General features: G+C 40.7%; 2 long non-coding RNA genes across 2 annotated transcripts; one reads left to right on the top strand and one right to left on the bottom strand.

Annotated features, from left to right (window-relative positions):
- Positions 1 to 28,004: 28,004 nt before the first annotated feature.
- Positions 28,005 to 142,656, bottom strand: LOC132598053 (uncharacterized). The gene is made up of 3 exons (XR_009565658.1): positions 142,620 to 142,656; positions 92,456 to 92,535; positions 28,005 to 28,064 (listed from the first exon to the last, which is right to left on the bottom strand). It is a non-coding gene; the product is annotated as an uncharacterized lncRNA (long non-coding RNA).
- Positions 82,912 to 106,598, top strand: LOC132598052 (uncharacterized). The gene is made up of 3 exons (XR_009565657.1): positions 82,912 to 83,053; positions 93,369 to 93,527; positions 106,195 to 106,598. It is a non-coding gene; the product is annotated as an uncharacterized lncRNA (long non-coding RNA).
- Positions 142,657 to 144,179: the final 1,523 nt, after the last annotated feature.

The following is a 144,179-nucleotide window of genomic DNA, read 5'->3' as shown; positions in this document are numbered from 1 at the left end:
ACAGCTATGGGAACATATGTTATTAAGCCTACAAACGCTGCTTCTCAAGAAAATATAAAGTTCCTTCCAGGTTCTCCTTAGTGTTGGAGTTTAGATGGTACTTGGACAAAGGAATCATAATTCAATTATCCAATGATTTATTACAAAACACTTTGCCCACACTGACTATTTTGATGTGTAAACATCAGAGTATTACATTCCCTCTATCCCAGGCTTCGCATTTCAGATTTCATTAGCCAATAAAGCCAGGTTTATTTATAATAAAATTAAGCCCTTCAAACCACTGACCATGTAAACCAGATTTTGAAATAATTCAGATTTGTGTTTCTGTTCTTTCTAATTAAGGGTAATATCGGGAAGCACAGACAGTGGGTAGCATTGTTCGAGCACCATGGATTTAAGCAAGAAAATCTGATTATCAGCTCATGTCAGAAGCCAAGCGATACTGCAGCTTTGCATTCGGTTGGGTTTCTTCTTTGGCCAAAGATAATTACCGTTCGTGAGGCCTTACGTAAGTGTATCTAATATCTAAGGCCCTAAAATTTATGAATAGCAAAAGCACACAATAGGCAAAGAAGAATTACTGTATTTATTATCTCTATGGCTTGTTCCACCATGATAATTTCATCCTCTAGCAGTTGAACCTCTAAAATCAAAGTATAATTTCTTAAAGGACAAGAAGTTAAATATGCTGGCAAGGTTTTCTGCCCAATTTCCTCGGGTGAAAGTTGTTTCTACCAAATTAGACGTAGAAGAGCCAGAATTTTAATAGGAAATTTACCAAAGGGGATTCAGAGTTACCTACTGAGGTCATTGAACAAACAGATGTTAAGCTTCTGCAGAGAGATTTCTGTTTCATGAAGTGTAATTTCTTAAATCTGTGCTGTTGATAATAAATGCAATGCTTCCTACCAAGCAACACCAAAAAATGTGAAAGTTGAAAAACACTTTTTGGCAAAGATGATGGTGTCAGAGTGACTATTGCTGTGATACAAGCAACCTGAGTTATGTATCATACAGAATAAATTCTGGGAACCCAGAGGCAAAAAAATTATTGGAACTAGGGATTAGAAGGTTGATAAAACCAGATCTAATTATGAGGATGAAAAAAAATCAAGTTGTAAAATTGCCAAAATAAGAATGCTGAGATCTTTCAAAATATAAAGAAGCAACTGCTTTTGGAAGAGACAGATAGCATGAGTGTCCTGAACTGTAGGTTTTTTTTTTTAGGAATAACTTTTATTATTTATCTACTACTCATTATATGCCAGCAGTAACTAACACTTTACTGAGTATCTACTACAGTGTTCTAAACAATTTAGATATATTTAACTCCTCAAATCTTCCTAGTAACCCTGTGAAATCATTACTTTATTCCTTTATTTTACAGAGAAGGAAATTAGTCACAGATTAAATAACTTGCTCAGCTGGCTCCCACTACTCTAAACTTTATATAAAACTTTCTGTTGTTGGGCTTCCCTGGTGGCGCAGTGGTTAAGAATCTGCCTGCTAACTCAGGGGACACGGGTTCAAGCCCTGGTCTGGGAAGATCCCACATGCCACGGAGCAACTAAGCCTGTGCGCCACAACTACTGAGCCCGTGAGCCACAACTACTGAAGCCCGCGTGCCTAGAGCCCATGCTCCACAACAAGAGAAGCCACCGCAATGAGAAGCCCTCACACCGCAACGAAGAGTAGCCCCAGCTCGCCACAACTAGAGAAAGCCCACGCACAGCAACAAAGACCCAATGCAGCCAAAAACAACACAAAATTTCTGTTGGTTTTATCCATCCTCATAATCAGATTTGCTTTTACCATATATCAAACTTCTAAACTCTAGTTCAAATAACTTTTCCCCTTCGAGTTCCCAGAATCTATTCTGTGTGATATACTCAGGCTGCTTGTTTTACAGCAATGCTCACTCTGACACCAGCCTGAAGGCAAAGGAAATGGCATATCAGGACCCATCAGAGTAGTTCCACTGCTGGCTCAGGCACCAATACCAGCTCTCCAAGCTTGGGCAAATCACCCAACTCTGTGTTGAAAGGAAGTCAAATGGGACCAATGTTCCCTTCCTTGGCCATTTCCCATGGCCCTTGAGAAAGGATAGGGAGTCAACGAACTTTGAGAAGTGTGAAGGGCACACTGACAGGACAATGCCACTGGCAAAGGCTGGAAACAGAGGGTGAAAGGTCAAAAGCAAAGCTCTTAGAGTCTGAATCCAGCACATTCTCCTCACTCCCCCACTCTGCTCCTAAGCTCTTTCTTGCAAGTTAGGTTTATTTGAGGGAGGGGAAAGAAAGGGGAAAGGTGACAATGACAACAAGTACAACAATCATAAAAAGAAGTGCTCATTGGGATAAAGAAGCAGTACATGCAGTGGTTCACAGCACAGACCCTGGAGCCAGACTGCCCAAGCTGGATCCTGGGTCTATCACTTGCACTCCCTTTCTTTGCCTTGGTTTTCTCACCTGTAAAATGAGAATAATAGTAGTTCCCATCTGATAGGGTATTTATGACAATTCAATGACAACATTCATAGAGAATTAAGAACAGCCAGGTGGAGAGTCACCACTATGTATCTATACACATTGGAGAGTTGTGAGTAGTAACATAACTAATTGTTCAGTGACAGGTACCATCAACTCATTGATTATTGTACCAGGAAGTTAAAAGATAGAATCATGGCTTTTCTTTGTTTCTACTTTTTATCCTGATGAAAAATTAATGATTTTTTCCATCTTGGCCAGAGAACTAGAACAGGAACTTGGGCTTCACAATTTATGTGGCTGATTTCATCTACTTCTGTTTTTACATTTTAGTAACAAAATGTTCTCTTGAGCACTGTAGAATCATCCTAGACTATTGAGACTTCGGGATTGCATGAGGACCGTTTATGGTGTTTATGGAGACGCTAAGGCAGAAGTAGCACAGGCAAAATAATCAAGTCGGTAGCAGGCACAAATCAGCAGGAAAAAAGGCACAGATGAGCAGTGGGTCTCCTGCCCCCAAATCCCTGGCCATAGCACCTCTGCCCTTCCTCTGACCCTAATGAGATATACTAAGGAAAAAGAACTAATATAGCAGAAGTGGACCTAAACCCCCATGGCCCTGAGATAGGTGTTTACACCAAATCACTGAATCCTCACTACAGTGCTATGAAATAAAGTGCACTGTGCCCATTTTACAGGTGCGGGAATCATGGCTGAGAGTAGGTGACTAAATTTGCCAAAGGTCAGTCAGCTATGAAGGAGTAGGGAGGAGGCACAGGGAGAAACCACCTACATGTGAAAAGGGAGCCCAGAGTTCAATGTTGCTGGTGGTTCAGCATTGCACATAATGGTTGAATAGCAAGTGGATAAGAAACCTTAACACTTTTTGTAGTGTTTTCCCATATTTTTAAGACTGAATATTGAGCAACTGAAGACCCAGATTAGATATTTTCTGCTAACAGAATGTCAACTTCAATTAATACAAAGTGACCTATCAACATTACCCTGATAACGATGCCAGACAGAGATACTACAAGATATTATGGACCAATATCACTAATAAATACTGATGCAAAAAGCCTCAAAAAATACTAGCAAACAGAATTCAACAGCACATTAAAAGGATTATGTAACACAACCAAGTGGGATTTATTCCTGCAATGAAAGGATGATTCAACATATGAAAATCAATGTAATACACCACATTAACAAAATAAAGAAAAAATTCACATGATCATCTCAGTTGATGAAGGAAAAGTATCTGACAAGATTCAATCAACTTTCATGATAAAAGACACTCAACAGACTAGAAATAGAAAGAAATTGTCTCAACAAAATAAAGGTCATATATGAAAACCACAGCTAACATTATACTCAAGGATGAAAGACTGGAAGCTTTTTCTCTAAGAGCAGGAACAAAACAAGGATGTATGCTCTCACCATATCCATTCAACAAAGTATTAAAAGTCCCAGCCTGAGCAATTTGGCAAGAAAAAGAAATAAAAGGCATCCAAATTGGAAAGGAAGAAGGAAAATTATCTCTGTCCTCAGATGACATTATCTTACGTGTACAAAACCCTAAAGATTCCACACACAAAAATCCTGTTAGAACCAATAAATGAACTCAGCAATGTTGCAGAATACAAAATTGACACACAAAAATCAATTCTATTTTTATATACTAACAACAATCTGAGAAGGATATTAAGAAAGCAATTCCATTTACAATAGCATCTAAAAGAATAAAAGTACTTGGGAATAAACCTAACCAAAGAGGTAAAAGACTTACACTGGAAACCACAAAACACTGCTGAAAGAAATTAAAGAAGACATAAATAAATGGAATGGCATCCCATGTTCATGGAATGGAAGACTTAATATTGTTAAGATGTTAATACTACCCAAAGTGATCTAAAGATTTAATATAATCCCAAATCAATATCCTAACGGCTTTTTTTGTTTCTTTGCAGAAATAGAAAAATCCATTCTAAAATTTGTATGGAGTCTCAAGGGACCTTGACTAGCCAAAATAACCTTGAAAAAAGAAAAATAAAGTTCAAAGTCTCAGACTTAGTGGTTTTAAGACATAGTACAAAGCTATAAATAATCGTAACAGTGTGTTACTGGCATAAGGACAGACATGTAGACCAGTGGAATAGAATACAGAGCCTAGAAATAAACTTTTACATATACAGTCAAATGATCTTCAACAAGGGTTCAGAGATCACTCAACAGGGAAAGGACAGTCTTTTCAAAAAATGGTGTTGGAAAACTGGATATTCACAAAAGAATGAAGAATGCAATAGAATGAAGTTGGATCCTTATCTTGTACCATAGACCAAAATTCACTTTAAATGAATTAAGGAACTAAATATATGACCCAAAACTATAAAACTTCTAGAAGAAAACAGAGAGGGAAAGCTTCATGACATTAGATTTGGCAATGATTTCTTGGATATGACATCAAAGCACAGGCAAAAATAGGCAAATAAGACTACATCAAACTTAAAACTTCTGTGCATCAAAGGAGATAATCAACAGAGTAAAAGGTAAACTACGGAATGGGAGAAAATATTTGCAAATCTTATATTTGGTAAGAGGTTAATATCCAGAATATATAAAGAACTCTTACAATTCAACAACAATAAAACATTTTTTTAATTGATCATGGGACTTAAATAGATAGTTCTCCAAAGATGATATACAAATGTCCAACAAGCATAGGAAAAGATGCTCAACATCATTAATAATTAGAGAAATGCAAACTGAAGCCACAATGAGATATCACATCATGCCCACTAGAATGGCTACAAATCAAAAAACCAGAAAATAACAAGTGTTGGTAAGGACGTGGAGACATTAGAACCCTATGAACTATTGGTGAGATTGCAAAATACAACTGCTATTAGTATGGAAGCTCCTCAAAAAATTAAAAATAGAACTACCATATGATCTAGCAATCCTACTACTGAATATAAATCCAAAAGAATTGAAATCAAGGTCTCAAAGAGATATTTGCACACCCATGTTCATAGTAGCACTACTCATAATAGCCAAGATGTGGGAGTAACCTGAATGTCCATCAACAAATGAATGGTTAAACAAAATGTGGTATATACATACAATGGAATATTATTCGGGCTTAAAAAAGAAGGCAATCCTGTCAAATGCTACAATGTGGATGAGCCCTGAAGACATTATGCTAAGTGAAATAAACCAGTCACTGAAAGACAAATACTGTATGATTCCACTTACAAGAGGTATATAAAATAGTCAAATTCATAGAAACAAAAAGTAGAATGGTGGTTACTAGGAACCAGGGAGAGGGGGAAATTGGGAGTCGTAGGTTAACGGGTACAGAGTTTCACTTTTGCAAGATGAGTAAGCCTGGAGATCTGGTACACAACAATGCAAATATAGGTAACACTACTGAACTGTATCACTCGAAGTGGTTAGGATGGTAAATTTTATGTTACATATTTTTACCACAACTAATAAATTAAAAATAAATAAATAGAAGCTACTATGGGGCGGGGTGGGGGCGGGGAGGGGATTGAGCTGTCCAAAATGGATCCTGTGGCTATGCATGGGTGCATGGGATAGAAAAGTAGATGAGAGGGTGACTGACTCAATGATGGAAGAAGCAGAGGACCAAGATCAATGCCCAGGCATGGCAGTCCCTTCAGGCTCCTGCTAGAGGCTTCACTGATGTACCAATAAGGAGGCACTGGTGCTTCAGGGCAAATTAACCTGTAGTTCTTATCTTTTATGTTTGCTTGGATTACTGTTTGATCGATTCTTGCATTTTTCTTGTTTTTATCGTTTTGCTTTGAACTCTAGGAGATTTTCCACAACTTTTTCTTGCAATCTTCTATTAAATTATTTACTTTCAGCAGGCGTATATTTGATTCCACAAACTCTTTGCTGATTTTTCAAGGACACAGACGTTCTTATTTTATGGATTTTCTCAGAATTTTCCAGAGGACACTAATTAGATATCTTTTTAGAGTGAAATTTTCTTTCTGGTTTCTGAATTATGCCTGTTTCCTCTAATGCCAGTTTTTCTGTTGGATCCTCTTGGTCCCTTTGTGCAATTGGTTTTCCTTAAAATCTGGCAGTCCTTGATATGATGACTAAAAGTCCAGCAGATGGGTCTCCTCTCTCTTTGTGCAGATGTTATTTTCTTATTAGAAGTTTCAGGCTTCCCCTCAATAACCGTGAGCTTGGTAGACATGGTCAAGACATGTGAACTGACTGGCTTCTCTTTCAGTGTGGCTGGCTGGCTGGAGCTCTTCCAAATGTCAGAACGAGAGGGCTTTATTTTAAGACACCAATTCCCATACTAAGAGTCCCGGCCCTCCCCCTAGAAAACCTCACCTTCTTTCCAAAACCTACTCTCCAATTCTGTTTTGTCCTGAAGAGAAAACCCTGCCTGCAAATCACTCCTGGCTTCACATCATCCTCTGGAGGTGGAACACCTCGCCTGGCTGGAGAGTGTAGAGGGAAGAACTGAGCATCTTCCGCTCAACCAACTCTCCTCCTTTGTCTTTGGGGTCTACGGAAAGCAAGTGGCTCCCCTGCGCCTTTAGACATGAGGTTAGCTTATCAGGAAACATCTGCTGTCCCCCATCCCACAGGGGAATTCTGCCATTTCCAAGTGCTGTCACGGTGGCTCAGGCAAGCCGGTCATTCTGGAGGTCAGAAGCGAAAGCCCATTTTTGCCACACGCTTAAGTCATATTCCTACCCGACCTGGTGCTTTGACCTCTTTCAGCAAATATCCCTCTCTCTCTCACTGGTTCAAAATTCATGCGAAGAAAAAAAAGAGTGATATGTATTGATTCCTTAGACCCCCCAATAGGAACATTTTTCTGGGTTTTGTTTGGTTTGGGATTTTTTGCTCATTTGTTTCATTTCACCTGGTTTTATTTTCATTTTTGTTTTCTGGTCTATTCAGCATCAAACCAATTCTTTGCTTTGTGGGGAGGAAATTCCCCATTTGGAGGCAGCACCCAGTAGAAATCGAAGGGGCAGACAGACCCCCCCCCCGCAATGTCTCCCCAACCCTTGGCATCAGGCAAATGTCTCTGTCTCTTAACCTATGGGGATACCTTAGTCGCTGTTTTCCAAACCCAGCTTGCTACACTCACTCAGATGCAGTTTGAAAAGGAAAGGCCCTCCCTGATACACTCCCTAGATTTATTGTGAAGAATTAAACCACGCAGTGACTTAACTCTGATCTGCCCTCTGGTCTGTGCACTGTTGCCTTTCTAAGGGGCTTAGTGCAATTATTTAAACTTGTTAGGCATTAGAAGCAGTTTTCTCCATAATCTTACATTTTTAAAGCCTTTGGAGGCAAGAAACATAACTGCTGTTTGGGACAGTTCTTCCACTTAAGAAAAATATCGCTATTCAATTTATGAGAAAGACAAACTGTATCACTAAAATATACCTATTTTTTTAAAAAACTATAAAAATAATAAATGCTCACTCTAAAAATCTTAAAACAGTACAGAAGAGCATGCTGATTTCACCACTCTCAAGAGGCAAGTAACGTTACAAAAACGTTCTGGGGTTGCTTCCAGAAAGTTGTGATGCATACACAGTGCCATGAGACACACACCCTTTTTTTTTTACACAAGTGAGATCACAATGCAACCCAGATAAAGCTGTCTCCTCACGGTCCACTTCAGCGTGGGCGCCACAAGAAAGCAAGCCCTACATCCAAAAACTGGTTGGAAAGCAAGTAAAATCTTTACATCCAAACAAACAAACAAACAAGTATTGCCTTGCATGGCAAATGGCAACATGTTCTGAAATTCCTCCTCACCTCTTCCCCCTTCTCCGCAAAGTCTCCCGAGTCACAGCACAGCACGGGAACCTCTCTCTCACTCTCTTTCTCTCTTCCCTTCTCCTTCTCACCCGCTTACTTCTCCTTATCAAAAAAATCTCAAAACTCAATCCAAGTTAGGCCTAGTCTTTGGGCCCTTCTTCCTGCCCCTCCTGTATATTCTTTTATCCCTTAGTAGCTTCTGTCCATCCTAACATCACTCGTCTTCCTAGGATTCTTTCCATTCTTTTCTATACTCATTGCTGGTTTAGCCCAACAAAAGGTCAGATGTGGCAGGCAGACCCAAGCAACAAATGAACTTTTCTCTTCCAAGGCCAGTGGATGGTCAAGATTATGCATACATACATGTACTTTGTCCTTGTCACGATATGATACTCACTGTCTTCAATTTGCTTCCTTTACTTGTAAATTCATCATGGTATATAGTATCATAGCTCATCAGTATATAGTATAGCTCATCAGTATATAGTATCCTGACTCATTCTTTTTAAAAGGACATAGGATTCTATAGTATTAAGAATGCATGTAACCAGTCCCTGCTGATAAATATATAGGTTGTTTCTGGCTTTTTGCTATCACAAGAATGCTGCAATGAATAAGCCATGTAAACGCATCTCTTTCACATGAGGAAGTGTGGATGTGCTCTTGACAACCATGGGTTTGTGTCTCTCTGGCTTAGCTTTCTATAATATACAATAATAATGACAAATGCACGTTTTTAAAATCTGAATGAATGAATGAAAGAAAAAGTTAGCAAGTAACTGAGAGTGTGATAGTAAACCACAGTCAAGGCAAATGATGTAGTAGTTGGGCTTGTGTTACACGATTTAACCTCTACTTAGCCACTCCTGAAATCAACTTCCCTCAAGTGTAAAATGGGGAAATATTTCAAAAACCTGTTGAAGGATTAGACGAGATAGTATCGAAAAGGTGCCTAACCCAGGGGAAAGTAAGCTATTATTGGACTAAAATCACACATGCATGTAAATCTTTTAAATGAGGAGAGTGTGGGTGCTGTGAACTTTTTGCAGACAGGGAAAGTCACCAGCAGTATTTGAGAGCCACAGTGCAGAAGAGGGTCTTCAACCCTGGAGGGTGTCTTCACAACTCCAGTATTTTGCATAGTATTCATAGCACCATTGTGGGCATCCTTATCTGCCTTGACCTTCCAATGACAATTAATTCATTTTGCAAGTACATATTTTCTTATTCCTAAAAAACCCTACAATGACAGCGACAGTAAGCCCTCTAAGCCTTAGGGACTTTATACGCCATCCTAAGCAAAAGGTACTTATTAAACAATTGCTTACACACTAGGTGAGATCCAAAGAAAGCCAGTGTGTTCCTGACCCTGGGATGTACCAAAAGGGGTAACTAAATATAGTAGAAAGATCTTTGGAAACACATAGCCCTGAGTTTAAAGCCCAGCATTCATTCAACACAATTTAAGTGGTTTGAACGCCAAGCACTGTGTTAAACTGTGGGTGAATAAATCTCCCACTTTGTCACTTAAGAGAGATTGAAACCTTATCAAATGATTTAGCTTCTCATTGTCTAGGGTACAATGCCACCTTGTAAGCTTTTCATAAAGGTAACAAATGTAAGGTGCACAGCGGTATTTAGTAAACGTTGTTTTCTTCCCACTTGTTCCTGACTAAGGGCTGAAGATTCACGACAAGCCACAAACATACTGACACACTCACAGAACGTTACGAAGAAAGCATCAACCCAAAGGAGAACAAAGAGCAGAACAGCTACATCAGAATCAAGTCAGGGAATTTCAGAGATCCTGGGGCCTAGAATAGGCACGGAATAGATATTCCAAAAGTGTCTATTGAGTGGATATATTAATCAAGAATTGAAATAATGAGAGTCCCACATTTGACCAGAGGCAACACAGCACACTGGGAGGAGTCCAGTCACAAAAAATGAGGAGACTCGGGTTCGAGTCTACAAATTCTGGTCCATCAGCCATGTTTTCTTGGGCAAATCATGATTTTCTCCAGCCTGAGTCTTCTCATCTGGGAAGCTAGAAGGTTGTGCTACATCCTTTCTAAGCTACCAATAATTCCAGGAAAAAATACTTGTTAAAGCTTCAGGTCACCACTTTGTAGTTTATTGGCCCAGTCTTGAACTGCATGTAGTTTCCTCCAGTCTTCCATCATCTTCCAGAGATGGTTTGAAAGGTCTAGTTACATGGACTTATCAATATAGCTCTGTTGTATTTTCTACTCGAAAGTATTATAACGTATAGACTAGCAAGTTAAGAAATACATATCACTGCCCCCCCCAAAAATCCATTTTAAAATCTAAAGACTAAAAATTAACCAGTCACTTCATGTTTTTAGCAAACACACTTACCATTGTGTGGGGCTTCATTGTCCCCCCGGTGAATAGAAGCCTTTAAAAATGTATAAGCCCAGAACTGAATACCGTGTCAAATCTATTGGCACTGCGTGTTTAAACACCTGCGTCTCATCATCAGCCCTTCATAATATTGTTAAACAATAATTACACTTATGATGAGTAATGAATCCAAATATATTCTTCCTTGAGATGTACTCGTTCTTGTGTTATAAGTAACTCATTAGTAGAATATGAAAGCTACTCAGGTAAAACTGGATTCGTAAATAAATCCACGTAATGCTCAATAAAGTTTTTAAGTGATTAAAATAAGCTGTAATGATGTCACCTTCTTTACTAGAGAATTATGGCCTTATTTTTCTGAGGATGATGGATTCATCATTTTTGTTTACCAGAGCTCTAAATTTCACTTGCCTAATCAGATTTAAACCAAAAAAAAAAAAGTTTTACTTTGAAAATTGACCAAGTTTAGCTTGATGTTTTTCATATCTGAAGTGAAAATGACAACTTGAGATAAATGCTAAGCTTGACTTTGTTTAAAACCAACAACATTTGCTGGTGGATTTAGAGAGAACCTCAGAGGAAATAATTCACCTACTTCTGAAACCAGAAAGATGACAGCATGTCAGTCACTGTGATCAAAAAGGACCAGCCTCGTGAAAAAGAGAGATTCAAATATAAAGTGCATTTGTCAGAAGAAATGTTAGTAAAAGCTAATGGGGCTTCCCTGGTGGCGCAGTGGTTGAGAGTCCACCTGCCCATGCAGGGGACGCGGGTTCGTGCCCCGGTCCGGGAAGATCCCACATGCTGCAGAGCGGCTGGGCCCGTGAGCCATGGCCGCTGAGCCTGCGCGTCCGGAGCCCGTGCTCTGCAACGGGAGAGGCCACAGCAGTGAGAGGCCCGTGTACCGCAAAAAAAAAAAAAAAAAAAAAAAAAAAGCTAACGTATGTAGCAGGCTTTCATGCATGCCAGGCACAGTGCTAGCATTTGACATTGAACTCACTTAATTCCCACAATAACCTTATGAGGTTGGTGCTATTATTTCCCCATCTTGCAGATGAGGAAGTTGAGGCATAGAAAGATGAGACGTTATCTCCCAAAGTCACAGGCCAACAAAGCCAAGATTTGAACTCAGGATGTCTGCCCCCAGGGTGTGTCTGTATAATCACTGTCCTTAAGCGTTTATTCCGTTTGCCACCCACTCAAGCCACAGCCATCTGAAAGCAGGTACCAGGACCCTCAGCATCACATTTCTAAGTAATCTGGAATACAGTCAAGAATTTGGTGGTAATTCCAAACTCTTCTCTAGACCTGAAGTGATCTCTTGGAACTCCATCTTGTCCTGGGCCCAGGTTATCTCTGGCTTATTGACATGGACTCACCCATCCTTTCTCAATACTCTAAGCCCTGAAACTCATCTGATCAATGTCACATCCACCATAGAAAAGGAGTCTACTCAAACCCTGGCTAAGCGCTCAACGTCCCTGCCACGTACAACCTTCCTGAACTCGTCATGAATGTGAGCCTTTGATCCTTAGGCATAAAGTTTATCACAGAAGAGGGTTAGCATGATCCAAGATATAGCAACCACTCCTGCAGGTGGAGTTGCTTAAAAGACACAGAATAGGCTGCAGTCACACCCACTCTTTTCAGCTGTTTTGGCTTCAGCTGTCATGAAGTGAACCACCTTTGAAGTGGGTTGAACATCCACACACATGCTGGAGTTTTGAGCGAGCCTCCAGGTGTTAGATCCGGAAGGGCGTCCCGAGAACCAGGCTGGGCTGCCCAGGTACCCCTCCTACCGAACCCTGATCTCCTGGGGGAAATCCTTACCTGCTAGCTCTTCTTTCACCTCCAAGAAGTCAGCTGGAATGGTCCTGGAAAACTTAAGTCACATCCAGCCACTCACAGCCCTCCAGTGGCTCCGCATCTCATTCAGAGTACCCTCTTCTCTTCTTAGAGAAGAGCTAACACCCATCCTTCTCAAATTCTTCCAAAACATTGCAGAGGCAGGAACGCTCCCAAACTCATTCTACGAGGCCACCATCACCCTGATACCAAAACCAGACAAAGATACTACAGAAAAAGAAAATTACAGACCAATATCACTCATGAATATAGATGCAAAATCCTCAACAAAATACTAGCAAACAGAATCCAACAATACATTAAAAGGATCATACACCATGATCAAGTGGGATTTATCCCAGGAATGCAAGGATTCTTCAATATACGCAAATCAATCAATGTGATACATCATATTAACAAATTGAAGAAGAAAAACCATATGATCATCTCAATAGATGCAGAAAAAGCTTTTGACAAAATTCAACACCCATTTATTTATTTATTTTGCAGTATGCGGGCCTCTCACTGTTGTGGCCTCTCCCGTTGCGGAGCACAGGCTCCGGACGCACAAGCCCAGCAGCCATGGCTCACGGGCCCAGCCGCTCCGCGGCATGTGGGATCTTCCCAGACCAGGGCACGAACCCGTGTCCCCTGCATTGGCAGGCGGACTCTCAACCACTGCGCCACCAGGGAAGCCCTCAACACACATTTATAATAAAAACTCTCCAGAAAGTGGGCATAGAGGGAACCTACCTCAACATAACAAAGGCCATATATGACAAACCCACAGCAAACATCATTCTCAATGGTGAAAAAGTGAAAGCATTTCCCCTAAGATCAGGAACATGACGAGGATGTCCACTCTCACCACTATTATTCAACATAGTTTTGGAAGTCCTAGCCACGGCAATCAGAAAAAAAAGAAATAAAAGGAATACAAATTGGAAAAGAAGAAGTAAAACTGTCACTGTTTACAGATGACATGATACTATACATAGAGAATCCTAAAGATGCTACCAGAAAACTACTGGAGCTAATCAATGAATTTGGCAAAGTTGCAGGATACAAAGTTAATGCACAGAAATCTCTTGCATTCCTATACACTAATGATGAAAAATTTGAAAGACAAATTAAGGAAACACTCCCATTTACCATTGTGACAAAAAGAATAAAATACCTAGGAATAAACCTACCTAAGGAGACAAAAGACCTGTATGCAGAAAACTATAAGACACTGATGAAAGAAATTAAAGATGATACAAACAGATGGAGAGATATACCATGTTCTTGGACTGGAAGAATCAACATTGTGAAAATGACCATACTACCTAAAGCAATCTACAATTTCAATGCAATCCCTATCAAATTACCAATGGCATTTTTTACAGAACTAGAACAAAAAATCTTAAAATTTGTATGGAGACACAAAAGACCCCAAATAGCCAAAGCAGTCTTGAGGGGACAAAACGGAGATGGAGGAATCAGACTCCCTGACTTCAGACTATACTACAAAGCTACAGTATTCAAGACAATATGGTACTGGCAGAAAACCAGAAATACAAATCAATGGAACAGGATAGAAAGCTCAGAGATAAACCCATGCACCTATGGTCAATTAATCTATGACAAAGGAGGCAATGATATACAATGGAGAAAAGACAGTCTCTTCAATAAGTGGTGCTGGGAAAACTGGACAGCTACATGTAAAAGAATGAAATTAGAACACTTCCTAACATCACACACAAAAATAAACTCAAAATGGATTAGAGACCTAAATGTAAGACTGGACACTATAAAACTCTTAGAGGAAAACATAGGACGAACATTCTTTGACATAAATCACAGCAAGATCTTTTTTGATCCACCTCCTAGAGTAATGGAAATAAAAAAAATAAATGGGACCTAATGAAACTTAAAAGTTTTTGCACAGCAAAGGAAACTACAAACAAGATGAAAAGACAATCCTCTGAGAAAATATTTGCAAACGAATCAATGGACAAAGGATTAATTTCCAAAATATATAAACAGCTCATGCAGCTCAATATTAAAAAAACAAATAACCCAGTGTAAAAATGGGTAGAAGACCTAAATAGACTTTTCTCCAAAGAAGACATACAGATGGCCAAGAAGCACATGAAAAGCTGCTCAACATCACTAATTATTAGAGAAATGCAAATCAAAACTACAATGAGGTATCACCTCACACCAGTTAGAATGGGCATCATCAGAAAATCTACAAACAACAAATGCTGGCGAGGGTGTAGAGAAAGGGGAACCTTCTTGCATTGTTGGTGGGCATGTAAATTGATACAGCCACTATGGAGAACAGTATGGAGGTTCCTTAAAAAACTAAAAATAGAATTACCATATAATCCAGCAATCCCACTATTGGGCATATACCCAGAGAAAACCATAATTCAAAAAGGCACATGCATCCCAATGTTCATTGCAGCACTATTTACAATAGCCAGGACATGGAAGCAACCTAAATACCCATCGACAGACGAATGGATAAAGAAGATGTGGTACATATATACAATGGAACATTACTCAGCCATAAAAAGGAATGAAATTGGGCCATTTGTAGAGATGTGGATGGATCTAGAGATTGTCATACAGAGTGAAGTAAGTCAAAAAGTGAAAAACAAATATTGTATATTAACACATATATGTGGAACCTAGAAAAATGGTACAGATGAACTGGTTTGCAGGGCAGAAGTTGAGACACAGATGTAGATAACAAACGTATGGACACCAAGGGGGGAAAGTGGCGGCTGGCGGGGTGGTGTGATGAATTGGGAGATTGGGATTGACATGTATACACTAATATGTATAAAATGGATAATTAATAAAAGAAAAAAGAAATGAAATACACAGACCTTCCCTTGAGTACCCTCATCTTTCTACCCAATATTCATGTATTCATTCGACAAGCCATTCTATCAGTTTCTAACCTTGGGGCCACAGAAGAGGTTGACCTCAGGATAGGAAGGCACAGAGGCAGTTAGTTTGCTGAGGAATCCACTGTCCATGAAGGTATGAGGCCCAGAGAGGTCATGAGGCTCAGTCTAATCTTGGGCAGCACATGTGGACCTCAGCTGCACTCCCAGCTGCTCTGTTTTCACACCTTCTCACATCTCAGGTCTCTCTGGGGTCATACTGCTCCTTCTTGAAACACAGTTTTAGAAATTCCTTTCATCATGGTCTGTTGGTGAAATCTCTCAGTTTTCACTTAAAATATCTTTATTTCATCCCCGTCCTTGAAAGATCATTTTGCTAGTGACACAAGGCTAATTTACTCTCAGCACATTAAAGATGTTATTTCAATGTCTCTGGCCTCCAGCATTGCTGCTGGAAACTCCGCTGCCAGTCTGATTTTCATTCTTCTGTATGTCTTTTCTCTTCACTCTCTTACAATTGCATCCCCAGTATCTGGCACAAAATATTAATAGCTACCATTTACAGAGCACTTACTATGTTCCAGGGACAATTCTATGTGCTTTACACCATTTCATCTTTATTTTTTATAATTTTAAATTATACAAAACAGGAAATTTTACTATTTTAAGCATCTTTGAGTATACAATTCAGTGTCATTAAGTACATTCACAATGTTGTGCAGTAATGATCACCACTAATCCCAGAAGTTTTTCATCATCTCAAACAGAAACTCTGTATCCATTAAGTGATAACTCCCCTTTAGCTCCTTGCCTCAGGTTCCCTGGCAACTTCTACTTTCTGTCTCTCTGAATTTGCCTTTTCTAGAGACCACATATAAATGGAATCATACACTATTTTTTACCTAGAATAATGTTTCCAAGGTCCATCCATGTTGTAGCAAATATCAAAACTTCATTCCTTTTTATAGCTGAATAATATTCTAGTGCATGGATATACCACATTATGATTATCCAGTCATGTATTAATGACACTGTGCTGTTTCTACACTTTGGCTGTTGTGAATAGTGCTGCTACGAATACTGGCATACTCATATCTGTTTGAGTCTCTGTTTTGAGTTCTTTGGGGCCCATATCCCACAGTGGCTACAACATTTTATACTCCCACTAGCAATGCACCAGGGTTCCAATTTCCCCACATCCTTGCCCACACTTGCTATTTTTTTTTTTTAATAATAGCCATCCTAATGAGTGTGAAGAAATATCTTATTGTGGTTTTAATTTGCATTTCCCTAGTGGCTAATGGTGTTGAACAACTTTCTATATGCTTATTGGCCATTTGTATGTATTCTTTGGAGAAATGTCCATTCAAGTCATTTGATCATTTTTTAATCCAATTATTTGTTTTTTTGTGTTGAGTTATAAGAGTACTTCCTATACTACTTCATATAACCAGCCGTAAAAAAGAATGAAATAATGCCATTAGCAGCAACATGAATGCAACTAGAGATTATCATACTAAGTGAAGTTAGAAAGAGAAAGACAAATACCATGATATCACTTACATGTGGAATCTAAAATATGACACAAATGAACCTATCTATGAAACAGAAACAGAATCACAGGAATAGAGAATAGACTGGTGATTGCCAAGGGGGGTTGGGTTGGGAAGGGATGGAGTGGGAGGATGGGGTTAGCAGATGTAAGCTATTATATGTAGAATGGATAAATAACAAGGTCCTACTGTATAGCACAGAGAACTATATTCAATATCCTATGATAAACCATAATGTAAAAGAATATTCAAAGAAGGATGTATATATATGTATGACTGAGTCACTTTGCTGTGCAGCAGAAATGAACACAACATTGTAAATCAACTATACTTCAATTAAAAAAAGAGTTCTTCATATATTCTGGATAATTAACCTCTTATCAGATATGATTGGCAAATATGTTCTCCCATTCTGTGGGTTGTCTTTTCACTCTCTTGATAGTGTCCTCTGATGTACAAAAGTGTTTAATTTTGGTGAAGTCCAATTTATTCTCTCTTTTGCTGCCTGTGTTTTGGTGTCAAATTTAAGAAATCACTGCCAAATCTATGGCAATGGTTGAAGATTTTTCCATGTGAAGAATTTTCCCTATGTTTTCTGCTAAGACTTTTATAGTTTTAGCTCTTACATTTAGGTCTTTGATCCACTCTGAGTTAATTTTATATATTGTGTAAGGTCCAATTTCATTCTTTTGCATCTGAATATCCAGTTCTCTCAGCAAAATTTATTGAAAAGACTGTCCTTTCTCCATTGAATGATCTTAGCACCCTTGTCAAAATCAATTGACCATATGTGTGAGGGTTTATTTTTGGGCTTTCAGTTCTATTCCTCTGGTCTATTTGTTAATCCTTATGACAGTACCACACTGTTTAGATTACTGTAGCTTTGTAGCAAGTTTTGACATCAGGAAGTGTGAGCCTTCCAAATTTGTACTTCTTTTCCAAGATTGTTTTGGCTATTTGGGGTCCCTTGACATTCCATATGAATTTAGGATGAATGTTTGTTGGGTTTTTTTTGGCCACGCCACATGGCCTGTGGGATCTTAGTTCCTTGACCAGAGATCAAACTTGGGCCCCTGAAGTGAAAGTGCTGGGTCCTAACTACTGGACTGCCAGGGAACTCCCAGGATGAATTTTTCTATTTTTAAAAAGTTGGGATTTTGATAGGGATTGCATTGAATTTGCAGGTCACTTTAGGTAGTGATATTATCTTACCAGTAATGCCAAGTCTTTCAATCTGTGAACACAAGATGTCTTTGCATTTATTTAGGTCATTAATTTCCTTCAGCATTGTTTAATAGTTTTCAACATACAAATCCTTCACTTCCTTGGTTAAATTCATTCATAAGTATTTTATTCTTTTTTTATGCTATTATAAATAGAATTATTTTCTTAATTTCCCTTCCAGAGTGTTCATTGCTAGTGTATAGAAATACAACTGAGTTTTGCATGTTGATTTTGTACCCTACAACTTTGCTGAATTTGTTTATTAGCGCTAACTCGTTTAACCTTGATCTCAAATCTGTGGATACTGTCAATGCCCAGGCACTGGCATCCACAGCCCGATTCCTGAACTAGTAACACGTGAGAAAAAGGCAGGAAGCGCTTTCTCTTTCTGCCAGTAGAAGAAACTGCAAGTCCGAGTCCCTGGCACAGAAGTAGCAGCGGCATAAGCTCCAGCATCTCATTCTCAGTGGTGGAGGTGGAGGCAGGTGGTAGCAGGGATCAGATCAGTTCTGCAAGGTTCTCTGAGACACTGTTCTAAGAAGCCTACCTTTGGATCTGGTTCCCTAACACTCCCGATGATCCTGTGAACCACCCAATTTTAACCCCTTTACTGATCAATCAACCAGAGTCAGCTTCTGTTGTTTGCAAATAAGAATCCTACTGATATACTATCCACAGTGGCACATGCCCCCATTCTCTTATCCAACATTTTCTCTATAGTGTTTACCGCTTTCTGACCCATCTGTTCCTTAACTGGTTCTGACGCTGGAATGGAAACTCCATGAGGACAGAGTCTTTCATTTTGCTCACTAATTATGATTAAAACAATGCCTGCTGTGTATTTATTTCACTTAATACAATCTGTTGAATGAATGAAACATGTAACACTTGTTAACTCATTTAACCCTAACAACAACACAGGTCTGTTAAAAGCGAAAACCTGTGATGTTTATTCACAGCTCTATATGTGTGATTCCACTTCTGAAACATAACCCTTTCCAGCTCTGTGCTCTATGCTTCTAGGCAGAGCAACATGCTAGAGATCAGCAGGGTCCCCAGTGGGCCCTCCTCCAGGGACGCAGGTATGTGCTTGTTATCATTTCTGTAGGACCCTGATTTGCCAGCTATCGTCTGGGACAATTAATATTCGCTTTTCCAAAGTAAGTGGACATTCCTCTCTTTTTCTTTCAGACTTTCATATTGGATATTAGAAAAGCCAAACTTAAATGTCTGCAGAAACACTTAGTTGAATACAAAAGGTGTTCCCAGACCATCTCAGCCACAGCAGGATTAATCCACTTCTGAAATCATACAGGCAATAGAGAATGAGCTCTCTACCTGGCATGCTGAGATGAAGACACTCCACTTTCCAAATTACTCACTCATAAAAGGTCTGAAAATTCCCTCCTGTCCAAATCTAGCTCACTTACACCTGCTGAGAAAATGACGCTCTTTTCTAGAACACAAGTTTCAGGACCTGCCCTACATTTACCTACCTCTTACAGCCCTCAGCTCACCCAGCTGCCTCCAGTTCATTCTTTCAAATATCCATTTTAACACTTGTGTGGAACGGATGCGTGCAAGGGTTACTGACCTGTTTATGACCAACTCCTGTATCTTTCTCCATGTGAAACCACCACAGCTTGTATACGAGCCTTGAATGGCACGTAACTTTAGAATATGTGTTTAATACACGATCGCTGATTTGATTGTGATCTGAAATGTGCAGCCAATTGAAAGCATACTTTCCAGAAAACAACGTATTTTTTTCCCACAAATACTAAGAAGTGTTTCCTAGCAATGCAACCTGGAAAGACTCTAGCAGAAAAGGAAAGCAAGCACTGGAGGGGCGGAGTGAGTACACAGCTCATTGTGAGGTCCAGATGAAAGCCCAGCAATGGAGGCTGACTCCAAATCGGGGCAGAGAAAATTCCATCTAGTGTGGGGCTGGGTGCAGGGAAACAAGGCTGGCGGGGGCAGTGGTACAGATGTGGGAGCTTCAGGAGCAAAGCAAGGTCATTCCGGGAACAACAGCTAAACACAGCAATAGGAAAGTGGGGTTAGAGGCTCACCTGGGTCTCCCCAGCACCTGCAGGGCACTCGGCTCATTCACTCATTTATTCAACAAATACTAAGCTGATATTCAACAGATAACAAGCGTCTACCATGCACCACACATCCTGCCCGGAGCTGAGGATCTAACCAAAGTAAAACAGACAGCCTGGCCCCTACGCTTAGGGAGCTTACATTTAGCACACAGCAGTAACTGAATCAGTATTTGATGAATTAATCAACTGAGAAAATGGCTGAGTCAACACTTCTCTTTTTTCTAGTATGATATCTTCATGTGCCACACTACAAGGTAAAAAATGATGATCTCGAAGCTGTCAAGAAGTTGGTCAAGATACTTGAAATTTAGTAAGAAGACTTCTAAAGACTTTATATATGTGAAGACTACATAGATAAAGACTTTATATCCACTCTTACTAACAATAACCCTTGTGCATAATGTTTCTTGACATTATTTAAAGATAGTATGAAATCATCATGATTAGACATGAAAAAATAATGTTCACTTGTCTCATTTATTTTTAAATTTGATGGGATATGTATTTATAATATATTTATAATGTATAAATGCATTAGAACATAGTTTATAACACTAACAAATGGAGTAGTACATATACATAAATAAATGTAAGTAGATTGGAGATAGGCACTCAATCTTTTTTTCATTGCTAGGAGTTTGCAGTTAAAATTTGGACACCATTGTTTTAGATCCTTGGGCACAGACTAACTGGTGAGTAACTGTAAATCGATTTACTTAGGAGAGCTCCAATCCTGCATGTCCCATCCAACCAGGTTTCTCTAGTTCTGAGGCAAGTGGGGCCGAGATCTGGAAGAAGGGAGGGAGCAAGGTGCATTCTAGGACCTTGCACTAGAATACTAGAACAGTAAGTGAAAAGGGGGCTTGGAGAACTGGACTAGAGACAGGCTGGAGAGAAAGGGATGAGTGATGAGGCCAAGAAGGTAGTGGGACCCTGATGGTGCAGGGTCTTAGAGCCATAATAAAGACTCTGGATTTTATTGGGAGTTAAATCAAAACACACTGTAGGTTTGTGAGCAGGAGAATGATATAATCTGTTCATATTTTTGGAAACATTATGAAGTCCTTCAATCCAGCTTTGACATGGAGTATATTTTTACCACCAACTGTCTGATTTGTCTGTCTCAAATGACCCTAAACTGGGAAAGGAAAGCAAAGCCATGTAGATTTATCTGGCCTAAACGACAATATCTATCACATTAAACACATAATTATTTCTGTGACGTGATTTATCCATACATCAGGTTATTGAGATTTATCCTTGATGGTATGTGTAGCTTTAACTCATTCCTTTAAACTATTTGCAATTCCTTTAAACTACAATGGTACAATACTATGCCATTATATAAATATGTCACAATGTATTTATCCATTCTCCTGTTAATGGTCAGGTATGTCTTTTCGGTTTGTCATTATCAAAAATCAGTGCAACAAAAAACATTCTTTTATACGTATCCTGGAGTACACATAGTCTCTAAATTCACACCTGGTGGGAAATTGTTGGGACAAAGGTGTTTGCATTCTATAATTGTGTTAGATGGTGAAAATGCTCTCCAAAGTGATTCCACAGCAGTGTGTACACGACGTCTCATTGCTCTGCACATTTGCCAACAGTTGTTACCGTAAGATTTTTTAAAGTTATGTCCACTGATGGATATAAGTAAGCCTAAACATCAATTAGCACATTTATTAGATATTCAGCTTTGCTCTTTGTGAATTGTCAATTCCTACCCTTTGTTCCTCTTTCTACCACATTACTTATCTTTTTCTTACCAACTGGTATGAATTCTCTGTAAATTCAAGATACCAACCCCTTGTTAATATTTATACATATGTTTATTGTTAACTCGTCGTTTCACTTTTGTTATAAATCTCAGTCAACAAAATGTTCTAATTTTAATGTAGTAAAATTTATCAACATACTTTTAAAGTTTGTGATTTACATCCCTTGCTGAAGAAAACTTTCCTAGACATTTAATGTCACAAAAATATTTTTTATTCTTTTCTAAAAGGTATTCCTTTTACACGTAGGGCTTAAAATCACCCAAAATTTACTTTTCTGCATGCTATAAAGTAGGCATACATTTTCACCTTTTTTCCGTAGGGATTGCCAGTTGTTTCCGGCACCGTTCATTAAAGAATTCTTCCTTTCCCCATCAGTATCTAATGTACCTTCTGTATACAACGAGACTTATATAAGATTTATGTAAGAATTTATATAAGAACCGGTCAGAATGGCAATCATCAAAAAATCTACAAACGAAAAATGCTGGAGAGGGTGTGGAGAAAAGGGAACCCTCTTGCACTGTTGGTGGGAATGTAAATTGATACAGCCACTATGGAGAACAGTACGGAGGTTCCTTAATAAACTAAAAATAGAACTACCATACTACCCACCAATCCCACTACTGGGCATATACCCTGAGAAAAACATAATTCAAAAAGAGTCACGTACCACAATGTTCACTGCAGCTCTATTTACAACAGCCAGCACGTGGAAGCAACCTAAGTGTCCATCAACAGATGAATGGATAAAGAAGATGTGGCACATATATACAATGGAATGTTACTCAGCCATTAAAAAGAAACGAAATTGAGTTATTTGTAGTGAGGTGGATGGACCTAGAGTCTGTCATACAGAGTGAAGTAAGTCAGAAAGGGAAAAACAAATACCATATGCTAACACAAATATATGGACTCTAAAAAAAAAAAAAATGGTTCTGAAGAACCTAGGGGCAGGACAGGAATAAAGACACAGATGTAGAGGATGGATTTAAGGACACAGGGAGGGGGAAGGGTAAGCTGCAACAAAGTGAGAGAGCGGCATGGACATATATACACTACCAAACGTAAAACAGCTAGTGGGAAGCAGCCGCATAGCACAGGGAGATCAGCTCGGTGCTTTGTGACCACCTAGAGGGGTGGGATACGGAGGGTGGGAGGGAGACGCAAAAGGGAGGGGATATGGGGATATAAGTATACGTATAGCTGATTCACTTTGTTATAAAGCAGAAACTAACACAACAATGTAAAGCAATTATACTCCAATAAAAATGTTAAAAAAGAAGAATTTATATAAGAATATATAAGAATTACTCCGTTGGCCTAAACTTGAGCCAATAGCTCATTGTCTTATTATTATATCTTTATGAAGGTCTTGGTAGCTGATACTACAAGTTCCCATATTTTCTTCTTCATAACTCTTATTTACACTTAGTCCTTGATCTTCCAGACAACTTGTAGGATCTGCTCTTTAACTTCACCAAAAACACTGTGATTATCTCTCATTCCTTAGCATAGTGTCTCTTCCTTTATTCAGGTCCTTCTTTATGTCATTCAGTAACATTTTGTACTTTTCTCCATATGTGTTTTACAAATATTTTGTTAGATTTATTCCAAGCTGACTTTAGTTTTGGTTTTAATAATTCATGTTTTAATAATTTGGAGATAATCTGCAAGGCATATAATCAATATTGTCCTTTTTTTCCCAATTCTTGTAACTTTTTAAAATATATATTTCATTGCTTTGTCCCCCCAGGACATTGCTGAATAGACACAATTATAGCAGACATTCTGGTTTCCCTTACTTTAATAGAAATGCATCCAAAGGCCTGCTATTAAGTCTGATTATTCTTCCTGTAGGCTTTTTATGGATTATTTTTCAGGTTAAGGAAGTTCCTTAATATTCCCAGTTTTCTAAATGTTCCTTTTTTCCCATAAATTAATGCTGAAGTGTCGTTGGGATGGCCATATGATCTTACTCCCTTAATCTGTTAATGTATATTTCATGAATTGATTTTTTTGATGTTGAACTGTTTTTGCATCTCTAGAATAAACCCTACTTGGTTATGATTTATTTTATTGTCTACACTGCTGAATTTCAGTTTGCTCACAGTTAATTTAATATTTTTCATAAATGAGGTTGATCCACAGTCTGTCCCATTTTATTTTCAAAGCTTTACTAACTTCAAACAATGACTGAGGTGACGTTTTCTCTTTCTCTATATAAGGATTATCTGACATTTAGAGTTTTAATAAAGCTCAGTTACAGTACCCTCTGGGCATGCTTTCTTTGAGGGAATGAAAACTTCTGAATATTGATTTAATAGTGTTTTCAACTTGTTCACGTAAGTTATTTATAGTATTGATCCTTGATCTTCTAAGTCTCCACTGCATTTGTAGGTACATTTCCCTTTTCATTCCTAAAAATGAAAATGAAAACTGTTTCTCCTTTTTTTCCCCTTTATCAGTCTTGCTAGGCTTGTCTATTTTATTCACTCCTTCCAATAACAAAGCTTTTAGCTTTGTTGATTTTCTCTAATTGTATTTTTGTTTTCTATTTTGGTGATTTCTTGTCCTACTTTAATTCCTTCTTTTCGCTTCCTTTGAAGTTTTTTTTAATAATATGCCCTTAATTTGAATGCCTAGTTCTTTAATTTTCAACTTTTATTTTTCTCTAATATGAGATTTAGGCATAAATCTACCGCCAGGAACCACATTAAGTGCATCCCACATTTATTCTTATTATTATTATATTGTTTAATTCTGAAAACTTTTTCCTTTTCAACATTATTTCTTCTTTGACCCATTAGTCATGTTGAAGCAATGTTTTGGCAGCCATACTTTGGGTAGTATTTTTACTATTGATTTCTGTGGCAGACATTGTTAGTCAACTATCCCAATATCCATTCTATTTTCATTCTTTGTAACAGAACCCTGAGTTTGAGGTCACAATGTGCTCAGTTAATGGACATTTCCCAGCCTCTCCTGCAGCTAGATCTGACCATGAGACTAAGTTCTGATCAATGAGCTGTTAACTACTAAGCATATCACACTTAACGTTCTCTGAACACAACTACTGATGATCAATCACTACCAAACATCTATTCCCCAAATCCCCACCACCCGCACCATCTTCCACCCCAGGTTTTTGGGCCAAAAACCCAAAGGTCCTTCTTGATTACACTTTTCTCCATACCCCACATCCAATCCATTACAGTGTCTTATCAGCTCCATTTCCAACTGCCATGAACCTAGTCCTAGCCACCATCTTCCCTCATTGAAATATTCTAATAACTTCCTCCTGGGACTTGAGGTCTCTTATTTCCCAAAAACTTCATCCTGCATAAGCAGCCAGTGAAACTCTTAAAGCGTAAATCAGATCGTTGCATCCCCTGCCATAAAATGAACTCTCATGTGGCTTCTGCCTTGCAATCCAAACAGAAGACAAACTCCTTTCACTGGCCACAAGTCATCGCACGAGGCCCTGTGTGACCTGGCCCCTGCTCACTGCTCCAACCCCTTCAAGCTCCACTGACATTCTGTCGGCTCTTAGATGTGCTAAGCGCAGCCCACCTCAGGATGCTCTTTCTGCTCGGAGCAGGGGCACTTCCTGCCAGCCAGAACTTTACCTGGGTGCCTCCCCGGCCACCTCACATCACCCTCAACCTATTACCCCAATTTACCCACTTGACAGCACTGCAGTTTTCATTACCGGCAATTACTTTCTTTATTTTGCTCATTTACCATTATTTATGTTCCTCACTATATGATAGGCTCCTAGAAGGCAAAGATTTTTTTCTTTACGGTTGCTTTTAGAACAGCTCACTGACCACCACTGGTGTCAGCAAATACAATATATCATGTATAATATTGGAACACACACACCATATAGTTATTTGAGGTATTATATATGGTAGTATATTATATATGATGTCTAACGTGTTATATAAAATACGTTCTATACAATATACAATGTACCATGCATAATATACAATGTATAATATATACTATGTAATAAAGTATACAGTAGTCAATCTACTATAAACGATGACAACTAATAGGAAAGTCTTTTTTTTTTTTTTTTTTTTGTTTGGCGGTATGCGGGCCTCTCACTGTTGTGGCCTCTCCCGTTGCAGAGCACAAGCTCTGGATGCGCAGGCCCAGCGGCTATGGCTCACTGGCCCAGCCACTCCGCGCTATGTGGGATCTTCCCGGACCGGGGCACGAACCCGTGTCCCCTGCATCGGCAGGCGGACTCTCAACCACTGTGCCACCAGGGAAGCCCCGGAAAGTCTTTTAAAGACATACATCTTAAAATTTTTTAGTCCCACTTCTATAATTCCTCCAAAGTCACACAAACACACAGAGAAAGAGAAAGAAAAGGAGCAGAAAGGGGGAAACAAGAAAAGGGAAGGGATAAAACAATTCGAAAGAGGATCCAGCTGATGCCAAGCCCCTGAGTTCACAGAGGACTGCACTTCCTTCCCGGTCCACACCTTGAGGAAAGGAGGGGCAGGTGGTACCCAGGTGGCACCTGTCTGAGCCTGAGAGGCACTGTATGGCTGTGGCATAAGCTAATTAGCAACATACGGCTCTCACTGTCACCTGCTTCACTCTTTGCCAAGTGAGTGGACCTGTGGTCCCCTCTCATGAAGCCTTGACCTCTCAGGGCCTGTGTATGAATGGTGGAGTGGTAGCAATAAGGGTACTTCACTGGAGTCCATTTTCTCCACAACAAAGTCCATGCTGGGAGTCATGGAATCCGTTAATTGCGAGGATTCTTAAGAAATCAATTACTCCAAGTCCAAATGGAAAAATAACTAATGAAACAGCATCTTGTAGATGCCTTATTTAGCTATATTTCTGGGTTTTAGCGCTATAGAAAACCAGGTCACATTTTTCAACCAGGTCATGTTTTGCATCTTCCCACAGTTGGCCTTTTTCTTTCATCTTAACGTGTGATTTTCTACATCTCTTGATTTCTACTCTTGAATTCTATTTCCAGTCACCATATGATTCTTTTCAGCAAGCAGTAACTTGGAGCAATTTTGCCCACAAGTTCTGGAAAGTAGAGACTATGGAAGATAACACTAGAATCGCCCCCTCCCCATGGGCTTGGGACTTTCTGATTTCATCAGTGTCACTGAGCTCTCTGGTCCTCTCTAAAGGACATTGCCATTCTCTTCATGTAACTAGGAAGGAAATGAAGGCAATTAGAGCCCTTAGGATGTAAATTTCGGTGTTGGCCCGAAAGGTGCTTTTTTTCCCAATCCTGCTTTTGTAAACAAGCTCTGGTGGGACTAAACCTGGAAAGCTACCACAGCTCCATGACAACTGGACAGGCCAGCCATGGCGACCATCTCCATGTGCACATCACAGCCGTTTACAGACATGCATATGCACACTGCAGGATAAACATTCACTTCTGCTCTCCCCAAGAGCGGATCATTAGCAACCAGTGAGTACAAGGTGGGCTGGGGAAGAATTCTACTAACACGTCAGCCTTTTTCTTGATGAATTCAGTTGTTTCTTCTTATTGATTATGCTAAGATGAAATCATTGCCCTCTTTCCTGTATGCTGTACCACATATAAGCACTGCCTTTCTATACTTCCTCATCAGATTAGTGATACAGTTTTTTCTCAGTGTACATATCTGTGTGTAAAGGAGAAAGGGGTAGAATGATTCTCAAACAGGGATCCAAAGTTCTATGGGAAATGTCTTTTAGCATTCTCCTTATTTTGAAATCTAAAAAACAAATCTTTCACCAGTTATACATTTTTAAATGAAGGAACAAATCTTATGTATCAAGCAACTGAACCCCAAATGATGACACAATGGACACAGTCCTGCACAAGAGCACTCCACTTACTCACGTTTGCATGAGATATCCTTCTCTCCCACAGGGTTGCACTTCTCACAATGGAAATACAGCAGAAGGATTTCTGAAAGATTTGAAACAAGGCATTTAGAATCACTCCAATAATTCTCACAAAGATATACTTCCATTCCTGAGTTGATCTGGGGGCAGATCAGAAGCTATTCTTTTTTATGGAATATTACTCAGCCATGAAAAAGAATGAAATTCTGCCATCTGCAGCAATGTGGATACACCTAGAGAATATTATGCTTAGTGAAATAAGTCAGACAGAGAAAGACAAATACTATACATTACTTATATGTAGAGTCTAAAAAATAATACAAATGAAAGTATATGTAAAACAGAAACAGACCCATAGATATAGAAAACTAGTGGTTACCGACCGAGAGAGGGATGGGAGAGGGGCAAATTAGGGGTATAGGATTAAGGGATACAAACTATTATGTATGAAATAGATAAGCAACAGGGACATAGCACAGGGAATTACAGTCATTATCTTGTAATAATTTTCAGTGGAGTATAATCTGTAAAGATATTGAATCCTTATGCTGTATACCTGAAATTAATAGTGTAAATCAATTATTCTTCAATAAAACAAATTCAAACAATGGCTGTTCAGTCACTGAGTGCCTGATATTGTCCATTATGCTGTTCAGGGTTCTAGGGGAACAATGGTGAGGCCAGACAGATACAATTCCAGAGGAAGACAGATACAAGTCCAGAGGAAGACTTGGGTAGTAACTACAGAATTATACAAATAAATGTAAATTTTCAACTGTGACAAATGTTATGAATGAGAGAGATAAAGAATTTTAAGAACACTGTGATGTATTAGGATGAAATGGAATTAAACATTTACACCCTCTGCCATGTGACTTTGAAGTACCTCCCACTTGAGGAAAGGAAATATGCTTCCTTGTCCCACTGATGCTGAGCCAGTCGCCATGACTTGCTTTGGCCAATGACATGTTCACAAGCTTGACATGAGCAGAGGTTTTAAATGTACACACAGGGTTTGGCTTGGCCTCTTGCATTTCTGTTTTAGTAAGAAAAACAAACAAACAAAAAATATTGCTCCAGGCAGCTACTGGTGGAGACAGCTATAGGAGGAGACAAATGTAATAGATTCAAACCTAACCCACAGCCTCAAGCCAATCCCAGCTGAGGCTAGCAGAGCCTTAGCCAACTCACAGATCTGCAAACATGAATAAAAACTGGATGCCGCTGATGAAAAGCTACTGATTTTGGAACTGTTATGCAAAATTATCATAGCAGAAACCTGACTGAAACAAATATACAATAGATATAGTAGGTTCATTTGGGGAGGTCAGGAAAGGCACCCTTGAGGATATGACAATGGTAGGGAGCCTTGTAATTTTACTTAAAATACCAAACCTTAAAAAGACCGTATCAGGATTTATTTTCATATTTCTACTTCTTTTTTTTTTTTTTTTTTTGCGGTACGCGGGCCTCTCACCGTTGTGGCCTCTCCTGTTGCGGAGCACAGGCTCCGGACGTGCAGGCTCAGAGGCCATGGCTCACGGGCCTAGCCGCTCCGCGGCATGTGGGATCTTCCTGGACCGGGGCACGAACCCGTGTCCCCCGCATCGGCAGGCGGACTCTCAACCACTGCGCCACCAGGGAAGCCCCATATTTCTACTTTTCAATTTGATGCTTTTTGTTTGTTTGGTTAGTCACAGTCCTCAAGGTCCTTGACTTTTTGTTGGTCAACATTTGCTAATATAGTGCCTCAGCCTTTTATTGGCCTAGGTAGCCTGGTGTCAAGAAGGAGGGACCCCAAGAGAGCTATGACCAGGTCATAAGCATATATCTACATACTGAAGAAACCAATGGTGAGTCCACCACTTCCTCTCCTCAAGGTGATTAGAGTCCAAAGCAGGAGATAGTCAACAGAGAATCACACAAATAAAGGCAAATTTGCAATGATACTAAATGTTACAAAGGAGAGATACATGGGATCCAGGCATCTGGGGAGCCAAGGAGTGTGGATTACAGAGACTTGGACAAAACTGGAAGAAGAGACAATGGCATCTCTGAGATCCAAGTACCAAGACTGAAGGAATATGACAAGAGAAGTAGAAGGATGTTCCAGGTGGAAGAAGAAAGGTAAAATGACTGGAGGAAACCACTGGGGGGAGGGGCCTAAAAGGCTTTCATAGCACTGAAATTGAGTGGTACTGTGAACATACCACACTGGCAAGTACAGCTGCGCACATGTGAGCCACACTCGTCTGTCTTCCCGTGAGGTCAGGAAATGTGTCTTTTACACAATAAAGGAAGAATCTAATTTTACAAAGTAAAGGAAGAATCAGGGATTGGAGCTACCTGATCCCTGACATCAACTTTGTACCGGGGTACGAGGTAAGCCTCCAATCAGTGGGTTTAAAGAATACAGGTGGATTCTCCCATGATCCTAAAAGGAGTCACAGAGTATAAGAACTGAAAAGGATCCTAAATCACTAACATTCTCACTGAATAGATGAGGAAAATGCTCAAGACCACGCAAACATGCAGTGACAAGCCAGCGATCTCATTTCCCAGTCTGGACTCCCAGGTCCACTCCATAATCCTATATTCAGGTATGAGCCCACGTGGTCTTCCAAGTCCAACTCTCAGGTTTGACTGAGAAAGCAACCCCATGTCTTCAGGGAGGAAAAGGAATCTCATTCACAAAGCAAGAATCATCAGATGGAGAGTCAGGCCCAGTTCCGTCACATGCATCTCAGTCCTCCCCCACATTGCTTCACACATCTGCTTTTGTTCTGCGTAGGTAACCCTTGCCCAGGGTGGTCAGCACCAAGCACTGAATGCTCTCCCAAACCACACTGCTCTGACGTGTTTCTCAAATCAATGGAGATTTCTCAGCACCACTGCTCAGAGCTCTGCAGGTTGTAGATGGAACAACCGAGTGCTATCATTCACAGAGTGTACAATGCAAACAATGCCCCCTGAGGTTGTTCAGTGCACCACCTGAACATAGGTACACAGCGGTCCTGAGATGTCTGCTCTCCAAACAATAAGCCATCACGATAGCCAACAGTCTGAGGAAATCTTGTGCATTCTGTTTCATTCTAATAGTAGACTCTTTCCAAAGGGTAAAGGCAGCTGCAAGAAGAAAGAAGAATCAGGGATGGGGTTATCTGATACCTTAGAAAAGCTCCATCTTGAACTTTTAAGCAAGCCTAGAATGCAGGTAGAACTTTTTGGTAAACAAAAAAGCTATTGTAATCAACAAGCAAAAAAAAAAAAAAAAAGGCTTGAAAGAATAAAGTAACTGGGATATTCATTGCCAGTCATTAACCTGATTTTCTAATGAATATGGCATTAGGCATTCATTAACAATCATTTGTGTTTATGTTGAAGAGTGGATGTATAATGAAGGTTGGTAAATGAAAGCAAAATTAAACCAGGGAATTTTGGACACTTATAAAGCAATTAACTTGTTTGGCAGTAATTACACATTGAAAGCTAAATCAAGTGCATTTAGAAAGCCACAAGAGTCGCCACATAAACCAGAGGTGCTTTGCTCTAAAATAATAGAAGAACCTCTCTTTCTTTCAAAATGAAAGAGAAAGGCAAAAGTATGGTGTAAATGATAAATAAGGCCCAGGTCTAATGAAAAGAAATACGGTTCCAGCCCATATGTTAGAGAAGAGGCAAGTTACTGAAAAAATAGGACAGCTTAGCTAATTAAAAAAAGAAAGAATGAAAAAAAAAACCCTTTTGTAACCACAATGGTGTGAAAACAGGTGGCCTGTGGCAGAGAGTTCAAGTTTTTGTTCTGTCTGTGCACGTGGGCATGCACACACATGCACAGGCACACAGACTCTACATTCTTGAACTACCTATTAGATGTGTGAAGCGTAAAAACTGAATCCTCAATCAGGTCCTTGGCCAGCCCCTGCATCTCAGTATGTAGTTACCAGGTCTCTGTCACTCGCAATTCTGTAACTTGAGTTTCCAAAACAGTGCTTGACTATAGCTTTTTTATTCGAGTTAGCACATGGCATGAATGGTCAGCCATTAAATGCATTTAGGGGCTACTTTTAAAAAGGAGGAGAGAAGGGAAAATAAAGGTGATCCCCAGGGAAAAACCATCCTGGAACTGGTTAGAGAGCAGAAAGGAGACACAAAATTCCATGTGGTCCCAGCATTCATAAACAGAAACTTTGCTCCAAAAATACATTCACAATTCAAAACAAGAGTTGCATATTATCAGAATTTTCGATCCTACAATAGTCATACAAGAAATATTACAGAGGTGCTGGTTGGGTGTACTTATTTATTTTTTTGCTTTCCTCGGGTTGTAATAGGATGGTTGCACTGGAGTCTTCAGATGCACCCGAAGGTCTGAGCAGGGGACAAAGTTTTCCTAACAGGGGTGTTGAGCATCCTCCTCAAAAAGAGCTGAAGGGCTTCCCTGGTGGCGCAGTGGTTGAGCGGCTGCCTGCCAATGCAGGGGACACGGGTTCGTGCCCCGGTCCAGGAAGATCCCGCATGCTGCGGAGCAGCTGGGCCCGTGAGCCATGGCCGCTGCGTCTGCGCGTCCGGAGCCTGTGCTCCGCAACCGGAGAGGCCACAGCAGTGAGAGGCCCGCGTACCGCAAAAAAAAAAAAAAAAAAGCTGAAGATTCATGAGCCCTCCCCATCTGACAAATACTTTGCAAATAGGGGTTATAGGCGCTTGAGGGTTGGTAACCAAAAGAACGGTTCCCAGGGGGATCCTTAACGGGCAGATGGCTTTGTGGAAACATTTGCAATGTGCTTGGGTATCCACTATGGTAAAAACAAATACTTGTTTTGCCTCCGGATTGGAACAGAAAACGGAAACCAGGAGATAGCTTCTGAAATCCTTACATAGGTCATTTAACTGCTACCAAATTTAAAAAAAAATGTGTCTGACATGACGGGGTGTGTGCATTTCTTTCAAGACATGTGGCCTCACTTTAAAAAGATAAACATTTTATTTCCAGGCAGAGGATCAAGACATTAAACTGAAAAACTCATTTCTCACTTGTTTACAACCATTTGAAACATTTAGACCATCTACCTAGTTCTAACCTAATATGGAGTGTTTCATTTGAGATTTTCTTGGTCAGAAAATTACTTCCTGATTTTGACCAAGACTTCATCAATATTTCATTCTCTTTGCAACAGTCCCAATACCATTTCCTAAGTCTTCATAAAGAAATGTATCAGGAAATTCAGGGAATACACTATTCTTAAGGCACCTACTACTAATCCAGTGCTTCTTACATTTTATAGTGCATTCGAATCACCTAAGAAACTAGTTAAAATGCAGATCCTGATTCAGAAGGTCCATAGTGGGCCTGAGATTCTGCTTTTATATCAATATAACAAGCTCCCAGGCAACACTGATTTCCATACAGCAAGGTAGTTATGTACTGATCACTGTAGCAGGTAGCTGGTTTTAAAAGGTTGTAAGCTCAGGACTAGAGGTAACTGAAGCCTTGGAAATAGATCAGTTCCTCTCCAAGAAGAAACCTGGAAAGTGTATGGACCAGAAATTAAGCACTAAAAGAATGAATACCCATTACAAATGAAAGACACAAGTTAAGTGGTTTAGTTACCACTCCTCCTTAATACACAGCTCCCAGCTGCCATAGCTTTTTGGTCCACTTCTCCAGTTGTTGACATCCAGACAATTCAGTTTACCAAATAATTATTGATATGCCACGCGCTATGTGAGGTACTGAGGATGTAAAAATAAATGAGTCGTAGTCTCCATGGTGCTCCCCCAACAGGGTTACCACACGGCAGGATAAGAGCTATGATAAAAGGATGCATAGGGTACTGGGGGAGCTCCGGACCCAGAGCTAAAGAGAAGAATGTTTAAACAAGTTAAAAGTTATCAGGAAACACTTCTTGGAAGAGATGTCAGCTGAGCTGAATACTGAAGCAGGAGCAAAAAATCATCTACCCGAAGAAGAGGAAGTAAGAATGTCCTTAGCAGAGGATCAGCATGGAAAAATGTCTACACCAGGAGAGCATTCTGACCCCAAATAAAATAGCAGGTGTGTCCCTACAATAACTCCCTGAATATGAAACTGAGCAGAACCTTATGGGGCCCTCCTGGATACAAAAGCCTTTCTGTGTCCCCCCGTTTCTTGTCTGTAGGAAAAAGATTTCAGCTTCCTAGACCTTCCCTGAGTTCCAAAGGGCAGATTCAAAAAGTTACTAATTAGAGGAGTGAGGGAATGCATAAACAAAGAAAAGCCGTCAAGAAACAGTAGTGCAGCCACGGGGCAGGGTCCTGGTTCCTCCTCAAGGGATTTACATAACAATCCGATACGCATCTCTGAGCCGTCTTCAGGAACTAAGGCCCCCACCCAGGTGGAGGATGGGAACTAACACGTGAAACTCAGACTGGGTGAACCAGAAGGCTGAGGACTGAGATCCCTGGAACACCACCCTGTTACCTCCCCACCAAGCAATCAGAGGAAGGTCATATATCCTGCAGACCTCCCCACAGATTTTGCCCATAAAAACTTCCCTGAAAACTATCGGAGAGTTCAGGTCTTTTGAGCGTGAGCTACCCCATTCTCCTTGCTTGGCAATAAACCTTTCTCCACTGCAAAATCTTGACCTTTGGGTTTGTTGGGCCTCACTGTGTGTCAGGCACACAAACTTGGGTTCGACAACAATTTCTCCACCAAAGAACTACAGAGAGGTGAGACTATTTTTATCTTGATTTTGTAGATGAGAAATCTGAAGCCCAGGGAATTTAGTGACAGCTCAAGGCAAAATCACTAAGGAAGCGGTGGAGCTGAGATTCCAACATGAACCTACCTGGTAGCCAAGCCTGTGTTAGTTCACTATGTTCTGGGGTCTCTCGTATGAGTGTTTCAGTGGGACTGGGCTGTGGGGTATGAGGCAGCCAGTGATCTGGCGAGAGGTTGACATTACATTTTCCATAAGGATTCCAGCCTTGAATTTTCCTTCCCTCAATTAGCATTTTGCTCAATAAACAGAAAACATAATTCATCCCAATCGCATGGTAATTTAAGATTTTAACTGCCTTGGGCTGACACTGGTTGGTAAAGAACTGCGGACCCTTAAAAAAATGAATGATTTCCCTCCTGACCACATGCTTATTTATTATCTTTTAAAAGGTCTAGATTTTGAAGAATAAGATCAGGCAGCAAAGGCTGAGATTGGACCAAGGAAACTGTTGACAAAGCCACAGCTAGCCATATGGAGCCTTCGGGCAAAGTACAAAACAAAACAAAACAAAACCGCCCCCCTCTGGACAGACACAGCCCCAAGACAGTACTTGGTTTCACCAGCAAATGGGCCTGAATTTCAGCCTCCACTTATCCCCTTGGCCTGGAGCCCTTGTGTCGGGTACACTCTTCTAGCCCTTATATGGTGGCCCTGATGTGGGCGCCTTCAGCTGGGATACACAGGATGTGGCCCCGGGCTGAACGTAAAAACTAGATTCCAGAAAGATAGTGAAGCAGACGCAAGAGCCGTAAGTGCAGTACACACTACTCTTAGGAGTTTAACCGTGAATAGAAAACAAGAGATGAGACAGAAACCAGACGGGGTAACAGGGTCAAGTGTTGACTTTCCCCCCTAAATAATTAGAGAGACCTGGGAAAGCTTAGAAATAGAGGAAGGGGTGTGGAGGTGAGGAAGCAGGCTTAACACACAATAGTCAACTTTAAATTCAAAAGCATCAATTCCTTATTCTAATCCTCTCTTCAAGGAAAAAAAATCATCTCAGGATTAAAAGATTCTTTGAATGTAAGAAGATGTAAACCTAATTCCTCCTAAAATAAACACTAAGACTCAAACTTGAATAAAATAACCTATTCTTTCCATATGTCATAATTATAAAATTGATTCCTCCGTTTCTAATGGTTAGCTGCTGATTTCAAGAATAACAATGGGAAAATGGATTTCTAACCCACATATTTATGTAATTATTGATTTTTATTAAAGTATAACTTACAGACAAGCTTCTTATTCAACAATTAATATGCATAATAATAAACTGCTCACAACCAAAAATTGTGTATTCTTCATCAACACCTGTTGTAACAGTTTCCTAACATATAGCACTAAAAATTCATCTGCTTCCAGTTCTCTTCCTCTGGTGACCGGAGAATCCAGGAGATGGACAACTTATACATTGTGTGGCCAAATATTAGTAGCCTCATTATAAATCTATGATCATAATCTTTATTTGAGTACAAATAAATATAGTAGACTCTTAAAAATATTAGCCTTAACAATAACTATCAGGAATAAGAAAAGTTAGGGTTTTAGTTAGTCATATGTTTCATCTTTTATTGTGGGTACCATTTCAGAAGGCTCATTGAATTTTTAGGAACCTGCCAGTCTAGTCAAAAGAAATCACAAATCCTTAACTAACATATGCTAACTTTTCTTTAAGGAACAAAAGAAGCATCTTTGTTTGTTCCTCACCAGCAAACACCAAGCCATCTAAAAGGAGTCCTTTCAGTGGCAATGTTAGCAGGGAAATTCAATTGTATTTAATTAAGTTCTTCCCCCCAAAACTGCACACAGAAGCACCAAAGAGGTTATCAGAGGTCAGATGCCTGTCATGACTTTCTGACCCTCCCAAAATGCAAAATAAAAGATAGTGGTATCCCTGCTGGTAAGATGGCCTTCCACATTTGTGTCTCTCCCTTTCTGCTTTAATTTAATAGCAATCAGCACAATATGTCTGCTTTTTTCTGAACAATAGGACAGGCAGAAGTTAGATTTACAGCGCTGAAGGGGAAGGTAGGAGACAAGAGAGGCTTACTATGGCTTTTAAGGTTCAATAAGAACATCACTTTGATACCCATAAAAAAAAAAGAAAACCTGAAAATCTACTTAACATGCATTGTTGTCAGAAGTGGACAGATGTGCACTGTTGAAATTTCGTATTGTAGAATTATCTTAAATTGTCAACTTTCTTATAGATCCTTTTTAAAAAGGATATTCAGATGAGTAAGATTTCTTTCCTACCTAAAAAAAAAAGAGACACGATATCTGGTCATGCATTTAGGAGTGCCTTGACTTTGTAAAACATTAGGTATTTATGTAGTGATTCTTATTCTCCAAATTTCATAATTTCCACAAGTCTACTAATAACCTTATAATGAGCAAATGTACTGACATGGTCAGAAGCACTAAATGTGTTTTATGAAACCAGACAAAACTTAATTGACCGAAATGTCATTTAGGGTCTTGAATGTCTAATTACAAATGAGCCCCAGACATGGAACTTACTTCCTGAGACATGTGATGTTTAGGAAATTGCATTCTTGAGTGACATTGTAAGGAGAATCTCAGAATCAGGGGCCCAGAAGACATCTTAAAGACGATGTAATCCAACATCCCAGTTGATGTTTGCATGTCCTCATAACACCCTCACCCCACTGTCATACAGTCTGTAGTTGGATAATTCCATGAAGACTTCAAACTCACTGTTTCCTGCAGCCACCCGTTTCCAGGGAGACAACACTTTCATAAGCAAAAATCGAAAACCTAAACTAAAAGGAGCCTTAATTTTGAGGTCAAGAGCCCCAAATTTTAGCCCTGGTTCTGAAACCAATTTAAGATCTTGAGTAACATTTAATCTCTCTGTGCTAGTGTAAAAAGGAAGGTAAAAATATTTGTGTGATCATCTTTGAGTCAAGATCTTTGTGTTCAAATTTGTGTGCTGTAAATTTTCTTCCTGTAGGGCTGTTAGGTCAGGACAGAGAACTGGCTTCAACTTAAAGCTTCAACTTGGACACCAACTCAGATCCATTGGTAGTGGCTACCTGGACGTGACATTAAGGAGGACGCTGAAACCTTCCAGGTTTCATGGGAAAGAGCACGTGTCTCAGGGTGGATGGGGAACATGTGTCCATACTGACCACCATTGCTCTGAGTAGTGCCTAGGACAGAGCTAGAAGAAGGACACTTGGGACAGTAACTTTGTTCCAGCAAGAACAGCTGGGAGATTGGGGCAGGTGAGAACACAGGAGTTATTTCTGGAGTGATTCCAGTCTTGGGGATCAGAGAAACCTGACCTGTGTACTTTCAGATCAGCAAATCAGGTTAAAGGAGGAAGACTCTGTAAGTCTAGGTCCATTCACTCTCTTGAAAGTTAAGCAAGCACAAGGGCCAGGAGGAAGAAGCGTCAGCAGTTACTGAGCACATCACAACAGCTCTGGAGAGAGGTTGTATGGTCTCCATTCAGATTAGAAAACTGCCCGGAAGACTAAATGACAGTCCCAAGGACCTCAGCTACTAAACAAGGGGGACTTGAATTAAGATCTGTCCCCAGAATGCCTCCAAATATGGTCCAATAACTTTTACTATTCTTCTGATAGTAGAATAGTACTTTTTACTCCCTTCAGAACAGGAGTAAAGAAAAAAAGACTATGCTGCAGTGGTTTCCATCCTCTCCCATCCCTTCTAGCACCATGCACACCTGCAGATTCATTTGTCAGCTTTATCCATTGTATCAAGCTAACAGGCAACTATTTAATTTGCTCTATATATATCTAAAAAAACCCATTAATCTTTTATTGTCATAACACCATTCTAATAGGGTTATATATTTAACCCTATTAACCTTTGTTAATATGCAAAAGTTTTCAAAGAAGTAATGATCAAGGAGGACTTCCTGTCAATTTTATTATGCAAAACTATAACAACCTACACTTTCCAGAACTCTCTATTTCCATTGGATATGGTATCATTGGGCATTATAAAATATAATTATTATCCAAAAGTAAAACCACTGAAAGAAAATTTGTAACATGGACAATTAGAGAGAGAGAGAGACTTAAAACTGATTACTTGAATTTCACACCTCATTACCACTCTAAATATGTCATAAGGAGCCCAGTACTGTTTCCCTGGTAACGGGCTGAGTGACGGATGCAGTGATCACTGGCAACTAACTCCAGTGCTCTGAGTTTGTAGACGTAATTAAGTAGACGCCACATACACACAGGTGCCACATCTGGACTGGTTACCAAGGCAACACAACACCATCTGACACCCTGGCATTAAGCATATGTTCTGGAACTCATCCTGCTAACTAACATTTTCACCAGGTCCAAAGTTTCAACCTTTGAATGAGCACAAGTGAAATGTCAGATTTTGGAATCAAAATGAGAATACGTTGAACACTGGGTCCTTTCTTACTGAACAGCCTTTCAAATAAACACTAAGATGATTATACCTCCACTAAACAGCAATAACCAAACAGTGTTATAATACAAACACGTTACGGTGTTCACTCCTTGAACGCTGGTCCACAAATCAGTTAATACAGCCTCTGCCACGTGATAAGCGTTTAGTGCATGTCGCTCTTTGCTCTTTCATTTTTCAGACGGCTGCTGAATACTCCGCAAAATATCACGACAGTCTGTGACTCAGGCTTTACAGTAACATATGCTTTCGGAGTTTCATTTGGTTTTGAACAGAATTCAATGTGCTGAAAATCAGACTGCAAGATATTCATAATGAGGGACAGAACACAATAGTCACCTTACATGAAGAGCAATTATTTAACATGAATTCACGGATTGCTGGATGGTGTTTTCTTGTGGAGACAGGCGCAGCTGCTACGCTGAGAAAGTGCTGAATTTTAGTCATTTTTCCCTGTTTCCAAGAAGAGAAAACCCCTCTGCCTTCTTCTGCAAGTCTCTGCCTTCTGAGAGGGGTCCACATGATCTAGCAGTGATGACTGAGGTCCCTTTGCCTTTGTCTCAAAGTGTTTCTTAATGGCCTTTTTGCAACTGAGTGTGCGTGCACACATGTGGTGGGGTGTCATTTCGGTTGTTTGTCTTTATTATAATTAAAGTATATGTTATTCAACAGAGGTATGCACATTTATATAAAATAATACAGAAGTTGATATAGAAGAAAGGTAGAAAAAAAGAGTTTCGACTCCCGGAGCTTTTCAGTTGATCTGAAGAGCTGAAGCCCTCAGAATCTGACAGCATCCTCTGAACCAAAAGGTTTACTGCATTATAGAAGACAGGGAGGTGTTGGCGGCATGCAGCAATGGGCCCAGCTAAACATACTGGGGAAACAGGCACATTTTCTCGGGAGGCTGGAAACCCAGGGGTAGCCAGAGAATATTTCTGCAATGAAGTTTTAGGTTGGTTGTTTGCTTTCTAACAAGGCTCTGCAGGAATGATAAATTGGTAGGGGAAAGACATTCTCTTGAAACTGAAGAAAGCATTACAGCAGCCCACTCCCAAAAAAGAAGGGCATGTATTCATATCTGTGCCCTGTTTACTACTGTATGCAGGCAGCTGAAACAGAGTTTGCCTCAGAGAGAGCAAAGATATTTTGGCCCTTAAGTAACAACTTTACAAACACTCTATCTACCCTGTAGGAAAGAATCTACTGTTCCCTACTTTGCATGATTCTGACTTTGTTTTCTTTGAAATTGGTGACCTTGAGAACTGAATTAGAATTCTTCACCTCTGTTTTAGCCTTCCATATCCCAAGCATTGGTTTCAAAGCAAGCTACATCACTAATGAGTCAAATATTTGTTTTCACAGTAGTTACACAAAAGATATCACAACCAGTATGTGTAGGACAAAGGGCTGGTTTCTAATGTTGATGTTATTTTACTAAGAGAAGGGGCCTCTCTTTGCCCCACTCTCAAGCTTGGACTTTGATAATTGTATCTTTCCCCTAAGCCTTCATATGTTACTACAACAAAAGCTACCTGAATGTTCCAGATCAAGAACAGCTCTTTTCAATGTACAAAACACCCTCCTGAACATTTAGGAGAAAGTCAACATTGAACATAAGCCAGAAAGAGTAAATTTGCCTCCTGTAGGCTTCTCTCTTGTATCCCTGAAATATGACCAGTACCTGAGTACTTATAATGGGAAAGTCCCCTAACTTAACCGTGGCACAGTCCATGTGCTGCAAGCGACCCAAATCAGAGTAAACCTAATTATCTTGAAGCACTAACCGGTCTCTCTGTCTCTTATCTCCCTCTTATCCCTCTCCTCCAATCCATCTCCCAAATTGACCTGGATTGATCTTCCTAAAGAATAGTTAACCTTCATGTTATTTTCCCTGCTCAGAAATCACCCAAGGTTCTCCACACTCCTTTGTTTGGTATTTAAGACCTTCTGCCCCTTTATCCAAACCGTCTTTCCAGCCACGGCCACCACTCGCCCCTGGACACACTCAGCTCCCCTTACACAAACCTCAGGGTCCCACCATGCTTCACACTCTCCCAGCTGCATGGCAGCATCACACTCTGTCTTCCTCCTTGGTGCTCTCCTCTCCTTACCTGTATCTGGGTCTCAATTTTAATGCTCTAAGAGGGCATTAACATTGACACACTTTGAGAAGAGAGACTGTCTTGCTTTTCTTGAATCTCCTCAGTAACTAAGAATACCTTATCCTGGGTAGATGGTTACACAAGTTTTACTGGGTAGATAAATGGATGGATGCAGAAACAGGCGGGAGAAGAAACGGTTGGATTGATGGGTGAATGGGAAGATGAGGAATGAATACATAAGTGGATAAATGGATGCATGATTCAACGGTTGGATGCACGAACTAATGGTGTATCTTATTACATGAGATTCAAGTAGAAAAACAGTAATAATACAGTGAGTTGACAGTAAAAAATTTCTGGAAAAGAACATCAATTGAACTCCGAATCTAGTCTAATCCAACTCTGTTCACAAAGCCATTTTTTAAAGATAACTTTGGGACTCTGCCCTACAGCCAAGAGCTCTTTAGAATAGCTGTTTATTTCTATAGCCATTATGGGAATTGTATTTAAATGAATCTCAACCCAGATCTATTTCTAAAGTACTACCTAATCAAATCCTCCTTTCACTGACTGGGAAAATATTTTGTTTTCTCAATACAATAATCTTCACCTCTGAAAAATTCAGGTTTCTGGATCCATCAACATCTAGACACAGGCCTCTGAGATATCAAAACAAGGACAGGAAAAGCCTGATACCAGCAGCCACGTGCTCCTCTTAGAAGTGTGCAGTCTTCATTTAAAGCCTACAGACTCTTATATAACACACAATGCTACCAAGATAACCTGATTTCCTGCAAGCAGCAGATCGCAAGCAGCTACTTGGATACAGCAAGAAGGCCTGGCATAGACCAGTGTATTTACTGCAGTAAAAACTAACAATTTGTAGACAATTGCTAAGCAGAGTGCACGAAAATGGTTTTTAAGAGCTTTTTTTTTTTTTTGCAGTACGCGGGCCTCTCACTGTCGTGGCCTCTCCCGCTGCGGAGCACAGGCTCTGGACGCGCAGGCTCAGCGGCCATGGATCACGGGCCCAGCCACTACGCGGCATGTGGGATCTTCCCGGACCGGGCACGAACCCGTGTCCCCTGCATCGGCAGGCGGACCCCCAACCACTGCACCACCAGGGAAGCCCTAAAAACTTATTTTTTATATGCAACAGTCCATTAAGTTTTTTGTTGTCTCTGTCACTGGGTGGGGAAGGGGGATTTTTTTTGGTAGCCATATTGTACAGCTTCCTTATATTGTCTCTACTGGTGACACAATTCTGGCGTTCTTTCCACATGTGCTTCTGGTTCTCTGAGCCCATCAGTGAAACAGAGAATTAAATGGGTGAGTCCCAAACAGCCACACTAGAGGAGGGCCGTCCAAGCCAGTCCTGGGATATCAAGAAAGAGCCATCCAAACTCGGCCCTGAATGGGGGACGGGCAGGAAGGCCGCACACACAACAGATAGAAAGATGACAGCACCTTCAGAGAACCACGAGCAGTTCAGAGCGACGGCAGCAGAGAGAAGAAAGGGGGTTTAGTGGCAGATAAAAGCTGGAGAAGCTGGGTTTAGATGGCAAAGGACCTCGCACATCTGTAAAGCCGTTTGGAATTTATCCTGGAGGCGATGGAGACGGAGGCGTTAGAATGTTTTAAGCCAAGGTGTGACTTTTTAAGCAAAGATACATTTTAGAAGGGTCACCTTGGTCCCAGGTTGGAGGTTGTGTAGGTTAAAATAGACCAGAGGCAGAGTGATGACAGGGGACCCCACCATCGAAGACTGTAGGATCCCAGGAGAGTCCGAATGGCCCCTGCCCAGAATCCTCCAGGCTGGACTCCCAAATTCTCCAGTTCTGCTCAGTATACACGCCAGCCAGTCCTTTGGGCCTGTTTATGTCCATTCGTTTAACTGAACTTGGCTTCTCCAGCTTGGCCTTTACATTTTCAGAGAACCTGAGCTGGGAATCAGCCTTTGGTTCCTTCCGTTCCTGGACCCTTGGGAGACACCTTGCTGTGCTTCCTGGAACCCGAACCCACCATCTATTCCCTCCAGCGTGCCCTGCACAGAGGGTTCTCACCACAAAGCTGAACTTGTACACAGAGTTTTCTGCAACAAAAATTCCCATAATTATTATTAATTGTACCAAATTTTATATATATGTATATTTTATGTAATACTGCCTTTTTTAAATCCAAAGGAAATATTATATGTCACACACACACACATTTTGCAGGGTTGTTATCATCATAAACATAGAAGCACAGGGGGGAAAAATCCACTGAGACTACTAAAAAACGAGAAAAAGAGAGAAGGGAGGAAGAGAATGTAGAAGGGAAGTAAAGAGGCAATGAGAAGATTAAGACCAAATAAATGTAAACTCAAAACTACTTTAGAAAATAAAGTGTACTGATACCAACACAATCTATCGGACAGAAGTAGCAGAAAAACTAACTAACTAAAACTTGATGGAACTAATATTCCGGTACAGTAGCACTGTCTCAACACTGCTGCAAAACAACTGTTCCAATACATACCCCTGGCTCTAATTCCCTCTAGTAACCGACGGATGCAGGGCTGCCTGAAGTCTACACCAGTGTTTCTGCAAAAGGTACAAATTAATTGCTAAAACTGTCAGGGTGAGAGCCTTCCAGAGGAGTGACTAATCGCAAAACTCTTCAGTCCCATTCTCTGGCCCTACACACCTGGTCCATTCGCCTTCCGAAAAAGAAAATAAGATGGTCAGAAATGATGCCATTTGTATCTGAAACATTCGTTGGAGCCAGAGGGAGAAATTTATGTATAATGAAGTACTGCCCTTGTAGATTTGGTGTTGAATTATTAAATCATTTCTTAAATGAAAAAAGAAAAAAAGAGGTGTTGCTCTGAAGGGCAAGAATGGGATATGTGTGAGTGAAAGCTCTCTTCTTGAACAATCCCTTGTCCTATTCAAATCTCTTTAAATTGACTGAAATGAATTTGAGGCCTGTAGAGGTCATGACTCAAAAAAGAAAAACCCAAAATTGATTTAAAGGGGCTAATCAAGGAGGAGATTTGCAGTACTTTCAAGAAACAACCTTCTGAAAATGGTAGAGAATTGGCCAACAATTCCACTTTACTGAGCCACATGTTAATATAACAGCCAATTATTGTTCAACAAAAGCCATATCCCAATTCATTCTTGTTCATAAGGTAACAACTCTGGTCTGTGAGTTGAGAAAATAAAATGATGGACTAGACACACGCCACAGAGGAAAAGTGTGGGGCAGGATTTGGGGCTTTTTACTGGAGGCAGTACATTGCATTCGAGGTCCAGAGTCTCCCGCTGGGCTGTTATTTCTAAGGCTTTTGTGTGGAATTTTCCTTTTAAAATGATACCTCAATGCAAACGTCCACACTAGTGTAAGAAAGCACGTAGCACATGCCTAAGAAACCTGTAGAATGGTCATGGAAAGCACAGAAATTTTTTCAAGCAAAAATAAAGGGAATAAAATGGAATATTTTAGGCTGTGCTAGCAGGTGGGTATTTGGGGGTTATAAAACGGGCTCCAAAACAAGTAGGACTGTAACTGTAGCAAGAGAAAAGACACTTGTGTTCCAATAATCCTGACAAAACTAAATTGCAGACCAGGGAACATTTAAAAAAAAAAATACCCTTCAAAAGAAAAATAAAACAATGCCCCAAAATAGGCCCTATTATGTGGGTCACTGCCTACTGTGTATTTCCCCTGTAGCATTTTATCATGGTTACTGTTGCCAGGGGACACTTGATGTTCTCATTATATATGTTTGTCTTTCACATCAGAGCCAGGCTTTTCCTTTGGATGCTCCCAGAACTGTAACAAAAATAAAAATAAGGAATGGACCCCATTATTACACAAATACCTACAGAGCAGAGGGAGTGACCCCCGTGGGTCACCGTGTTGTCCCTGGAAGCATTGATGCCCTTGCCCCGGGGGCCCCCAGCCTTTTGTTACAGGGTCAAAGCCAGGACCTCGGCTGAGTATCCTCTGTGAAGAATTAACAAGTGTGACAATTTGTGGGTCCTCCCCCCTCGGCCCCCAGTCCAGCCTGCCTGAACGCTGTAAATAGAGACATCTGGATAGAGCCCTTTCACTGCAGTAATTGAAAATGAACACGGATCAAGTTCTGGCCTGTTGTATTCATAAATCTTGAGGCTTAATTACATTAAAGGGAAATCTAGGGCCCAGCACTATGGAAACTGCAGATTCTATCAAGCGCTTGAATCATGAATCTTTAAGATAAGTGGGTTTTCTCTCCCCACCCCGCCCCCGACTCTTTAGTAGGGCTGAATGGGAAATTTCCAAATCAAACCCTCGAGTATTAATGCAGCAGGAAACTTCTGGGAAGATTTTGGGCTCCTCTATTTGTACATGTGCTTCCATTGCACACTCACTGGGTGACATGTGTGGCATTCCTCCCAGCAGATCACATCTTGAGGCTCACAATTAGGCACATTTCTATGAGTAGCGACGACGGGCTTGACAGATATTTAAACTGTGCTCTTCCTCCAAGTGGAGCAGAAAGAGTGTGCATCTGGTTAAACTTTAATGAGTTTCAAAAACAGAATTAAGGCAAATGAAAATTCCGAACGAAGTCAAAGCTCTCAGTATCCCTTCTAAAGATAACAAGTTGAAAATTATATTCCCGGGTAATCCTACAAAGTATACATATATATATTTATATATGTATATATGAAATTTTTAATTTTCTTCATATAAAAATCCACTCAACTTTGTTAACTGAAGATGGATTTAAAAGGAAGTGCAAGGCACTGCTCGTTTGTTCAGTTTATGTTTTTGTGATAATTTTATGTATCGTATGACATTTGGGCCACTTTGGCAAATGCATGAATGGAAAGCATTGGCACTTAACTTACTAGAAACACATCTGTACCAATCCCCATGCAGAAGTGAAGCCCTCTGAGGTCAGGCCCCCTGTAAACATGGCGTTTTCCAGTTTCTCCCACACCATGGGCACAAAATATATATGGTGGGGATGAGCTTATAAATGAATCCACAAACCGGATCTGTTTCTCTGAGGTCAGCAGTAATAATGTAATCTGTTACTAAGCCCCCTGTGTCTTCATTCCTTTGTTGTAACTATGCAGCATCAAATAAGAAAGAACATTGAGTATAAAAACATGTGAAGGATGGTGAGGAGACTGGAACAGTAGTTATCATTTATCTAGAACCTGATCTTTCAGACAGTGTGCTGAGGTCTTTATATACAGCCTCTCAGATGCTCACAACAAGCCATCAGGTCACATGTCATTATTTCCATCTTCTAGGTTGGGAAACTGTGGCTCAGAGGAACTAGGAATCCAAGACCACACAGTGAGGAGTGATGGAGTTAAAAATTAAATAAAGGCCATTTTGACCCTAGAGTCCATGCCATTTCCACCAAACTGCATTAATGTCTAACCTTTTATGGAGAGCTACCATTATAAACCACTTTCCTCAATATCACAGGCGGCATAATACTGTGGTAAAACCATGAGCTGTGGGTTCAGATCCTGCATCCTACACTTAGTTGTTACAGCAGCCCAGACAAGGTGACCTCTCTTACCTCTCAAGTTCCTCTCCCTTAAAGGTGGCAACTGTCACGATAGTAGTAACAACAGCTAAATTTGAGGGTCATTTTTAAGATAAAATAACACATATAAACTGTGTTCATCCACAGTAAGTGCTCAAGAAGCAATAACTGTATTATTCTGTCTTTCACACAAGCTTTCAGTGAATGTTTTCTATTATGACTTAACTTTCTAGAAACCTCTTACTAGAAACTTACTAGAACTATGTTGGGAATGTATGAAGTATAATAGAAGGTCCCTACTTCCTAAAGAAGCTTGCAGCTAGTGAGAGAGAAAATGCATTGAATACTCAGCCTTACATTATGTTAAGGGCTGAACTGTGTCTCCCCAAATTCATATGTTGAACGAATTACCAGTATCTCAGAATGTGACTGTACCTGGTGATAATCACTTTAAAGATATACTTAAGGTTAAATGAGGTCATATTGGTGGATCCTAATCCAATATTATTATTGTCCTCATAAGAACAGATTAGGGCTCCCCTGGTGGCACAGTGGTTGGGAATCCACCTGTAAATGCAGGGGACACAGGTTCGAGCCCTGGTCCGGGAAGATCCCACATGCCACAGAGCAACTAAGCCCGTGTGCCACAACTGCTGAGCCTGCGCTCTAGAGCCCACGAGCCACAACTACTGAAGCCCACGTGCCTAGAGCCCACGCTCCGCGACAAGAGAAGCCACCGCAATGAGAAGCCTGTGCACCGCAACAAAGAGTAGCCCCCGCTCGCCGCGACTAGCAAAAGCCTGCACGCAGCAACGAAGACCCAACGCAGCCAAAATAAATAAATAAAACAAATAAATTTTTTTAAAAAGAACAGATTAGGACGCAGATAGCTACAGAGGGAAGACCACGTGAGGACACAGCAAAAAGGTGCCCATTTGCAAGCCAAGAAGAGAGGTCTCAGAAAAAAAAAAAAAAAAACCCCACTGACACCTTGATTTTGTTATGGCAGCCCTAACAAATTAATACACTATATAACATAGATGAAAAGCAGTAATACAAGACCCAGTAATCCCAAGCCCAGAAGGACTCCCACAGAACTATGCCTTTATAATACCTCACACAATATGGGAATTATTTACTCATCTGCATTACTGGGTGTATAAGCTTCCTAACAGTAGGGTGCAGATACGTTTGCTGTTGTGTCTTCAACACCTAACACCATTCGTGGTACCCAATAGATATTCATTAAATAAGTAAAACCATGAGAAATGCTTATCCTTCCTTTCCTGTGGTCCAGGGTAACCAAATAGTTGTAAGAAAGTTCTTCTTTATATGAATATTATAGCTAATAAATGCACAAGAAATGATAAAATGAGGCAATTGCCATCTTGTTACACTTACAGCAAAAATGGATCTATGCTGATTGCTTCTATACCTAATACTAAAATGATTAAAAATGGATGTTGAAATTATTATTGAATGATTGATGGGGAATTTACAATGAAAGGATCATGTTGACACCATCTGTATTCACTGATGAATCTTAAGATATCTAAAAATGGGGTGACTAGATAGTATGCCTCGTGATGTGATACAACAAGGAGGACATAGCACCATCTTTGCAGTATCTTCCCTAAAAAATTGTTCCAGTGTCTAACTGAACCTCTAGATCTAACTAGCTGTTTACAAAAATATAGGGGTTGGAAAAACAAGTTTAAAGGCACATCAATGAAGGATTCAGCAAAATCCAGGATGTGAGACACTTTCCGGAGAAATGACCTATTTTCTCTAACAAAACCGTGGCATGGGTTGGAGGGAAGAGGAAAGGTAGAGTGTCACAAAATTAAAGTGAACATAAAAGATATAGCAACATATTCAGAGTGTGCAATTTGTTTGAATCTTGATTCAATCCTATCAAATGTAAAATGACATCTTTTGAGACAGTCTGGGAAAAAGAAATGTGGACTAACATTTCACTGTGTTGATGAATTATTATTAATTTTTGTTATGTATAATCATAGCATGGTCTATATGTACAAATGTAGAGAGATGTAAATTTAGGTATAGATATGGACATCCTTATCAATTAATGATGCACACTGAAGAATTTGTGGATGCAATAGCATGATGTTTGAGAATTTCCATAAGAGTTTTAAAACTAACTTGATTCTCAAATGCTCCACAAAAGATGGTAGATTTAGTTGTTGTTGTTGTTGTTGTTTAAGATGAAAACATTGAAAACACAATTTTCTTGGTTAAGAGGTTTGCCAAGGTTACTCAGTCAGGAAGTAGCAGGACCTGCTTCTTCCATGTCCTACTCTGGTGCACGTGGGTGTTTCGCTATAGACCCCTAACTACAAAATTAAGGATAAAGGCATAAATTTTAAATTAACATTTATTCTTATGCAATATCCCTGCTGGGTGTTTTATATGCATTATCTCATTGATATTCGCCACAAAACCATCGAACATGTGCTATTAGACACATCTTGCAGATGAACCAGAGCTCAGAGAGGTTATGTGATTTGCCCAGAGTGGCACAGGATTCCAACCCAGATCTGTCTGACTCCATATCAAAGGAAGAATTTGGCCAGAGGGTCTTTGGCCAGGGGGCCAAATCAGCATGGCAATCATCGCACGCCGCAGCTTCCTTCTTGGTGAGTTGCAATGTATATTGGCTTAGCCAAAGTTCCCAAACTTTGAACATAGAACCTTTTTTAACTTTAAACATCTATTAACCTCACGTATTCCCACAGAGCACACCTTGAGGAATGCTTCACTGTTCCATGTTATCAATGGGTGAAATCTTACTATATTGCTATCATTTTTTAATTTGAGAATATGAATGCATACCATTAAATGGGAAAGGAACAAATCCATTTCTTTAGCAAGAAAACAGTGGATGATAAGTGACCAGCATCATTTTTCATTGATAAGCAACTATCTTTACTCTGTCAAGAACAGTATTATTTCCTTCCAAGTATTTAGTCTCCTAAGTATTATACCTTCCAAAGAGCCCATGAGGTCTAGGATCCCTTCCCCAACCCAAGCTCATTGGAAAGTTTATCTCCTAGAATAGTGAAGAGAAAAGGGGGAGGAAATTTCCATTTTTCAAGATGTCCTCACATCTTGATGTCACTGCTACTACTAATACAAACTGAAGGCTTTGGGCTAAATTTTACAGAAATGAGTTAAATTTTTTTTCTTCAGCTGTGAAGACTTTCAACTAAAACTTGATCATGAAAAGAAAAAGTGGGGCAACAATTTCAAACTGAGCTGCTTTAAGAAATGCTTTCCATGCATAACCAAAAACTTATCACCTCTTCCTGTTCCGCCCGTTTTCTTACATCTTGGGACTCAGACATCTATGTGGACCTGCCACCCAGGAGCAACAGCCTCTGAGGATGTGAGCGGCTTCATTTGGGCATGAATGAGTGAAGCTCATCACGGAAGAGTCTTCAGAAGGAATAGCAGTGGGCTGAGAGCTGGGTGCTATGTCAAGCAAACCCCATCTTCAGGGTGTACACAGCAGCATCCTTTACCTTTCAGGTCTGGTACAATTTTTGGATGGGCAACTGTGAAACCAGGAAATGTCTTCTCTAAAGAAAACCAGAACCTTCTGTTGAGAAAGGGAGAAATGTCATCCCACGTCAAAGGAAATCCAATCATTAAAGACAAATTCTTCTCTCTTAAAAATCAAGAATCTGCTTCGTAACCGTTAAAACTTCCACTCAAATTTTCACATGCTCATTTTCCTCCATTTTTACAACTTTCCTCTAACCTCCATTCCATATTATAAAATCTGGTGTACATATTTTTCCCTAGATTTTTACAAGAAGATAATGCCACCCCCCATCTGTAACAAATGTGCACACACACTGCCATTTCTTCACAAAAGCAAGGAGAGGTGCGACTGATGATCTCATACCTGCTTTTTGGGTCTCACAATCACAAGGGGTCGACAACTCTGTGAGCTATGACATTTGCAAGCACTGGGCAGCACAGACGGGCAAGTCAACAGATTGCTGGTTTGGGCGCCCAAGACCTTTAGCAGACTGAAGACGAGGAGGCTCTCCCTGGAAAACCTTATCACTGACATTCCAATCCAGCAAATGGAACCCTAGACTGGTCCATTCTGGCTCCTTTCTGCTGAAATCTATCAGCCCTCCATTCTGTACCCACATTTCCTGGTGCAAACTTTTTTATTCCCATCCTGATATACACTGAATTTTCATTTTTTAACAAATCATCAAATCACAGTGCTTAGAACAATGTAGATCAGTTTCTTGAATAAACAAATAAACACCTTCTATGTGTCAGATACTGTCCTATATGCTTTCCAAGTGCGACAAATTATATTTTGAAAAGAGAAAGAAAAAAGAAATGAATTAAAGAATCATGGATATATTAAAGAGTAAAAAACAATTTTTCATATCATTCAAAATGGAAATTGCCTTGCAAGTTATATGTATGCTATTTCTCTCTATTTTTTATATTTATATAATTATATATTTAAATTACATATAACATAACTATTAGATACATTAATTATATTTTATATTTAATTTGGTATAATTTTATATTTTATTTTATATAATTGTAGGTAATGTTTAATTATATATTATAATTATATATTATAATTATCTATCTATATATAATTATCTCCTTCTCTCATATAATCATTCATTCAACAAATATATACTTAGCTCCTATTAGGTGTGTGTCGCCCTCGGTGCTAAGAACAGAGAAATAATCAGGGCAGCTGTTAAACCTGCCAGAAGGAGTTTACAGTCGAATGGAGAGAGCTGCCAAGTGAAGATGGGGAGGCTGTAAAAAGAAACTTAAGTTTTGAGTTTGTTTGCAGGCTAGAGAGGAGGTGCTGGCTAGCATCTTCTGTACTTTAGAATGAGCTGACATCAAACAGCACAAAGTTCATTTTTCAAACACCTAAGCAGAGGATGTTAGTTATCACTGAATATTTTTTTTTTTTTTGCGGTACGCGGGCCTCTCACCGCTGCGGCCTCTCCTGCCGCGGGGCACAGGCTCCAGACGCGCAGGCTCAGCGGCCATGGCTCACGGTACCAGCCGCTCCGCGGCACGCGGGATCCTCCCGGACCGGGACACGAACCCGCGTCCCCTGCATCGGCAGGCAGACTCTCAACCACTGCACCACCAGGGAAGCCCTATCACTGAATTTTTTGTCAAGATAATTGTGTTGCTCACCTTGTTTCTATGACTAAATAGCAGGGGTCTAATTTATATAATAGAAAAAAAGAACAAAACCTGAAAGAGGAAACTGATACTTTACTGGACCCCCAACTCTGCTGGATGTTTCCGCATTCATACTCTTAGTCAACAGCCACGAACCTTAACCATCACTTCATAAGCCTCACATTCGCTCCACTCTGCAGATACGGGAAACCAACAAACTCTGGAGTTTAGGTATTTTTCCCAAAACAATCCTGCTGGTGGTGCAGAGTTGGGATTAAAACACTAAGGACTGCAGTAAATGAAAGAGCACAGGCTCCGTTGAATTCTTAACCATGCCAGAAATCTGGATTTCTAAGTGAAATCTCCTGATTTTTTTTTAATTAGCAATAATTCAAAAACTTTCAAAACCCTTTGCGGGTAAAACAAAACACACCTGTAATCAAATGCTGATGTCCATTTGAAACCTCTGCTCTGCAATGTTTTGCTCAGCTGAATTACCCAACTGAATTAGGGAGACAGGTACCATAAAGACTACTAAGGCAGCATAAGAAGTCATGTTGACTCCTAGAGGAAAACATAGGCAGAACACTCTTTGACATAAATTGTAGCAATATTTTTTTGGATCTGTCTCATAAAGCAAAGGAAATAAAAGTAAAAATAAACAAATGGAACCTAATTCAACTTAAAATTTTTTGCACAGCAAAGGAAACCATCAACAAAATAAAAAGAAAACCTACTGAATGGGAGAAAATATTTGCAAATGATATGACTGATAAGGGGTTAATATCCAAAATATATAAACAGTTCATACAACTCAACATCAAAAAAAACAAACAACCCAATTAAAAAATGGGCAGAAGACTTTAATAGACATTTTTCCAAAGAGGATATGCCGATGGCCAACAGGCACATGAAAAGATGCTCAACATCGCTGATCATCAGGGGAATGCAAATCAAAAGCACAATGAGATATTATTACCACACACCGGTCAGAATGGCTATCAACAAAAAGAACACAAATACAATCGTTGGCAAGGATGTGGAGAAAAGGGAACCCTCATAAACTGTTGGTGGGAATGTAAATTGGTGCAACCACTGTGGAAAACAAAAAACTAAATAAAAAACTAAAAATAGAACTGCTGTATGATCCAGTAATTCCATTCCTGGGTATATAGCCAAAGAAAAAAACCCAAAAACACTAATTTGAAAAGATACATGTACCCCAATATTCATAGCAGCACTATTCACAATTGCAAAGACATGGAAGCAACCTAAGTGTCCATCAACAGACGAATGGATAAAGAAGTTGTGGTTTGTATGTATGTGTGTGTGTGTGTATATATATATATACATATACACATATACACACACACATACACACACACAATGGAATACTACTCAGCCATAAAAAAGAATGAAATAATGGCATTTGCAGCAACATGGATGGACCTGCAGTTTATCACACTAAGTAAACCAGACAGAGAAAGACAAATATCACATGACATCGCTTATATGTGGTTTCTAAAAAAAGGTACAAATGAACTTATTTACAAAACAGAAATACACTCACAGACATAGAAGGCAAACTTATAGTTACCAAAGGGGAAATGGGGTGGGGGAGGGGGGAGGGATAAATTAGGAGTTTGGGATGAACATATACACACTATTATATATAAAATCGATAACCAACAAGGTCCTACAAATTTAGCACTCAATATTTTGTAACAACCTATGAGGGAAAAGAATCTGAAAAAGAATATATATATAAATATATATATGTATTTTATATATGTGTGTGTGTGTGTGTGTGTGTGTGTATGTATAACTGAATCACTGTACTGTACACCTCAAACAAAAGGAAATTTTTTTAAGACCTACCTTTCGTGCTCTCCTAGGAGTCTTTGGTTCTTTTCCTTCTCATCGGCACCACCCTGGTCTGCCTTTTCCTCTGCTCCTACCAACACTGTCTGAGAAGTTTCATCTCTCTCCCACTCGTCTCCTTAAGGTGTGAGATTCCTCTTCTACTTTCATTGATTTTCCTCTTAATAACAGACCCTGTTTTGTCCTTTTTTGTCCTTTTCTCTCCTTAGAGAGAAGAAGAAGAAAGATGTGAACCTACACGTTAATTTTTATCCTGTCAAGCTCAGAATAAGTATCTGTGAGTTAAACTGGAGACACTTAAAGCATCTGCTTGTACAATATTCCTTTTTACTTTATCCACGCTAACTTCACTTACTAAAAATCCAAGACCTACAGATTCTTCTTTGTCTACTTGATGTTGGTGTCAGTGATGTTTCTAGTACAGACCCCCTTTGAATATGAAGGCTTTTGACATTTATAGGACATTTGCTGGCAACAAAAGGGGTTTTTCAAACCTTGTCAAAGGTCAGTCAAAGACCTTTCATCCCTGCCTTAGTTCACTAATGTTTGGACTCAAAACTCCACAGTTTTAGAACTGTCATGTTCACTGGACCAGGAAAAGTAGACTTTTAACTCAATAACCACCATTCTTGTTATGCAAATAACAGAAACATAGCACACATGAGAAAAGAACAAAGAGCAAAACATAAAGTAAGCGTTTGGAAATTGAACATTAATATGTCCTCTGATGTCCGCTTGGGTACACGGTACTGCATGCATTTCCATAAAAATCAGTTCTTGCTTAAAGGTGGAGGTTTATCAGTAGACCTTTGAAATTTGGTTGTAGTCTCCCTCTTCAACCTGAACCCACCCGCATTCCTTCTTTTAGAAATTCCTCACAGATTCAAGGCTGTTTCTTATGTATTACTTTATCAAATAAATTAACAATCCAGGAAAATCCTTTATGCAGTCATTTGTTATTTATGTTTTCTTTAATTTCTAAAGTAATTAATCTGCTATGAAAAGTTCATCAGGATGATGAAAAGACTTCTCAGAGGAAGAGATTATCTGGTCCGGGTGCTGTCCTGAAAACGCAATTTCTAAGAAGCCTAAATAGTCCACACATAACACAGAGAGAAAGAACACCTGAGCCTGATGTTTCCTCTCCCTTTGGTGGTCTTTCCTCAGTTAACTTGGTCACCAATATGTACTGAAGGAACTACGATGCTCACAGAATTTCAACCTGGTGGCTTTAAGTCACTGGAAACTTTTATTTATTGATTGATATTTTCTACTTTGAACCTACTGCCTCTGATGAGAAGGGGATGATTCTGGGAGTTTGCAGTTCTAAATGAGTTGTGTGGATAAGACCAAATCTCTGGATCATTTTCCCTCCAAAAAAGTCACTTTTAATATAGTTAAGAAAAGAAGCCACTGGCAGGGGGCATCCTGTCTTTCTCTGAGGAAATTCACTTTTCTCTTTTCTGTGTTTGTGCCCTGGAAATGGTTAGTCTGCTCCTCCATCTGTGGTTTAAAGTGCAGAAAAGAGGAAGCTAACGGTACCATTGTACTTGTTTAGCAGGGGGGCTGTAAGCCTCATGCAGCTGACCGTCTCCCTGAAGGCAGTGAGAAAACAACAGTCATGGTGCCGAGGCTGCTCTCCCCACTGAAGCTGTCGCTCCTTAACTACGTTCTTTTGTGTAATCGCTCCAGTTGTCACAGCAATGTCTTACTTCGGTGTCAGCCAGGTCAGCTGAATGGGGATCTACATGTGTCTGTTTTTAAAATATTTTTAGTTCCCATACTTACAAAACATCTAGTTAAGTTGCCTAAATAGCTTGGTCTTTCAGGCTTTTAAATCGGTTGCCATGGTAACAGATGTTCCAGACAGGGACCTACAATTTTATATTAAACTACGTTTTCCTCAACTTGCCACAAGATTCACATTGACATGCTCTGTCTTGGGGAGGGGCAGTGGTATGGGGTGGTAAACGTACGAATAAAATTCAATCTTTGTTCCCCCTTTGTAGTACATTTTTTTTAATAAAAACATATTGCACTCATAAATTTGGCTATCACATAATGCTATCTCATACCACTCTTGGTGTTTAACAAGACCTGAAAATATTGAAATAATAGTCATAGTAACTGAGAAGGAGAAAGAGAAAAAAAGCCTTAGGCTCCGTGGCCAGTTCTCCAAGTACACTTCAGATAAAATTAAAACTACACAACTCCATTGACTGGTCATCTTGAAACAAAGAACAAAAGCTTAATCGCATATCTAGACAGGGCAATTAAAGTCAAGACCACAGAAATCTAATTCTCCAAGCATATCCATGCATAATAACCACTTTGGGAAATGGGGTCCATACTGAAAAGCCTCTGTGTCTGCAGAGAATCCGTAGTTTTTAATTATGAGACATTTCACAAAAAGAAGACATGTGGGTGGAGATGACGAATCCAAGAAACCATGGAGGGAGGCCTTTCCTTCTCCACAGACTCTGAAACTGGTAGATTTCTAGCATCAGCTTGTAAGAAAAAACCAGGCAGTACTTTTCCAAAAATTCCCTGCAAAAACACTCTCTGAAAAGGCATGCGGCCAAGTGGAAAGAATATGACGGGTTATGGAACAGAGAAGATCTGGGTTCAAATACCAGCTCTGCCTCTTTACCAGAGCCTCACCCCACCTTTGGGATAAAAATATCTATTTGAAGTGGATTTGTACTTAATAATCTAATGAGATCACATATGGAAAACATTCAGCCTAGCATTGTCTTAGTGAATCCTTTAGTTCATCCTTTCTTATTTTCCCATCTCCATCAGGAATCCCTGCGTTTAAAATCCCTGAGTTTAAATTATCTTTCTTAGTGGCTTTTGCAACTTGATTGTCTCATTTCTTGGGTGGGCCACAGGGGTCTCTGTAACCATACCTTACCCAAGATTCCATGTGCAGCTCAAGGGCAAAGCACATGGTCTATAATGGAATCTCACCTAGTCAAGGAACTAAAGAGGTAATCACAGATCCCTTACATTTTAAGAGAATCAGTCTTTCCACTCCCAACAGAAAGATTAGAATGATTTCTGGATTAAGTTCAGATGCTCTGAGTAGGGAACACCACAACAGATTAAACATGTAAGAAAGGAAATACCTGTGAAAAAAATGGGGAGGGACGAGTCTGACCCTGAGGGAAGGTGAGAGGAAAGGAAGGAAGTTTGGGTGGAAGCTTCCTAGACTGCTATCCAATCAAGGAAAGTGCATCTAGAACTTCAGGGAGTCCTCAAGCCAAAGTCACCATTAGAGGAGTCTCTTGTCCCCCAGGATGGGCCTCGGTATCCCTGCCATGCTTGGGCTCATGACATATCTGAGAGGGGAAATCTAACGGCTTCCACAGCTTCCAAATTAGGTTTCACATTTTCTCCAGCTGTAGACACAGCCTTAAATTAAAACCTGGATGTTTCATAAAGGATCGCTTAAATATATAAAGCCAATCTCCCAATTAATAAGGTTTTTACATGAAGCAAGCTAAGCACAGCAGAGCTGCTGATGACATTGTCTTTGTATTGCCTGGAGCACTTGTGACAACTAGAAGACATTCTTTCATAGCTGAGCCAACACCCACTATTGATGTCCCTCACCCCCCTGCCCTTCTCCATATCTCTGCTGTAAGAAGCCTTCCTCCTCAGCTACCTTGAGAGCTCCCTATACCCTGAGCCTCCTCCCTGGCTGCCTTCCCCTCTCCCTGAAAAGTTTAGACCAAAGTGGCTTAACTCCAAGGACACAAGACACAAGGAGTATAAGTTAATACTTGCTGCTACGACAGATAAATTCCCTAAGCTCAGTGGTTTCACACAGTTGAAATATATTTTTTGTATATCCAACAGTCCATGCAGGTACATGGCAGGCAGCCTTCAACACAATGAGTCAGGGACCTCTGCTTGGTCCACCCCCTAGGAACTGGGGATATTCTCTTCCAACCAGTAGACAGAAAATAATAGAATGTAGGAATCTCTGGGGGAGATTTTCATGGACAAAGCCCGGACGCAGAATCTATCACTTCCTTAAATATTTGCTGACAAGAAAAAATTCCATGGCCACATCCAACTGCAAGGGAGGCTGGGAATTGTGGTCCAGCTGTAGCCTCCAGAGAAAGAATAACAAGATTTGGTTAGCATCTAGCCATCTCTGCTAAGAAAGGTCTAGAGCTGGGGCCTGAGAACTGAGCTCTCAGCCAACTGAGTTACTATCTATCTGTGCAATGGGACCGTTTTGAAAGGTTTTGTTTTAAAAGGTTTCTGAGGTTCGTTTTAGAACCTAACCACAAGACCGTAAGCTGCTTGAGGGCTCAGCCTTGAACACTCAGTAAATGTTTTCAGGTGGAAAATTCCTATGAGAAGATGGATTTGGGGTCATAAACAACCTATCTGTAAACAGACTTCAATAAGAAAGTGTATCTGTAAATTAGGAGCTAAATGTATATGTGTCAGCATAAGTATCTATTAAATGGGAATGGGAATGTCAGGCACTTGGTTCCCATCCTCCAACAAGCATGAATTCTTATCATAAGATAAGTGGATCAGAGACACGTTAGGAAGTGACTATCCATGGTCATTTGGCGATTTTCTCATGCAACATACAAGCTGTTGAAAACACCATGACATTGATCTTCACCTCTGTGGTCTTTGTGACAGCAGATTAACTAAAAAATGCTGTCTTCCATTAATCTCCAATGAAGCAACTTGTTTTATGAGAATAAAATTTTTGGACCCCATTTATGGCATTATGGTGAAATTTTATTTTATATTCTTACACATATGAAAATATGCCATTTCGAACATATGTTTGGAGAGGAAGCAAAAGACTGCTGGCAATCTAGCCACTTAGCACAGACAACAAACAAAAGTATCTGTTTTTAAAGGTGCATCAGAGCTTCCTTTTACTTTGAAGATGAAAAACAGCTCTTCCTAATCCCCTAACAACATAATCCTGCATTGCATTGTCCATTTTAGAGGACAGACAATATCGTGTGCTTACAAATTAAAGTCAGGAAATTTTAGGTCTGCTAAGAAGTTGAACAATACATTCCTGATTAGAGAAATATGCAAAGACTGCTTTTCGGATGCACTTTGCATTTACAAAATATTTCCGTAACACTTACAGACACATGGAATAAATGATATCATATTTGCCATGTCTGGATTTATTCTCATGAAATTGGATCAGTGATTATCAGCGTGTGGTAGAAAGAGCTCTGATGTAGGAGTCCAGACACTTGAATTCATGACTCAGCTCTGCATTTACTAGCTGCGTAACTTGGAATAAGTCACCTAACTTCTCTGGGCTTTGGTTCTCTCCTTTGTAAAACTTATATTTTGGTTAGATGACTTCCCCTGCATCCATTATTCTATATATATGGTATCTTCAACCTTTCTGAGTCTCCATTTCCACATATAGAAAACTGTTTATAAAACTATATACCCTTTTTCCATCCTAGGGTTCTCTCAAGCACAAAAGAAAAAATATATGGAAAAGAGCTTTGGAAATTGCAAAGTGATAGGCAAATATAGGATGATTTAAAGAAAATAATCACATTCATAATGTCCAAATCTCTTGCATATTTATTTAGTCTGGACCCAGGGGTAGATACAGTGGAATTTAAGATTCAGCTATGCTGATCCATCTAAACATCATTTAGAAAATTGAGAGTTATTTCCATTTTTGATGAGCTGTGAAAGATAGCCTGAAGTCCAGACAAAGAAATCAAAGAGGAAATTTAAAAATACCTTAAGACAAATTAAAATGGAAACACCCTGATCCAAAATCTATGAGATGCAGCAAAAGCAGTTCTAAGAGGGAAATTTATAATGAAATAGGCCTACCTCAGGAAACAAGAAAAATATTAATTAAATAATCTAACCTTACACCTAAAGAAACTAGAAGAAGAAAAACAAAACTCAAAGTTAGTACAAGAAAGGAAATAATAAAGATCAGAGCAGAAATTAATAAAATGGAGACTAAAAAAATATGAAAGATCAATGAAGCTAAAAGCTGATTCTTTGAAAAGACAAACAAAATTGACAAACCTCTAGCCAGACCTCATTAAGAAAAAAAGAGAGAGGGCCCAAATAAATAAAATCAGATGTGCAACAGGAGAAGTTACAACCTACACCACAGAAATACAAAGGATCCTAAAAGATTATTATAAGCAAGTATATGCCACAAATTGGACAATGCAGAAGAAAGGGATAAATTCCTAGAAATGTACAGTCTTCTAAGATTGAAACTGAAAATATGTAAAAACAAATACTCATAATGAAATTGAATAAGTAATCAAAAACTCCCAACAAACAAAAGTCCAGGACCAGAAGGCTTCACAAGTTAATTCTATCAAACATTTAAGGAAGAGTTAATACCTATCTTCTTGAATTATTCCAAAAACACTGAAGAGGAAGGAATACTTGAAAACTCATTCTATGAAGCCAGCATCACTCTGATTCCAAAACCAGACAATGACACCACAAAAAAGGAAAATTACAGGCCAATATCACTGATGAACATACACATAAAAATCCTCAACAAATTATTAACAAAAAAAATTCAACAATATATTAAAAGGATCATTTATCATGATCAAGAGGGATGTACCCCAGGGATGCAAGGATGGTTCAATGTCTGCAAATCAGTCAATGTGATACATCTCCTTAACAAAATGAAGAATAAAAGTCATATAATCATCTCAATAGATGCAGGAAACACTTTTGACGAAATTCAACATCTATTTATGATAAAAATTCTCAACAAAGAGGGTATAGAAGGAACATACCTCAACATAATAAAGGCCATATACGACAAACCCACAGCCAGCATCATACTCCATGGTGAAAAGGTAAAAGCATTTCCTCTAAGATCAGAAACAAGACAAGGATGCCCACTCTCATCACTTTTACTCAACAAAGTATTGGAAGTCCTAGCCAGAGCAATCAGACAAGCAAAAGAATAAAAGGAACCCAAATCGGAAAGGAAGAAGTAAACTGTCACTGTTTGCAGATGACATGACACTATATACAGAAAACCCTAAAGATTCTACCAAAAAACTGTTAGAACTAGTAAATGAATTCAGTAAAGTTGCAGGATACAAAATTAATATACAGAAATCAGTTGCATTTCTATACACTAATAACAAGCTATCAAAAAGAAAAATTAAGGAAATAATCCCATTTACAATTGCATCAAAAAGAATTAAATACCTAGGAACAAACCTAACCAAGGAGGTGAAAGACTTGTACTCTGAAAACTATAAGGTGTTGATGAAAGAAACAGAAGATGACACAAACAGGTGGAAAGATATACTGTGCTCATGAATTGGAAGACCTGACGTTGTTAAAATGGCCATACTACTCAAGTCAATCTACAGATTCAATGCAATCCTTATCAAAATACCAATGGTATTTTTCACAGAACTAGAACAGAGAATCCTAAAGTTGGTAGTGAATCACAAAAGACCCCAAATATCCAAAATAATCTTAAGAAAAAAGAACAAACCTGGAGGTAACACACTCTCTGATTTCAAACTATACTACAAAGCTACAATAATCAAAAAAGTATGTTACCAGCACAAAAACAGACACATAGATCAATGGATTAGAATGGAGAGCCCAGAAAGAAACCCATGCTTATATGGTCAATTAAGTTACAACAATGGAGGCAAGAATATACAGTGGGGAAAAGACAGCCTTTTCAATAAATGGTAGTGGGAAAACTGTAGAGCTACATGCAAAAAAAAAAAAAGAAAGAAAGAAAGAAACTGGACTACTGTCTCACACTGTACACAAAACAAACTCAAAATGGATTAAAGACTTAAATGGAAGACCTTTTTTATGATTTTTAAAATCATAAAACTTATAGAAGAAAACATAGGCAGTAGGCTCTTTGACATCAGCCTTAGCAATGTATTTTTGGATCTGCCTCATTAGGCAAGGGAAACAAAAGCAGAAGTAAACAAATGGAACTACATCAAACTAAAAAACTTTTGCACAGTGAAGAAAGCTATCAACAAAACAAAAAGGCAGCCTATTGAATGACAGAAGATATTTGCAAGCAACATATCCTATAAAGGATTAATATCCATAGGGAGAGGGAGGGGGAAGGGTAAGCTGTGACAAAGTGAGAGAGTGGCATGGACATATATACACTACCAGATGTAAAATAGATAGCTAGTGGGAAGCAGCTGCATAGCACAGGGAGATCAGCTCCGTGCTTTGTGACCACCTAGATGGGTGGGATAGGAAGGGTGGGAGGGAGGGAGACGCAAGAGGGAAGAGATATGGGAACATATGTATATGTATAACTGATTCACTTTGTTATAAAGCAGAAACTAACACACCATTGTAAAGCAATTATACTCCAATAAAGATGCTAAAAATAAATAAATAAAATAAAGATGCTATGATGGAGCTTCCCTGGTGGCACAGTGGTTGAGAGTCTGCCTGCCGATGCAGGGGACACGGGTTCGTGCTCCGGTCCGGGAAGATCCCACATGCCGCGGAGCGGCTGGGCCCATGAGCCATGGCCGCTGGACCTGCGCATCCGGAGCATGTGCTCCGCAACAGGAGAGGCCACAACAGTGAAAGGCCCGTGTACCGCAAAAAAAAAAAAAAAAAAAAAAGATGCTATGATGATCCATGTACAAAAAATATATATATATTTCTCTGCATCATGCTTTGAACAGCTGCATACTATTTCCTTGAATAAAGTATTTTACTTTAAAAAAAAGGATTAATATCCAAAATATACAAATAACTCAATGTCAAAAAAACAAACAATCTGATTAAAAAATGGGTAGAGGACCTGACCAGATATTTTCCCAAAGAAGACATACAGATGGCCAACAGACACATGTAAAGGTGCTCAACATCACTAATCATCAGGGAGATGAAATCACAACCACAGTGAGATATCATCTCACACCTGTCAGAATGGCTATAACAAATAACCAGTGCTTTTGAGGATGTAGAGAAAGGGGAACCCTCAATGCACTGTTGGTGAGATTGTAAATTGGTGCAATCACTATGGAAAACAATACGGAGTTTCCTCAAATAAATTAAAAACAGACCTACGATATAATCCAGCAATTCTACTTCTAGGTATTTACCTGAAGAAAATAAAAACACTAATTCAGAAAGATATATGTACCACAACGTTTATTGAATTATTTACAATAGTCAAGATATGGAAGCAGCCTAAGTGTCCATCGATAGATGAATGGATAAAGTCGATGCAATATATACAGGTACACACAATAGAATATTACTCAGTGATTAAAAAAAAATGCAATCTTGCCATTTGCCACATGAATGGACCTAGAGGGTATTATGCTAAGTGAAATATGTCAAAGATAGATAAATACAGTATGGTCTCACTTATATGTGGAATCTAAAAAGTAAAACAAACAAACAAAACAAAACAAAATCAGACTCATAGATACAGAGAATAGGTGGTTGCCAGACAGTAGATGGGTGGGGGAACGGGAAAAATGGGTAAAGGGAATTAAGAGGTACAAACTTCCAGTTAAAAAGGAAATATATGTCATGAGGAAGTATTATACAGCATAAGGAATATCATCAATAATATTATAACAACTTTGGATGGGGACATATGGTTACTAGACTTACTGTGGTAATCATTTGTAATGTTTTTATATGTCAGATCACTATATAGTACATCTAAAACTAACATATTATTGTATGTCAATTATACTTCAATAAAAACTAAACTAAGTTAAATTAACTTAATAAAATTCTAACTCAGGGGACTTCCCTGGCGGTCCATCGTTAAGCCTCCACGCTTCCAAAGCAGGGGCCACGGGTTCGATCCCTGGTAAGGGAACTAAGATCCTACATGTCACATGGCGCGGCCAAGAAAAAAAAAAATTCTAAGTCAGTCTCAAGGGGTAGAATATGTAGAAAAGCAAAAATTCTCAAAAATGCAAAATAAATCATATGATATTTCAAAATGTTATCATATGTGGTATATTGCATTAACGACCCCAGTTATTCATTCACCTGTCCCTAAATTCATTCACCTTTGCCATGTAATTTTGTAGCACTTCCCACTCTGAATCTGGGCTCAGCCATGGGATTTGCTTTAGCTAACGGGACGCTAGCAACTACAAACACAAGCACAGCCTTTAATGGGCTGCACTGTTGGACTTGCCCACCTTTGCCCTCTGTCGTTAACGTAAGGATATATTCAGGCTATCCTGCTGGAGGTCAAAAGCTACATGGGCCAGACCCAAGTCACCCTGTCTTCCCAGTCAAGGCCATTCTAGATCAGCCAACAGCCAACCCTCAGGCAAAATCAGCAGGGCTGCCTACCAGACTCACAGCTGACCACAGACATGTGAGGGAGCCACGCTGAGATCAGCCAGAACAAAACCACATCAGCTGAACCCCTCAAACCCCCAAGCAAAATAATTATTTACGATTGCCAATCATCTGTTATGTATTAGATAAAATGATGTGAGGAAATATTTTCCCTTTAAATGTATATCACTGATGAGATCCTATATATTTACTAGAATATTATTTTTAAAATTTAGTAGAATTTATTATTTACTAAGATTATAAAATATGCACATATAAACCTACTCATTATGTACCATTGTATTCTACAACTTGGAATAGCCATCATTGTATTAATGGGGAGGGTGGGGGTGAACAGGGAGGTATTTACTCCCTGAAAGGGGATTTCTGCTAAATAATTGGATGGATATGAATTTCTGTGCACAGGAATATAATTAGAGGAGGGTACTAACCTCATCCCAAGTCAAGCAGCTGGGATCAACGTGGAGGATTTCTCCCTACCTCTCCAAAGACACTGGCTTGTCCTGGCTGAGAAGTAAATGTGCTCTGCCCTGCTTCCCTCAGAAGGAGTAACTGTGGGGTCCCCCATGATCAGGGAGCAAAGACTGGATTGAGAAAGCATCTTTCATCACAGCTGCTCTTTTCTGCAACTAAGGGACCATGAGCCTGCAGAGTTCCAATTGTAGGAGACCTACTGCATTTCCTTTGGGCCACTGCACCTCAATAAATGGCTTCTGTTTTAAGAGTCTAGATGTCAAAAGGGCTTAAACGCACCTGCTGTATTTGGGCAGGATTGGACAAAGATATTTTGATACTCTAAGCATTAACGAGATCGTGGTGCCCACTGCCACATGTGATTCAAAATAATATATGCTTTTTAATGACAGAAAATGTCTTGTATGCTGGGATCCAGCTATTCTGATTGTAAACTTCCTGACATAATACAAAAAGCCAAACTTCTCTCTATTTTAGTGGATTTTTGTTTATTTTTTATTTCGGGGAAACGGAGGAGATTGTTTTTCTGTCCACTTTGCTGGTTCCCAAATAACCCTCGTGTTAGGTAATCTATCTATAAGTAGATTAGGAAAAAAAAACAGGAAAACTAGATTTTTTTTTTTTTACCTGGGCCTCTCGGACTGCCCTAGCCAGGTGTATCCATTTTAAAATGGAAACAATCTATACCAACAGCCATCCTTAATTAATAAATACAAAATTAGTAAAGTTTCACACAATATGCCTTGGAAAAATAACTTATTTCTGAATGTGACTGCATTGTGAGAACAAAACTCTAATTAGTAATACAAGTTCAGCCTATAAATATTTATGTTGAATACTCTTATTATTTAATAAACTTGCTAACCACCCTTGTGATTTTATTTAGCCTGCTTTTAAATTTTAATTAGATGTAATGTTCAGACAAATATAAAATGCTAGCATTTAAAGAGGAGTCGATGGATAAAGTATAGCTTTCATCCTCATAAAGGGGGCCTGCCCTTATGCATCCCAAACTTAGCCTGTACGCAGTTTCTGAGGACTCTCTGGGTTAAGAAAGGTCCTTCTTATCCAAGGAACTGCAAACATAATGCATGTGATAGTCATATTCAGAGTTTGGATATGTCATTTTATTAACCAGAAGCTTCAACTTCAAAATGCAAAGTGTATACAAATTGTAACCCACAGATACTTCCTGGATCAGACTTTTAAAGGTAAAATCCCCATTGTTCCTAATTCAGACTCTTTTACTCTTGACTAAGAGGTAATCTCCTCGGAGGCAACGACTTTGGAATTCTCTCCCATTTCAAGTGCCCACAGAACTGCTACCGCCATTTACAAATTTGTACATAAGCCTGGATACAAAACAAACCCTATGGGAAAAAACAAGTCCAATGAATTCACTCAAAGTGCAAATGACCTCAAGATCCAGTCTTTCCTTTTCTGTGGAACTAATAAGTGAATCTTACGAGTCTGGACCAAAAAAAAAAAGCGACTGAAGTGAGCCTCTGAGAGACATTTGTGCTGATGATGACAGCATTTTCATGGTAAGTTGTCAATGTTCTTGCAAAGCAATGGTAATTTACTTCAGGAAAACCAGCTAATAGCCTTGTAGATTTGAGGCCTTCTTCCAGAAAGGCCACATGCACGCCATGTCTAATGCCTGCAGGTCCCCATAGCCACGCAAAGATCCCCAGCTAAACTTTGCTCTGCCTGGACCCCTGGAACCTCCAGACCTGCTTTCCCCATGGTCACAATCTCAAAGTCAGTGCCCAGTATGGGAAGCCCAACTGGGGTGAGAGGGAGTAGGGGTTTGAGGGAGGAACAGGGCACAAGGCACAGTATTAATGAACATCAGACTTTTGAGAGGTCTTAACGGGACCGCTTTCTTTCTGAGCAGAAACAAGATCAAAACAAACAAACAAAAACTGTGTAAAAAGACATCTATCAATACCATTCATTTCCTTTTCTGATTATAAAGAAAACACTCATTCATTACAGATTTTTGAAAAACAGGAAGATCCAAAAAGGGACAAAATCATCAGTAATTTTATCCAGATATCTTGATTCAGTTCCTTCCAGTTTTTCTCAATGCAGACTTTAATTACTCTATGCACGTTTATCGTGTATGAACACTTTTTTTGAAAATACAGTTCTTGTAGCCACAAAGTATCACTGTCTCTATGCACCTGTAAATTACAGAATGTTCCTATTACTGGACAACATAGGTGGCTTCAATTACTGCATAACTAAACATAACATCATCATGACCATCCTTGTACAGAAATCTTGGTCTCACACTCTAATTATTTTCTTAAGAAAGATTCTCAGAAGGGATGAGTGGTATCAATGAATATGGACATTTCAACACACTTGATACATAAAATTGAGCCAGTGGTTAGGACTCCATGCTTTCACTGCCGAGGGCGCGGGTTCAATCCCCGGTCAGGGAACTAAGATTCCGCAAGCCTCGTGGCATGGCCAAAGATAAAATAAATAAATTTTTAAAAACTTTTTCTTAAAAATTGAGCCAAATTGCTTTCCAGAAAAGCTGCAGCAATTAGACACTATGTTCAAAAGCAAAATAAGAGAGTCTCATATTAATGCACTTTCACCAACACTGAGTGCTAATCACAGATCAAAGTCATTTTTGTAGTTTATGTATAAAAAATACATTATGTAAGGCTTGGTCTGCTATAAAATTAACATATTTGGCCCATTTGGAAAACCACAGGAAACAGAGTAACCTCAAAGAGCACATGATATGCCGAAATTGAAGCGGTTTGCCCTGGGGTCACCTGACCTTTTAACAATGAATTTGGGACTAAAAACCAAGATTTCTAATTCCCAACCTTGTTCCTAAGTAGTAGAGGTTGTCAGTAAAAATGAAAGCTATTTTAAAATGTGGAGAGAATGGAGAGATAGGAGAGACTTTTGACTGTTTTTTGGTAAATAAACTTTTTCCCCACTGATGTTTCATGTCTTTACAGAACTGCCCCAAGCTAGCACTCCTTCCACCCAGCAGTTCACCAATTATCACCTCCACCTCTCAAAGGGGGTCCTTTGGGAGGAGAGGAGTCACAAAATGCAAATACTATGTTTCAGAAGTAACCAGAGCAGTGTCATTAGGAAGCTCAGTCTATCCTGAAGATCTCTCAAGTGACAATCTAAAATCAACTACAAATGGGTCCTCCCTACCTCTCTGTATACTCCCAAGTTGTCTGTGGCTCATTTATACTGAGAACATTAAAGTGAAGGCCATCACTAAAGACTTTCCTTCACATCTCAAACCTCCCTTTAATTTTTGCATTCAAGTCTCTTCTCCATCGGACCCTACCGTGGCTTTAGAACACAGCCACAAATTCTTCCTGATGAAAGGAGGCATCTATGTCCCCTTCTCTTGAATCTGGATGGCTTGTAACTGCTTAGACCAACAGAGTACAGGAGAAGTGATGCTAGGTGACTCATGAGGCTTCGTGATAAAAGGCTATGCAGCTTCCTCCTGGTCTGCTGGGGACTCTTGTTCCTGGAGCCATCGTGTAAGGACCCGGACTACACTGAGCCCACCATACAACGAGGAAGTCCACATCACATTGAGAGGACCAGGGAGACGCACCAATGACAGTTCCAGATAAACTCGGCCTTCACGTCAGCCCAGGCTACAGACATGTGAGTGAAGAAACCCAGACCATTCCAGTCCCCAGCCATTCAAGTCAACCACAGCCTTCATGATTTCCCACTAATGCCCCAGGCATCGTGGAGCAGAAGCAAGCCATCCCCCCACTGTGCTCTGGCTCAATTCCTGACTCACACAATGAACACAATCAAACGACTGCTCTTTTAGTCACTGTGTTCAGGGCATTTGTTATGCAGCAGTAACTACTGGAATACCTCCCCTCGGGCCACACCCTCACACCCTGCCCCACGGCATTACTGCTATGGTCTAAGCATTTGTGTCCCACTCCCCCATCCCCAATTCACATGTTAAAATCCTAATGTCCACTATGATGGTTTTAGGAAGTGAGGCCTTTGGGGTGATTAGGTCATGAGGGTGGAGCCTCATGAACAGCATTAACGCCCTTATAAAAGAGGCCCCAGAGAGGTCCCTTCCACCATGTGGGGACACAGGAAGAAGTCCCTAGTCTACAACCTGGAAGAGGGCTTTCACCAGAACCTGACCGTGCCGGCACCCTGACCTCGGACTTCCAGCCTCTAAAACTGTGAGGAGTAAATCTCTGCTGCTTATAAGCCACCCAGACTGTGGTATTTTGTTTACAGCCTAAACGGACCAGGACAATTACTCTCGCTCTTTTCCTTTTCCTTCTATAGTCCATGAGCTACCAGGTCTCCTACCTTTCTTTCTGGCTGCTCCTAAATGGTACAGCGAGAATTTGAATCCAGGGTCATAGGACCTCAAACCCAGTTCTTAACCACTACAACAGTAGCTTTCAAGCTTTTGGGCCACGTCCCATGGTAAGAAATGCATCTTACATCATGGCCGATGAACACCCACACACATGAACTAAAAGTGTCAGGAAACAATAAATACCTTACCAGGTACATAGCACATTGATCTTCTCTAATTTTTTTTTTTTTTGGTCTAGTTCTCCTTTTTAAAATGTAGTTAGTGTTCATCAAATTGTATAACTTGTTGCTAACTTATCATAACACAGAGGCTAAAAAAATCACTGCATACCTTCTCCAACTTGACTTAAAATCTGGGAGATTACTCCAAGGCCCTTTTCTACTTTTAAACTAAAGATTACTCCCCAAAGAGCTAAAAACAAAAAGTTTTAATACAACCTTTTTTTTAAATTAGAAACAAACTTTAAAATTTCTATCAACATCTTCTCTTTTTAGTGTGAGACTGTTTAATAAAAAGCTGTATTTGATAAATTTAATGAACAAAACTGAAACCTCAGTCACATACTAGATCTACTTGCTGGACGGGAACAGAAGATACAGGAAAGATATTCACCCCGAACTTGCCTCTGCTCCAACCCCTTCCCAGGAGAGCTGATGGCCACAGCCCCTGCCAGACACCACAGTGCGGGACACCACTTGCCCCTCGTCACTCCAGCTGTTTGGACCATCAGCTGCGTAGAGAATGGTGATGTGTCATGGCACGAGAAGAGGAGCTGGACCAATATCAGGAATGAGAGTGAGATTGATGGGGAAATAACCCAAAGAATCAGGAAAGTAGACACTGAAAGGTCATGAGGCAGATTGGGCCTGGAGAGGCCATAGTGACCACAGACATACCACAGTGATGATGAAACCGGAGAGGGCACGTGAAGGGCAAGGAGGACGGAGTGCATGTGAAGAGAAGGGCAGAGAGGCCCTGTGCCCCTAGATGGTCAAAGAGAAGCTAGTCCCTCTCCTGGCGGTAGGTCCCACTGGCTTTCTGGTTCCACTCCAGTGGTGGGTACACTCAACATAAAGACACATCTTTCTTCCTGGAGATTTGAAAAGCTTTTACTTCTTTACAATCCTAAGTTTCTTAATTAAATGGACTCCCCATATAGCCTCACAGCAAGAATCCGAGAGAAAGGCAGGGTGGGACAGCCAGAGAGTCACAGACAAGAGGCAGGACTTCATAGAGGACTATTCCCCTGCTTCTGCCTCCTGGAATATTAAAAATATTAATTATAATGCCTTTTATTTGAATAATACAGTACCTCATAGTACACACACAAAAGAATGATTACACACAATCATCTGTAAAGTGGGGATAATAATTGTACTTGCTTCATATTTTTGTTGTGGAGGGTAAACGAGTAAACACATGTAAAATGTTTAAACTACTAGATTCTCAGTAAATAGGACTTGATCCTATGACAATACTGTGACATGGGTGGGTATTACATTTGATAGGTGAAGACACGGGCACTCAGAGAAACCCCAGGCCATGCTAAAGGGTACAGAGCTAATACGTGGTAACAAAGGTCTTTGGGCTTTGTGACATCCATAAATATTCCATAGATATTTATGGAGTCCAGGATCAGTGCCAGTTTCACACCATACACAGTGAATGAGACAGATGCAATTCCTGTCTCCACAAAAATTACAGCAAAATATTCCTTCCCCAAGTCTTATCATATTTCTATAATATAGGCATCAACTAAAGACTTGTTCTTTTTTTTTTCCACACCCTACAAATAAGATTCAATTAAGCCCTAATAAAAAGCCACAAGACCAGAAAGGCATGCATCTCCTGCCGTCTTGAGAAATTAGAGTTGGTGGCTTCTCTGTGCCTGTCCACAGTCTCCCAGGGTCACTGCACTGTGGCACTGGGCACACTGTATTGTAATTCTTTGCATAATTTTGTCCCCATCCTTCAACCCAAGATTATCAGCTCCCTAAGGACAGGAACTATCCTCAGAGTAGCACAGAGTAGGTGCTAAATAAATATTGGTTGATTTTAGTTGAATAAAAGGGTTCTTCTCATATCAGTGCAGATACCTTGATTTTTCTTAATACTCCAGTTGGCCCTAGTTTTTAGAGTCACTGAGAAGCTTTTATTCCTTGGGTTTTCTAAAGTGTCTTTGTTTGTGGGCTTTCCCCCCATGGTGGTTTTCAGTTTAAGAAGTGCATAAAGGGGCTTCCCTGGTGGCGCAGTGGCTGGGAGTCCGCCTGCCGATGCAGGGGACAGGGGTTCGTGCCCCGGTCCGGGAAGATCCCACGTGCCGCGGAGCGGCTGGGCCCGTGAGCCATGGCCGCTGAGCCTGCGCGTCCGGAGCCTGTGCTCCGCAACGGGAGAGACCACAACAGTGAGAGGCCCGCGCACCGCAAAAAAAAAAAGTGCATAAGGCTCAAGGAGACCAGGAACTAAAATGGCTTCCACCACAACCACCAATGACACTTCAACACCTTTCTTAATAATTTATGTATACATTTATTAATATATTGTTATTTATTATACATATTAGAGAGAGAGAAAAAGAGAGAGATCAAGATCAGTGAAAAACTGGTGTAGAACCCTTTGAAGTCTTTTATTAGAAGTAAACCTTATTCTAAAGAACTACAATAACTGCAAACGTAAAATCCACTGTGTTCAAAGAAATCTATCCACCAAAGACACAGTTCTCACTATGAAATAAAACCACCACTTTGAGTGGATTAAATCTTGCCCAAAATGGGTTTTTCTTCATTATTAACATATTTCATTCCTATCAATTCAGAGTAGAACAATTTTGAGATCAAAATGGCTTTCCACCAAAGCCAGAGTTTACAAAGTCAACAGTTCTAAATGTTAATGGATTCAGCCCTCACGAACCAGGGGTATGGGAAGGTGGCTGGATCATTTTGAAACTTCATAAAAACTTCATAAACACCAAAGATTGGGAGTTAGCAGTGAAGAGATGAAGGTTTAGAGACACTCAAGATAAATTTTCCAGCGTTTCCAGAGTTAGGCTTCTCTCCTGGTTAACCTAAGTCAATGGAGTCTCTGGGGAATATAGTAAGTTTGAACTTTTGTGTGGCCTTTTTATTTGCATGTATGTGTTTTAGCAAGCACCCTGGAATGGCAGAGGCTTCCTCGTCCGTGGAACCATGTAGATTCAGAAAAAGCCATCTTCCATTGAGAAGACAATTGTTTTCTATAGAGACAAGAAACAAATGCCTGTGACCCAGGTCACCTCGTCCCAGCAGGCTTTTGCTGCTGCTTCCTCTGAGCAAACACAACAAAGTCCGGAGCAGTCAATCCTGCCGCCCCACACTGGGCCCCTGCAGTTGTGCTCTGCTATTTACCCTTCCTATTAATCTGTCAATGTTCTAGTCAAACATGCAAAACAATATGGTGGGCGCATAGTTTGATTGGCCATTGCTAAGTAACTTGGGCCAAAGATGAAGAAATGGAACTTCCAAACCACAAAATGTGAGGCCCAATCTGATTGTTAGAAAATGTTCAACAATACTGGCGCATGACGATTTTGCAGGGTGGCTGTGACTTAGCTTCCCTCTCACCAGAAAAGAGTGGTCCCATTAGTGACATTCCATTCTAGAATCTAAATTCAGCCCCTGTTGCTGTTCCTATCATTGTGGGATAGGACTGTCTGGGCATTTTGTAGAGGAAGGTGTTCCATGTAAGATGCCATCATCCTGTTAATGTTGGGACTATTGGATTTGGTTTGGCACACAGGTAAGGCCCTGGCTAACAACTGAAACATTCTTTGAACTGAAAAATCATTGTTGTTGATTCAACACTCCCTGAATACTAAAACCTTATAGCTCCACAGTTCTAAAATGTAATTCAAATTATCAAATATTTTGAGCAAATTTAGCAGCTCATTTCCTCACTCCACTTTCCTCCTTTTCTGCTAGCCCAGAGTAAGCCTCAGAATCCTTCTCAACACAAAGCTCTAGGTAGCCATTTCTAATCCACTGGAATTAGCACAAAAGATGGAGCCTATTAGTCATTCCAGCCCTGGAGTATCAAGTAAACAAATTCATCAGAACATAAGATGAATAAATGATCAACAACTGTCTTTTAAGACATTCCCTGCTAGTAATACAAGGCATGCATTTCCCTGCTGTGTGTTTTCAGAAATCACACAGAATGGGAATAATAGGTAGAGTTATTTATGAATCTGAGAGGCCAGGACACAATACAACCAAGTGTAAGAAAATATGGCTATTGAAGTCAGGCTGACTCAGGGCTCAAATTCCCCCTTTTATTATTTACTGGCTACCCAACCTCTGGCAAGTATAGAAGTCTGCTCTATGTTTGCTCATTTGCCAAATGGAGGAAACAAGGCTGTATACTGTAGAAGTCAGGACTTTTCAACTCCTGTCCCCGATTCATTTTTTCCAACTATTTACTTCACAGACCATAGGCAGCTTTGGGTTCAAAACTACAGCTTTGTAGTTTTGGGTCCAAGAGGAAAAGGAGCCCTCTCTTCCCAGCTTGAGTTTAAAAATTGAGAAAAAAATTCTGATTGGCTTGACTGAGGTTATGACACTCACTGGACTCCCACTATGGGGACTCTGATTGGTCCAGACTGGGTCACATGCCCATGTACTGCCAAGGTCCTGTGCTCAGGCTATCCTCAGAACCAACTGGTCGGAGTGGTAGGAGCAGTTTCCCAAAAGAAGTCTTGAGTGGAGGGTATACTTTCCTGGGGTAGACAAAATAGTAAATGCATGCTCTAAAACCACATGGGGTGAAAAAAGTAAATAAAATAATACAGGTAAAGGGCTCAGTAACTGGCACATAGTAAGTATTCCATAGACGGTAGCAAAGGTGATGGTAATTATTATTATCAATCTCTAGTCTAGAAAGGTATAATCAATAGGAGGGGTATTCACAGAAGGATACTTAATGTTTCAAATTGAGTTCCTCACTTCCTGATGTCAGCTTTAAAGCCGGCTACTCAGATTATACACTCAAATAGCACCCTCAGTGAAATAACTAAGTGCAATGGTCATACTTTGCATACTTCAATTTAAATTCAGCTCATAATTCCACTTATAGAGATTTCACTTCAGTCCAGGCTCACTAAAGAAAAGGTTATGTTAAAGGATGCAATTAACAATTTGATTCACTTATGCATTTACTTGAGCTCCTACGTGCCAGGCACTGGGCTAGATGCTGGGTGACACAGGGGGAGCAAAAGTGACCAAGTCCCTGCCCTCAGGGGAGCCAGAGAGGAGTGAGAGGAGCTACGGGGGAAAATGAAGCACAATAAAATGTTAAAAAGCACAGAGTGGATTTTAGATAGAGGTGGGCCCTCTGAGGGGTGGCATCTGGACAGAGATATGAACAAAGTAAAGGAGCTATGAGAGTTCCTGGGAGGCAGCATTCCACATCGAGAGAATGGTGAGTACTGAGTCTGGAGTGGGGCAATGTGGTCAGAGCAGGAGTGAGCAGGGTGACAGGGACAGGAAGTGATGGTAGACAGCCTGGCCACCCTCTAAGATGTCCGTGTCCTAATGCCTAGATATGTTACCTTACATGGCAAAAGGGACTTTGCAGATGTGATTAATTTAAGGACCTTGAGATGAGGGTATTAGCCTAGATTATCCAGGTGGGCCCAGTGCAATTCCAAGGGTCCTTAAAAGCTGAAGAGGGAGGGAGAAGAGGAGGTCAGAGGGATGCACTATGAAAAAGAGTCAACCTGGTATTGTTGGCTTTGAAGACAGAGTAGAGGTGACAGGAGCCATGGAATGTAGACAGCCTCCAGAAGCTGGAAAAGGTAAGGAAATAGAACCTCCCCTAAAGTCTCCGGAAAGGAATGTAACCTTGCCAACACCTTGATCTTCCAGTGAGACCCATGTCAGACTTACAACCTGCAGAACTGCAAAATAATAGATTTGTGTTGTTTTAAGCCGCTAAATGGATGGTAATTTGTTACAGCAGCAATGGAAAACTAATACAGTATCATCCTTAACCTTACCAGACGTTACGTGTCAGTGAAAAGTCTCTTTCAGTGAAAAGTCTCTTTCTGTCTTCTCTCGAAAGCCTTGACTTATGCAACTTCTCAGAAGTAACGCCAGTTGCTTTCAAGTGAGTATGTAAGCCTCACGCCAACAGTCTGGAGCCACCTTATAGATACACTAAAGAAAGAATGGCAAAGAAAACGGGCTGTGTCTCCAGGTTTTCCTAGCAGAGATGTCATGTATCCCTAGGGTGGTAAAATTCTGTATGAAAGGATATAAAAATACGCTGTAATTTACAACGATGTGGATAAATATGGAAACTAAGGGGATGTTCCAAACTGTAAGACCAACAGCACTGAATCAAGAATCAAAATTATTGGCTGAGGGGCTTCCCTGGTGGCGCAGTGGTTGAGAGTCCGCCTGCCGATGCAGGGGACACGGGTTCGTGCCCCGGTCTGGGAAGATCCCACATGCCGCGGAGCAGCTGCGCCCGTGAGCCATGGCCGCTGAGCCTGCGCCTCCGGAGCCTGTGCTCCGCAACGGGAGAGGCCACAACAATGAGAGGCCCACGTACCGCAAAAAAAAGAAAAAAAAAAAATTATTGGCTGAAATGGAGCAAACCTACTGACCTAAAAAATATGTAAGAAGATGCATTATCTCTCATGCACTACCTTCATGCTAATTTGAAAGAGTCTGATTTGTAGTCAGTGAAAATGCCTCTTCTCCCATTGCTCTATATTATATCTCTTTAGACATCCATTAGCTGAGTTCATCTCCCTAAAAACAGTGTGTGGAGAAAGAACAGGCTTACAATGATGCTACAATGAGGCAAAAAATGACACTTTTAAGATACAGAATCATCCTAACTATGGACATATTTCTTCCCAGGGACTGTCAATAAAATTTTATACTTTTCTACATAAAGTTCTTGACCATCTTTTGTAAGATGTAATCCTAGGTACTGTTGGGATTTTTTGTTTGGTTAGTTTTGGTTATTTTGCATTATAGATGGTATCCTTTATGGGATTCCCCCAGTGGTCCAGTAGTTAAGAATCCACCTTTCGATGCAAGGAACGTGGGTTTGACCCCTGGTCGGGGAACGAAGATCTCACATGCTGTGGGGCAACTAAACCTGCACGTTCTAGAGCTCACGCGCCACAACTAGAGAGGCCGAGCACCACAACTAAGACCCAAAGCAGCCAAATAAATAAATATTTTAAAAAAGATGGTATCCTTTAAATTACGTGTCTTTCTAATTATGTCCAGCGTATAAAAATGTGATTTAATTTTATATATTGTTTTAAAACAGCAAGTTCGCTAAACTCTCATATTAATTCTGAAATATATGTCTATAGATTATTTGGGGGTTTGATGTGAACAACTGTTATCACCTGCTAATAGTGACAGCTTTGTTTCTTCCTTTCAATTTTTTTATTGTCTAATACTGCACTAGCTTACATCTCTAAAACAGTGTTGAACAGCGGGCATGGTGGTAGTGGGCAATTCGTGTTTTACCCCCAGATTTACTGTTGATATACTGAAGCAAATAAAGCTTGCTTGCACAGGCCCCTGTGAGTTCTAGAAATTATTAGGATTTGCACAGTAGAGAGGTAGAAGAGGGGAAGCCTAGTGAAATTCTAGGTAGAGAGGGGAAGCCTAGTGAAATTGGGAAGCACTTCCAATAAACTGCTTTAAAAGGTCTCAAAATGACAAAACTAAACACACTCTCACAATATGATCCAGCAACCATGCTCTTTAGTATTTACCCAAAGGACATGAAAACTTATGTCCATACAGAAAACCCTGCATATGAATGGAATTGCCAAAACTTGGAAGCAAGCATCAAGTACAAAGTTTGCTGTCTATTTACTTATATGCTCTTTGTAGATTGCTTTATGAAATTAAACAAGTTCTCTTCCTTGTTTGCAAAGGTTTGGGGTTTTTGGTAAGGGGATGTTGTTTGTTTTTAATTAGGAAGAGATGGTGAATTCTATTGAATGTTTTCTCTGCATCTATTAATATGATCATATTTTTCCTTTTAATCTGTTACATTAATTACATTTAAGCTGTTACATTAATCAAATTTCCAATATTAAACAAACCAAGCATTCACAGGATGAAAACAACTTGGTCATAATGTATTTTCTTTGTAGTATATTGCTGGATTTCATTTGTTGATATTTCATTTAGCTTTATTGCTTCAATGATCATGATTGAAATTGACCTTTTCTCCCTTATAATGTCCTTGCCTTGCTTTGGTATCAAATTATGCAAGCTTCATAAAATGACTTGGAGAATATTCTCCTTCTCTAACTGCTGATAAAGTCTGTATAGGATGGAAATTACCTATACCTTAAATATCTAAATGACTGTATTGGTAAAACTATTTTATTCTGATGCTTTCTTTAGGGAAAAATTTTAACTACTGATTCAATTTATCTAATGGCTATAGGGCTACTTATGTTTTCTACTTCTTTTGAGTCATTTTTTAAATTGTGTTTTTCTGGGGAATTATTCTTTGATTTTCCAGTTTTCCAAAATTGACATTAAAGTATAAACATTATCCACTTATGCGTTTAATCTATTCATTAAGAGTATATGTTCCTGTTTTAATTTTTAATGTTATTTATATTGCATTTCTCTCTTCTTTCTTGACAAATCTTGCCAAAGCCTTGTCAATTTTATTAGTCTTTTCAAAGAACCAACTCTTACCTTTGTTAATCCTTTTTATATGTTTATTTTCTGATTTATTAGTTTTTATTCTGTGCTTTTTTAATTATTGTCTTTCTTATGCATTTTGGAAGCTTATCTGCTATTTTCAACTCATTGATATTTAGTTTTTTAAATAGTTTACCCAGCATTTTTGATTTGTCAATTTAGAGAGTCATATTAGTCTGCAATTCCCTTAGAAATAGAAAACCCCCACTGTATTTTCTAACTTATGTTTATTAATATTTTTAAATTATTAAATGTACTTTGGTATCAATTAGTTTATTCAACATGATCATTTTTCCACTGATTTTTCTCAGATTTTATTGGTGAGCAATACATTATCTGTAATTAGTAATCTTTTTCTTCTTTTCAACTGGCTATCTTACTTACTACTGCTTCATGTCTTTTTTAATTTCCTAGAATTTTCAGAATAATCTAAAATAATAGTGACACTTAGGTATCCTTGTCTTACTTATAATTTAAAAGTCCTCCAGGATTTTTTTAATTAAGTATGATAATGACTCCTATATTAAGATAGATTCTTTATATATTAAATTAGTATCTGCCTGTTCCTAATTTATAAAAAATTTTATAAAGAATAGTTGTATGTTATCAAAATGCCTAGTATTTAGTAACATTCGCCTATGATTTTTCTTGTTCAATCAACTATTGTGATATATTTGGTTCCTATAATTCCTAACATTAAAACAATCCTGAAATAATATCTACTGGGTACATAAAATATGAGATAATACATTGATATTATTTATATATTCATATAAAATAATATATTTTATGTATAGTGATGAATTTAATGTGTTCATGGGGATTTTAGGACATGGGCATCTATATTCACAAGTAAAAAATTTTATTGACTTATTTTTATTATACTAGTTTTGTCCAGTTTGGCTATCAAATGAATTAAGAAAATTTCACCAGTTTTTATGTCCTATAACAATTTCTATAATGTAGAACTTCTATTTCTTTAAAATATTGAAAGAACTCACTTGTAAAACTGTCTAGGCTCAGAGCCTTTTTTAGAGTTAATTATTTGAAAGAATTTTTCATCTTTGTCATGACTACTGTTCTAGTTAGGTCTTCCATCTCTCCTTGAGTTAATTTTAATTTTTTTGCACATTAATATGATAATTTTATTGAGGGTTTTAAATGTATCACCACAAAATTTTACATAGTAGTTCTTATATTTTAAATCTCTAAATTAAGGGAAAACTCTGGTTCACCCATTTTATTTCCTTGGAATTGTAGATATAGTAGTTTCTGTTCTACTCCTCAAGAGAAAATATAGAAACAAACAGTCCTCCCCTCAAGAGATAATCGGCGAGATTAGAAAAAGGCTTATATCTACAGGGCTAAATTTACCAGGAGTTACACCATTTAAAAGGTAATAAGGGGGACTTCCCTGGTGGTCCAGTGGTAAAGAATCTGCCTTCCAAAGCAGGGGATGTAGGTTCAATCCCTGGTCAGGGAACTAAGATCCCACACGCCGTGGGGCAACTAAGCTCACATATCACAACTCCTGAGCTCATGTGCCTCAACTACAGAGCCTGCATGCCACAAACTACAGAGCCCATGTGCTCTGGAACCTGCACACCACAACTACAGAGCCCACACACCCTGGAGTCTGCACGCCACAACTAGAAAAGAGAAAACCCACATGCCACAACTATAGAGAAGCCTGAGCGCCTTAACAAAGAGACTGCGCACCACGATGAAAGATCCCTCATGCCTCAACGAAGATCCCGTGTGCTGCAACTAAGACACAACGCAGCCAAAAAATAAATAAAATAAAATAAAAAGGTAATAAGGGTATATACCTCATTCTGTGTTTTTATCATGCTTCCTCTTCTGCCTTCCTGTGCCCAGACATAGCAGGTATGGTTTCTACATGGCAAGCAGATCTCACAGACCTTGGCAATAGGCCTGCCAATCACTGTTTTATGTACTCAGCTTCTCCACTGTGACCTGTGAGTTATCCTCAGTCATTTCAGACTGGAGAGAGTGGGAAATCCATTCTGGCTTAAAACTCAAGCCTCAATCACCAATTCATCTTTATCAGGAGCCCCTTACTTGGAGAGTAATTTGGCCTACGTTAATACAGCTGATAAGTTGATGGAAAACAGGCCTTTATTCTATGAAGCAGAACTGAAGGGGGATGAAGGAATTACTGACTTCCCAAACATAACCCCTAACTTTTTAGACACACTTCTTGTCATTCTCAATTTTACGTGTTTGTGGTTTGTCTTTTTTCTTAAATCAACTTCCCAGCAATTTGCATGTCATTATTATTTCATAGTCTAAAATAAGAGACTCAGTCTGGGTCAAAAGTGACTGTAAAGATCTCAACGGCATGACTTTATACATCTTCATTCTAATGTCACTCTAGTCACATGGCACAGTTTCCTTACGTAAACTTGCTTCTCTTTGCCACCTTCTCTTCTCTCTAACAAATAATTTCCTCCCCCTCAACTGTATTTCCTTCCACTTAAAGTCATCCATTTGATTATGATCTTTAATGATTCTTTCTCCAGCTCATGACTTTCCACATCCTCTGATGCTCAGTATTTCCAGTTAAGATTCAGGAGGTAGGGAAGCTTCCTAGCCCAGCTCATGCCTTCATGTCAAGCCACATGACAGATCCTGAAGAGCATAGGGAATGGTAGAGGGCCTAGCGCCTGTCAAGCGTCTGTCCATCTTGACTTGGCCTCCTCAATAACGGCTCAAAATCAATATAGAGAAGCAGAATTCTTGATTCACACCCTTTTTCGAGCCTGTCTCCCATCTTTGTTCTCTTCCGCATCTCCATAACGTGACCACTGTCTCCAAGTTATTCAGCCCTATATCCTCTCCTTGGTTCCTCCCTTTCTCTCATCACCTCACTCATACAATCCCATGCATCAGGTCCCATCGTTCTTTCTCTAAAGTAGATCCCAAATTCATCCATTCTCTTCATTTTCATGAACATCGCCTTAATCCAGACACCAGTATTTCTTATCTGGATTATTATAACAGCCTCCTAATGGGTCCCTAACCAGTCACTACACTCCTGATTCTTTCCATCATTCTCGCCATACTCCACACAGTAATGACCTTGTTAAAATATAAATTCAATCAAATAGCTCCCTCACTTAAAATCCTCCAGTAGCTCCCTACTTTTCTTAGAATAAAATAGTCTTTTCTCCTGTGCCTGACACAGCTTTCCATGATCTCATCCTGGCTAATCTCTCCACCTCATCTCACGCGTTCTCCCCCTACTTACAGTGTTCCAGCCACACCGCCTTCTTTCAGAGACCCAAGACCCTTAAAGCTGTTTTCTGCCTTAGGGCCTCTGCACACATCGCTCTGCTTGTTTGACTGTCCTTCTGCTCCTTCACTTGCATTAGATATTTGATCTTCTCCAAGTGTCTTTACTTGGCCACCCTATCCAAAGGAAATTTCTCCCAACTTGTAATTCTTTATTTTATTGCCTTATGCTTTCACATTTTTGCCTGTCTCCCTAAATTATTGGGAAAGAAACTACAAAGAGCAGAGCAAAAGAAAATGCCAAAAAGAGAAGCAACAACAACAAAAACTTCCAAAGATAAGAAAGATGGGGGAAAAAGCAAGAAATTGAAAGGAAATAAGCATAAAATTATTAACCTTCCTGGAGAAAAGAAGTTCATAAAATTTTTAAATAAATGCAAAGCTTGTATGAACCACTAGTGAACATTCTAACCATTATTTTTCTAAGTCTTATGTACTGATTTCTAACTTTCCTGCCTTCAAGATTTATGTAAATCGATTTTCCTTGAATTCTGGTGACGACAATATTCTGTAGTTTGAGAACTTATCATAATGAAGGCTCAGAAGGAGTTAGAAGCATTTGAAAACGTCATTATGAGCCACTAGAAGAGTCTAATGCTTCTTTTCTCATTGTAAGTCTGCATAGCAAGCATCCAAGACAAGTTTTAACATAAAACAACTCTTAGGGCCACGGGTACACGGGGCATCATTTCCCCACAATAGCCTGGCTCTCTCGCCTCCTTTTCTCTTCTGCAATGCCTCTTTGTAAATCACAGGTGTTTGTGGGCACAAAGCCCATCAGAAGGGAGTTGATTGTGAAGAGTTCTTTCTTTTCCACTTGTTCTAAACCTGTTCAGAGAGTGCTGCATGCCTTAGACCAAATCTCCATAAAAATCAAGAAACAAGAAGTTTTCTGTACTCCTGCCCAACAGTCACACTATGACATCGCTTCGACAGCTCTGTGACCCTGTATTGTCCCAACTTTATTCACTAGTTTCTTTTCTCTTTCTCCCTCCCTTCCTTTTTTTAAGCCTTCATTGGCATTTTTTTATCTACTGTAAAATGAAAAGGAGGAGGATGGTTTTTTGTTAGGTTTTTTTTAAGCGCCCTATGTTGCAGCTAGAAAAAGCTATCTGCAGTTACTGTAGTAATGGTTTCAAGAAACACCTGCAAATCAAAGAAAGACACCATAACAGTGTCTTCAGTTTTTTGTTTTTTTTCCTTCCCTCAGAGTTCCTTCTTGACCATTATAGAGTAGGTCGGGAATGAATTTATGTGACAGCTATGAAGTTAGTATTAAAATTGTGAATAGTGCCTAGCAGTTTTCATGCGCTTACTATAAGATCGCCTCAATTTGCCACACAGCAGTGAAAAGGGTAAGGGGGGTGGGGGGGAAAGGGGGGTGTCCAATGAATGCGAGGAGGAAGGTCTGTGAATGGGAAGGTTTCCCTGGAGCGAGCAGCACGGGACTCACAGGAGAAATGTGATTTATTTTTGAGATTCCAGAAAGAAAGCCCAGGAGAAGCTGCCTAAAAGTCCTGAAGCATGAGGGTGAAGGATGTGAGATATACGATATGTCTGTACACATTTAGCAAGTGTCAAAGCCAACTCTAGAATCATGGACTGGGCGGGGGCGGGGAATGGGGGTGGAAATGGAGGTGCGATGGTAAATCCATTCCTCTGGTCTTCCAAGATTGAATATTAAATGCCAGCAGGGAGCAGACGCGGGTAGGGGCTACAGAATGGGGGTAAGGGGCATGGAAGCAGGGCGTTAAGCGTTTATCTCAATGGAAATGAACCACTCGAGGAGAATCAGAAGAGAGCTGGAGCGGGCTGGGCAGGGGAGACTGTCTCTTCTGTGCGGGGATTTGAGGAGCGCCTTCAGAAAAATGAGGTGAGCCGGGCTGCAAAGAGCAAGGCGGGGCGTGCCCTCCGCAGCCCCCGGGGCCCCGCCCCCGCAGCACCCCCACCCCCGCATTAGCATGCGGGCCGCAGCGGGCCGGCCGGGGGGGGCGGGGGGAAGGCGGCAGTGGGATCGCCGCGCTGGGCTCTTTGTGGGCCGCGCTCGCCTCCGCGGGGGACCATCTGCTCGCTGTCAATGCATCACCTGCTCGTCTGGGCCGTCGCCGGGGCAACGGGGGGCGGGGGATTAAGGAGCGTGTGCGTCTGGGTCCCGGCCGCGGCGGGGGCGAGGGCGGGGCGCTCCTCAGCCGCCCCAGCCCCGGGACAGGTCCGCCCCGCGGAGGGGCCAGGCGACCACCGTGGCGGGCGCCGCCGCCGCTCGCTGCTGCCCCTTGGGCTTGGCAAAGGCACCCGAGACACCTACTCGTGGAGGCGGCAGTCTCGAGGCGGAGCAGACAGCCGACGGCCCCGCCCTTCAAACTCACCGGGAGTGCTAAAACTGCGACCCGCGCGTCTACCTGGAGCTGCGTGGGCCAGGTCCCGGCGGTGCCGCCTGCTGCCTCATCCGGGGAGCTGGCCCGCTCAGCCGGTCCCTGGGGGCGCAGTGCAGCGCGGTTCTGAGCGTCCCGCAGTCGCTGAGCCACCGCAATGGGGTCAGCATCGCGGGTAGAACCTCCCGGCTCCAGACTGCCATCCAAGTCACAGATAACTTCCACACGTCTCCTCTGACATTCTCGTCGGCCGCCCATCGCCAAGCCTGGGGAAGCCTTGGAAATCAGAATATGAGTGACACCTGCTCTTTAGATTTCTCTAAACGGTTGATTTTCCACAGAGGGAGTAGTTCTGGAGATAAACCCCCCCCGAAATCCTGAAATCCCCCTTCCACCCACTCCTATTCCTGCACTCGACATAATTTTGAATACAGGAGAAGTGTAGTGAGTGATTTCAGCCAACAGCAGGGGGCAGAGCTAGGCTGCAGATGGGACCACGTCCACTCTGGGATTATATTGGATCCAAAGCCATGCTCTCTGGTTTAGAAACTTCCAGGAAAATCTATCCTCTGCCCTTGCCCATCTCCACCCCACCCCCCAACTGGTCAAGGACGCCAGCTGCACCAACATAAGTCAATCATGTCTGCCAGAGGATTCCATGCCCCTGAACTATAAGAGCAGCTAACTCCCCGACGTAAACTTAACATGGCCTACACAGAACCAAGGAGTTCAGCTTTAATCACAACTCATATATTTTTTTTTTCTTTATGGGCTGGCCAACTGCTTTTATTCCTTTGCAGAATAACAGAAGCTGCAGAAAGTAGAGATTCACTGAGTCCCAGGCCCGACACCCCTACCTCCTCCCCAAACCCACATCTAAAACACTTCCAGCCGGGTAAAATTCTAGCTTTTTTTCTAAAGCTTTCCGAGTTAAGAAAGCCCAAAATCTTTCGGGAATAGATCTCATTCCAGAAGCTGGCAACCCTTGAGGAACCAAGAGTCTTTGACTAACTTAGTAACTCAAACCCACTTCCTGCAGTTCTGCTCTCTGAAGGAAGAGAAATTGGCCTCTTTTCAAATGAACCCTTTGTGTTGAAGAAATTATTAAATTGTCTATTAACCTTCTCAAATTTTCTCCAGTCTTTACTATTTTTCTTTTCTTTAACAAAATCCATATTTCAAGTTACACCAAATCAAGTTTGTGATATTGACCCTACATAACTTCAACTAAAATCTCATAATCATCAAATAAAATTTCTCCCATACTTTTATGATTTCTAGATATGAACACCATGAATTAGACTACTTTTGTGATTAAAATCAAAATTTTAAAATTTACTGTTACCATCATTTATTTGTTGTTCCTATCATTTAATGCAAGAGAAAAAAGTCAACCATAAAAATATACATGCACTTTGACATGAAAGGAAGGAAAACAAAAAACAAGTGTGTAATGTATAAACTTGCCCAAAAATTAAAAAAACAATTTCACCCATCCAATACTGCTTTTAATTGTGACTTTTAAGAATTAAAGGTGAGAGTTCTTAGAAGGCATGCTCTTTGATTCAAAAGGTACTTCCAGATAGACAGAATCATGGCATCATTCCCACTTTAAAAAGGATGAGTTTGAGTCTAACCATCCTATCTATAGAAAAGATAACTGAAACCAAAAGATAAGCAACTAGCCCAAGACTGTTATAGACAGTGGCTGGGGGTGCTCAGACCACCTTCAGCCCCACTAACCTCCCAGAGGAGCAGGCTTCCACACGAAGAACACCTCAAAATGCCCTTAATCCACTCTATTCCCACTGCTACAGCTGCTGGCCACACAGCAGAGATGAGAACTCTTCACCAGTTCAACAAATAATCATTGAACACCTGCCATGAGTAAGGCAAACTAGACAGACACCACCCTCACGGCGCTCACTGTTCAGTAGGGGTAAATAGATTTTTTTTTAACTTTTTATTCATTTACCCAACAAACATTTCTTGAGCACCTAATCAACTACTAGGATAGGGGGAAATACATCCACAAGTAAGATGTGGGTATCTGTCTCAAAAAGAGAAAAACACACACAAGAAAAACCAGAGCATAATGTAATTAATTAGAAGATCATATCAGTATGCCAAAGTATCATGGAAGTATAGAGGAGGCATCAGATGATTTTGTCTAGATACTGCCACAGAGATGTCATAAACTGGGCTATCAAGAATTAGTAGGCATTCCCAGCACCTAAAACAGGGCCTGGCACATAGCAGATGCTCGATAAATAGTCATTAAATGAATTACGTATTTTCCAAGTAAGAAAGAAATTCCAGGTGAAGAAGTTACAGTATGAGCAAAGGCTCCAAGCATATTGTTTAAGGAATGAATGAGCAATTCATTATGTGCAAAACAATACAAGGGAGGAGAAAGAGGATGATGGAATGCTGGTGTGGAGGCATGTGGAGAAGGGATGTGGGTACCGTGCCAGGAATCTGGACTTTGTCTTGGAGACCAATAGTTTTTCAAGAGCAGAACACTTTCTTTAAACAGAATCTTGCAAGAAACTCAAATACAATAAAACTGATCAAAATACAGCTGCCCTAGTTGAAACAGGAATAGGATCTGACATCCTGCTCCCTGGCCACAACCTCACCCTTTAGGCACTGCTGGGGAACCCTTCTATTGCCTCTGGAACACTTTAAAAAACAGTGCCATGGGGGCTTCCCTGGTGGCACAGTGGTTGAGAGTCCGCCTGCCGATGCAGGGGACACGGGTTCGTGCCCCAGTCCGGGAAGATCCCACATGCCGGGGAGCGGCTGGGCCCGTGAGCCATGGCCGCTGAGCCTGCGCATCCGGAGCCTGTGCTCCGCAACGGGAGAGGCCACAGCAGTGAGAGGCCTGCGTACCGCAAAAAAAAAAAAACAGTGCCATGGGCAACGGGCTATCACTGAACATCACTAAGCATGAGAGTGTGAGTTTGGATGGGAAGGAGTCTAGGAAAGCATTTAGGTTGCTACTGAAATTGTCCAAGCACAAAATAATGAGGACTTAGTGAAATGGATGATAAAGAGATTTTGAAGATGGAATCCTTAATACATATGGTCTTTCTGCTTCAGGGAAAATAATTTCACCTCTGGTACATTCTGAATTTGGATATTTTTAAATAGTAATATGTAATAAACTGTGCTGTGCATGATAACTGTTACTATGTCCAACACATTCCCACACTTGCAAAAGTTTTGAAAAAAATACAAATTCCTTTGCATTAGCTGCTTAAGATGTGGCCCATATGTCAGAATATAGATTTTTGGATCTTAAGATGAGTAAGTGGAAGATTTATAAATCTAACCAAAAGGAAGGCAGAGATGAGAGATATCTAATGCTCCTTTAACTTACTAATCAGGGGAACCAATTTTTGAGCAATGATCAAAGTTATGGTGTACGGTGACCCTTCCCTGCACCCGCTCAAATGTAAGCATTCAAGTGCTTTTCTTAAAAGTCACATGAAATTCATCACTGATCACTTACAGTTAGCTATAATTGCCCATTAAAAGCCCCTCGTGGGTAGAAAACTTGTGATTTAAGGAATCCATGGCACTTCTGAACTGGGTAAAACAAAGATATATGCTCACGCAGGTAAGCTGAAGGAAGAGAGGCAGCAAAGGGGAGCTGGGAAGCCAAGGAAATTCACATGACGAAGATAGCTGGCATTTAGCCAGAAGTGAAAACTATAAATATTAATCAGATGAGAATCAGTGTCACTCTACTTCAAGAATGTTCTGTAATTAAAAGGGTGGGTATTGTGTTGTGCATGTTAGCACAATTGTCACCGATAATATTGGATGCCAGCAGCTCCTGAGTGCCGGAGAGAACACAGGTTCCTGAGGATGTCACCTAGCAGAAAGTTTACTACATAAACATCAGCCATTTGTGTCCAATCCAAATAACACTCTAAAATAAAGGGGGAAAAAAATACCTGGGTTTCAAAATTGTGTTTCTGTTTTTAAAAGAAAAGGCAAGGAAAGAAATATTTGTTGGATACCTATTATATGTCAGGCATTTTCTAGATGCTTTCCATATGTCGTGTCACTTAAACCTTACTTCAAGCTTGCAGAAAAAGTGTCATCATGACCACATTTCAAAGATGCGGCAGTTCCTACGTTGGCTTGAACGTCCAGGGTGTAGCTGTTGGTGAGTGTGTCTGAAGTGGAGGAGAGAAGTGGTGTCCCTGACATTGGTGAAGTTACAAAGTCATGAGATTAGGATGCTCGGTGGGCCATCCACATGAGCACTGAGTCTCCCAGGAAGCTGACGACTTGGAGTAGATGAGAAGGGTAGGAGGGAGGCACCAAAGCTCTCATTTGGGGACATCAGCAGTCACTCTACTCAGTGGTCAGGCAAAGGACGTGTGAGCAACATACCAAGTGTGTCAAAGGAGAGGGGGTTGTTAGAGATCAGAGGAGGAATGGTTGAAAGGGCCAATGGGGGACAAAAGTATGTTGCTCTCTTCTTCTGCGTCTGGTCGAAGATGAGCAAGGATGAAGAGCTTATGCTCCGGGGGGTACAGAGGAAGTCACCTCGTCAAAGGAAAACAAAGTTTTAGTTGGGTCAGAAGTGGAGGGGCCTTTGAATGAAGAGGCGAGGAATGCAGAGGAATTCTGATGAGGTCACTCTCTTGTCTCTCCCTTGCCTACAGTTGAAATCCAAATCCTTAAAGGTAATCCCAGCCCTCAAGGATGTGATCTTGTCTAGTGGTGCCCTGGTCAAGGTTTAACAACCAGCTCTCAGGGAGGATAAAGCCCTGATTTGTAGCATTTGCCAATTTCCAGGGTGTAAATACTCCTACTGTGACTGATTTCAAGCTTCCAATGTGACATTAGTGCGTGCAGATTTGGGAAAAGATGTGTACAATCAGCTTTGATGAGTCAGTGCAAGTTGGCTCAAACACACTACTGCCCTTGACTATATTTCACGTTTCCTGTCACTTCTTCCCACCGTGTATACTTGTTCAAAGATGGGGCTGCTAACTTGTGCAAACTCTACACTGCACAACTCTAGGAGTGTCACGTTCATCACAGTCCTCACTGGTATGTCTAAGTAATATGACAATTTCCCTTCAGATGGTGGGAAGTATAAAGAAGGATACCTTCCTTAATTTTCACAAAGGCATCATTTGGTTGTCGTGCTGCTCAAAGACCACATACCACAAGTCACAAGCCAAATCCAGTCCACAGACATGCTGGGTTTTAAAATGTTTGTTTTTTTAAACTACCTTGCTGACGTTTAAAAATAAGGAAACAATGGGCTTCCCTGGCGGTGCAGTGGTTGAGAGTCCGCCTGTTGATGCAGGGGACACGGGTTCATGCCCCGGTCCGGGAGGATCCCACATGCCGCAGAGCGGCTGGGCCCGTGAGCCATGGCCGCTGAGCCTGCGCATCCGGAGCCTGTGCTCCGCAACGGGAGAGGCCACAACAGTGAGAGGCCCGCGTATCGCAAAAAAAATAAATAAATAAAAAATAAAAATAAGGAAACAAGAACTCAAATTTCTAGGTTCTCTTGGAAAAATCAGAGCAGGCTGTATTATTAACACATGGAAAGTGCCGATGCCTACAACGAGGTCGTCATTCAAAAGACGTCAGTATTCTTCAGCCCACCCTGGCTGATACTTTATACTCACCATTTTTACCTCCATAATCCATGGAATCCACATCATCTGGACTCTATCTCCCCTGCAGCTCCTCTCTTACCGTCTCTCAGTTTCTAGAATAGTCTTTCCACCTCAGCACCTTGTACCTGCCATTCTTCCTGAAACACTCCTCTCTCCACCCCCTTCACGTGGCCAAGTCCTTCTCCTCCTTCCGTTCCAACTTAGACATAATCTCCACCATCAGCTCTCACCAAGACTCCCTAATAGCCTCCAACCTGCTGGTACCCACGTCATGTGCCACAGAGCACTCGGAGTGACCTTTTTAAAATGTAAATCATAGCGCAGTGCAATTATAATGAAACACAAACTCCTTAAAACGACCTTTAAAGACCGAAGTGATTTGGGCCCTCTCTCCATTTTTCAGTCCCACTGTGTCCCTTTCTCCTTCACAAACACACCATGCCTGTACTCTGGCTGCCCCTTCTGCCTGGAATTCTCTTTCCCAGGTCTTTACAGAGACCACAGCTGCGTATCATTCAGGTCTCAGCGCCAATCACCTGCACGTGCTCAGAGAGGCTTCCCGGCCATCCACGTAGAATAGCAGCCCTCCCCACTACCAGCCTCCCTGCAATGACTCTCTCTCTCACCCTTTGTTACATATCTCAGATACATCCCCACACCTCCAAATCGCAGTTCCTGCTGGTGGGCCTGTCAACCTGTGCTTCTTCTGAGCTACCCTTGATGATTCTGACGTGCACCAACTTGGGATGCCCAGGCTATGGAACAATGGGTGAGAGAAAATAGTGGGCATGTTAAAGAATGCTGTGGTTCATTGTTAGTGATTTGTTCCTTCTGAGTTTTTGTAGTTCAGTATTGCAGTGATAGTATAATACCACATGCCCAGCATAATTTTATGACCATCAGTTCTCTGCCTGTTTATTAGTGATTTCTAAAGCCTCGATCATCAAAATTCCTCTAATCCCCATGAAGAACAGTTATGATCATACTAGTGAAGGGATGGAATGAAGGATGGACACCTAGAGGGGAACTCGACAAACTAATAGGATGAAATAAACACAGACATGTGTTAAAAAAAAAAAAGCTGGAGAACCTGGGGGTGCTGAAGAATCACTGGCAAAGTATCTAATGTCGTGAAGAATTGTAAGATTAAAATCTTACTTAATGGTTATGAAAATACAAAGACTAAAGGAAAAGAAATGGAAAATGCCCATATGATCAGCAAAGGTTAATAAATCGTGTGAGTGGAGGGACTGTTTTCCTGACAGGGTGAACATGAGAATCACAGAGAAATTATTTCCCAGCAGCTTTGTAAGCTATTGAGTTTGTCTTAGCAAAATTGAAGCCATTTGGGATGTCATTTCCATGGCATGCTTCCAAATTTAACACTTAAAGAGGAAAAAATATCCCAAGTCAAATTTGAAAGCCCACACCAATAAATGGAAATGCAATTCAGTCAATATAAGACTGAAAGTATTGCAACTGTCCAGACCCCTGCTAAGAGGAAATATCACCCTTCTCTGAAATATTCCTCATCTCCCCATTTGATAGAATCTCTCCTAGGATCTTTCTCTTTTTTCCCTGGAAATTACAGTTTTATATCTATATACCTATATCTATATAGATATATATAGATATCTTCCCTTCTGCACTATAAGTTCCTTTAAGGCAACATAATACAGAAGGTCAATAAGCCTAAGCATTGGAGGCAGAGACACTTGATAGCAAGTCCTGGCTTGGCCACTTGCCAACTGCATGACCTTGTACAAATTATTTGACCTCTCTAAGTGTCAATTCCCCCATCTATAAAAAGGTTGTCATCATTTAAGTAATAATAACTAAATAAATAAATGCTTATGGGCCAGGTAAGTACTAAGTGTTCTAAACGTTTTACATGCAATATTTTAGTCAATCCTCACAAGAATCCTTTGACGTAGCTACAATATTTTCCCCATTTTATAGATGAGGCCAACTGAGGCTTAAGGCTGTTACATAACTTGCTCAAGGTCACACAGCCAACAGGTAATTAAGATGTCATTTAAATCCAGCCTATCTGATGCCAGAATGAGATAACTTGTAAAGCACAGCAGCTGTATGCCTAGGGTGATCTTTTCACACAGGGGTCTCCTCACGCCATCTGTGACATTTGGTAGTATTAACCTTAAACTACCTTATGCTTCAATCATGCAATGTTTGTTGCTGAAGAATCGGGGTGGGGGGTGGAAATATAAGAGTAAGTCTGTAAAGTATCTCACTCCTTCTGAAGTTAATCACCCAACTACGAGGCTCAAGGAAGAACTATTTTGCCGAAACATTTCCAAATCTGCCATTTTCAAAGGGAAAAAAATTAAATCTCAGCCCCTGAGCCGAGACTGAACACCTCTAGATAGGCTTGAAAGTGCGATTTAAAAAACAACCGAAAAAGCATCTTTGTATAAAATACAGATGGTACTGCCGAAGAAAAGAAAATGGTAAATCGAAGTTAATTTCCAAGCCTGAACCAACTTAGCATCACTTCTGAGCAGAGCAGGTACTGGATGTTATACATGGGGATACCGACCCTAGTCAACTCACATTTTTATTCTGAATTCCTGTTTTGAGCAGTACAACCCAGCTAGCTTTCAGAGGTCACACCTATACATGGTATAGAATAAATCCTAACAGGGAGGCTTTCTCTTTTCTTCCCTAAACACATAATAACAATTTCCACATCCTGTTTCATCTTAGCCCTTTAGACTTCTGAACCCAGGGAGTCCTAACGTGGAGATATAATTTTCTTTAAATCCCTCTGAAGCACTCTTTTCATTTGTGATGAAATTACTGTATCACACTCCCACCCTGGGCTCCCTTGCTTTGTGCTGTAGGCTCGAGAGAAGCTGGGTCATAAGCATTCGAGAACAGAAAACTTTGAAGCGAAATCAATAATCTTCTATTTTGCCTCTTCTCTAATGGCTGCAATTTGGTTTTCAGCCCATCCTTAATCCCAGTTGCACTTCAGCACAATGCAGTTCTCTTCTGTATCCTGTCCATGCACATCAGGTCCAGCCCCCTCTTCTACCAAGAGACTACACGTCGTTGGGTGTTCCCAAGCTAGTAAGTGAAAGACATTACCCGACCACATTGGAGAGCTGTCAAGGTTCCCTTCCTTGAGGCCGGGCACAGGATTTTCCATCCTAACTCTCAAGAGGCTCTGAGACGAAGCCCTAATTTTTAAAGCCCCCAGAGAAGAAATGGTGAGGAGGATAGAAATACCTTTGAGAAGAGAATTTCATTCACTTAGGATGCTAGCCTCATCATGACCTTCAGTTGGATCCCAGTGATGTTTAGAAAGTCTAAGAAGTAAAAGAGAACCAAAATAAATATATTTTTAATATATGTTTAGTAGAATTATATTTTATATAATTTATAATTATATACATTTATATAAGTATATTATAAAATGTATGTAATAAAATTATATAATATGTGTGTGTATATAACGCATACATGTATATACATTCATATATATATTGGATGTAACAAAGATTATCACTATAAAAACACCCTTTAGCCCTCACTTGGGGGTGTAAGGTATTCCAAGCTGGTTCATTCCATTGCTCAACTCTCCTTTTTCTTCTCTCTCCTGACTTTACTCTCACACTCTCTAGAGACACATATAAACACATTCACTTACTCAAAAGAGCCACTGACATGTTTCTGCATCGTCAAAAAGTACAACTAAAAGCAGGGCCAAACAGACACGTGTTCCATGGTCTCCAAGTTGGCCAATAATGTAACATCCCCGGTGAGGTCGGTAATGCTTTGACGCCTTTCCAATTGGTATTCCTTAAATTTTTACACATCTTTACATTACAGTAAGTCTTTAAACATATAAATATACTTTTTAAACTTTTGTTTAAAGGACTAGCTTCACTCATAGGAATTGGAAAGCTACGCTCTTGCCTCAACTGTGCTTTAATCTACTCTGCAAAACAGAAGCCCGGGAAGCACCCTGACCAGTCTCCTTAGAGAGTAGTTTGGGAAATGAGTGCTTAGATTCGAGCCTGCTCCTTGGGAGTCCTGGTCCCTTCCCAAGAGAATCAGCCATATTTTTATTCCTGTCACTATGGTTCTCTCCTGAGAAGTACTGGTATATTTTATTTTCTCCCTCTCATTACATTTTCAGCGAGATTTTGCTTCCTTTCATGGAATTTATAGCCCACAGCCCCGGTGGCCTGCCCTCCAGTGAAACTTTGGGAACCTTTCAGGACAGTCGTCTTGACTGTGCAGCAGACACCTAAGACACCTATTGCTGTCTGCCCAGCATCCATTCCTGTTTCTTCAGGTAAGAGTTTGCTAATAGTCCTTTGGGGAAATGCTCACCCTCCACTCTCAGTTCATGTGTCCAATGGGGCATGTGTCCCAGAAATGGCACAGTAACCGATTCAGAGAAGGACATGTGACCTCATCCAGGCCAAGGAGAGTCAGGATGCTTGCATGAACTCTCAGGAAGGGGGAACTCTTTCCATGGAGTTTCGTAAGCCAGCAGGAGAGAAACCTGTAGCTCCATTTGGCTGTTTGCTGCCATCATGTGAAAAGGAGAATGAAGCCACAGGGAGGGAGGACAGATCCAGGAAAGAGAAAGATTCCTGAGGACACGAATTCACAGCCAATCTAGCCACGCCTAAGGCCAGTTATGACCCTGAATATCAATTACATAAGCAAATACCTTCCCCTCTTTGCTTAAGCCCATCTGGGTTAGGTCTTTTTTTTGTCCCTTGCAACTGAAAAAGTCCTGATTAATAAAAGCAGTTTCGCTATAGAAAATGGGTAGGAGGTAGCAGGGGGCAAGGACAGAGTCTGAGAGATGATGTCCCTCGGCAATTCCACTCAAGCTTTTTTCAGAAGCAGTTTTATATAAAAGCCTCCAAATCCAAGTAGTCTGTCAGAAGTCTACTATAGGCTCTAAAATGAAGAACTGAGGACCTCTGAAAACAATTCTCAATTATACCTGCAGAGAGTTCGAAACCATAGTGCATAGATAATTATCATTTTAGTCCCTCATAGTTCTAGACCAGTGGTTCTCAATCAGGGGACATTTGGCAATATCTGGAGACCTTTGGGGTTGTCACGACTGGCAGCGGGCAAGGAAGGGAGAGAGCGCTCCTGGCGTCTTGTGGATAGAGGCCAGGGAGGGTGCTAAACAGCTACAACGCACAAGACAGGCCCTCCACAACAAAGAACTATCCAGCCCCAAAGAGCAATAGAGCCGAGGCTGAAAAACCCGAGTCTAGAGAATGCAAAGAGTCATTGTCCTTAGTTTTTGCGTTAGTGACTCTTAAACTTGCAATAAATATGAAATCAGAGAAGCGCAAAATGAGTTTGATTATTTTCCTCCTTGGCTAATCATCTGAAAGGCAAAGACTACAGTTGCTGTTTTACATTTAAGACCACTTACTGGAAAAAAAAAAAATGAATAGTGGCCTATGTTCTCAAACAGACCATTAGAGGGGAAAAAAAATAACATAAGAATATTCCTAAGTTTGCGGTGGAAGAAAACTTAATTTTTTTTAATATGAAAATGTCATTCCAGGGAAACAAAAGTACCTGGCACAGATTTTGCTGTGGGGAGGAAAATGCCTTTGAAAACCCGACTAGTTGTATAATTAAGTGATAATGAATGCAGAGCTGTACTTTGTATTCCATTCCAGCACATTGGAGTTGAATCTGAGCTTGAAAAGCTAAATCCCTCAGTGTTCTGGCCCCTCATCAGTGAAGTGCAAATCGAGGCCTTTAACTGCTACAGAAGGGGTGGCTCCAAAAAAAAGTGTGAACTACAAATATGATGTTTTCCAACTGCCTGCTTTCTAATGATATGCTAACTGTGTGTAATAAAAAGAGATATTTCATTGGAACAAGAGAGCAAACCATCATATGTGATGTTTTACGTACAATGGAGCAATAATCTACTTAAAATAAAAGAAAGAAAGGCTCCTAATTTCCATTTTATATGGAGAATAGAAAGGCTTTCTGGATTTTTAACTCACTGATGATTTCACCTAGAGAAAGACTAAATAATAGTTTATGTTTGTGCTCTAGCTAACATCACGTATCAGAAAAATGTGTGAGAGTACATATGCACGTTGGAATGAGTTTTTGCTTGGTTACAGAAACATTGGGTTGGCCGAAACGCTCGTTTGGTTTTTTTCCGTAGCATGGCTCTAGCAGCCCTTAGTTGTCTTTAACTTCATTTGAAACAAGTTTGTTAGATTGTATGTGACAGCTGTCATATCAGCGTGCATTTAAAAAAAGGCTTATCAAAATTGGTGAATTTTTGTGTAGCCATTTTAATACTGAAGATGGAAGAAAAAAGCAACATTTCCAGCACAGTATGCTTTATTATTTCAAGAAAGGTAAAAACACAACTGAAACCCAAAAAAGATTTGTGCAGTGTTTCGAGAAGGTGCTGTGAGATCGAACGTGTCAGAAGTGGTTTGCGAAGTTTTGTGCTGGAGATTTCTCGCTGGACGATGCTCCACGGTCCAGTAGACCAGCTGAAGTTGATAGCCATCAAATCAAGACATCAGTTGAGAACAATCAACATTGTACCATGCAGGAGATAGCCGACATACTCAAAATACCCAAATCAAGCACTGAAAATCATTTGCACCAGCTTGGTTATGTTCCGCTTTGATGTTTGGGTTCCACGTAAGTTAAGTGGAAAAAAACCTTCTTGACTGTATTTCCACTGCGATTCTCTACTTAAACATAATGAAAACGTTCCATCTTTAAAACCAATTGTAATGGGCAATGAAAAGTGGATACTGTACAATAATGTGGAACAGAAGAGATCATGGGGCAAGATACATGAACCACCACCAACCACGCCAAAGCCCAGTCTTCATCCAAAGAAAGTGATATTGTGTATATGGTGGGATTGGAAGGGAGTCCTCTATCATGAGCTCCTTCCTGAAAACCAAACGATTAATTCCAACAAGTACCGCTCCCAGTTAGACCAACTGAAAGCAGCACTCGACGAAAGGTGTCCAGAATTAGTCAAGAGAAAATGCATAATCTTCCATCAGGATAATGCAAGACCTCCTGTTTCTTTGATGACCAGGCAAACACTGTTACGTCTTGGCTGGGAAGTTCTGATTCATCCACTGTATTCATCAGACATTGCATCTTCAGATTTCCATTGATTTCAGTCTTTACAAAATTCTCTTAATGGAAAAAATTTCAATTTCCTGGAAGACTGTAAAAGGTACCTGGAACTGTTCTTTGCTCAAAAAGATAAAAAAGTTTTGGGAAGATGGAATTATGAAGTTGCCTGAAAAATGGCAGAAGGTAATGGAACAAAAGGACGAATACATTGTTCAATAAAGTTCTTGGTGAAAATGAAAAATGTATATTTTATTTTTACTTAAAAAACAAAGGAACTTTTTGGCCAACCCAATACAACATAGTACAGTTAATTAGTTAATCCTTGGAAACTTGTTTAAAGAAAAGTTGGAGAAACATTAACCTTAACAGAGGACCTGCAAACGTAAGAAATTCATAACTTGATGGACTACTTAATATTTTCTCATCGTAATTTAAGGACATAGTATACTGACCTGAGGCTAAGCAATCATTCAAAGGAGCCACTATCATCTGATGTTTTTATCTTGAGGTTTAAAAACAAACAAGAATAAAGTTGGAAGAGATGGAAATTTGTTTTTGTTTCTCTACAAATTGGTATTTTCTAAAAGAAGGACTAAAACAAAAATTCCACATACAAAGAATTTAGGAGGTAAGCCTGATGGGGAGCGAAACAGACAATCTAATACATGTTCAAGTTCAAGCAGCATTTCTATAAATAGGTAGAGTTAAATATTTGAAGAAAAACAGGGCTCTACAATAGAGGGGCGGTAAACAAATGACCGAAGCTGTGAGAAAATACTTATCCATTTAATACAACTGGTGTCTGCCAGCTTTGGTAGAGAGCACAGATTCTTGCCTAGCTGTGACCCAGGCACATGCCGTGGTGCAACAGCCCTGGGAAAAGAACCAACCAGTCACAGGTCTGCTAAGGGGACCACCAGGGAAGACCAGGACAGCAGTGAGACAAGGCTGTCCAGACCAGGCTGTCCAGTCATTCTATTCCCTGCACAGTGGTGACATGATAATGGAAGGAACAAGTTTGGGCAAACCAGTTTGGTAACACAGTAAGACAGCCCCAATATACATCTCCCTTTTGTAAATACACATCCATCCAAGTCTGTCTGCTTAAGAACTTTCTGGGTGAGGCAGGCAAGTAGCTGCTTCGTCTGGCTCTGGTCAAACCAGTATAATTAATTAATCATGGAGTTGCATATCTACATCGCCCTGCCTTTACTGCAAGTCGCCACTCCTTCACCAAAAAAACTGTGGACTGGGAAGCTTGCAGTCTGCAGCAAGAGAGTTTCGTAGAAGTAGTCAAAGCCGTAGCGCCGAGAGCAGGATGTGAAGGAAGTCGTTGGGATGCCTTTGCTGACGCCAGACATGAAATGGAGTCAGCCTGCTTGAAGTTCGAGAGTGGCGTGATCCACCTGATGGGTGACCCACAAATTAAATAGACCATTTCAGGGGAGTGGTTAGAGTTAGAGGAACTAAAACTTCTTTTCTGATATTTTCTGATTAGGAGATACCCACAAGACAGCCCAGTGTCAGAAGAGAGGCTGGTCTCTGGGAAATGTATTACTTGAGCTGTGCTTTGAATTATTAAATTTCTAATTCAAAAAATTAGGTATGGGGCTTCCCTGGTGGCGCAGTGGTTGAGAGTCCGCCTGCCGATGCAGGGGACGCGGGTTCGTGCCCCGGTCCGGGAAGATCCCACATGCCGCGGAGTGGCTGGGCACGTGAGCCGTGGCCACTGAGCCTGCGCATCCGGAGCCTGTGCTCCGCAACGGGAGAGACCACAGCAGTGAGAGGCCCGCGTACCGCACAATAAAAAAACACTTCTGTCAGGATATAAGGATTAAAGAAATTGTGACTTTTGAGAAAGATGCACAGATGTTTCTTTGAACTCCAGGCCATAAACTGGCTCACAGGCTTGCTGCAGTCTGACACTGTATCTGTCAGAGTTCCTAGTAACAAATAACAGAATCTACTTTGGCTGGTTTAAGCAGAGAAGGATTTATTAAAAGTTATGTGAAGTAGCTCATAGAATCTTTGAAAGGGACAAGAAGACCTGAAGCCATCTGACCAGGAACCCCAGCCATCCTATGGGATTCTCTAGAGAAACATCACTGCTAACTCTACTCAGCATCCTCTCTTGGGACCAAATACCAGAAGCTTCCACTGTTGCCCCAGATGAAGTGGACATCATTGCCCCACCACACCCAGAAAACGGACTCTCCCCCACGTGCGGCCATCTCCTCCCACTGCTGTCTTCTGAATCAAGTCTCTTAAGGGTGGACCCAACTGACAGAACCTGTCACACACGGGCATCCCAGGCGCAAGAGTCCAGGGACATGGACTGACAATAATGTGGAACAGAAGAGATCGTGGGGCAAGCTACATGAACCACCACCAACCACGCCAAAGCCCGGTCTTCATCCAAAGAAGGTGATGTTGTGTATATGGCGGGATTGGAAGGGAGTCCTCTATTAGGACCTCCTTCCGGAAAACCAAACGATTAATTCCAACAAGTACCACTCCCAGTAAGACCAACCAAAAGCAGCACTCGACGAAAGGTGTCCAGAATTAGTCAAGAGAAAATGCATAATCTTCCATCAGGATAACGCAAGGTGAGAAGTTATCAGAATGTAGAGAGAATGTTCAAAGGTGGCAGGCAGCCACAAATGACTAAAGTCCAATATGAATCCCAATCTACCTCTTTCATCCATATTTCTTCTTTCAACCCTCCATTCTAGGCAGCCCGATCTCTTTATTATTCCCCATGCATCCTACTGCCCGGCCTTACAATATGAGGCTTATTTAAGTAGCTTACTCAAGATCACACAATGACTAAGAAGTAAAAACTCTGCATTTGAACCAAGTCTATTCTGACATCCTGGGTTTGCATCTCAGTCATGTGTTGAGAGTAAACTTAAAGTCTACCCTTCACGCTGTCCCCAAGCACCAAGTTCTCTATACTAGCTACTTAGTACCAGGTACGAAGCAGATAGCAATTTAATTCACTTCAACTGTTATGTTTTTAATGCTTGGAATGGAGTCTTAGATCAGCCACCTAGAAATTATGTAATGTTGGACAAATTACTTAACCCTCTGAGTCTGTGTCCTCATCCACAAAGTGAAATGATGAGTTTCTCACAGAGTTGATGTGATGACATTTTTTGGAAACAGGGCGCAAGCTTGGACTGGAATAGACACACAATGAATATCAGGTCCACACATCAAGGAGATGGGAACAAGCCTTATGCTTACTGGAGTAAGCAGGTGCCTAGCTGTATGATTACCAAGGTCCCAGGAAGCCCTTCCAGCCCTCAGCCAGTCCCCTTACACACACACACACACACACACACACACACACACACACACACACACACACACACACACACACACACACACACACACACACACACACACACACACACACACACACACACAGCTCACTGATGACTGAAGTCAGGGAGATGCCGGGATCCAGCCATGAGAAATGAGGCTGACAAGATCATGGATTTGAATAACCCACTTTGAGACAGAAGTAAGGGTTATGAGGTCCCATTCTGAGAGCAGTGGTACAGGAAGAGGAGGGAAGAAGGTAAAGGATGCTGGACGGGCTAGTGGTGGCAGGAGATGGGCACCACAGAGGGCCGTCGAGAAGTGAAAAGGGATGTGGTGGCCACTTCAGTGGCCCAGACATCCCTCAAAGGGACAAACGACAAACTCGGCTTGACCAGTGTGAAGAGTGAGCGGTGAGTATAAATGACCCACAGGACCCAGGACAGGAATCACAGAAAACTGGAAAACCCTGATGGCCGACATGCCTATTTCACCCTATAGAGGGAACAAACCACCCACAACTCCTTGGCACAGGCAGTCCCAGGTAGGGGAAGGGGGGAGCAGGAGAGATTTCACTCTATTTGGACCTCAGGGCAAAGGGTTGAGTCTATCATTCCTGGCCTATCAAAGACCCAATCTAGGTGTGCTCCCTGATCTCCTATGTATCACCTTACAATAAACAACCCTCCACAGGAACCCTCTATTTCTTATGACCAAAAGCAAAACAAACAACAAGAACACTAACTAAAATAGTGGCCTGAGCCAGGAACCCTTGAGAGAAAGAATGGCCCTGTGAAGACTTCATGGCATGCCCAAGACACACATGCTCTGCCATCTCTCTCTGTCCTTGTGTGAATGCCCTTCATCCCTGTCACCACCTAGCAGACTCCTACTCGTCCGTCAAGACCCAGCTTAATTATTTACTGCCTTCTGTGCAAAGCCTTCCTCCAGGACTACAGGAGGATTCAGTCATTCCCTTCCCAGCTGCAAGAGGTTTTCATGTTTCCATCCACTACAGTGTTTGCCTGTCTCCCCAACTAGGAAGTAAGCTCTTCCTTTATTTTGTCATGTCATACTCCTCTGTGTACTATGGACTGTAGGCTATGACACGCACTGTGCTCCATTAACCCTTCTAGCTCCAGCAGCAAACACAATACATGGTACAGAGATGATGCCCAACAGGTACTGACAGTGACCAGCCCTGATCTCAGCTCTACTTTCCCCTTTGTTGTGCTTGTTTTTCCCAAGAAGTCCTGGGCTGGGGGTCTGCTCACATGGAGGTCTCTACGGCTTCAGAAATCTTGATTCTCCTTGCTGCCTTGATCTGGCCTTGTGCTGAGAACATCAACGTCTACCAGTTTCTTTTAAGCTAATAAAGGTGTGTCTGCAGAATTCAAACCCCGTCCGGCCAGCGGCAAGAACTCTGTCTTCCTAAAGTGAAAGGTCGGGCACCTCTTGTGTCCCACCTCCCATGTTCCTAGCTCACTTTTTGACCCAGCCCTTGCTGTGGCACCAACCGTGTCCAGGAATTATCTGGCAATCTCGTGTCTCATCCACACCCACATCTCTCACGTTTTCCATCACAGCCTCATCCAGCCATCTTGACACAGGTGCAAACCTAGAAGGAAAAGGGAATTAACACCCCATGGGACAACCCTGACCATCAGAAGACAGGAGCCAGTGAAAACAACGCCCCACCCTTTCATGTCTCAGTGGATTTTAAAGTGCCTTCCACACAGCTCTTAAAGGTCCCCAATGGGATTGCATTCCAGCTGCCCTCATCAGTAACCGGGTAACAATACACCCTCCAACTAGCTTTCCAATCTTCCCAATTTCCCTGTCTTACCCCCCCCCCCAACAACACACTCCTTGAAATTACTTCCCTAAATAAGCTACCTGCAAACAAGCCCTCATCTCAGGGCTCTGCTAAGATACGAGTTCACAATGGTTTGGATTGTAAAGTGCACGGGGAGTCAAACCGTCCACCACAACAACTACTCTCCTCAACAGGTCAGCTTGGAAACAAGTCCCATTGTTACGAGGATTATGGAAGGAGCTGGTATCTAGCAGGCTCTTGTGTCTGGAAAAGCACACACCTCTTGCTCCCAGAGAGGAAAATAACCCCAACTTTGAAATATGTGAGTCTGAAGAACTATCTTTGTATAGCAAGGCCATCTCCTACATCTAACTTGGCTCAGTATCAATAGCTAAGATACATGAATCCTCTCTTCTAAAGATGGCCCCCTATCATCCAGTCCTTTCAGATGGCGGCTCCCAGTCACCTGCTTTTGCAAGGGCCCGTGATAACTTATATGAGCATTGTGCCTTGTCTTCAGAGAGAATAAATGTCGCCTCATTTTCATCTGACCAACTATGTATGTAGATGTGCTGTGATTAATCAAAGAGAAATTCATTCCAAAATGTTACTGTATTATTTTCTCCGTCAATAATACATATCCTAGCATGAGGGGTATCTGCAAATTACTTTAACATTATAATGGGATGCCCATATTCCAAAAGCTTGACAACTCCTGTTTTAAGTGATATTAATATAAAACAATAATTGCTTAATAATATCTTCTGTGCATTGAATGCCTACATATATTATTATCTTAAACCTCTCAACAACCCTGCAAGAGAGTATTATTAGTCTCGTATTAGAGGTAAGAAAACAGATTCAGAATGTGTAAGGGACTTGCCTAAGGCCACAGAGATAGTAAGTGATGAATGAAAGATCAAAAATCCAGGCTTCTGAAACCTTGTTGTCATTATCACTCATTCATTCATCTACTCACTGAACAGGCATGTTTGGGGACGTGGCATGTGCTACAGACTTTGGGTAAACATAGTGATTACCCAACCTCTGCTCCTCAAAAAATGTTCCCTCTGCCAATTTAATTCAATTATTCTGCCTTTCTACTCAGTTTAAGCAGGTTGAAAGGGTAACAGAATCTGACCTTCTCTTTTGGCTTATTTTCACAGCCCCCAAGACCTATTCTGCCTATCCTTTTTCAAGGATTTCTTGTTTTTTTATTATCTGTTTGTTCTCTGGCCTTTATCTCACCTACAAAGGAAGATGAAAGAGGAAGTAGGCCCAGTGATTTGAGTCTCTCCAGCCACCCCGACCCCTTCCTTTTGTCTGGGAGGAGAGCTTGGGTCTGTAGAGAGGAATCAAAAAGTTGGCTACAACAGGGCCCTGTCGCGCCCAGCCAGGCTTCCTGGAGGCACCGAGTGGGAGCAAGAGAGAAATGCATGGCCACATCTCCCAAGTGTGCCCTTCTCGTTCCAAAACCAGGGAGACACGCTTCCCTGGCCCCCTCCCCCATGCCTGCTCCCCTATTCACACCAAGTGACAGCTAACCGTGGGCAAGTCCTCCCTTGAAAATGCTACCAGTGAACAAACCCAGCAAACCCAGGCAGCCATCAACCTTGCCACTCACCAGAATGACCGTCAGCCCAGTGACACAGTAAGGCTGGACCGAATCGACTCTGATTCACTTGAACTGTACGATTCACTAAGTACATTTATTTGTCACAATGGCTCTGGGCATTCCCTGACAGGGTGTCTCGTGATGAATGGCTGCTCGGGGGCAGAACAAACAGAAGTACTGTTCCCAGATCCATCAACAGATAGGACATGGGTGAGCTAAGTGCCAAGAGAATCACAAGACATCTCCAGGAAATATTCTCAGGGACACCTTTGCTGTCACAGTGGCAAGAGAAGCCCAGCATTACAGCACCTGAATCTGGTTTTGATCAGCGCTGCCTCCTCTCCAGTCCAAGAAAGGCTAATGACAAAACACACCTGGCCCGGCTGCTGAGTTAACTACCGGCTCCATTAGATGGGGTTCTTGAGTCTTAAAGGAGCTGTGTGGCAAATGCTCTTTGCCTCAGCAATTCAGCTCTTCTGGGGACATATCTTAAGGCATGCAGACATTTCACTACAAAGCTGTTCATCGCAGTGTGACGATGATGGTGATGATGACGACAGCAGGTCAAGCTTGGCACTGGTCGATGCACTTCATGTCTATTAACTCAGTTTATCTTCATAACAACCCCATCACGTAAATGCTGTTATTGTTACCACTTTACAAATGAGGAAACGGAAACATCAGTTAATAAATTTCTCACTATTACACAGCCAGTAAGAGGCAGAACTGGGCACGTGGCCCTGGCGGTCTGATTTCAGAGACTGTTCTCTTAACCAACTATGCTATTTGCAAGAAGCCAATCATCCTGGTGTGTTTCATTTTTCAACTATGCAGAACTTTCCAATTTACACCTTTTAGTCCTCAAGAAAGAATAACAGAGAATCAGTAATGATATTCCTATAACAGAATTACCAAGCTATCTTTGGGGAGAAATAATATAATCCTCAGGCAGAGTAAGACATAGTTTGCTTTTCTGAAGTATATTTAAGCTACTCTGGCTTCCTGGCTTGCAACAGCCTGCTGTATTCTCACATGGTGAAGGGAGAGGTCATCTCTGTCATGTCTCTTCTTCTAACGGCACTAATTCCAGTCTTAAGGGCTCCACCCTCATGACCTTATTACCTCCCAAAGGCCCCCCCTCCAATTCCTATCACACAGAGGGTTAGGTCTTCAATTACATGAATGTTAGGGGGACACAACATTCAGTCCATAGCACCAAGACTCAGAGAAGTTAAGAAATGTGTTCAAAGTCACACAGCCAGTGAGTGGTAGAGCCAAAGTTCAAATGTTGTGAACCCAAAACTCAACATTCTTTCTACCATTTTATGTTTCTAAAGGACCACGAGAGTTTGTACCTAAAAAAAAGCACCAATGCAAACTAGCTTTAATATTTAATCCCATGGTCTTATGAAAACCAATAAACGCCTACCCTCCAAGTACCTGAGAGCTTCCATGAACGACATGACCTAAAAATGGAGATGATTCGCATCCCTTACCTATATTTCGTCTCAGACGATCCCAATAAAAAGTAGCTCAAGATCCCAACCTTTGCACCCAGTTACTTCACTCTTCTCTTTACCACTATTGATGGCCACAAATATTAAGTTTTAGTGAATCCTCTATGATTTCTTTTGATAAACAAGGATATAACTCTAAGGTGGATTTCCTCAGAATGCGATGCCTGTAATGCTAGATTTTGTTGATCTATTCATGGAAATGCTGTGATGGCTTTCTTGGTTAATGAACTATTTCAACTGCGCCTTAGCACACCCTCTGTTCTAAGGATATTCACTGCCAGGTAAACACCCCATTCTGAACGATACCACCACATAAACAAACTGCACTGAGCACAAAAACCCACCGGTCTGGGCTGGCAGCAGGAGATAGCCAGGGATGCGCGATTTGAGAATATGAGCTCTACAGGCTACTCTCTGGAGTGTACTGCAGGGTCCGAGTCCTGCTCTTCAGAAGCCTGGCAGCTGGAATAAATGCATTTCCACAGATTATTTCAACCTGCAATTTGCAGAAATCTGATTCCTTCTACAATGTTTGGCTATTTCAGTGGTGCGGCAGTACCAGCCCTCCACTTGAGCACTGAACTCCCAGCGCTTTTTAACTTCTGCTTCCCTCACCTCCCCCTGCCCTGAAAAGCTACTTCCCAAAATTTCCTTTACGGTCACCTTCTGTCCTCGTTCTCCCTTGGATAGCATTACCCCTCTGACACTGTCAGAATTCTCCCCAGAGACCCAGGGAATGGGTCTTAGAAATGTACTTGTGCAATCCCCCCGTTTTGGTTTTGCTTCAATACGCTTGGGGCGCAAGTTATTAAAAAGTGTATTACCGACTTGACCTTAGGCTTGGAAAGTACAAAGGAGGCTGCTCTTGACACAGCCAGCGGAGACGCTGAAAATAATCAAGCCCGGGATGGGAACGCTTCCATTTCATCCTTTTCAGAGCTTCCGAAGGTAAACCGTGCCAGGCAATCAGAATTACCAGGAAGTGTCTGCAGAATTGTCCTGGAGGCCCTTCTCTTCTGGAATCCAAACTGTCACCAGCACATGGAGCCGGCTGACGTATGAAGAGTGGGATGGGGGCCTCTGGTATTCTGCGAAGGCGGCGGCGCACGCTGGGGGCCCCCCGGGCGGGCGTGCTGGCGACTCTGGGCTCTGCCAGGCTTGCTCTCCCTGCAGCTTGCCCCTGCCTCCCAGCAGGAGCGACCCGGGCTTGGAAAAGGTTAACTAGCACAAACAGCCATCATTTGTGCCGAGTGGGAAAGCCCCATGTGTTGCCCCAGCTTCTCTTTATGCGGCGTGCGGGGTGGCTTTTCTCTGTCGTTCAGCCCGTTGGCACGAGGTAGGTGCCCAGCAGGCTTCTGCTTTAGGGACGGGAAGGGCCGGACTCCAGGCGAGTGTGCAGGAGGCAGAGAAAGGAAGCCATCCATCGGCAACCCTCCCGTTTCCAACTCGGGGGAGGTGAGGGGTGGAGGGGGTCGGCAGAGAAGTTGGGGTGGGTGTCGCAGCAGAATAGCTCTTCAGTGTGCGCTGAATAAAGGCGTTCACCTCGACCTAATCGGTTCAAATGCTCTGTTTTCAGACCCCATCTGCTTATCTCGAGCGAAGTTTGGGGAACAGCTCCGTCCTATTGTGAGCCCATCATTTTGCAAATCTATTCCCGTCAGAGCTCTCATTATAGCAGATGTCAGCGGAGGAATCCGAGCTGTCGGGGACCGCCAACCATGAAAAGGAGGGGCCCGGGGGCGGCGAGGCAAACAAAACAGCCGCCCCCAAAAACGTAAACAGGCCTGTGTGTCACAATATTTTCCCACATCGCCCGGCCATTCCAGGGGACTTATTTCCAAAAGAAAGGGGGGGCGGGGGGGAATGACTGTAACAATACAGAGGCAGAAGCCGTCAAGTTCATTTCCTCCAAGTGGAAGGATTCGTAACCTCTTCCTAAAATCATCTTTCTCTGCAACAAAAGTTGATCATATGTTTATTCCCTAACAGAGACGTTCTTGCTAACATTAAAAATGGTGCACTAACTTTTAGTCTGGGCAGCAATCAATGTAAAGAAGTTGAATTCTTTTAGTTTCTTTTTTTTTTTTTTTTTTAAATAAATCCTGCCTCCCCCCGGATTGTGATCAACACAAGACCTAACGTTTTGCACCTTGTAGAACGGAGAGCACAAGTTCTTGCCAGCCCTGTCCTCTCGTCAGAACATTAGGATAACCCAGGAGGGCCATCTGTAGCAGCAGGACATGGTCAAGGGCTGCTTACTTTGGGAGTAGTTTGTCTAAACAGAGTTTCCCGTTGTCAAAGGAAAGCAGAGTAGGGTTTGGGAACCGGAAATATTGAAGGATCTGGATTTTGCCCCCGCTCATTTCAGAGGTTTGAGTGGCAAGTTCTTCTCACTATATTTTAGGTAAAAGAATATTAACCTGGGAACTATTAAAAATTAGCATTCATCGAAACATATTAATTCCTGGACCCTGAGAGGCTTCCCTGAACTCCCACCCAACATCAAAGCCCCCCAGTGATTTTGTTTGAAGACTAAAGCCCTCCCGATATGTGCAAACAGGAGCTTCAGTCAGTCACACCAGCTCTTTGTTGAAAAGAAGACAAATCCGTAAAAGTATGTGCTGGTTCTTTAAGTTTTATTTTACTCAAAACTTTAAAAGCCGCATTAGGAGGAATTGTGGGATTAAAGTTTTGACATAACTTGGGTTGTGATGTTTGGTGGGCTTGTTTTTCTATTTTTAAGACCAAATGATTAGGCAGACTCCAGTGTTATGGCCCATCTGTGAAGTGTTACCCACACGTCCCATAAACACACCTATAAACAAGAATCCTTTACAAGCATAGCCTGTTCTAGGCATCACAGAAACTCACTTAACTGTCATGACAACACTCCAAGGAGGCCAGTGAAATGTTAGTACTCCTATATAGTTGAGGAAAAATGAGGCCCTGGAAGAGCTGTGGTTTAAACTTGTGTCTTATTTTTTTTTTAACATCATTATTGGAGTATAATTGCTTTACAATGAATGGTGTGTTAGTTTCTGCTTTATAACAAAGTGAATCAGTTATACCTATACATATGTTCCCATATCTCTTCCCTCTTGCGTCTCCCTCCCTCCCACCCTCCCTATCCCACCCCTCTAGGTGGTCACAAACCACCGAGCTGATCTCCCTGTGCTATGCAGCTGCTTCCCACTAGCTATCTATTTTACGTTTGGTAGTGTATATATGTCCATGCCTCTCTCCCGCTTTGTCACAGCTTACCCTTCCCCCTCCCCATATCCTCAAGTCCATTCTCTAGTAGGTCTGTGTCTTTATTCCCGTCTTGCGCCTAGGTTCTTCATGACCATTTTTTTTTTCCGATTCCATATATATGTGTTAGCATTCGGTATTTGTCTTTCTCTTTCTGACTTACTTCACTCTGTATGACAGACTCTAGGTCCATCCACCTCACTACAAATAACTCAATTTCGTTTCTTTTTATGGCTGAGTAACATCCCATTGTATATATGTGCCACATCTTCTTTATCCATTCGTCTATTGATGGACACTTAGGTTGCTTCCATCTCCTGGCTATTGTAAACAGAGCTGCAATGAACATTGTGGTACATGACTCTTTTTGAATTATTAAACCTGTGTCTTTCCTCTACATCCTATGTATAAAAAGCCCCAGAAATGTTCACACCCATTTGCATCACGGAATACCAAACAGCCACAAAAAATTAAACAAACAGGTAAGAGATGACTATTTATCAAGACAATAAAATGTTTACAGCATACAAAAATGGAAAAAAGTCTGATACCAAAAGTATGTATAGTGCGATGCCAATTTGTTTTATAAATGGATTTATACCTAGGTTAGAAATATGTACCAAAATATTCACTGTGGTTGTCACTGAATGGTTAGAATTTTCCTTTCTTTTCCATAGTTACTTTGAATTTAAAACATTTAATACCTTAAACTTGTAAAACAGTTATTTTGTCTATCAGGGGGAAAAAGTATTTATTTGTTCTCAAGGAGAGCAAATTTGATAAGAAAGGAAAATAGCTCTATTTTATTTTCTTTAATTTTCCACAAACTCCAGAAATTTCTTGGCTTTCAGATCTACGACCTCCACAGCAAAATCAAACATTGTCATCTGCCATTTGACTGATATGCTTATTAAATTATCATTAGTACTTGTGACCTACTATGTGACCCAATGCAGGCAAATGAGGATGACCGCTGTGTCCCCGTCCCGGGGTCTCCCGGCTTGCCAGCCTTCTCTTAACAACGGGGTGAGGCACAGGGAATTGTGTGTCTGCTGACAGGACTGGAACCAATGCCAATCACACTAAAGCTCGGCCTTCAGTTCAGTCCTTCACAGGATGCGATTCCTTTCAGGCCGACTCTGCCAACAGAGTGAGCTCCTGAATATATCCCTGCTGCATTTCATAACACTAATGATGTAAATGAATATTGAGCCTCGGATATTCACTTGGAGCAACAATGCCGGTTATGTCCTCTAACTCAGTAATCACTGCGCTTGTTAAATGCTATGGTGATTTGTCATGGCTAAAAACGGCAAATTCGTTTTGGGGAGCTTGAATTTTCTCAAATTGTCCCTTCAGATTTCCAGCCAGGAATTCACTCTGGCAGTATAAACTTTAGTATTTGTAAGAGCCCAGAAGATGGTTTGGCTCATCTGCTGTTCACTAGCTCAGTGATTTCAGCAGCTGCTGTCTTTATTATTGTTCTTTTCCACTGTGCTTTTTGGCCCTCATGGGTCTTAGTTGAGAAACATCCTCTCCCTGGTCCCTATTTTCTATGAAAAAGTCCCCTGGATGACCTCAGGGTCTAGGTAAATAGTAAAACTATGGTGCCAGGCATGTGTGGGGAACCAAAGCACATCCTGTACTCAGAATATTGATGTTTTTGAAGCTATTTTTTTGAAAACCACATTTTCTGAGATGTTTACAGCACACAGTTGAAGTGGAAATATGTGAAAGGGACATTTTTTAGGGCCAAAAGGTTGAAAGGTCAGCAACTTGATCTTGTTCAAGTGCACAATACTTGTCAAGCTACAAATTTTCAAATCATAGGATCAGATACTGATTCACTGAAAACACAGAGTATAGGCTGACATTCTACCACCCTCCTTCTCAATAAATGATAACCCTCCAACACTGGCATTTTATGGGCAGAGGGATGCTTTGTGTGGAGTCATGCCTAGGTCTGAACACCAGCCCAGCACTTGCTAATGGCGTTGTCATGGTGAGTCAATTTCTCTAAGTCTCAGTTTCCTTGTCAGCTAAATAGGGCTAATATAATACCTACTTCATAGGGTTACTGTGCAAATTAAATGAAGTATGTTAAATGCTTAGCCCCACACCTAGTCCCATGCCTGGGCATATAGTGAACATACAATAAATTCTTTACTTCAATCAACAAAATGTATTAAGGCCTTATTATCTCCAAAAATACCCTCGTAGAGTTTACATTCTGATGGATGTTAACAGTTTTATCAAAATTCTTTGAGGATTATTTAAAGATTCTTCTTGTACCAGAAATACCCACCAGTCCCCAGCCTAGAGATAGAGTTAGATTTCAAATAAATATCACAGTCATTATCCTGAGGTTCTGTACACCCAACTTACATGCTCTGGAAGAGGGGAAAGGAGAAGGAGGATATTGGGATACCTCATAATCACATCATCCTCCTATTCCTGCAATTACACTCCCAAATACTTGCCCAAGCATGACCCAGAGGATCTATGACCCATTAGAACCCCAGCACTGCTTCCCAGATACTGCACTAGCCTTGGATAAGAAGAGCTAGATATGGAGCATCAATCCCAACCCTGTGTCACAAGTAGAACTGAGGGCATTCATTCATTCATTCATTCATTCATTCCACAAACATTTACTTCACATTTACTATGCACTAGTCACTGTCCCAGAGATAATGCAATGGAAACAGATTGTACCCTGCCCTCAAGAAACTTACAGTACAGTTAGAGAATATGTCAAATGAACAATCAGTTAAAATAACCTGTAATAAGTGGTATGAGACAAATTCTCCGTGGGTCTCTCAAATTTCTGCATGCCTTGTGAACAGAAACATTCACTGCCCTTTTGCTCAGACTATCTTTTCAAGAATGCTTGCAGAGCAAACAGCCTTGGGAGATAGAAAGAGTATTTCCCTCCAGAGAAAGGACAAGTTTTTCTACTGTCCAGTAAAATAAATATAAAGGCTCTCCCCGAATAAATTTTGGGCAGGTTTACTTGCAACCCATTATAAAAGATTCAGCTTCTCTAAGTCCAGGGTTCTGCCCGTGTAATACAACGCCGTGCATGTGCAAGTGTCACCTGACCCTCATTACCTCACGCTGTAGAAACTGAACTCAGAGAACCAGTAAGTACAAGAAAATGATACTCTGTCAGCTGCTATTTCTGTGAGCGATAAGCCTTCCCTTGTCTTTGACCCAGGAGTCTGTGTCCTCTAGGAGACTGGGGCAGACTAACATTTTCGAGTAGTCTTCCCAGAAGTAGGGATTGAGAGGCCAAATCCTGAAGGCTGTGTAGAGTTCACTTACCAAAGGGGAAGGGAAGTTGCCTCAGATGGAAAGAACGGTGTGGATATTGTTTTCCTGAAAGCTCGAAATGGCTTTCCTGACCTTCACCCACCCCCACACCCTGTAACAGATCCCTCACTGCTTGAAATACCTAAAATGGTTTCTGTTTTCCTGGCCCAAAACTTACTGATACAAAGAGACTGGCGAAGCAAGAGAGGACAGGATCGTTTACGGAATGAAGCATGGAGGCAACGGAGATGGGGATGGGATTCAGAGTTTGAGTGAAGGAGGGGCCTTAAAGAGGTGCAGGAATCCTTCCTTAATTATCTCAGAAGAGAAAGAAACCAGGATGAGTATGAACAAATCCAGGGGAAAAGGAGGGCATGGTGTCCAAAAAGTCTTTTCCCTCTCAGAAACAATAATCATAATTGCTAACATTTACTGATCCTCTAATCCATGCCAAACAATGATTTAAGGACTTTAAATGTATTAGCTCATTTAATGTTCACCAAGATGTAATAAGTATAATGATTATACCTCCATATTACAAAGAAGGGAACTAAGATACAGAGAGATTGAGTGCAGAGCCAGAATTTTAACTTGGGCAATCCATCTCCAGATATACATATATAGATAGAGAGATAGAGACAGAGATAGACATATACTCAGTAGCACAGAATTTGATTTAAATGATCCTCAGTTCTTGTTTATTTATTACTTTAATAAGGAAAAATCACCTATCTACCCACCATCCAATACATGGACTAGAATACTAAGTTACGTTTACTTATGTGCTTCTCCAGTTCTGTTCACATACCTCTCCCCATTTGAAATGACTGTTATACTGGATCTTGTCTTCATCAAACCTTTACTTTTTAAATATAGTCTGAAGACATACATCTGGGAGACCTTGAAGACGGCAGAGGAGTAAGACATGGAGATCACCTTCCTTCCCACAAATACATCAGAAATACATTTACATGTGTAACAACTCCTGCAGAACACCTACTGAACGCTGGTACAAGACCTCAGACCCCCCAAAAGGCAAGAAACTGCCCACGTACCTGGGTAGGGCAAAAGAAAAAAGAAAAAACAGAAACAAAGGAATAGGGACAGGACCTGCACCTCTGGGAGGGTGCTGTGAAGGAGGAAAAGTTTCCACACGCTAGGAAGGCCCTTCACTGGCGGAGATGGGGGTGTGGGTGGGGGGGAAGCTTCAGAGCCACAGAGGAGAGCACAGCAACAGGGGTGCGGAGGGCAAAGCGGAGAGATTCCCGCATGGAGGATCGGTGCCAACCGGCACTCACCAGCCCGAGAGGCTTGTCTGCTCCCCCACCAGGACGGGCAGGGCCTGGGAATTGAGGCTCGGGCTTCGGAGGTCAGATCCCAGGGAGAGGACTGGGGTTGGCTGCGTGAACACAGCCTGCGGGGGGCTAGTGCGCCACGGCTAGCCGGGATGGCATCCGGGAAAAAGTCTGGAGCTGCCTAAGAGGCAAGAGACCATTGTTCTGGGGTGTGCGGGAGAGGGGATTCAGAGCACTGCCTAAACGAGCTCCAGAGATGGGCGCAAGCCGCGGCTATCAGCACAGACACCAGAGATGGGCATGATGCTAAGGCTGCTTCTGCGGCCACCAAGAAGCCTGTGTGCGAGCACAGGTCACTGCCAACACCTCCCCTCCCAGGAGCCTGTGCAGCCCGCCACTGCCAGGGTCCCGTGATCCAGGGACAACTTCCCCGGTAGAACACACGGCGCGCCTCAGGCTATTGCAACATCACACCAGCCTCTGCCGCCGCAGACTCACCCCACATTCCACACCACTCCATCCCCCTGGCCTGAGTGAGCCAGAGCCCCCTAATCAGCTGCTCCTTTAACCCCGTCCTGTCTGGGCGAAGAACAGACACCCTCAGGTGACCTACACACAGAGGCAGGGTCAATCCAAAGCTGAACCCCAGGAGCTGTGCGAACAAAGAAGAGAAAGGGGAATCTCTCCCAGCAGCCTCAGGAGCAGCTGATTAAATCTCCACAATCAACTTGATGTACCTGCATCTGTGGAATACCTGAATAGACAACGAATCATCCCAAAATTGAGGCAGTGGACTTTGGGAGCAACTGTAGACTTGGGGTTTGCTTTCTGCATCTAATTTGTTTCTGGTTTTATGTTTATCTTAGTTTAGTATTTAGAATTTATTATCATTGATAGACTTATTTATTGATTTTGTTGCTCTCTTTTTTTTTTAACATATAGATTTTTTTTCGTTTTTCTCTTTCTGTGAGTGTGTATGTATATGCTTCTTTGTGTGAATAGAATAGCTTTGTATAGCTTTGCTTTTACCATTTGTCCTAGGGTTCTGTCTGTTTTTTTGGGGGGGGTTGTTTGTTTGTTTGTTTTAGTATAGTTGTTAGTGCTTATTATCATTGGTGGATTTGTTTTTTGATTTCGTTCCTCTCTTCTTTCTTTCTCTCTTTTTTATTATTACTTTTTTATTTTTTTATTTTTAATAACTGTATTATATTTTATTTTTCCTCCCTTCCTTCATTACTTCCTTCCTTTCCCTCCCTTCCTTCCTTCCTTCCTTTCTATCTTTCTTTCGTTCTTTCGTTCTTTCATTCTTTATTTCTTTTTCTCCCTTTTCTTCTGAGCCAGGTGGCTGACAGGGCCTTGGTGCTCCGGCCAGGTGTCAGGCCTGTGCCTATGAGGTGGGAGAGCTGAGTTCAAGACATTTGTCCACCAGAGACTTCCCAGCTCCACGTAATATCAAATGGTGAAAGCTCTCCCAGAGATGTCGATCTCAGTGCTAAGACCCAGCTCCACTCAATGACCAGCAAGCTACAGTGCTGGACACCTTATGCCAAACAACTAGCACGACAGGAACACAACCCCATCCATTAGCAGAGAGGCTGCCTAAAATCACAATAAGGTCACAAACACCCCAAAACACACCAACAGATGTGGTTCTGCCCACCAGAAAGACAAGATCCAGCCTCATCCACCAGAACATAGACACTAGTACCCTCCACCAGGAAGCCTATACAACCCACTGAACCAACCTTAGCCAGTAGGGTCAGACACCAAAAACAACAGGAAGAACGAACCTGCAGCCTGTGAAAAGGAGACCCCAAACACAGTAAGATAAGCAAAATGAGAAGACAGAAAAACACACAGCAGATGAAGGAGCAAGGTAAAAACTCAACAGACCAAACAAATGAAGAGGAAATAGGCAGTCTACCTGAAGAAGAATTGAGTAATGATAGTAAAGATGATCCAAAATCTAGGAAACAGAATGGAGAAAATACAAGAAACGTTTAACAAGGACCTAGAAGAACTAAAGAGCAAACAAACAATGATGACCAACACAATAAATGAAATTAAAAATTCTCTAGAAGGGATCAATAGCAGAATAACTGAGGCAGAAGAACAGATATGTAACCTGGAAGATAAAATAGTGGAAATAACTACCACAGAGCAGAATAAAGAAAAAAGAATGAAAAGAATTGAGGACAGTCTCAGAGATCTCTGGGACAACACTCAACGCACCAACATTCTAATAATAGGGGTCCCAGAAGAAGAAGAGAAAAAGAAAGGGACTGAGAAAATATGTGAAGAGATTACAGTTGAAAACTTCCTTAATATGGGAAAGGAAATAATCAGGTCCAGGAAGCGCAAAGAGTCCCATACAGGATAAATCCAAGGAGAAACACACCAAGACACATATTAATCAAACTATCAAAAATTAAATACAAAAAAAGTATTAAAAGCAGCAAGGGAAAAAAAAAAACCATACAAGGGAATCCCCATAAGGTTAACAGCTGATCTTTCAGAAGAAACTCTGCAAGCAAGCAGGGAGTGGCAGGACATATTTCAAGTGATGAAAGAGAAAAATCTACAACCAAGATTACTCTAACCAGCAAGGATCTCATTCAGATTTGACATAGAAATTAAAACCTTTACAGACAAGCAAAAGCTAAAAGAATCCAGCACCACCAAACCAGCTTTACAACAAATGCTAAAGGAACTTTTCTAGGCAGGAAACACAAGAGAAGGAAAAGACCTACAATAACAAACCCAAAACAATTAAGAAAATGCTAATAGGAACATACATATCGATAACTACCTTAAATATAAATGGATTGAATGCTCCAACCAAAAGACACAAACTGACTGAATGGATACAAAAACAAGACCCATATATATGCTGTCTACAAGAGACCCACTTTAGACCTAGGGACACATACAGACTGAAAGTGAGGGGATGGAAAAAGATATTCCATGCAAATGGAAATCAAAAGGAAGCTGGAGTAGCAATTCTCATATCAGACAAAACAGACTTTAAAATAAAGACTATTACAAGAGACAAAGAAGGACACTACATAATGATCAAGGGATCGATCCAAGAAGAAGATATAACAATTGTAAGTATTTATGCACCCAACATAGAAGCACCTCAATACATAAGGCAAATGCTAACGGCCATAAAAGAGGAAATCGACAGTAGCACAATCGTAGTAGGGAACTTTAACACCCCACTTTCACCAATGGACAGATCATCCAAAATGAAAATAAAAAAGGAAACACAAGCTTTAAATGATACATTAAACAAGATGGACTTAATGGATATTTATAGGACATTCCATCCAAAAACAACAGAATACACTTGCTTCTCAAGTGCTCGTGGAACATTCTCCAGGATGGATCATATCTTGGGTCACAAATCAAGCCTTGGTAAATTTAAGAAAATTGAAATTGTATCAAGTATATTTTCTGACCACAACGCTATGAGACTAGATATCAATTACAGGGGAAAATATGTAAAAAACACAAACACATGGAGGCTAAACAATACGCTACTAAATAACCAAGAGATCACTGAAGAAATCAAAGAGGAAATCAAAAAATACCTAGAAACAAAGGAAAATGAAAACATGATGACCCAAGACCTATGGGGTGCAGCAAAAGCAGTTCTAAGTGGGAAATTTATAGCAATACAATCCTACCTCAAGAAACAAGAAAAATCTCAAATAAACAACCTAACCTTACACATAAAGCAATTAGAGAAAGAAGAACAAAAAAACCGTAAAGTTAGCAGAAGGAAAAATATCATAAAGAACAGATCAGAAATAAATGAAAAAGAAATGAAGGAAATGATAGCAAACATCAATAAAACTAAAAGCTCATTCTTTGAAAAGATAAACAAAATTGACAAACCATTAGCCAGACTCGAGAAAAAAAGGGAGAAGACTCAAATCAACAGAATTAGAAATGAAAAAGGACAAGTAACAACTGACACTGCAGAAATACAAAAGATCATGAGAGATTACTACAAGCAACTCTATGCCAATAAAATGGACAACCTGGACGAAATGGACAAATTCTTGGAAAGCATAACCTTCTGAGCCTGAACCAGGAAGAAATAGAAAATATAAACAAGCCAATCACAAGCACTGACATTGACACTGTGATTAAAAATCTTCCAACAAACAAAAGCCCAGGACCAGATGGCTTCACAGGCGAATTCTATCAAACATTTAGAGAAGAGCTACAACCTACCCTTCTCAGACTCTCCCAAAATATAGCAGAGGAAGGAACACTCCCAAACTCATTCTACAAGGCCACCATCACCCTGATACCAAAATCAGACAAAGATGTCACAAAGACAGAAGACTACAGATCAATATCACTGATGAACATAGATGCAAAAATTCTCAACAAAATACTAGCAAACAGAATCTAACAGCACATTAAAAGGATCATACACCATGATCAAGTGGGGTTTATCCCTGGAATGCAAGGATTCTTCAATATATGCAAATCAATCAATGTGATAAACCATATTAACATATTGAAGGAGAAAAACCATATGATCATCTCAATAGATGCAGAAAAAGCTTTCAAAAAAATTAAACATCCGTTTATGATAAAAACCCTCCAAAATGTAGGCACAGGAGGAACTTGCCTCAACATAATAAAGGCCATATATGAGAAATGCACAGGCAACATCATTCTGAATGGTGAAAAACTGAAACCATTTCCTCTAAGATCAGAAACAAGACAAGTTTGTCCACTCTCACCACTATTATTCAACATAGCTTTGAAAGTTTTAGCCACAGCAATCAGCGAAGGAAAAGAAATGAAAGGAATCCAAATCAGAAAAGAAGAAGTAAAGCTGTCACTGTGTGCAGATGACATGATACTATATATAGAGAATCCTAAAGATGCTACCAGAAAACTACTAGAGCTCATCAATGAATTTGGGAAAGTAGCAGGATACAAAATTAATGCACAGAAATCTCTGGCGTTCCTATACACTCATGATGAAAAATCTGAAAGAGAAATTAAGGAAACACTCCCATTTACCATTGCAGCAAAAAGAATAGAATACCTAGGAATAAACCTATCTAGGAGATAAAAGACCTGTATGCAGAAAACTATAAGACTCTGATGAAAGAAATTAAAGATGATACAAACAGATGGAGAGATATACCATGTTCTTGGATTGGAAGAATCAACATTGTGAAAATGACTATACTACCCAAAGCGATCTACAGATTCCATGCAATCCCTATCAAACTCCCAATGGCATTATTCACAAAAATGAAACAAAAAATTGCACAATTTGTATGGAAACACAGAAGACCCCGAATAGCCAAAGCAATCTTGAGAAAGAAAACTGGAGCTGGTGAAATCAGGCTCCCGGACTTCAGACTATACTACAAAGCTACAGTGATCAAGAGAGTATCATACTGGCACAAAAACAGAAATATAGATCAATGGAACAGGATAGAAAGCCCAGAGTTAAACCCACACACATATGGTCACCTTATTTTTGATAAGGGAGGCAATAATATACAATGGAGAAAAGACAGCCTCTTCAATAAGTGGTGCTGGGAAAACTGGACAGCTACATGTAAAAGAATGAAATTAGAACACTCCCTAACACCATACACAAAAATAAACTCAAAATGGATTAAAGACCTAAATGTAAGGCCAGACACTATAAAACTCTTTGCGGAAAACATAGGCAGAACACTCTTATGACATAAATCACAGCAAGATCCTTCTTGATCCACCTCTTAGAGTAATGGAAATAAAAACAAAAATCAACAAATGGGACCTAATGTAACTTAAAAGCTTTTGCACAGCAAAGGAAACCATAAACAAGATGAAAAGACAACCCTCAGAATGGGAGAAAATATTTGCAAATGAAGCAACTGACAAAGGATTAATCTCCAAAATTTATAGGCAGCTCATGCAGCTCAATATCAAAAAAACAAACAACCCAATCCAAAAATGGGCAGAAGACCTAAATAGACATTTCGCCAAAGAAGATATACAGATTGCCAACAAACACATGAAAGGATACTCAACATCACTAAGTATTAGAGAAATGCAAAGCAAAACTACAATGAGGTATCACCTCACACCAGTCAGAATGGCCATCATCAAAAAATCTACAAACAATAACTGCTGGAGAAGGTGTGGAGAAAAGGGAACCCTTTTGCACTGTTGGTGGGAATGTGAACTGATACAGCCACTATGGAGAACAGTATGGAGGTTCCTTAAAAAACTAAAAATAGAGCTACCATGTGACCCAGCAATCCCACTACTGGGCATATACCCTGAGAAAACCATAATTCACTAAGAGTCATGGACCACAATATTCATTGCAGCTCTATTTACAACAGCCAGGACATGGATGCAACCTAAGTGTCCATCGACAGATGAATAGATAAAGAATATGTGACACATATATACAATGGAGTATTATTCAGCCATAAAAAGAAACAAAATTGAGTTATTTGTAGTGAGGTGGATGGACCTAGAGACTGTCATACAGAGTGAAGTAAGTCAGAAAGAGAAAAACAAAAACAAATACCGTATACTAACACATATATATGGAATCTAAAAAAAAAAAAATGGTTCTGAAGAACCTAGGAGCAGTACAGGAATAAAGACGCAGACGTAGAGAATGGACTTGAGGACACAGGTAAGCTGGGACGAAGTGAGAGAGTGGCATGAACATATATATACACTACCAAATGTAAAATAGATAGCTACTGGGAAGCAGCCACATAGCACAGGGAGATCAGCTTGGTGCTTTGTGACCACCTAGAGGGGTGGGATAGGGAGGGTGGGAGGGAGATGCAAGAGGGAGGAGATATGGAGATATATGTATATGTATAGCTGATTCATTTTGTTATAAAGCAGAAACTAACACCATTGTTAGCAATTATACTCTAATAAAGATGTTAAAAAAGAGACATACCTGTGTATTCCTAAAAATTATGATTAATTTTTCTTAACTTTAATAAAAAGTTGACATGCTAAACAGAATCTGAAATGATTTTTCACTTTATATTTTATAGAACATGAGATCATATTTATTCTTTTCACTTTTCAGTTCTTTGATATATTTTTTTTAATTTTATTTATTTATTTTGGCTGCGTTGGGTCTTCATTGCTGCGCACATGCTTCCTCTCTAGCTGTCGTGAGCAGGGGCTGCTCTTCGTTGTGGTGCGTGGGCTTCTCATTGCAGTGCCTTCTCTTGTTATGGAGCACAGACCCTAGGTGTGCAGGCTTCAGTAGTTGCAGCATGAGGGCTCAGTAGTTGTGGCGCATGGGCTTCGTTGCTCTGCGGCATGTGGGACCTTCCCGGACCAGGGTTCGAAGCCATGTCCCCTGCATTGGCAGGCAGATTCCTAACCACTGTGCCACCAGGGAAGTCTTCATATTATTATTGATGGTTTTGTCCACTTGATTTATCAATTACTGAGAAACGTGTATTAAAATCTCCCTAGTATGCTGTTAGATTTGTCAGTTTTTCCTTGTAGTTAGTTTCGGTTTTATTCATTTTGTGTGTATGCTGCTAGGCAAATTATCTTTAGAATTTTTATATTCTTCTCAGAAATTGAACCTCTTCTCATTACATGGTAACTTTCATTATTTATCATGGTGTTCTTTGTCATAAAGTCTAAAGTTATTAACATTGCTACACCAGCTTTCTTATGACTAGCATTTGCCAGTTATATCATTTTCTATGCTTTTAATTTTTCTGTACCTAAGGTTTTACATTTCTCACTTTTTAAAGAGCATATGGCCTTATTTTCTTGAAACCTAGTCTGACAGTCTTTGTCTTTCAATTGGAATAGTTACAATTTAATTTTTTGCAATGACAAGTACATTTGGTTTTACTTCTACCAATTTATTTTGTACTTTCTACCTGTCTCATCTTTTGTTTAATTTTTTTTCTTTCTTACCTTCTTTTGGATTGATTTTTTATTTCCACTGCCTCTTCTGACGATTTAGAATTTATAATCGCTACTTCTATTGTTCTAGATTCCCATATAAATTACAGCATGTATATTTAAGTTATTAAAGTCTAAAATTAATTATATATTTATGTTCTTCCCATGAAATTCAAAGCCTTAAAACACTTTAATCTAATCAGTCACTTCCAATTTGCACACTATCGTTGTTCTGTGTATTTCATTCTCTTCGCTTATCACCATCAATGTTTTATACAATTGATCTTCGTTTTAGACTTACATTGGGTTGGCCAAAAGGTTTGTTTGCTTTTTCCATAAGATGGCTCTAGTAGCACTTAGTCTTTAACTTCAATTTGAAACAATTTGTTAGATTGTATGTGACAGCTGACATATCAGCGTTCATTTAAAAAAAGACTTATCAAAATTGGTGAATTTTTGTGTAGCCATTTTAATATTGAAGACGGAAGTAAAAAAGCAATATTTTCGGTATATTATGCTTTATTATTTCAAGAAAGGTAAAAACAAAACCAAAACGTAAAAAAAGATTTGTGCAGTTTATGGAGAAGGTGCTGTGACTTATTGAACATGTCAAAAGTGGTTTCTGAAGTTTTATGCTGGAGATTTCTCACTGGACGATGCTCCACGGTCCAGCAGACCAGTTGAAGTTGATAGTGATCAAATTGAGACATTAATTAAGAACAATCAACGTTATACCACGTAGGAGATAGCCAACATACTCAAAAATATCCAAATCAAGTGTTGAAAATCATTTGCACCAGCTTGGTTATGTTCATTGCTTTGATGTTTGGGTTCCACATAAGTTAAGTGGAAAAAAACCTTCTTGACTGTATTTACACATGCAATTCTCTAGTTAAGCATAATGAAAACATTTTGTTTCTAAAACAAATTGTGACAGGCGATGAAAAGTGGATACTGTACAATAATGTGGAACAGAAGAGATCGTGGGGCAAGCTACATGAACCACCACCAACCACGCCAAAGCCTGGTCTTCATCCAAAGAAAGTGATGTTGTGTATAGGGTGGGATTGGAAGGGAGTCCTCTATCATGAGCTCCTTCCGGAAAACCAAATGATTAATTCCAACAAGTACCGCTCCCAGTTAGACCAACTGAAAGCAGCTCTCAGTGAAAAGCGTCCAAAATTAGTCAAGAGAAAATGCATAATCTTCCATCAGGATAACGCAAGACCGCCTGTTTCTTTGATGACTAGGCAAAAACTGTTACAGCTTGGCTGGGGGGTTCTGATTCATCCACTGTATTCATCAGACATTGCATCTTCAGATTTCCATTGATTTCAGTCTTCACAAAATTCTCTTAATGGAAAAATTCCAATTTCCTGGAAGACTGTAAAAGGCACCTGGAACTGTTCTTTGCTCAGAAAGATAACAAGTTTTGGGAAGATGGAATTATGAAGTTGCCTGAAAAATGGCAGAAGGTAGTGGAACAAAAGGGCAAATACATTATTCAATAAAGTTCTTGCTGAAAATGGAAAATGTGTCTTTTATTTTTACTTAAAAACCAAAGGCACTTTTTGGCCAACCCAAATACATAGATTTACAACTTTTTCACTAATCATTCCTTCTTGTATCTAAGAACCTTCCATCTGGAGATACCTTTACTATTCTTCAAGCACATCTTTTTAGAATTCTCTGTAGTAAGTGTCTGTTGGTATTAATCTTTCCCAGTTTCTATTCTTCTTGAAAATGTCTTTATTTCGCCTTGACTATTAGATATTTTGCTGGGTAATACTAGGTTGACAGTTATTTTCTCCGTACATTCACAAAATTCTACTTTTTTCTGGCTTTCATTGTTGCTGTTCAGAAATCAGTTCAATTCAATTGCCATTCTTTTGTAGATAGTCTAGTTTTCTCACAGATGATAGCTTTGAAGATATTATCTTTTTGGAGGGATTCTAAAGTTCGACTGTGAAGTTTCCAGGTGTGTATTTTTTATTATTTGTCCCAATTGGGATGGATTAGTTTCGTAAATATGAAGATTGATGCTTTTCGCTGGTTCTGAAAAATACTTAGCCATTATCTCTTCAAACATCCTCTCTCCTTCATATATCTCTTCTCTTTTTCTGAGACCCCGAATATTAGGCCGTCTCACTCTAGCCTTGTGTCTCCTCTTTTAACTATTTTTCATCTCTTTGTTTCTTGGTGTTTGATGCTGGATACTTTCTTCAGATCTAGCTTTGAATTTATTAATCCTCTTTCTCACCATGTCTAATCTACTATTAAAATCCATCCATTGATTATCTTTCTTCCTAGTACCAAGTTTCAAGGCAGACCATTTTCCTTGCTGTTCCCTACTTGGGGGGCTGGCAGCTTTATTTTTAGTTTACCCTTGCATACTCAGCCCGTTTGGGCTTGTGGGTTTCCAGCTATATGTGGGATTTCCCTTATGCTTCCTACATTGCGTGGAATCTAGTTTTTTCTCCTTTCTCCCATCCATAAGAGGCCATTACAATCAAAATCCAGCTTCATTGGGGTTTCGTCAGATGTCCTCAGAATGAAAGTATCTTTAGTAATCTGTTTACCTCTCTGGATTCATTGCTTCCTAACAGCTCATTAATGCATTTTAGGATTTTTAAAATTTTATTCTGCATTTGAGGATTTCACTGGGAGGTAAGTCAGAAATAGAAATTATCTACTATCTTATCTACTATTCTTCCAGAAATAGAAAATTGGTTTGTTTTCAATTGGGAATAAGAACAGACACCAAATCTAGCACACATTCCAGGTTTTTTATGAGCAATTCAAACAGATGTTGGATATGTGTAATATATGAAGAGCAAGTTGTAAATAAGCATGTATAGTATAACACAATTTTTGTAAAAATAAACATTAAAAAACCTTTAAACATATATTTGTTTACATATGTGTATGAGCATAGGGAAAGATGTAAAGAGCTACATATAAACTGTTTTGATCACTTCAGAATGGCTAAGACAGGGTGTGAGACAATAAGGGCAAAATACTATAAAAAGAGGGAAAATATACAAGTTATTAAAATGTACATATTCTTTCAAATATGTAAAAGTTTAATAAGACTACAGACAAGGACTGAAAGGTAACATGGACAAATATCTCAATGGTTTAGGTGTTATCTTCCCCAATTATAAATGAGTTAACCAGATGATCTTGCCTCTATAAAAATAGGGACAACTAGTATTTCTTGAGCACTTACTATGTGTCAGGCACTAAATAGGTGCTTGTTCTGCATTATTTTATTTGTCTTTACAACAACCCGGTGAGGAGAGGTACAAATGCTGAGAGAACGCATCCTAGGGAAATCTGATTAGTGATGGAGATCAGAAAGTCATCCTGAAGAAGGGATGATGAAGCCAAGTCCTGAAGAATGGGTAGGAGTTAAACTGGTGATTCAATCCAAGAAATTCAATCTAGGAAACTCAGTATATAATGACTCAATATTAACATTTTAATTGATTGGCAAAGGAAACTATATAGATTTTTTTAAGACCAAATTACAATTTTGCCCCTAAAGGGGAGCCAGTGTTCGACGTCCCAATGAGCTTGAGGCTTTGACCAAAGGGTCCTGTCACGGCTCTCTCTGGAAGGACCCAGGACACGTCTTCTCTAATGGAATGATAAGATCAATTCTATTTTTTAATTATTACTATTTTCCTTGTTGCTTTTAGGTTTTTTGTGACTTTGTTGTTTAGATGATGGGTTAAACAAAATAAACACTTAGGAGAAAGAGTACTGCCTGGGGATCTTAAGGGATGTGAGAGAATAAGAGAAAGTAGAACCTGATGGTGATGTGGTACAAAATGTGAGGTGTCTGAAAGGCTGTCATTATAAGATAAATGATGAACGCTGAAGTTTGAAGCTACTACCCTTAATCATTTATCATCTAGGTTTTCTGTGTTGTCCAATATGACGCTGCTAGCCACATCCAGCTATTTAAATTATTTAAGCTAAATAAAATGAAAGATTAAATTCCTCAGCCACTAGCCATATTTCAAGTGCTCAATAGATATTTGTGGCTAGCAGGTAATGCCCTGGAGAGCTCAGATATAGAACATTTCCACTGTTGTAGAAAGTTCTATTTGAACTGAGAACAATAGCTCAGAAGGGAACAGCCCTCTCTAGCGTCCTACTACACACTTACAAATACAATTTTCAGTGCAGCTTGTAATTGTCTAAAGTTTGATGTCTTACGTAGAAATTCTACCAACCTCAGTCAACATTTATTAACCACCTTCTAGATGCAAGCCATTGAACCAGCCACTTGAGGGAGGATTTAAAAAAAGAAAAAAAATTAGACATGACCACTGCCTTTAAGAAGTTCATTACCTGGAGAGGAAGAAAGATATGTTACCTGCTTCACGGGCTGGAAGAACTCAGGAAACTTCTCCTTAGGCACAATTTCTCCCAAGACTGAAACTGTCAAAGACACCACATTCTAAATACCCCAATTATAGTGTTCAAGTGAAGGTTTCTGCAACTTTGGGGACAATGGAATGAGATTTGCACAGTGACAACAAAGGCCTTTAACAGAGAATCCAAGACCAGGATTCTTTCAAAGCTTTCTCCCTTGCCCATTTTGAAGGCAGAATGGAGCATGGCCACACAGCATCACGTGGCCCAATGTGGTTCGCTGCTGTCCTTTACTAAATTTTCACGTTCCTCCAAAGAGGGAATGTAAATCGGCTTGTCTTGGCCTATTTTCTCATTTGTAAAATGAGCAAGTTGGACTACAAGACAATTCACTGCTGCTGCAAAAAGATCCTGCTCAAATGATTTATATTAATTTTTATCTGAAAATACGAGAAAGTGGGTTTCACTCATCTGGATTGACACGAAGCCCTCACCTGGGGGCTGTGTCAGAGGGTCTGTGGTCACATAAGGTTTGTGAGGAATCCTGAGGGAAGAGCAAGAACTCCACAGCGTGGAGGCTCTGCAGCTCTTTGCCTTATGGTGACGCATTACAGTTGGGGACCCAGTTAGTAGATGTGTATGTTATACCAATTAGATAATCAGTTTTTCTAAGATGGACAAATGATTTAAAAAATTCTGCCAAGGGCTTCCCTGGTGGCGCAGTGGTTGGGAGTCCGCCTGCCGATGCAGGGGACACGGGTTCGTGCCCCGGTCCGGGAAGATCCCACGTACCGCGAAGCGGCTGGTCCCGTGAGCCATGGCCGCTGAGCCTGCGCGTCCAGAGCCCGTGCTCCTCAACGGGAGAGGCCACAACAGTGAGAGGCCCGCCTACCACAAAAAAAAAAAAGAAAAAAAGAACGAAAAAATTCTGCCAAAAAAAAATGTAGACTGAAGATAACGCAAATAACGCACCTACAGGTTAAACCACATGAAATTGCCAATATTCGCTCAGTTTTTACATAAGAAAAATAGCAATTTAATATGGTTCAAACTAACGCTTGCAAACAACAAGGAAATGGCACTATTCCTGGTGCCAGCCAATCAGCCACATTATCAGGCAAAATAATGCCCACCCTAATGAGACTTTACAGAAAGCGAGTTCGAAGAAGGTGAAATTATCAAGATAATTAGAAATACGGACAATATACCCACTCACCTTAACTACGAACCTGCCTGTAAATATATACTCTGCCTTAAGATATTAGCTAACAACAGAATGAAGATACCAACGTGGCTTATTTGCTTCATCCTTACATGATTTTTAATTCTCTTTAGTGGTTTATTTTATAATGTACATAATATGTTAGTATAACAGTGCTGATTGGACTGTACAATCAAAACCTGTGTGGATGACTTCTTGATCGCCAACCACAGGGCCTCCGCAGGAACTCTGATGGGGATGGTTTATGTTCTGCTGCCATCTCGTGGCGAGCAAACTGGGAACATGCTTTTGGGAACAGTGGGGAGGATTGGTTTGGACGAGTGAACTCCAAATTTCTGGGGATTCTAGAGCCCAAAGAATCTGAGTTATCAAGCGTGTCACTGCCACAACACCTGGAAAGTTTCACAACCCAAACCAGTCTCAGGTCAGAGTCTTATGACCTCAGCAGGTAATCTCACTTCTTTGGACCCCTCTTCCCTTACCTGTAAAATGTTGACAATTTTCTAACTCTAGATGAACTGCAAAAACACTTGCAGTTCTAAAATGGCTATGATATTAATCGTGTCATTTTTTATTTTACTAGTTTCCACACTCTTATTTACTTTCATTTCTTATTCCATAAAGAGCTCTAGCATCTCAGAGTTAGTGCCCCTTTCTCTGTTTCTATCACACTGTGTAAACATCTGACTCTTACAGTGCTTACTAGGTTAGTGTTTCGGTTTTTGTTGTTGTTGGTTGAGTTTGGTTCAATTTTACTTCTTATTTTGATATAACTATAGATTCACAGGAAGGGGGGGAAGTGTACAGGGAGATCCAGTGCATCCTTCTCAACCTCCATCAATGGTAACATCTTACACAACCACGGTACATGAGCAAAACCAGGAAACTGACTTTAGTGCAACCCACAGAGTTTATTCAGATTTCACCAGTTTCATACGCACTTAACGTTTGTGTGTGTGTGCGTGTGTGTATAAGTTGTTCTTATGCAGTCTGTTATTTTAGATTCTCCGGCTCCTAGCATAGTGCCTGGCAGATAAATAACTTCCCTCAAATGTTGGTGAAGGGAGACAGAGGAAGAAAGGAAAGAAGGATGAGGGGAGGGAAGGGCAGAAGGGACTCCTGTTGATTAATAAAGTAAATCAAACAATCCACAAAGTAACAGCAATGCTTAAGTAACTTTTTCTGAGATAACATGGTAGATCAATGTTAAAACCCAGCTTTTCTAGAATTAGTCATTTTTTTAAAATATTACCCAACAGATTTTTATAATCCAATCTTCAAGACATCCATGCAAATTATAGACTTGGAGTTTTCAGAGGCCATTTCAGTGGCTGATGAGGCCCTAACGTGCATGTTTTCTTATTCTTTTCTTCTTTTAACACCATTTCTAAACGTGCTGCTGAAGGCTTGTTTTACTGCAGATAGTGACTTTACTCTCTGAGCCTCAGTTTTTCCACCTGAAAAATGGCAAGTGTCCCTCTCAGAAATGATATTCTAGTGATTCTGTGGTTCCACAATATCAGACTTCCTTTTCAGAACTACTCTTTTTATTACAAATAAAAGATCAAATATGAATGTATTTGAATGTATAAATATTTGTTTGTAACAAAAATATAAAAAGCATTGAAGAAGTAAATTCAAATCACCTATAATCTCATACACTGATGATGCGGTATTAATATTTTTACAAGTTATCTGATTTCAGTCCTTTTTAAACCTGTTCATTTCACTTTATGTATGTGTGTGTGTGTGTCTATACACACATACAAATACCTATAGAAAAATAATATATTTAATTGGGAATCAAACTGTACTTGAAGTTTTGGGGCTCTAAGACCCCCAGAAGTTCTGAGCTGTGTGTCTTTTTCTATTTAAGTTATCTCGAGGGTACTGCCTCAGATCATGAAAGTCTTCCAGTATTTGTAGGCTATTCCATAATTCTGACATATTGTTAATATATTTAATCATTTCCATATTGTCAGACATTTACTCTCCCCTGCTCTTTTTCCTACTATGAATAAACCTGATATGAACACGCTTGTATGATCGCATAGTCAAAGCATATTTATTTAAGACTCTTGATACAAGCCTATACTGATGAATAATATTCCAAAAAGGTAGTTACAACTTACATCTCTGCTAAGTGCAGATGCATACTTTCATTACACCTTTGCCAAAATAATTATTATTTTTAAAACGTTGCCTAGGGCTTCCCTGGTGGTGCAGTGGTTGAGAGTCCGCCTGCTGATGCAGGGGATACAGGTTCGTGCCCCGGTCCGGGAAGATCCCACATGCCGCGGAGCGGCTAGGCCCGTGAGCCATGGCTGCTGAGCCTGCGCGTTCGGAGCCTGTGCTCCACAACAGGAGAGGCCACAATAGTGAGAGGCCTGCGTACCGCATTAAAAAAAAAAAAAAAAAAGTTGCCTAAAATCTTATAGTTAGAAAATTATATCTCCTTGTTTTTATTTATATTTAAAAGCTAATAAAGCTAAACTTCTGTGTGCTTGTCAAATAACATTATATTTATCAAACAGCGTGGTATTATATTTGCAAATTCTCTGTACTTTGCCCCTTATTTCCATTAGGGTGTTAGTGTTTTGTTAGTAATGTCATATTAATTTATATATTATGGATTTGAAGCCTTGTCATATTTGTTGTTCAATTTTTGCCCCTAATATTTATGAAAACTATCTACAATTTTCTTAACATCTCTTTCACGTTCTTATTCTCAAAAATCCATTCTCTAGAATCACTTAAATATTTAGGTACTTTTTCCTTTCACTTATGATTTCAGTTTTTATATTTAAATTTTAATACCTAAGAAGTGACTATGGTATGAGGTGAGCTACTGTAGCATCATTTTTTCCTGACTAGTTCTTCTTCTCAAGAATTTAGGAATCTACCTCTTGCTTGTTTCCGCCATATTTAGACTGGAACTAGGCCATTGGCTTTCCTGGGTCTCCAGCTTGCAGGCGGCAGATCGTGGGACTTCTCGGCCTCCACAACTGCATGAGCCAATTCCTCATGGTCAATCTCTTCCTACATAGGTATGTAGATCCTCTTAGCTCTGTGTCTCTGGAGAACACCGACTAATACAGTAGAGGAGAAGGACAAATAAGTAACTGGCATAGAGTGTGATCAGTGACACAGAAGAGCACCTGTTACAAGAGAAGGCTGAGAAGATGTCTCTACGGGGATCTAAAGAGATCTGGGAAGGTTTCACAGAAGACACAATGCTCGAGGTAGGAATACTGGGCCTTCAGTACAAATACCGGGCCCACTCACACCCTCCAAAATGTTGCTGGTGAGCACCCGGTCTAATCCAGGGTTTCTCAACCTCAGCCCTATTGATACTGGGGACTGGATGATTCTCTGTGATAGTGCTGTTCTATGCATTCCAAGATGTTTAGCAGCGTCCCTGGCCTCCACCTACTAGATGCTAGGAGCACCTGCTCTCACACACAGCTGTGACCACCAAAAGTGTGGTGGTCACAGACATTGCCAAATGTCCCCAGGGGGCCACAAAGAACCTGGGTTGAGAACCACTGGTCTAATTCTGTCTCTTCTCTTTCTGAGAGCAAAAATGAAAGTCTGGATAATGTAAGAGAGCACAGGACTCTCAGGCTTCAGTTGGTTACCCATCCTCCCCAGAGACAGTGTAAATAGTCCTGCAGTCCTTAAAGAAAAAGCTTCTTTAGTCAACACAGCCTACAAGGAAGAATTGCATGAAGAGAAGGTTGTCCCATACTCCTTTTGAAAGATTCAGAGACTCTCATAATATCAGCTCCTTCACTGGCAGCACAGCATGAACAAAAAATGTTTATGCACAAAATGTATATATCCATAGAAGAAGCCCATTTTATCGAGTTATTTACAGCACCATGGTATTCTAGTACCACAAGTTCATTGGAAATTGTTTAGGTCAGTGGTTCCTAAACTCTCGTGCTGCTTGGCAAATGTGCAGATTCCCAGGCCCCGCCCTACCCTCTTGCTCCTTGCAGTAAGGAGCAGAGCCTGGCAATCTGTTTTTGGTAAGTGCCCCAGATGGTTCTTCTGATCAGGGAAATTTAAACAACACTGTTCTAGGGCAGCCTTTCATTTCCCCAGAGGAGACAGCTGAGCACCAAGGAAGTGATTTTCCCAGGATCCCCCGAGTAGAAAGTGACAGATCCTGGACTCTGGCCCCAGAGCTCTTTCCCTTTCACCAACCTGAGGCCAGCAGGGTCAGTGAATCCCTCAGGAAGAAGGCATGGGAAGGGGCTCTCCCAGGTGGGGTGGCAGGAGGGTTCAGAAGTGGTTAAGCAAATCATCTGATTTTATATAGGTCAGGGGTCAGCAAAGTTTCTCTGTAAACGACCTGGGAGGAAAGTCTCGACTTTGCAAGCCCTGTGATCTGTCTTAAGTGGATGTGGGTCCGAAACAGTATAGACAATACCTAGACAAATGGGCATGTCTGGGTTCCAAAAAACACTGTGTTTACAAAAAACAGGGTACTGTGGTTTTCTCACCCTTGATGTAAATGACATTTGGCAAAAGAAAAAAAAAAATCAAAAGTAGCCTTGAAAGGGGTTGAGGGGGAACAACTGGTAAAGAAGGAGGGCTGAAGTCTGGTCAGTAGTCCAAGAACTGCAAATAAAAATTTTATGCTACTCAGTAAAGTGTGTCTTAAATGACCTTCGACAGGATAAAAAGTCAATAAGTAAGTAAACTAGATAAACTGCTGTCCTTGTTTGAGTTCTCTAGAAGGCAACCCTGAAGTCAGGAGTCAAGTAAAAATACTCTTAGGGAATTAGGGATGTGAGACAGAGAAGGGCAATCAGGTAATGCTAGATTCTTTTCAAGTTCACTACCACTGTGGGCTTAACCCTGTAGCAAAGCAGAAAAGTAGGAGTTTTATGTGTTATGTCAAAGATTTAAGTCTTTAAGCCTTTTTGAGTTTATTTTTGTGTATGGTGTGAGGGAGTGTTCTAACTTCATTGATTTATATGTGGCTGTCCAACTTTCCCAACATCACTTGCTGAAGAGACTATCCTTTCTCCATTGTACATTCTTGCCTCTTTTGTCATAGCTTAATTGACCCTATATTTGTGGGTTTATTTCTGGGCTCTCTATCCTGTTCCATTGACCTATGTGTCTGTTTTTGTGCCAGTACCATGCTGTTTTGATTATCATAATTTTGTAGTATAGTTTGAGATCAGGGAACTTGATAATTTCAGCTTTGATCTTTCTCAGGATTGTTTTGGCTATTTGGGGTCTTTTGTGATTCCCTACAAATTTTAGGATTATTTGTTCTAGTTCTATAAAAAACGCAATTGGTAGTGTGATAGGGCTTGCAATGAAGATTGTATGGTAGGATGAATATGTTAACAATATTAATTCTTCCAGTTTATGAGTATGATATATTCCATTTATTTGTGTCTTCTTCAATTTCTTTATCAGTGTCTTATAGTTTTCATTTTAACACCTCCTTTGTTAAATTTATTCCTAGGTATTTTATTCTTTTCAATTATAGGTGTATAAAAATGCAACCAATTTTTGCATATTAATTTTGTATCCTGCAACTTTACTGAAAATATCCCACTTAATTATAGCCTATGATCCTTTTAATGTATTGTTGAATTTGGTTTGCTAATATTTTCTTGGGGATTTTTGCATCTGTATTTATGAGTGATATTGGCCTATAATTTTCTTTTTTTCTTTTATCTTTGTCTGGTTTTGGTATCACGGTGACACTGGCTTTGTAGAATGAGTTTGGAAGCATTCCTTCCTCTTTAATTTTTTGAATAATTTGAGAAGGATAAGTATTAACTCCTCTTTCAATGTTTGGTAGAATTCACCTGTGAAGCTGTCTGGTCCTGGACTTTTAGTTACTGGGAGTTTTGAATTACTGATTCTATTTCATTACTAGTAATCAATCTATTCCGATTTTCTATTCCCTCATGACTCAGACTTGGAAGATTGTATACTAGACATTTATCCATTTCTTCTAAGTTGTCCAACTTGGTATATAATTTTTCATAGTAGTCTCTAATGATCCTTTGTATTTCTGTGGTATGAGTTGTAACTTCTCTTTCATTTCTCATTTTATTTATTTGGGGCCTCTTTTTTTCTTGATGAGTGTGGCTAAAGGTTTGTCAATTTTGTTTATCCTTTCAAAGAACCAGATTTTAGTTTCATTGATCTGTTCTATTGCTTTTTTAATCTCCATTTATTTCCACCCTGATTTTTATTATTTCCTTCATTTTACTAACTTTGGGTTTTGATAGTTCTTCTTTTTCTAGTTCTTTTAGGTATAAAGCTAGATTGTTTGAGATTTTTCTTGTTTCTTGAGCTAGGCCTGTATCGCTATAAAGATCCCTCTTAGAACTGTTTTTGCTGTGTCCCATAGATTTTGGAAAGCTGTGTTTCCATTTTTTTTGTCTCAAGATATTTTCTTATTTCCTCTTTGATGTCTTCATTGACTGATTGTTTAGTAGCATATTGTTCAGTGTCCACATGTTTGTGTTTTTTCCAGTTTTCTCCTTGTAATTGATATCTAGTTTCATACCATTGTGTTGGAAAAGATGCTTGATATGATTTAAATCTTCTTAAATTTATTGATACTTGTTTTGTGGCCTAACATGTGATCTATACTGAAGACTGTTTATGTACATGTGAAAAGAATGTGTATGCTGCAGTTTTTGGATGGAACATTATATATCTATTTAGGCTATTAGTCTAATGTGTCATTTAAGACCAATGTTTCCTTATTGATTTTCTGTCCAGATCTATTTATTGATTTAAGTCAGATATTAAAGTCCCCTATTATTATTGTATTATTATCAATATCTCCCTAATGTCTATTAATATTTGCTTTACATATGTAGGTGCTCCTAAGTTGGGTGCATACCTACAAATGTTATATCCTCTTGTTGGATTGACTCCTTTACTATTATGTAATATTCTTCTTTGTCTTTTGTTACAGTCCTTGTTTTAAAGTCTATTTTATCTGATATAAGTATTGCTACCCCAGCTTTCTTTTTGTGTCCATTTGCTTGGAATATCTTTTCCATTCCTTCACTTTGAGCTTGTCTGTGTCTTTAGATCTGAAGTGAGTCTCTTATAGGCAGCATATAGATAGGTCTTCTTTTTTTATCCATTCAGTCACCCTATGTCTTTTAATTGGAGAATTTAATCCACTTACAGTTAAAGTGAATATTAATAGGTATGTACATATAGCCATTTTGTTGACTATTTTCTGGTTGTTTTTGTAGTTCTTCTCTGTTCTTTTCTTCTTCTCTTGTTCTCTTTCCTTGTGGTTTAGTGATTTTCGCCTTTAGTATTATGTTTGGATTCCTTTCTCTTTATTTTTGGTGTACTTATTATAGGTTTTTGGTTTGTATTTACCATGAGGTTCATATATAACAATCTATATATAAAGTAGTCTATTTTAAGTTGATAGTCTCTTAAGTTTGAGTACATTCTAAAAGCACTATATTTTTACTTCTCTCTTCCACATTTTGTTTTTAATGTCATATTTTACATCTTTTTATTTTGTATATCCCTTAACTACTTATTGTAGTTATAGTTGATTTTACTACTTTTGTCTTTTAACCTTTCTACCAACTTTATAGTTGACCCACTGCCCTTACTATATATTTGCCTTTACCAGTAAGATTGTTTTCTTTCATACATTTTCCTATTTCTAGGTATGGCCTTTTCTTTTCTACTTAAAGAAGTCCCTTTAACATTTCTTTTAAGGTTGGTTTAGTAGTGATGAACTCTTTTAGTTTTGCTTGTCTTGGAAACTTTACCTCTCCTTCGATTCTGAATGAAGCTTGCCAGATAGAGGATTGTTGGTTGTAAGGTATTTTTCCTTTCAGTATCTTAAATATATCTTGCCACTCCCTTCTGACCTAGAAAGTTTCTGCTGCAAAATCCACTGATAGTCTTATGAGGGTTCCCTTATACTTAACTAGATTTTCCTCTTGCTTTTTAAATTCTCTCTTTATCTTTAACCTTCGACATTTTAATTATATGTGTCTCAGTATGGATCTCTTTGAGTTCACTTTGTTTGGGATTCTCTGTACTTCCTGGACCTGGATGTCTTCTTCCTTCCCCACATTAGGGAAGTTTTCAGCCATTATTTCTTCAAATAAGTTTTCTACCCCTTTCTTTCTTCTCCTTCTGGAACCCCTATGATATAAATGTTAGTATGTTTGATGTTATACCAGAAATCCCTTAAATTATCCCCATTTTTTTCAATTATTTTGTCTTTTGGCTATTCTGGTTGGGTGATTTCCATTACCCCGTCTTCTAGATCACTGATCCATTCTTCTCTATTATCTAATCTGCTTTTGATTCCCTCTAGTGTATTTTGTTTATTTCTGTTGTATTCTTTAGCTCTGATTGGTTCTTTCTTATATTTTCTAACTCTTTGTTGAAGTTCTTCTCCTGGATTTAGTGAGCATCTTTATGACAATTACTTGGAATTATTCATCTGGTAGATTACTTATTTCCATATCAATGAAGCGTTTTTCTGAGGTTATGTCTTGCTCTTCTGTTTGGCACATGTTTCTGTTTTCTTATTTTGCTTGGCTCTCTGTGTTTTTTTCTAAGTATTAGGCAGTCTTGAAGGAGTGGCCTTGTGTAGGTGAGGATCCTTCTCATTCAAGCCTGCCCTAGCTCTTGATTGTCTCTCAAATCTTTGTGGCTCTCTATACGACCTGATTTTTTTTTTTTGGGCCATATCCCACAGCATGCAGAATCTCCCTGACCCAGGATGGAATCCGCACCCCCTGCAGTGGAAGCACAGAGTCTTAACCACTGGACCACTAGGGAAGTCCCCAACCTGATTTATTCTTGATATGCCCCTGTCAAGGGTGTGCCGAGACCTGCCAGTGTTCCAAGGCAAAGACTCTCATTTAGCACCCAGTTTCAAGCTGACTGGAAGCCAGACCCTCAGGTAGCAGCTGTTAAAGTACACAGATATATACAGTCCTGTGGGGTCACAATTGTAATCTCTGCTGGCCTCTGGACCAGGAGATCTGGAGGTGTCCCCTGGATGACAGTTGCAAAAATCAAAGCTCCTGATGAGGGTATAAGCTCCTTTCTGGGGAGTCTCACTGAGTTGTAGCAAGGCTGAAGGGGTACACAATGATGGTGTTTCCCTGCTTACATTCCCTGGGAGTGCCTCCTTAGCCTCTAGGTGTGCAGAAAACATGAAGCCTGTCCCTCAGGGTGATACTCCAGGCTAAGTAAACAGGCCTTTTTCATAAAAAGACTGGGATGTGTTCCAGTCTGCTGTCAGTGTGGTGCCCTGGGGGTGGTGACCTGCCAAGAACTGTATTCCTGATTATTACAGTCCTATGGAGCTCAGGAACATCAGCCTCCTTGACCACCAAGTGCAGACAATCAAGGGGTGTGTCCCCTGTGTGGACTGCATGTAACTCAGCAGCTGAAAAGTGTAGGGGTTAGGACTTGCTCTCTTGCTTCAGAAAGGCATCAGGAAATGACTTGACTGCATGCACCCACAGGTTTCAGCAATGCAGCAGGAGAGAGCCTTGTATGTACAGGTATCAGTTTTAACTCCAGCCCCAGCCAGGGAGTGGGGAAGTGCTACAACCAACAGGGCTTTTGGTTTCAGCAAGGCTGTTAATGCTGTGACTGCTCACCCATATCAGAGCTCTCCCACCTGTGCTAGCAATGTTAGGTGGGAAGCACAACAATGGTGTCCACCAGTGCCTACATCTCCAGGGACAATTTCTACCATCCCCTGCCCATCCAGCCAATGCTTTTAGCTTCGTAAATGACTCTCCTTCACATAGAGTCACTGCACTTTTCAAACTGCTGCTGTTTTACTGGGTCTCAGGGTGAACGAGGCCACAGGCAAGCCTTTTAAGAGGGCACTTCGGGATCTTTGGTTATCAGCTCCATTGGTTTTCTAAGCCAGACAGTTTGCAGGCTCATCTCTCTGGTGTATATTCCAGGGGACAGGGTGCCTGATGTGGGATGTCAGCCCCTCAGTCATGCAGGAGAAGCAGCCATCTGGTGAGATCCCTCCCTATGTGTGCCATCACACCAAGGTGAGGTTTTGGCAAGAGTGTTTCTCTGCCTCTCCTACCCCTCTCAGTGTGGTCCTTTTTATCCACTGTTGTGGAGCAGGTGTTCAGCCAGTTTTCAGGTTCTTTTCAGAGGGAACTGATCCGCATGTAGCTGTATATTTGTTGTGTCTGTCAGAGGAGGTAAGTTCAGACTCTTCCTATGCCACCATCTTGATTCAACTGCCCTCCCTCTAAGTTTTAGTCTCTATCTGCAAGTGGGGATATTTAAACTTTCCCTGATTGCTTATTGTCATGAACATTATAAGCAGTCAAAAATAATACCTATTATTACCGTTTGGGTATTTCTGCCAAGCTATGAACATTTCAACACTGAAATCACTCAGCCTCACTCAACACTGAAATCACTCAGTATCACTCAACACTGAAATCACATGGACTAAAAGTCAGGGCTTAGTCATAATGAATATCAGGGTAAGAACTCAGAAAACCATGTGTACTAGTCAGGGATCCCCAGAGAAACGGAATTAATTAGATAATAGAGAGATATACAGAAAAAGATTTATAGTGAGGTATTGGTTCATATGATGATAAAGGCTAAGAAGTCCCACAGTCTGTAAGTTGGAGTCCCAAGAAAGCCAGTGGTATAGTTCTAGCTCAAACCTGAAGGCCTAAGAACCAGGAGAGCTGACAGTGTGAGTCCCAGCCAGAGTTCAAAGGGCCCAAGAACAAGCACCACTGATGTCCAAGGGCAGGAGATGCATGTCCCAGCTCAAACAGAAAGCAAATTTGCCCTTCCTCCACCTTTTTGTTCTATTCAGGCCCTTAACACATTGGATGACGCCCAGCCACATTGGTGAGGGTGATCTTTACTCAGCCTATCAATTCAAATGCTAATATCTTCCAGAAACATCCTCACAGAGATACCCAGAATTAATGTTTCATCAGCTATCTGGACATCCCTTAGCCCAGTCAAGTTGACACATGAAATTACCCATCACACCATCCTCCAAGAGGTTAGTGTTGAGTGTTACTTTATCAGAAGCTTCTTCTGTTTGGAAAGCACCCACCTATATTTTAGAACAAGAGCTCTGAAGAAGAGCAAAGTAGCAGCAGCCTAATGGAACTCAGCTGGTTATGGAGAGGTCACGTGAATGAGTCTTCAAAAACATACATTACCTACTTTTAGACGAGAACTTTTGGCCCATGTGAATATCAGAGCGTTTCAACTAACAAACCTCATAGGGTCTATAGTAGGTTATATGGCAAAAAGAAGTGTCCATGTCTTAACCCCCAGAACCTGTGAATGTGACCTTGTTTGGACAAAGAGTCTTGGCAGACATTAAAGGTCTCAAGATGAAATTATCCTTGATTATACAACAGATGGCCCCTCAATCCAATGCCAAGTGTTGTTCTAAGAGGCACACAGAGGGGAGACAGAGGGGTAAGAGGAGACAACCAGGTGAAGATGGGGCAGAGATTGGAGTTATGCAGCCACAAGCAGGGGAACACCTGGAGGAAATAAGGCAGGACTCTCCCCTATAGCCTTCTTAGGGAATGTGGCCTCCAGAACTACAAGATGATAAATTTGTTGGTTTTACGCCACTCGGTGGTAATCTGTTATGACAGTCCTAGGAAACTAATATAGTATCTAAGAGCAAAAGAAACCACATTCAATTCCAAGAAACGATTTGAGCTCATCCAGAGCCATGTAAGGAAAACTATCAAATGACAGGAAGAAAGGTTGAGCACAGTAAAGAAGACAAAGTTTTGAAATCACAAAAAGTATGTCAAAAAATTTTAAACGCAAAAAAATTAAGTTTTTTTAACTCAAAACAAAAATGAAGTGCCTGTGCTTGTACGTGCAATTCTCCAGTCCTTTGAAGGAAAGCCGTGGTACGTTCTGTTTACAGAGCGTTTCAGTAACTGCTGACGCTGTTTTCACTGTGTGGTAAAAGCTGTCCAGCCCTCACCATGAAGGCCTTATCACTACAGTGCAATCTGGCCCAACTGCCAACATCTGCGCCTCTTTACCTGGGGTTTCCTCTGGCCACCAGAGCCTGCTCTGCCTGGGACACATGGCAAGGTGGAGTGCTGGGAAAGATAAGGCCCCAGGAGTATCCGTCAAGCAGGGTTTAACTGGAGTTGAGATATACACTCCCCCATGCCCCAAATCTTGGCTGGGATTCTCTGACCACTGAGTCACCAGCAGGACTAAGCCCCAAATGCCTAGAGCACTGACCTGCTCCACGATGGTTGCTTCCCTTCCCATCTCCTCTCCCTACTCCCCTACCAATGTCTCCTGGGATCACCTCCCAAATAAACCACTTCCCCTTAAATCCTTGTCTGCTTCTTGAGGAGCCCAAACTAAGACAGATTGCAAAAGCACTGAGCTGGAAGCAGTTCAGAACCAAAAAGCATAACATGAAGCCTTTGTCTTCTTTAAGAATTCATTTTGAACCACCTGCCGATTTCATGTTAACATTAGAAAAGGATCTAAATGTTAAACTGCCCTTGCTTGACATCCACATCTGCCACATTTATTCCAAGGAGATACACGCTGAGCTGCAGAACTCCTCTCTTTTTCTCAGCCTCAAACCCACCTTCCATCAAGAGGTGAGTTCTAAACCCAAAATATATCTCACATCAGTCTGCTACTCTCCTTTGCCACTGCCACTTCTCTGCCCTGATTCATCCCATCGCCACCTCCTGATAGATTGGCCATCCCCTGCTAGGCTGTCACAACAGCCTCCTGACTGGACCGTCCCCTCTTCCACTCTGGACTCTTGCAATCTACTCTCTGCAGAGCAGCTAAAGAAATCACCTAAAAACAGAAATCAGTTAGTGTCACTCCCTTCAGAAAAATCCTCAGCAGCTTCCCACTGCACATAGAATAAAATCCCAACTCCTCCTCCTGGCCTCCAAGATTTCCCCAGCTTCCATCTTAAGCCACTGTCCTCTCACAATGCTCCAGGAGCCTCAATTTCCTCGCAGTTCCGAGAAGGGACCCAGCCTCTCCCAGCCTCCAGAACTCTGTGCTTGTCCTTCCCTCTTCCTCAGATACTCTGCCCAGACTCCGGATATAGGACTCCTCCATACCTTTCAGCTCTCCTTCTCTGAAGGTCTTCTCCAATGACCTTCTCTAAAATCATCCATCCATGTACCCCACTATATCATCCTCTAGCATTTTACCTTGTTTACTTCCTTCACAGAACCAATAACAAGTGCTATTTGTTTCATTTCTTTGTTATTCATTCATTCAAAGAAATATACACTCAGCCCTTATTATGTGGCAGATCCGGTCCCCCTGCCAGGTGTGGGAGGTTTACAGTGATAAAAAAAACAGCCACAGCCCCACCATCACTGGGGAAAGTCTATTGAGAGAGATAGTTTTTTAAAAAATAATAACACATGCAATTTAAAAACTGGCAAAGTGAGAAGTGTTATGTACAGGGTACCATGAGACCTCAAACTAGAAAAATTTGGCCTAGTTAGGGAAAGCATCCCCAAGAAAATAAAAAATGATCTGAGGGTCTCTGCAGGAAAGGGTTAACTCAGCAGACCTGGGTTGTTCAAACCCTGCACATTCCCAAGAAAGGTTAGGATGGGCCCTGGAAGATGAGCTCTGAGCCCTTTGGAATGTTCTGCCTGTCAAGAGTGTTTCTGTATGCCTAAGGCCCTGGGCCACGTGGTACCAGTGTGATCAGCTAGTTTATGTTAACAGTATGATTATGGAGAATGCCAAGTTTTTGTTCTGGGAGGTTAGAGTCTGAGTAGCTGAGGTCGGTCACAAGGTACTGCCAGCTTACGTACAATCTTCGGTTAAAAACCCTGAACACCCACTTGGGCGAACTTCCCTGGCTGCCACCACTTTACTCGTGTTGTCATCATTGGTGGGAGGATGAAGGGGGTCTGTGCAACTCCACTGGGAGAGGACACCTGGAACCTTGCGCCCGGTTTCTCCTGGACTCTGTCCCATGAGCCTTTTCCATTTTCTGATTTTAATCTGTTTCTTTTCACTGTAATAAGCTGTAACCATGAATACAATAGCTTTTCTGAGTCCTGTGAATTCTTCTAGCAAATCATCCAGCCTAAGGTCGGTCTTGAGGCCCGCAGACACAGGGCTAAAGAGAGCATTCAAGACAGAGGGGACAGCAGGCCCCAAAGCCCTGTGAGAGCCCTGAGCACAACAATGTAAGAAGCCTGACCAATGCTAGTTAGGTGGGAGTGGAAAGGCAAGTAGGAATGGGATACAAGATCCCTGCATTCTCTCTTCACCACGAATGGCAGCCCCATAACGGTAGACACGGACCCGCTTGTTTACCAAGGCATCCCTAGCACCTACCAGGATGCTTGACACATCGTAGATGCTCAAAAAATATTTGTTAAATAAATGGATAACAAAGGAACAAATAAATAAATGAGTGAGTGAATGAATGAATCTGGGCTTTACGTTACATCCTATAGCAAAGGTAATTATTTTTTTTAATTGAAATATAGCTGATTTACAATGTTGCGTTAGTTTCTCGTGTGCAAAGGTAATAATCATTGATAATTGTTACCCATAATCATTTCTCAATAACTCAAGCTTGCTCAGTCAGATGTAATTACTTGGATAATACAATTGCAGCAAGACAGTCAAAACACTAGAAAAAAAAACTTATCCTAAAATATTTCAAACTTCATCTGAAGTTTGCAGATGATTTCCTGAATGTGCTGCAGTAACACATGGAAAATGTAGAATTTACCTGCAGGATAGACTTTGAACTTGCACAGTAATAAAAGTTCCTTATAACTTCCCAACTTTTATAACTTTCCCCTGACTCAAGTAAGGGAAAGTTAAATGGGGTCATTATTGTTCCCATTTTATAGACAAGAAACTACAAAATTACTGCTCTGTCCAAAGTCGCAAGCATATTAGCAGCAGAGCAAAGATTATACTTCTGGACTTCCAAATGTTCCTGGAACGGAGCTCATTACCTTCAGGGAAAAGCAGATTGGAGGAGAGGAAGGGAGATGCGGCCTTGGGTAAGGTCAGGCTCTGACGCTCACTAGCTGAGTGACATGGACACATCCAAAGAAAATTCCCGTTGAAGCCTGTGCATATAATTACTGGTGCAAGGACGCATACTTAGCTTTCATTAGATTCTCAGAGCGGTCGGTGACCCCAAAATGGTGAAGAACAGCCAGTATCTATTTGCGTGGTCAGTTACCAACAGGACAAGAAATGGCTGTGTTCAGGTTCTGGAGTGTGACTGGTTTGGAATCCAGTTCAGCTATTCCTAGTTCTTTCCTGAAGTCTGTGGCTCAGTTTTCTCATATATAAAATGGGGGTGAAAGAATACAGACCTCATGGAGTCACTGTGACGACTAAACAAGATAATGCCTGTAAAGTGGACAACATACGGCACGTCTCAATAAACGTCAGCCACTACCACTATCGCCCCAAGTCATCCAACATGGAAATCTGTGGGGTCCTTGTGGGTCATCCTCTCCCTCACCCACAGCGTTCAGTCAACAACAACTATGACTGATTTTCAACCTGAAACTCCTCAATTCATTCACCTCGTTTTCACCCAAATTTCATTTCTCTAATCAAGGTCCTAGCCTGTCTTCCAGAAGACCTCCATGCTTTGCCACCCTTGAATCCTCCCTCCACTGGGGTGACCAGTAGGCACTAAAATCCTAACATGACTTAAGACTCTAAGACCTTGGCCTAAACAGGGCTCTTCACACCACGCTCCAAGGGGCCTCTTGAGTGGCTGTGGGGAGGTGAAGCCCCTGCCATCCTTACTTGAACCAAAGCAAGGCAGGCGTGTGGATTCTGTACACTGGGCTTCCTCCCAGTGTGAAGACAGGGCTGCACTGCTTCAAACAATCAGACCAAAAAAAAAAAAAAAAAAAAAACAGACAAGCAATCACACCCACCACTCTCTTTTGAAAAATGGCGTAAAAGGTCCTAAACACCATTGCAACATGGTCCCCGGCTGCATCTTTGCCCTTTTCTCTATTTCCACATCACTCCCCTCTGCCAATATCACTGATCTAGATGATCCAGGACAGCGCTTTTCAATTTTTCTGGTCTCAGGATCCCTTTACAGTTTTTTAAAGTATTGAGCCTCAGTATTGCTTTTTCTATTACTACTGAAACAAATTACCACAAACTCAGTGCCTTAAAAACAACCCAAATGTATTATGGTACAGTTCCGGCAGTCAGAAGTCCGTAATGGGCCAGCGGGGCTGCATTCCTTCCAGAGGCTCTAAGGCAAGTAATTATGATCCGTTCTGATGCAGGACATCCCTGAGTCAGGCTTTGCAAAAACAATTTCTTATACCAAAAACCCCATTCCCTGGAGCTAGAAGTACTTAATTTCAGTTTTCACCTTTGCCATTAATACCCAACTGCTGATGCCAGAGTACCTGTTCCAAGTAGGGCTGCTGTCTTTTCTCCCCTTTCTCCCTCTTACTGTCGGAGTCATCTCAGAACTGCCGCTAACGTCATTTGGAATCTGGAAATGGCCCCCATTTGTCAAGCACTTCCTGTGTACCTGGCATTTGTTACCTCATCCTGTGCTTTCTCCCCTTCAGTCTTCTCCACAACGCCTTGCCAGAGGAATGGTCATTATCCTCGTTGGACCCGTGAAAGGGGACATTCAGAGAAGCCATGTGACTTCCCAGCTCACGCGATGAGAACACAGCGTTCACTGATCTAGAGAACAGACACCGTCCCCCACCACACAGCTGACGGTCTCCGCCAGGGTGACAACCCCTCCACACGGGGCTCCAACACAACTGCGCTGTTTCAGACAGTTCTTGTCCAGGAAGATGAAGCTCCAAATAACTCTGTTCCGGGAACTTTCTGAAAATCCACGCATCCGAACTAGACTATTCAGCTAGCCCACATCGGGGTGAATGGGCCCTTTCTCAGAACTCTCAGCTGAGGTCATCAAACCGCTGCTTACTCTGCAAGGCTCACTTCCAAACCACACCTCACCACGCGCAGCAGTCCCCCACCACCGTACTTCAAAGTGTGTCCCCTCACTGTCAGGCCCCTGCTTTGAAAGACCCACATTAACCAGACCCCTAAAACACTATCGATTTCCTGCCTTTGAAACATCACTTCCCGTTCTGTGATGTTCCTAAGACTGGTAATGTAGTGGTCCCCCTGCTGCAATAAGCAATGTGTTTGGACTTGCTTGATCAACAGGTTATTTTGCCTGACAGTCAGAATGAGAGCCGACAGTCAGTCACCGGTTTCTCAAGTAGCTTGTGTGCATTCCCAACGTGTATCTACATTCTCTTCAGGTCCCTTGAGCAAGTAAACCTTCACAGGTACCTTGTCCAACAAAGCACTGAATCACCGATGGTACATCGATGGGAACCCTGCCTCATAGTCAACCTGGTTCTGCTCCAGCCTCCAGAGTATATATCCTAGACTTATCCCAGATTTTCTCTGGTCCCCTTGTCAGTTTCCATTGTATGCTACAGCCAGTTAGAGTCTATCCAAGAAAAGATCTAGAATTGCCTTGAAGATCCCAGTTGCAGTAAAAATACACCTGGCATTTAAGGGCTGGGACAGAAATGAAATTCCCCGGGTCCATATACCAGTAAGCTTTCACTGCATAACAAATAACCACAAAACCTCATTGTCATACAACAACAGGCATTTACTTTTCACACTTTTGAGCTCAGCTGAGGTTTGGCCTGGGGGTTCTGCTATCTTAGCTCAGCTCAATCCCATGTCTGAGAGTTGGCTGACTCTCAGCTGATCTAGACTGGCTTCGACTGAGGCTACTGGGGGTGACTCAGCTCGGCTCTTCTTGTCTCTCACCCTCCAGCAGGCTACCCCTGGCATGTTCTCATGGCGATGCCAGACGATCAGGAGATGAAGTCCCGCTGCTCAAGGCAGTTACAGGCCTCTGCTTACGTCACATCTGCTAACATCCCACTGGCCAAAGCCTGAGCTCAGGTCAAGCAGGGAGGGTACTACAGAGTTCTATGGCAAAAGGCACAGATGTAAGGAGAGGCAAAGAGCAGGGGCTAGACGATGGCTTCTCCTCCAAACCTCTACCTCACAACACATGCTTCTGTACAGCTCCCCATAAAAAATAAGTTTGTCCCA

This window comes from Globicephala melas, chromosome 10 (genome assembly GCF_963455315.2).
Source record: "Globicephala melas chromosome 10, mGloMel1.2, whole genome shotgun sequence".
In the NCBI taxonomy this organism is placed as follows: domain Eukaryota; kingdom Metazoa; phylum Chordata; class Mammalia; order Artiodactyla; family Delphinidae; genus Globicephala; species Globicephala melas.
This window is presented reverse-complemented; position numbering and strand designations above follow the sequence as displayed.